The following is a 143139-nucleotide window of genomic DNA, read 5'->3' on the forward strand; positions in this document are numbered from 1 at the left end:
ATCAAAATAAATATTCGCGAGCATAAAAGTGCCCGCACTAAGGAATGAACCACATTAACTGTAATGAGCTTCTCTGGTGGCAGGGGCCTGCTTTAAATATCATTGAATGGTTTTCCTCTGATCTTACAAGATATAAAGTGGTTTAGATGTAGAATCAGCACACCGTGTGTTTGTGATTATCAGATAGAATCACTAAATTTGCATTTGAACATTTAGGAAAATGTAAGTCATTTATGTAGAGAAACTAGTTACATTTTCTCTCTCCTATTCCTCTATTAATCATTAGCCACAGGGAATAAAACCTTCTGTGCTCTAATTCACAGCGAGGCCTTTGTGCCATCGTTATGAATTAAGTCGTGGAACGACAACGGATGATAGAAGTTGGAATATTTTGACGGCTCCTTCTTTCACTATGTGCGGTATAAGGCAGACTTTCATTTAACTGAACCAGAACACAGTATGTTACAATATCACAAGCCGAAAAAAAAAAAAATAGTCATTGCTTGAGTTTCCGAAGAATCAGCATATTGAAAGCTGTGTTACGCAGGCTCATTCAGCAGTAAATGGGCCAATACTTATGAGATAGGTTTTTAAAAGCTGTACCTTCTTCAACTCAGCATAAATTCAGTAATATAATGGTATTCAGTACAAACAAGAACAGTTAGAAGGCTTATTCTTATTTGATTTTGCAGCATGGACAAAAGGTCATGCAATATGTGGCTTAAAGTACTCGTGTAAAATAACATCTGCATAAATACACCTGGGGACCTTAGTAAGAAATTAAATTGTTATCGTAAGGAATGGAGGATGTTAGATTACAAATTACAAATAATTTCAGTCTATAAAAGCTGGATTCATAAAACTGAAGTATCTGGTTCTTTGTGAAAACAATGCGTTTTCTCTGTGGATCGCCTTATAGCTTTACTGATAAGTAGAAAAAAAATCAACTTGTCCTCTGGGTTTACTCACTCTTTAAGCACATCATCCTTAATCTAAAGCAAATAATGTAAATGCAGCGGCAGATGGTGGCATTTGTAGCAGAAGCGCCTTTATTTTTATTTGAGTGGGATAATCTATTTTCAACACAAACGCAACACGAAAAAAAAATCTGATTTGACATATATGTGTGTGTGTGTGTGTGTGTATAATAGTGTAATGGTTCTGATGCTGGCATATAATTTCCCCTGTGATTGCTTTTGCCGACTTGCTATGTGGAAGTAATCATAAACAGTAAGGGTAGCATATCACATTTCTATGTGCCGCTTTTGCTTGTTTTTGGATAAAAGCACATTTTAAGGTTCACATTACATCCCATTCTGCCTTAGCACAAAATTTGCATATTTTTTGTTGTTGGGAATAGAGTTGGAATGGCTGAAGTTGGTTGTATTTTCTATATGAATGATATTCATGTGGTGCTGAAAACAATAGTTGGAACTACTTTTTACCTGCATACTAATGCTGAAAGAAAGCTTTCTGAAAGACTGAAAGGGTAGTCTCCCTGAAGTGGCTCGATATGGTAGAACCGGGAATTGGAACCAGCTTTCTGAAGCCTATCCTTGTGGAACTCTTCGGGTTGAAGTTGGTGGGTGTTTCCGCTGTCATCGCAGGAAACACCCCATTTAAAGGGACAATGGGCGGGGAGTTTTATCTTTTCCCATTTTTTTGATGTGGATTCGGGTGTTGACACGGAGAAGCAGTGTTTCTCCCGAAGTTCTCTGGGTCAAACCTGGGGAGTTCCCAGGTATGCCCATTGCTAACTCAACTGGACACCAAGTGTAGGATGGCTGGTTAAGAGCTGTGGGGGGTATTAGAAAAGTTTGACTAAGGAGGTATAATGGGGACCAAGCATGGGTACTAAGGTGTTCAAAATGAAACTAATGTAAATTTTCTACCAACAGGCTCAAGGGTAATTGTGAAAATAGTGTCATTCACACATCTCCAAAAGTAACTTATTTCTCTTGGGATAGGGATGCTACTATCCAGCCGTGTTATGCAAAGGAGGAAACACTTACTAGTCCCATCAAGCTCTATATTATCTAAGCTTCTATGTTATCATTACCTTTGCTATGTCTAGAAGAGTACGATGTACTCATATGGTTTGTTTTTGTTTTTTTTACAAATGCATACTCTATTTATTTATTTATTCTTTATGGATGTTGTTCCAGATCACATGGCAACTTGCAACATGAGGCCAATAAAAAATAACTAGAATGTACGATTCGTGTTGGAGCTGTCATTTGATTTATATGTTTTGGTTCTTCGGTTCTTCTGATTTATAGTGAAGAAGATGACAAATTGTAAAATGGGGCTGTAGCAGACATTAGCTCACCACTGGCCAATTTTGACTGGTCTTAAAATAAGAATGAGTTAAATAAAAACTCCTGTTTATTCAGTGAACAAAAATATTGACACATTGGATATTATTCAAATACTGTAGAATTTTAATTAGAATTAATTAATGGGAGAATAGTAGAGCTTGTGTAGTCTTTATGACTTATAGTGATGGATGACTTCTATGTATTGTCTCTAGCTGGGAGTCATCGTGGAGTCCATTATGAAACGGAGTCAAGTAGAAATAAAAAAGCACTGATCTATATCTAATGTCACAATGATACTTGAAGGAGAATTTAAATTAAAATATGGTCTGCTCTTAGCAGGGAGTTAAATTAAAATATTAAATAAGGATGTACCCAAAACATAAATCTGACTGTATCCAAGAAGTTTGAACTGTCACACTTGAGGAATATCTCATGTATTTTTTCTGTTATTTATAAACTATTATTGGTTAAATATGATCTTTTTTGTAAAAAAAAAATTATACCTGGATAACCTGAGATCTATATTATAAAATATGAACATATTAAACGATTGGGCTCTGCTCTAAAAGTATTTTTATATTCAAATAAACGTATGTATAAATAAATGGAGGAAGAAGAAGAAAGAAAAAGAAGAAAGAAGATGAATTAAATTGTCTCACATAGAATTTGTCCTGCTTTTATTTCAATAAAAATGTGAACTTAATACAAATTATTTGAAACAAAAGCTTGTTCATGTGTTTGAAAGAAAGTTACTATAATAATTTATGAACCTTATTATTAAGTAAAAGTATTAATGGCAACCGAGTTATATACAGTATATAGGAAATGTGTCTGGTTCAGAGCTTACAACTTCTATTTATTATGACCCGGGATGGGAACAATACATTTGTTTGCAAAATCCTTACGTTAGTAAAAGCTAATGGTTAAATGTATATTTAGTATCGCATATTGGATTATAATCTGTTATGATATAAACACCCTTTTTTATAATTAAGGAAGGGTTTACTCTATCGATAATTAAATAAAATAATTTATAGCACACATTTAGATAAAATTAGTGTGCAGTAAATACCAAAATTTCCAGGCTGTTCACATTTTTGAGCAACAACAAAATTATAGCTTACATGTAAGGTTGCAAGGTGACAATATCTATGCTTTGCACATTATCTCGTTTCCAGAAAACTAATTTGTTTCCAGATTGCATTAGCCTCTATTAGCTATTAACTTGCTTTGTCATAAAAGCCCTATTTCCATTGCGTAAGAAAAACGAATCTCTTGACAAGTGACACCAATTTCTCATAAATCGGTTTTTCATCTGGGCATAGAGGACGGTCCCTGGTATGGCTCACTTGAAACGTTTTGTTCTTAAACTCTAATTATTTGGACCAAGCCGATAATTACAAAAATGTTTCACAAATGAACCATGGGAGGACCTCCAATTACTGCACAGTTTATCATGTGTTATTATAGTGCATAAACAAATAGAGGTAAAATGGTAATTCTTGACTGCCTATGAGCTAATTAAGAAAATATATCTCGTAAAAATGATTCCATTTTATATTTTCATTTCAATCAAGAAATATATTATATTATGGTATTTACATTAGTTGGGTTTTTTTTTGGAATATAAAAGCAAATGCTATGAAAAACAGTGAAACAAAAAACAAAACAAAAAGTAAAATGTTATTTTTCTATCACGATATTCTAATTGGTTTTTTTTTATGTTTTACAGGGAATAAATCTGCTACGAGCAATGGAATTACCAAAACTGCAAATAAATGAAAATTAATTAGTATTGGAATTCAAGTATTACTCTGAGTACCTGTGACACTTTCTTTTGTGCTACTATGTTGCCTTTCCTGGACAAAGAAATGACCAAGATAAGACAACTACTTACAAAACATTTTGCCTAGAGGATTGAAGACATTATGGCATCAAAAGTCTCATGTTTATATATTTTGACAGTTGTGTGTTGGGCAAGTGCTCTGTGGTACCTAAGTGTAACTCGACCGACTTCCTCTTACTCGGGTCACAGAGTTGGCAACGTAATAATATCTCAAAAAAATGTTTCTTTCGGCAATATTAGAACTCGACCAATAAACCCGCATTCTTTTGAGTTTATTATAAATGAACCTGAAAAATGTGAAAATAATGGCAGTCCTTTCTTGGTCATTCTAATAAGCACAACCCATAAGGAATTTGATGCAAGACAAGCTATTCGGGAAACATGGGGTAATGAGAGCAACTTTAAAGGAATTAAAATTGTTACGTTGTTTCTCTTGGGCAAAAACTTAGATCCTGTTTTAAATCAGATGGTTGAACAAGAAAGTCAGATTTTTCATGACATTGTTGTAGAGGACTTCATTGACTCCTATCATAATCTGACTCTCAAAACATTAATGGGTATGAAGTGGGTGGCCACATTTTGCTCAAAAGCCAAGTATGTTATGAAAACAGACAGTGATATTTTTGTAAATATGGACAACCTCATTTATAAGCTCCTGAAACCAACCACAAAGCCTAGAAGAAGATATTTCACTGGCTACGTGATCAATGGTGGACCTATAAGGGATGTACGCAGCAAATGGTACATGCCAAGAGACTTGTACCCGGATAGTAATTATCCGCCATTTTGTTCGGGAACTGGCTACATTTTTTCTGCTGATGTTGCAGAGCTAATTTACAAAACTTCACTTCATACCAGGCTTTTGCATCTTGAAGATGTGTATGTGGGACTCTGCTTGCGGAAGCTTGGAATCCACCCGTTTCAAAACAGTGGCTTTAATCACTGGAAAATGGCGTATAGTCTGTGCAGATATCGCCGCGTGATTACCGTCCACCAGATAGGTCCTGAAGAAATGCACAGGATTTGGAACGATATGTCAAGCAAGAAACATCTCAGATGTTAATCGTTTTAGATAACCGGATGATATATGTCATGTTGAACAGGTGGGGGGATAGCTTGGTGTGACGAGTAGCATTCGCTTAACATTTTTACAATGGTTTTCCACTTTTGCTACTTTATATAATTTTGAAATCACAAAATAAGCTTGGCTTTAACAACAACATTGTGATGACATTGTACCATTTAAATGAGTCATTCATTTCAGTATTTGTTTTAACCGGTCATCATTTATAACTGGTATATTTTCTTTAAAACCTGAAATGGGATTCACTCTTTGGCTAAGTCAAATAAATATTTATAATTGAATACTATTCTTAGATGGCAAAGTGTCCCAATAAAAAAAAATCATACAGTTTAATATATCAAGTGATAAGGTTGAACCAATGATATTATAAATAGTATTATGATCTATGATCTAACAAGGCAGATGTTAAATTAAATGAGTATAAAAATATTTTTTTCCGCCCAAAATCAGGATTATAACTGCTGTGAAACAATGCTGGGGTTTGGGGTAGTTCTTTGTATAGAATCTTTTATAATTAATGGAATAAGTTGTCATTTATTTGCTCTGCATTGGCTAATATATATCTGCGTTATGGTCTTGAATGGTTTTGTTGTTAAAACAGCGTTAAAGAAGATAGAAAATACTGTATAGTTTATTTTGGATTTAACCCCTTAATGACAAAGGCTCAAAATGCATTGTTTTCAATGGGTTTAGGGACCGCCCATTTTCCTTAAGGGGTTAAAAGATGTGAATGTTGTTGCATTCTGAAATGTACTAAGTCGGGAGTGGTGTTTCTTGTTAAGTTGCCTTTCTATTTTATTTCTATGCTTTATTTGGTCAGATTGCTTCTAGGATCAGCCGGAGCGCTTGGAAAATTCACTATTTTCCGTAACAAATTCTGTCAAGTTGATTTTAACCCTGCTTTAGCTCACCACCTGACCTATGGATAGGATTACAAAAATGTGCTGTATTGAGGTTTGCAAACCAATGAAACAGTCAATTGGAATTTAATGTGCCAGGTTCCAACATGGTGACATAGGTTAAGATGCTGTAATGGGCCAAGCTCATTCAACTTTGTGAAACTCCAAGATAACGCCCATTAAAAATATTCATCTTGGCGTGTTTTCAGGCCGACTTGGTGAATATAAAATGACTGTCCCTTGTTCATTTCCTGGACAATTAAGTAATAATTTCTTCTAGAAATGATGAGCGAGTATTGTATGCTCCCTTTATATGATATTTTCTAGAAATATGAGAAATTAGGTAAGGCAGTCAGTAATCAGCATACATCATAAAGCAGCACTGATTTGAGATTATTTGGGAAATATATTGATATTTGTTAAGTTATTTTTGTTTGATTTTTTAATGAAGCTGATATCCTAAACAACAGCATAATTACTTGGGTTTTTTAAGCCACACTGGATACTTATACATATGTTCCCTGTGATAGGATTATTTTCCTGCTGATTTTAATGACTTTGGTCCACCCTGGCACACATATTATCTGCTGTAAATAGTCGATGTTTAGAATTTGCTGCACCATTGGGAAGAAGCAGTATGTGCCGATTTGGTTGTGATATCCGGATCCACATGGGAACCCCGGCAGCAGGCTGAGTTTCTCATCAATATTGTATCTCTTCAATCTATATTTTAATAGAGTATAGTAATAAATTCAACAATCATAAAAAAAAAAATAAACATTGAACCACACATTTTTCTGAGTTTGAGAGATTTGTCACATAAATAGTGACTTTTTAAAATAAAGAAGTGTTAACATCGACCTTCATTGGCAGCCAACTCTTAACAGTGACATTGTTACGTCAATATAGATTTTTGGCCGAAGGCCTTTCTTTTAGAGTCTAAAAAATCTAACTGATAAATATGTATGCCTTAACAGAGAAACTGTCATGTCAAAAATAAAAGCATAATTTAATACATTACTCAAAACCATAATTCACTTTTTTTAATGTTCCATTTTTAAATCATGCGGATTAATATTTCCCGATTCTGGCTCCACCAAAGGCAATCTTACGGCTTTTCATACAAATTCTCCTTTATGTCCAATGATCCTCGGGCAGGGAATTGTAATAAACGTCCTGGACTCTACCTACAATTTGACGGCAGATAATAACCATTTGGACCCATCATTTCTCCTGATATAATGAAGCAGATTTTAATCAGTCCTTGGTCTCATTTTAGATTCAGGATAGATTTATGCCTATTCTATCCATGTTTAAATCCTCTACCACTTCTACTGGGAGGCTGTTATATGTATCCACCATCCTCTCGTCTATTACCCTTGCAATTCTTCAGATACAATTTACACATCTTCCTACCTGTTCCTTTGCACCTGTAAGCACATGTTAGATTATGGATTCTCTTTAAAATTGTAAGTGTTATTTTTGTAGTCAAAAACAAAACTATCTGTCATTTGGCTTTTACTTTACTTTTTCATAACCCTTTCAGTTTGCCGAGCCAATATAAATGTTGGACAAGCTACAAAAGCAATGTTCCTTGCTGTCTGTTTTTCTTTACTTGAGGCGCAGTGATTTGTGCTGATCTGCTTTTCAGAATCCATCCCCAAAGACAACGAAGAAAAAATATAAGATAAAAGCTACTTCATTGTCGAAGTCCACAGAGGCTCAGCCTTTTATTTTTAACCCTTCTGAAATCTAAAATGCACTTTTAAAAAATATATCCCGTATAACAATGTGAAAAATAACTTACCTAAAGTGTTTTAATATGATACATTTATGAGATTTTAATATTTTCATATGCTCTAATCAGTAACGATATTAAAACATAAAACATAACTTTTTCTTTACGCATTATGTTGTTATTTAAAAAAAATGATTATTTCTATTGTACCAATTGTTAGGCTCTCCAGTGTTAAAACAGATTTTTAATTTTGATCACTTGGATTTGGACATCCAAACCTAAAATGCAATTCTAGCAGGGATGGATTGTTCATTGGGGCAGATGGTCAGTTGGATGCTATGTACCTAGAATATGAAATATTATAGAACCCTTGCCTGTTAATATGTATCACTAGACCCAAACATATGGTTGATATCTCCATTCTCCTTTTCTTGGATCCACATCTTATGGGCACTTGACCATTTATTGTTAAAAGATAAGATTTTTTTTATTATTATTAACATGCAAACTATTTAACGTAATTCAATCTGTTGTACGCTTGGGTTCTTATATTACATATTACATGAATAAATGTAAAAAAAAAAAAAACACTTAAAAAAAGCTTTTACAATTGAAAATAAGTATTCACATGTTAAATTGGAAAAAAAAAAAACATTTGCCTTGATTCCATATTGTAAATTATCTCTTTATGTCAGCAGAAAACATTGGTGCATAGTCTTACAAATATATATTTTTAATGACATAAAATAATTGTAAGAAAAATATTTCTGATGTCAAATAACAATTTGGTAGAAGTCACTATCACATGTTCAATAACAGCAATATAGTTGAAATACTGATTATTATTTCAGATACACTTATGGTTTAATTATGAATAAAGGTATAGTCAATGAAATGATTTATAAAAAAAATGTTAAATATAAACCATTTTAAGTAAAAAAAAAATGGAATAGGTGTATATAAAAATCACCTTTCTTTTTATGCAATGTCAGTTACATCCTTCTGTACTCTATATATGTTTATAAATGGTATGAGGTATGTTTTTTCCCTTATCTTACTAAAGTAAATAGTTTTTTTTGATAACCTATTGTAACTAGGCAGCATTCCATTTAAAACCACTTGAAAAAAAAATAATAAAAAAATAAAACCACATAGAAAAAAAGGGAATTTTGTTGGATAAGACCATTATAGAGGACCAATTTGCTTATTATACTACATCTCCCTCACAGCCATTTGCAAAGTGATAATAATAATAATAATAATAATAATAATAATAATAAACTGCTTCTGGCGGCCCCTAAAGTCAGCTAATCTGCCCCAGATAAAATGCAGCTGTATATGTAAATATTGTACCTGTACATTTGTATAGACAAACTTTGAATAAGGTGTATGTAAGAGACATTTTTTATGTTCTCTGTTGTACATGCTGTTATGCATGATGTTATTTTCAACATTAAAGTCAATCTGAGCGTAACAAGCCTTAAGCCTCGTGTAATCATGCTTCCGTTTTTTTGTGCTTTTTCTCACGTACTAAGATATATATATATATATATATATATATATATATATATATATATATATATATATATATATATATATATATATATATATACATCAGACTCAGTGAAACCTAGTTAGCCGGGAGGACTTGGCGTCCGTACGCTCCCTGGACTCAGCACAGGGCATGGGGCATTGACTATATTTCTCTTAGCATGCCCTGTAGTCCCGAGGAATCAATGGGAGATAATTTAAACTTTAATTTGGTTTTACTGCTCCTTCACATATCATTCTTAATACTTTGAAGTGGCTATTAGTTGCATTAAAGCTGAAGTGGTACATTCAGTCGGGATTTCATTTTCCATCATCAAACGCTTAAAATTACTGACGGATTTTAACACAACACTGGAGCAAGAACGGCAATGGCAATAAATATAAAAGACTTAAGTATTAAACATGACTTCTCAATGTGTCTCGTTTACTTTTTAAGCATCTGATTCAGAACAAGTTCATTTTGGAAGTACACGCCAACCTCAATATAAATCTAGTGTGTTCTTTATAAGGGATATTTTATTCAGCTTTAGATTGTATTGTATAGGTTCGTTACCACTTAATGTAAGTTCACATTAGTCTATTCTGTTGTACAGTACAGGAGGCCTACAGAAGACACATACCACGACTGATTTTTTTTCTATAATTAAAGGTGCTGACCCATTTACACTACTGTATTTAACAAAATGAAGCATTAAAAGTCAAATTATTTTTAATCATGTAAAATTTTGACTAATTGATAATATTTAGCAGAAATGCTTGAACACTTTAGTTAAGCTTGAAATTTTAAGAACCTGCTACTGTTCAAAATATACCTACAGTCATACCAATTATATATATATATATATATATATATAAAATAAATGATTATTGCAATATAAAATAATACATTTTTATTGGACTAACATTCCATTTTAAGGAATTGTGAGTATTTAAAATTATTATTTTATATTTTAATACTAATTTCTTTCCTTAAATTACACTACTGGACTAACACGACTATCTCAAGCAATTAAAAAGTTTAGCGTTGTCTCCCAAATGTACATTATTTAAGTGAATTATGTAAGTATTTACTCTCCCTTTGCAGTACTTTTTTTATCTGTTTATCTGCAGTTATAAAGCATTGGGCTCTATGATTTGCCTTAAAAGAAGGGTAAACTATTAAATGTCAGAATTACCACTTATACTTCAGTGCTAAAGACACATTTTGAGTTAGAGTTACCCCAAAATCTAAAGACCAGTATCCAGAAGTGTTACAAAAAAAAAAAAGACATGTTACCAATTAAAGGTGTCATTTTTTAACATATATTACATCAGTGTTTTGTAGATGTGACATCATTTGGAAAATAACATAATGAAAGATTGTAAGAGTAAAGGAACAGATTGATGTTTACGACCATATGTATAAATTCACAAAGTTCACTAAATATTTGTTAACGCTGTAAATAATCTTTCAGCTAAATGTCTGTAAAAGTGCAATTTTTTGATGTTGATGTATCATATGGTGTTTTGTGCAGTTGCCAGTTTAGCTGCTAATGAAAATATTCTATTTTGTATTATTGTCATTAAATGGAAAAATTTGAATGTGTCCATGCAGAGTCACATCCAATTCTCCCTTTATGAAAATAAAGCGATGAGACAGGGGAGCACGCGTCTGGTGTATAAAACAATCTGTATAACAGGGCTTGTTGTTCTGTATTAAAAACAATTTTTTAACCTTCAGAATATGAACATTAAAAGCAAATGCATTTATCGTGTGTGTTCTTTTCTTGCTTTTATTCTGTTATGTTTTCTCTCTTGTTTTGAAGCCTTATTTGAACCTACACGGGGAGATATTTTTTAACATTTCCTTAAAGAATCTGTAAATGTATAGTTGGATATTTCTCTATCTCAGGAGTCATTTGATATTTCTAAGAAACATGAGAGCCATTTGTTGTGTAGCAGAGACATTATTTAATGGAGGACGTTGTATGAAAAATCCATCTTTTTTTTCAGCATTGAGTATGGCTTTGTGTCCAAGAATGGTGCTTTCTTCATTTTTGTAACGGTAAACTGAAATGATTCTTGAACTGAGCTATATAATTGATTGGGTAATTGTATCCTTAATTGGTGCTTTTCTACCTGTGGATATACCCACTCCCAAAAACACTTTTTCTATAAGCATTTTAAAAGAATAGTAACCCTACATGTGCAGAGGATAATAAATTGGGGGAAGCTAAGCATGCTTGAGATATAGCAAAAGACTAGATGGGGAAAAAGAGGAAGACTAGATGGGCCAAATGGTTCTTATTTGTAGTTGTATTCTTCATTCCCATAATATATACTGGAGATCAATGTGTAGAAATAGAGAAATGACATTGGATAATGAGGGAGGTTCCACCAATGAAGCAGGTTATGAAGCTCATGTTTCCTCTAAATTCTTAAGTATTTCCTTAAAGAAGTAATCCGAAATACTGATTCAAACATCCAGAAAATGTATTTTCCAAAACATCTAAATTTTGCTCATAAACTGGACATTTGGGTCATTTTTGGTTGTCTACTGATCTTCTTTTGCGAGTGGATACCTGTGTTACATAGACCCCAATAAATATATATATTAATGCACTATGCAGCACACAGGTTTTGTCATTATTTCCATAAATATATGATCACTCATACATTTTATTTTATATTTAAAGGATAGGGATATTTAGTAGTGCTGTAAAATAGAAAATATATTATCACAATAACTGGCAAAATTATAATTGAGACTTAAAATAAACCAACATAAAGCTAGCAACCATGGATAACAAAAGTCTTTCTGTTGGTTGGGGAGAAACGTGTAAAGGTTTATCTCTCAAAATAAATGACTTGGCACAAGATATTTTTAGATGAGACACTGAGTGTTCATGCCGCCATGTTTCACCCACACAAGGGATAGCTACAGGAAAAACTCTACTTATCAACTAAAACCTCTTAGTCACACCTGTATGTATACAGACATCAATGCAAGAATAGACAGTGAAAATATTGTTACATTAGAATACAGAGGTATCTTTTTATAGGATCATTTGCAAAATGAATTGATTAATATGTGTCTTGCCATCATACAATACCAGTTTAATGGGTATGTGGCCTTGATGGTCCAAAAGCTACCTATGAAATATGCTTACATGTATTGTATTATCGTTAAAATGTATCCCCAATAACAGGAATTCCACCTGTACAACTGTGATATTAGTAACTTATGAACTACTTGACAATAGCATACATTTAAAAGGTAAATACCAAACAAGCTTACATTTTTCCAACCATTTCATATCATATTTAACTAAATACATCACTTTTTTATTATAAAGAGGGTTATTTAGAGATCGGTTGGCTCATTTGTTTGAGGGTCTCTGGCTGTTTTGTATTAGTTTTCAATAGTTCAGTCACCAACAAAAAAAAAATCTAATCTTGAAAGTTCTTTACAGAAGGAAAACGAAAGGTCTAGAGAACTGTGCTACCCTACTTGCTTACTAAAAAGCATTAGCTGCTCGTTACCTGCCTCCTGTTCTTTTGAGCTTACAGAAGCCTCCTGTGCTGTACGGTTGGCAAAGAATCTCCAGTTCGCAGTGTGAACCGCAGGTCAAAGAAAGGGAAAAACTATTTCCACTTCATATGCTCCAAGCACGTACACTTACTTCCAAAACTACTTGAAAGAGGAGGCAATGCATGAAGCTGTAAATGAAACCTTGTTGTTCTGATTTTGGAGCAAATAAGTTTCGTTTCACAATATGCACTTATCCTTCTGTATTTAAATCTATTTCACTTAGGAAAGAAACATAATGTGATTTTATATTCCAATAAATGGGCTTTAACACTGATATGTTATTCTTATATCTGTATGGCGAGGGTTGTTCCTCATCATTAATCCCAATCAATTTCTCCTATTCACTCCTTCTTACTCTTTATTATTACTTTCCCCTGAATCATCCCTTCCCCCATACCTCCATGACGAGCCCCAACGACCACCCTCTCCACTAAAAGTTCCTCTACTGCTTATGTGGCAGGTATTATAGCCTCAATATGTACTAATAAACCCCAGAGAACGTTTTTTTCCCTGGTCAGTGCAATTGGGCTAAAAGGTTACACCATTAATATGATGACATCTTGCAAACAATTGCTATATTTATTGAGGCTGTATACAGTCTGATCTCGTTATTTTATTCTTGAACATTTACATGTTTTTAATGTAATCTTGAATACCCCATTAACCCCTTTGTGTCATAAATTAAAAAAGTTAATAAAAGCATTGTATAAATATATGAAGAAACATTTCTTTACCTTGTGGGATATGGTTGTGAGATAAATGGTTGGCTTTTTTTGACTTCAAAGGCATTCGAAGTTACCCTTTTGTTTGGGGCCCGTAAGGTTTAACAAATTGTCCCCTCCATGGCCACTGGCCTCACTGCTGAGCACAAAGATATGACATAGACACTTTTTACCGCATCATAAGGCCATGCCGATTCAGCACTATCATGTATAGTATTAGTAGGTTGGTTGGGGAGATCAGAGATTGTAACTGTCACTTTGAACAGCGACACACCATTTGTTTGGCCGGCCAAGATGGTGATCTGCCCAATGGTTTTGTTGCCCTCTGGACCTGCTGCCTAAAGCCTAGCCAGCCTAGGCCAGAATACGTCACCGACCGTACTCAACGCTGAAACCAGGAAGTTTGTGTGGATGTATAAATGTTATAGCAAGAACAGTAATATAAATGCACGCTGAAATCACACACACAAGAACAGCCTCTTGTATATTTTTTTTTATTTCCTTTCACCATTTCAATCATATTTTAGTTACCTTGATGTAGACAGGAGACTGAAATTTTTATTACATCGTAATATAGAAATGTCTAAAACCCCTAACAATCTGACAAGGTATTATCAATAACATCCTTGAATATTGTATCATGTTTACTGTAGTCATTGTGTTAAGGATATGCAGTTCATTTAGATTTAGCTGAGATGTTTAATTAGTAGAATTGTTTTCATGCCTTCCAAACCCTTTGAGCTTGTTACAAGATATATTGGTTTCTATTACCTTAGAATCTAAGGAACAAAATAACTGTTTTTAACAATCTTCCCATTTGTTGCTACTGACACTTTTACAAAGGGTTTTTGGACTACAAGTCCCAGTATGCTATATCAGCCACTACTTGCCTGATGAGAAGTATAGTCTAACTGCTGCCCCTTCCATTATATCCACTGCTTATGTCTCTAGTTATAGATTAATCACAGCTAAGCATTTGATTTCTGCATATTTTAATCTGATTTATTTAAAATCCAGAATCTTTGTACTGGATAGGTTTATCCAAAGGAAGGCATTAAAAGTATCCTGTTTACTCTATATCACTACATAGTATGGTCCAAAACAGGCTAGGGATAAAAAGATAAATTGCACATGACCATCAAACATGATATATATATATATATATATATATATATATATATATATATATATATATATATATAGGTGAATCTAGGATGTCTTTAATACAAACATTATATAGGATCCTCAAAATATTGGAATATGAGGCACAATCTTTGATTCATTTTACTATTATAAGTATAATTTGGCTTTCATTGCTCTTTGGAACCCAATACAATTAAAGCAGGACTTTTGGTATATCTGTTACTACGAAGCAGAAACAATTAAAACCTGTCCTCATGAAAGTCATGTTGGGAATATATTAGTGGGAAGGTATTGTGAATTAAGTCTTTGGAAGTACAGTTAGTATCAGGTGGTACTAAGCAAGAGTAAGAGCCATAGTAATAATGACTACCTTTATCTCCTACGGTCTCTCTTCCCCCCTTAACCCCCAAATAGATTGTAAGCTCCCAAGAGCAAGGGCCTTCTTACCAGTCTGTTTAATGTCTGTTGTTTTGACTATTCTACTTAACAGCGCTATGGAATCTGCTGGCACTATACAAATTAAAGTAATGTAATATAATGTAATGTTATAGCAAGAAGCAGATCTTTTTACCATACCCCTAGCTCTTCATGAAGCAACACAACTAAGCATAGGTAAAGCATTGCCACATTGCAACATAGGCTATTGCTACGGTACTGGGCCCTGTACAACATATGCTTTATAACTGGGGGGTTCTTTGATTCAAAACTTTAATACGCATGTATATAGATACATACATTGTGTATTATTTTTTTTTAGCAATTACTAAATAGACAGATATCAGGAATTAAATAATTGTAATTACAGGAAAACTGTAGTATCCTGCCGATAATTCTTTTAAACATAATAAAATATTCTAGACAGTCTGTAATTACTGCACTTTCTATCAGATTTCTGGAACACTCAGCATTTCTGCGGAGTAAATACAGAAGTGTCAATGACAAAAAACGTTACGGAGAATGATGGCAGGGGCACCATTATATACAGTAAGTATGGCACCTACCGAACTATCACATCAGTTTAAATCTGACACTTTGTAATTCAACAAATGGCTGCCGCCAAAGGATGATTTAAGCGTATCATAATTGGACAAAAAGGGGTGTATTCACTCAAGTAGGATTTGCTGTAGGGTGTACTGGGTTTGGCGTTTCATAATGCATAGTGATATCAGGTATGTGAACTGCAGCTCCCTTGCAAACCTACCTTCAAACTCCCACTTTAATGGATTAACCCCAAAAGCACAGGTTTCATGATCTCTACCAATTCTAGCGCTTTGGTATTGGACAGTGTTATTTAACCACGTGGATGCTGCGTAAGAAAGCCATGCAAATTCCTGAGCTGGGGGCAAAAATATCTAAAAGGCTAAAAGGCAGCTTCTGGCACATTCTTCAGCTGCATTGTCTTCAAGGCACCAACCACGGGCTACTTATGTCTACTAAACTGTACTAAGATTAAAACCCATTGCCTGCCCGGTGTGAGGAAAGCAGTGCTCACCCCACTGGCACTTTAAATATTAAAGCAAATAATGTAGCCCATACTTTCGACCATGTGGAAGATACAGGCTGTACCATTAACATTCAACCCTGATTTCATTTGTCGTGGCCCATTGCTTAAACAGTGAGCCACCACAGCACAATAAGATACCAATGTATTACATCTGACTTATTGGGCAACTCCCAATATTACAAAGAATTTCTAATCATTTGTGACATTGTAAAAATCTCATGCAACCTGACCATTATAGGAGGTAGGGCAATTATTAATGTAGAGGTTAGACCTGGGATCTAAGCGCAAGTGTACGTAGAGTTAAACATTCCAAAAATATATTATAGAACATGGCTTTTCAGCCGGTCAATAGGCCACAAAACATATCACAGGAGTTTTTTATTCCCCGACTTTTCACCTCTTAGTAAATCTACACATAACCCATAAGTTTTTTTAACCCATGACAGTGTGCTCAACATAATGCGTTAAATGTGACCAGTTTCCAGCAATGATTGCCTTTAAAAGATCCCAAAATTATCTACAACTAGAAGTCTGTCTCACTCCGCGGAGTATAGTTGCCCGTAACACGCAACCGAAACCATAAATATTCATTTGATGTGCAATTCATAAATATATGAAAATAAAATTCACAGTCTTTTATACAACTAGGAATCAAGTTTGGCTAATATAACTGTTTTTTGCCGAAGAATATTAATTTTCAAATAATACAGAAAATAAGTAGTCTTGTCAATTAACAACAGTACCATTAAAATATCGCAATTTTTACAATGAAAATGAAAAGTACATGTGAGATACAAAATACTTATCGTATGTAACCAATAAATAGAGCTTTTATTGTTAAGTGCAATTACTTTAACTTATTAGCATGGGGGTCCAAATTGATTGATAACTGGCATTAAGTAGCATTTTTTTCTGTTTGGATAGCAGCAGTGATTAAAGTTGCGTTTCAACTTGTACCAACTTTGTGAATTTTTATCTGCGGCGCATCTCATATGGTGCCATTTTCATGCCTTTTTCCTGCTTTCCACACACCGTGATCATACAAGAGACTCCAAAATGAATCAGCTGATGCTCAGCTGAGCAAACCCGATCAATTTGACCTCGTCAGGAATTTCAGTCCCATCACAACCAGACGCCTGCAAACGGAAAATGACAATTATTTTGTCAAATTAATTTGTTTTACTAACTAGCGCAACAAATAAAATTAGCAACCGTGATACGCCGATACCGCTGGCGCGTAATCACATTGCAAATATATTACAGCAATATATTTTGTCACTTTGATCATACATATCCATGAATATTCTTACAAAGAAAATAACGAAGAACTTTTATGTTTATTTAATTCTGTTTTCAAGTGGGTGCCATCCATAAATATTCTTTTACATCACATGTACAAATAATTCAAGTAACCGTGCAACATTGCTACGCTAAGTCACTCAATGGGTTAAATGGACTCCACCGTGGGCACAAATGCTGTGTAATGATTGAGTTGGGTGCATTATGTATTTTAAAATAATTAACGCTTAATCTGCTGCCATTTAAGACTAGGTGTTAATGGACAAATTCTTTCTGCAAAATGCTTCTTTATACCGTATTTGCTCGATTATAAGACGACCCTGATTATAAGACGACCCCCCAAATCTGAATATTAATTTAGGAAAAAAAGAAAAAGCCTGAATATAAGACGACCCTATAGGAAAAAAGTTTTACCAGTAATATGTTAATTCATCTAAACTATTTTTTTTTAATAAAAGCTATGATTGAGAAAAATATTTTGGTTTTATTTCCTTCTATTTTCCAACCTGCCCCCCAGTTATGCACATCTGCCCCAGAAATGCCTTTTAACCCTCTAAATGCCACTGTGCCCCATGATATGCCTTTTAACCCTATATGCCAATGTGCCCCATGATATGCCTTTTGACCCCTTATGTGCCACTCTGCCTCCAGAAATGCCTTATAACCCTATATGCCACTCTGGCATTTAGAGGGTTAAAAGGCATATTATGGGGAAGAGTGGCATATAGGGAGGTTTAAGGCATTCAGGAGGCAGAGTGGCATATAGAGGGTTAAAAAGGCATTTCTGGAGGCAGAGTTGCATTAAGGGGGTTAAAAGGCATTTCATAGAGCACTCTGCCTCCAGAAATGCCTTATGCCCCCCATTTAACACTCCCCCGCCCCAACTTACCGGTGCTTCTGACTTCCCTGTCATGTAAAAGAAAATTTAGCCGGGGCAGCGTGTAGATCCCACGGGTTTACGCTGCAGAAGGAAGGAGGCATGGCTAGCAGCGGGGGTTGTCTGTGTCCATCGTGCAGACCTTCCCCGACTGTCAGAGATCAGAGTTCCCAGCACCGGTGCGGCACCGGCACCGGTGCGGGGAACTCAGATCTCTGACAGTCGGGGAAGGTCTGCACGATGGACGCAGACAACCCCTGCTGCTAGCCACACCTCCTTCCTGCTGCAGCGGAAGTTGGCTACATCTACACGCTGCCCCAGCTACACACCGGGGACTCAGAAGTACCGGTAAGTGGGGCGGCGGGGTAGAGACAGGAGGATGCAGGTCCCCTGCAGCTGCGGGGGATCTGGATCTTAGTCGTCTCATAGTCAGACCTATTTGAGGTCTGATTATAAGACGACCCCGATTATAAGACCTTGTCTTATAATCGAGCAAATACGGTATTTTAGGCAGGTAAAAATAATTAGCAATGCAAATGCACACAAAAAAAAAACCAAAATGTGTACGCAGGTATTTGGCTGTTCTTTGTGCTGCAATTATATTCATCAACTGTTCATTGTCTGATTAGGAAGCAAGATTATAGTGTTCCAAATGACGGAAGTAGAAATTTAGGTCTTTTTTTTATATTTTAGAAAGAGGTAGTAACTTTTTTTTGGTTTTTTTTAGAGGCAATAATAATAGCTTTTAACATCCTAATCCCAGTGCTGGCATGATGCTCATCAATGGTTATTACTTACTATACATTAAATATTACTTTGAACATTATGATATATACAAACTTAAATAAAAATGCAGATATATTTGTTAATGATTTATATGGTTAAGGTTTAGCAAAGAGCGCATGAACGGATTTCGTAAATTAAATAGACATTAGGTTTTATGGTGGATAGAATCTTTATGCCTTTTTGGAAGATTTTTTTTTTTTTATTTGACTTTTTATGGTTCAACAGAAATGAGAGACTAGAACAGAATCTCTACTCAGTGATCCAAATAATATATCTGTGTATAAGGAATCATTTCTCAATGGTGCCTTTATGTTCTTGGGTCAAGTGCTGGCAAAATGTTACATTACACAGAAATGTGAGTCTCGTTATGAAGAAGCGATATGAGGTTCTAAAGGAATTCAGCCGCTAAACGCTGTTTTGAGATTGTCTAGAATATTTAAAATATTTTACGTTGTAGAAAAAAACCCCTTTGTTTCTTGCATTCTTAAAGATTTGGGGTTGAAAGTTAAATTGTGGAGGTTATTCAAAGAAATATTAGATTGCAAGAGGTAAAATAAAACAGTCTATATACATCAACATCAGAACAATACATCAGAACATTGTTGGCCCTTTTGTGCATCATAGATGTGAAGTGTCTCTCTTTTTACAGGTTTAGATTTCGGTTCTCATGTCTTACATTTCATGTTTTAAAAAATATATACCAGCAGTAATGGCTTAGATTAAATGCTGGATTCCTGCAGTACAATCTACAATTACAGTCATCTAAGATTAAAGGGTTAGGTTCCAAAATAGAAGCTCCTCCTCATGGCATTCCCAAATTTTGGAGGCAAACTGATTTTTGATGAACCTCTTAATCTGGTAACGTGAGCTGATTACTACTCAGGAATGAGGTGAAGTTGGAGGCACTCTCACTCATTGCAGTTGAGTGTACCAAGAGGTAAGATAGGGCCTGTTGGAAACAAAACTAGATGGAAACAATTGTACCTAGTTTTAGCAACTGTGGAGGTCAATGGAGGCAAAGGCTCCTTTCAGTAATAACTGGATCTCTATGAACATCTGCAGCATATATTTTTGAAGGTGATGTTGAGAAGACATTTTCCAGAAGCATAATTTATTTTTCAACTCCATATCAGTATACATGATCCGCACATTATGTTTTCTTCTTACGTATCCAAGCACGTAGTGAAGATGTTCAAGGTGATTTAGGACATAATTACAGATGGCCCAAAAGGTAGTGAAATGTTCTTGCTCCTTGCCCTCACAGATGTTCATGAACATGCGATTTTTGTTTAGTGGTTTGGGTCACAGAAAATTTCTTATTCCTAGGTATTTCATATAAAGTTAAAGGATTTTGCAAATTCATCATTTATTATGGGGCCTCATTCTGGAGTTCAAATAGCTTCTTCTTTACAAAATTATAATCCCACGCATCGCTATGAATAGTCGCTAAAATTAGAGACGGTTTATAATTTTGTAATATGAAAGCTAATTTGAGAAGTTTGAACCTTTATTTGCCGGCTTCCGCTGGGACCTCCTGGTTCCTGTCCTTTGTGGGGTACATAACGTATCACTGCCTACTTTTGTGCCATGCGATAACTAAGCATTCCCTGAGAGATTCTGAACAAAGCAAAATTCTCTATGATTAAATAATAATATTTGCTGGAAACATTGGAAAATGTATAATAATATTTGTAAGGGTTTTCGTAATGCTACATTTAGCTGTAACAGTGTAAAATTAAGTGGAGTAGGTGGAAGAGCACCCTTTAGTCTTCCCTACATACTTTTAGTACGTTACCCCATTGCACTCATTCTTTAAATATCCTTTAAATAACCAGTCAATGTTTCTATACAAGGAAATACAGTCACTCACCAGCTTAAATGTTAATGTTTTATAGGTTATCGGATCATCTATCATCTTCTGCAAGTTAGCAGCAACTGTAAAATAAAAATAACAGGGACATAAATTTGGAGTTCAAATACGAAAACTGTTATTTTGGTGTCAGACCTTCAACATGTTTTTGATGTGTGTTGTTAAAATTTGAAATGATATCAAATATATGTTGAGATTTTTAGATTTTGAAAATATTTAACCTTAAAGTAGACATGCCACCTCTATTCTTAACACATTTATTAGACTTGTGCATTTGGAGTCGTAAAAACTTCAGTTTTAACAAATTGTGCCTCATTCATGCATTTGTTGGAATCTCACAAAATGATTAATTCAATGTTATGCCTAATTATTTCACCTAATTATGTAAATCATAGTGGACATGGTTAATGTAGTTTATGCAGATTTAATATATCCACTACTGTTCGAAAGTTTGGGGTCACTTAGCTGTTTTCAGTGATTAGAGTGATAACGAGCCTCTGTACGCCTATGAAGATATTCCATTAAAAATCAGCCTTTCCAGCTACAAAAGTCATTTACAACATTAACCCCGTCTGCACTGGATTTCTGATCCATTTCATGCTATCTGAATGCTTTTCTTTCAAAAACAAGGAAATCTCCAAATCCCCAAATGTGTAAAGGCTATATATATATATATATATATATATATATATATATATAATCTTTAATTTAAGATAGTAACACAACACAGACATCATCACTTTTAGAGGTTCAGAGAAATTACAATACACTCTCCGCTTGCTATTAAACAGGTATACAGAGCAAAACATAAGCAACATTAACATACAAAGTGCCTGGGAATATCCTAAATGCAAATTATAAACAAACAAAAAACATTGTATTGTTGCCAGATGAATCAGGACCATTTAGCATAAAGCTTTTATCTTCAGTTAAGTCTCAATAGTATTAAGTATTGTTCCAACCAAATACTCCATTACCAACCGTTTTGTTTAGTAAATACCCTCAATAATTAATTTGAAATAACCTCAGCGCCTCATCAGATGGTCGTCATCACATATGCGTTCTACAAACAAAGCAACTCAGGAGCTTACTCACTGATTTTTATCAAAAGTGTTCCTTAGCAGTCAAATACAAGGATATTCCCCAAACAAATGGATTTATACCTATAGATCTATACATGAGTTATACAAGTGGCGAGTTCCCATCATACGTAGGTGATGCTTGTCCAGGCATCTTTTAGTGAATAAGGTCTACCATACATTTTAGAATTCCATTATCACTGCTTTGCCAATAACATTAATAAACAAATGTTTTACATTCCAAGTCGGTTAGGATTCTGCGGCACAGAAAGCATATTGAACAAACGTCCCCTGCAGAGATGATGTTCTTGTATTCTGATTGCTGTAATTTCTGCAATGTGAGTAATTTCTTTTTGGGAACAAACTGTTCCATTTGATTGTTACCGCTATAATTCCGAAGCCATAGTTTCCTATAACCTTCTACAAACCAATATTACAAAATAAACAGAACTTCTGTTTGTGCAGAAGTCAATCTTCTGTAAAATCTTAAGTAAAGAATATACTATAAATGTAAAAATACATTTCCCCTTTCTGATGTATAATTATTTTTTTTTGGTATTGTCTTTTAATAATAGATTTCCTAATGACATATGAAATTATCTAGTCCTAATACGCATGCATTTTTTATACAGTAATTGCAGCATTAAAAGTGTACTGATCTCAAATTAAGATGTAACACAGATTATGTTAAACGGAAAATGCAAATACTATTTACTTCAGTAAAGAAATGATGAGGAATTATGTATAAAGAGCAATTTTGGTGTGAGGTAGTAAAATGATTTTGCAATCTGCCGGTATATTTAAATGCTGGTATGGTGATTAGACCAGGATCGAACTAGCAATGAAAGGGCAGCCCTGGGAATTTAAGGCCAGCGGCCACTTTATGATGAAAACTCGGCCAACATTATGTTTTTATGCTTGCATAGCACTCGGCTGGCATATTCAGCTACTGGCCGCACGCAGATGCACCTAGTCTGCCGCTAGAGCCACAGATAGGGTTAGTGTGTGGCTTTGTAGGCCAGTGGCCCACCAAGCATTCAATCTGTGTGCCAGATGGCCAGTCCGGGCCTGGATTGCACTATATTTCCTTCAATTTTCTTTTATAAATAAACCCTGATTTCTCATACTACTTCCTTGTTCCCCCATTTAAAAAAGGAAAGTGAAATATAGGAGAAATATATACCAAAAATGGGATATAATAAATAAAAACAAGATACAGAAAGGACATTAATATATTTAGGGCCAGCCCAAGACATTGTGCTCTCTGGGTCCAAGGATGAAAAGCTGCTGCCCCCCAAAACCATACCCGACAAAACGCACACATCCAACAAGTTATAACATGATAAACATGCTCTGTCACAATCCCTCTCACACGCTCTGTAACTCTTCTTTACGCCTTCTCTCAATCTATTTCTACCTTCACCACTGACTGCTTCTGTGTCTGTCTCCTTTCCCGCAGCTCTCTACTTTTTCTCTTGCCTCTTCTTGTTCTTCTGTCTTCTTTCTTCATCTGCTTCTTGGTGATCATAGCCTCCTGGTGCACTTACGCAAAAAGGCGGAGCTTCCGGACACACCTTCTCCCCGATTGGAGAAACAGGGAGCTACTATGCTTATTACAAATCACCTCCCACACATAAGCTGTTATGGGTTATAACTTTTAAGTCACAAAATGTATGCATGCAAAGATTGGTCCTCTGGCACAATAATTGTTTGATTCTTTCTGCAAGCTAACATCATGCCATATTACATTTTCAATCCTGGAACGCGCCCTAAAAAAAGAATTACAGCATAAAAATGAAATTACGCGGACAAATAATTTGCTTGTGAGTTTTAAGGTAACATACTAATTAATACACAACCACAAAACAAAAGTGAAATGTTAATGGGACTCATAAGGCCTTGAAAATGCGGCTAAAATGAATAGACCATTTTGTATGAACATGTAATTATTTTGTTAATTAGCATTGCTAAAATGTGTTTCTTTGACAGCAAAGCACAAAAATAGGACAGCAGATAAATCTCATGAAAAGAAGCAAAGGAGAGCATACTGCAATTCTTATAAGAAAAAAATCACAAAAAGATTCCAGAAATAATGAACTTTTATTATTTTTACTATTTGTCTTCTTTTTATAATTTTTAAATACAGCAAGTAAAACATGGTGTAGGACTAGATTGGGCTCTTGGTGATAGGAAGATCTTAGACGCACTATGGTAGTATTCCCAGAAGTAGCATTGAGGCGACGGCTGGCAACTTTCACCCTTGGAAAAGCCAAAAGTGGTCAAGTAATAAAGCAGCCCAAGAGATGTATTGCAGAACCTGGAGCAGCTGTAGGTGTTTATGGTCCCTGTGCCCCTCTTGCCTGCCCTGTCCAGGTTGGTATTGAGGAATCAGATATCCAGCAGGTCACCAGTCTCCTTCTGCTTATGTAGTCAGAGAAAACTTTAAATCGGAATTAATGATTCATCCTATGTCATGTTACCTCACCTAAGTGTATTGTTTTTCCTATATATTATCATTCAGCGAATGGTGAAGTTTTGTTTCTACCTGAAACAGATATATTTGATGATCACAGGTGAACCTTAAATAAGCACATAATAAAAAGTTTTTCTTTAACCCCTAAAGGACAATGGGCGGTCCCTAAACCCATTGAAAACAATGCATTTTGAGCCCGTATATGTACGGGCCTTGTCATTAAGGGGTTAATATTGACTTCCATTAAGCCTCTGGGTAAGAGATGTATTTACAACACATTGTGCATCACCCTGACACTCAAGAAGGTACGTAACACATTGAACAAATGTCTGCAGTTGAGTTTGATGGCCGCTATAAATGATTGTATTCCTAGAGGTGAAAATACTTTATGTACATGAAATGTTCCAGCTTAGGGAACACAGTATCTTTTGTTCTCTCTATTTAGTGCTTTAGGGACTGTTACTGCCATTCTGTATACAGTCTAAGTGACCAGATATGCTGACTTTGATTGGTGCAAAGAAAACTCATTTATTTCATAGTCTATTATTCGCTCAAGGATGAGATGGCACAGCAGACAAAACAATGAATAATGTTTCTCACCCCAGACTGGTATCTCTATTCTTTCAATAAATAATGTATGGCTTCTATTTAAGCGAGCATTAGATATCGGGTTTGTATAGTCTGTAAGTAAAGTTACAAACACCGGAGCAGAATTTAATTGTCCGCTTGGGGTGATATTTCTAGTTGTTTTGTGAGAAGATAAATATGTTTTTTTTTTCCTGCTAAAGCAAAGCGTAGGACACATTTGTTGTTTGTATTATAGATACCATTTTGTGTTAAATGTTAGCACCATTTACTGTGTATAATTATACATTATTACATTCTACATTATTACTTTAGATTGTGCCGTGAACTGGATTAGGTAACTGGAGGCAATCAAGGAAACTTAATACAATAATTGAATCTGATCATTTTTTTCTGATTGTGCTGAAAGTATAATATAGAATTTTATAAACAAATAGTATGGGCAAAAATTACACATCATACAGTGTTTCTATACTCCAGAATGTTACTCCACCGATCTAATAACTGCACCTTGTGGGCTAATTATGGTAATAATGGTCATTTATAAGAAAAGACTTTAGAGTAGTTTAATGCAGCATAATACAACAATGTTGTTGTAAAACAATGTACATATTGTATATCTCCATTTACATTTCTGGTATGATTTCCCCTTATTCCCAATGTTTATTGATTACAAGGAAACATATCTTGGTAAATGATCAGGTTACAGAACCAGCTTGTTTATACAACATGCTTAAACTGGGATAACTACTTGATTGACGTATGCAATTTATATGTTTCCTTATATAACAAAAAAAATCCAAAAAAAATCTACATACTTTGTTGGGGAAATCAAATAAAAATGTCCAGTGGAGATTATATACAGGAACCCAACAGCTCCAGACACTGTTAAAAATGGTAGGTGATGTTTTAACATTTGAAGCTTTTCTGAGAAATATCTACAGAAGAGTTACTACGCTATTTCACAGCTGGAACAAATATACCTCTTACTTCTCGCAGAGTAACTGGGGTGAAGCTTTCAATCATCAAAGCCACCTCTTGTGAATAATCCTTAGCGCTGAATATCCGTATATTATGGACTATACACTGAATGTCAGTCACATAAAGCAGAAGGTTTTTAACGGTTTTATAGTATTTACCGTTTTACACTATTTTACACTGGAAAACAGGGCCACTCTGGTTGTCTAAAGCTTGGAATGTAGAGTAGTTGGAGTAAAATTATAACTGGAGGAAACACCAAAAGCTCTTTAACAGGACAGTGGTGATTTTCTCATGTAGAAAGATTGCTAAACTGGGCCTTCCAACAGCTTATTAAATGGTCCTAGATGAAAAATCTAAGCTTAGAAAAATCAGAAAATCTAAAAATTAGGGTTACTTTTGGGTCTACTCATCACTATATGAATGGCCACCACAAGATGCAAAAAGACTAACCATCCTCTATTTTATGAGGAACAGCAGAGGAATTTGGGGGTGGATACTGTAGTGGGGTTTCTTTATTCTTTAAATATAAGAACAAAGTTGATTTATTAATTTGGACAATACATATTTTTCTGTACATAGCAACTTACAAAATTAAATAAGTGCAGCGCAGCCCCAATGCTTGAAACCTAAGGGATCCCTTACCCAGGCTTAATTATCTAAATATCACTGATATATAAGTGACATATATATATATATATCCGGCCATATAATATCTAATGTATAGTAAACAATGAGTGAGGAATAACCTACCATTAGCCTATAGTCACTTTTACTTTTATTGCATTATTGATTAAAGACCTACCCCTGCTGGACTGGAATGCATATATTATTTATTAGAAATTTGTTCTGAAAAACTAAGTTAAAAAATGATTTTATTGAAGCAAAGCATTCTATTTTTTTAAAGCCTGGGTTGTTCAGGATGTTGTTTCTACATTTATATTCTACAAAAAAAAATGAAAAGCGTTAAACTGTGCTTAAAAATACTGAGGTTTTGACAGTCGAATTTGTCATCCAGATGAAATGGAAAGGTTAAGTCAATTTATCAGTATAAAAGAAATATTGTGTTTTCTAGAACATCCTGCTAAAAGAATACACTAAAATAAATATGGTTATATTTAAAAAAAAACTTAAAATGTACTATAAATGCAATTGCAGTAATATATTTACCTCTAAGTTAATTGCGTATACCAATTTGGTTGTAATGTTTTTTTTTTAATAATAATTTAGTAAAATGCAAGAGAATGTTTTACACTTACTATAAAATTATAAAATTATGCACGCTGTGAAGTGGTACGTCTTAAGCTACAGAGACATTATATATATTTAATAATGGAAGGAAAAGTATTTCATTACATTAGAATGATTTGAATCCCTGAAGAATGCAATAGAGCCTATGCTCCCCCCAGTCACTGGTGTAATGGAGGCCCTCATTTTGAGGGAGGCGCTGCCCAGTGAGGGCCCCCAACCTCGGCACCACCAAGCCTCTAAGCCAGGCATACTGCTGGGCCTACTGGCCTCGCTCCCTCAGTCCTAGCACACTGACCGAGTCTAAGCTCCGGAATATGGCATCGTTTCCCAGACGCAGGTAGTGTGTGAGGACTGCCAGGCGCGGGGAAGAGCTGCTGGCCGATGGACCTCCTCCTAAACCAGTAAGTATGTGTATGTGTGTAGGTATGTTATTCTATGTGAGTAGGGTGCCTATGTTACTGTGCATGTGTGTGTTGGAGTATGTGTGTGTGCTTGTTACTATGTGACTATGTGTGTGTAAATATGTGACTATGTGTGTGTAAATATGTGACTATGTGTGTGTAAATATGTGACTATGTGTGTACTGTATGTTACTGTATGTGTAAGTATGCTACTGAACTCCCCCATTCTGAGTCAATAAAGGTAGGCATGTGTGTAAGTATGGTTGTGGGTGTGTTCGTATGTTACAGTGTGTCAGTGCTTGTGTGTCCATGCATTCATTTGTGTAAGTATGTTACTGTCAGTGTGTGCCCAGGAGGAACTTGGGGTCCCCCACCGGAAGTCTCACTGGAGTCCTCAACATTTTTGTTTTTACACCACTACTGCAGCGGGAAATACAGATCTTACTGTTGGAACAAGCAATACTACTATACTAACAAAATTATTAAATGGGATTGACTGGCTTTAAGAGATTTGCAAGCAATTAAACTGCAGCGGCTGCAAACAAACAATTGGCTTTAGGATTTAAAACTAGCTTGACCTGAAACAGGTATATTTTAAATTCCCACTCAGACATGTTAAAAAGGAATAACGTTATCCACTGCTTCATCACATGGATTGCACAGAAAAACTAGTGACAATAGCTATGAGCAGCCCATAATATGCAAATGTAGTAAAAAACACACTCCAGTAATAAACATCGCCTAACAACGAGTGCCATATATCACAAAGCTGTCAATAATTTCAGAATGGGGTGTCTGCCAATTATAAACCACCAACACTCCCAATAAACAAGATAATTACCAGCACAGCTGGCATCCAGGTCATAAGGCCAGTTATTAGGCATTGCATAGGAAATTCTAGACTGCTGGCACCTATGACGTGGCGGGTGAGCTTAATTATGCTTTGGCCAATTCATATAACCAAAACCTCTCATTTATATTATGTTTATATATTTGTTGCCAACTTTATTAGGGTGAGAAGCGCAGACAGTTTTTGTTTTTTGTATACATTGTACAGCCAACACACTGTTTTTGCAGCATGCTTACACCTGTTTGGTAGGCCTCGTATTACACATTTGTATTATTTGAGCCTAAGACTAGCTTAGCGCACAAACATTTTTTCTTTTCCCTGTTTGCACATATTTGAGGTTGTTGGCTCCTCATCAGTCTGGTTGCAGCTTGCTGTCCAGGGTTTAATGGGGAGAAGGTTTAATTGCACCTCCCCCAACACATTAATAAGGTTTTGGTAGCCGTATAAACTGCTTTGTGTGCCCACTATGTAGGAGGTGAGAGTAGGTTCTCACCCTATTGAGAGTGTGCCTTGACGTGGCGGGTGAGCTTAATTATGCTTTGGCCAATTCATATAACCAAAACCTCTCATTTATATTATGTTTATATATTTGTTGCCAACTTTATTAGGGTGAGAAGCGCAGACAGTTTTTGTTTTTTGTATACTGCTGGCACCTATAACAGGTAATTTATAGTCTCTGAGTTGGGCACTACATAGATGTAATTTACTATTGTTATACACAACACAGGGATTTTAAAGGCTTAATTTACGGTAGCACATTTTTACTGCGTTAACCAAGTGGACTCTTCATAGGTGGACAGATAAGAGTTACACTGAGCTATCCATATCTCTAGCCCCGGTCTTCATGCCATCATTCAACTAAACACCTACAATCTGTATTTATCTCAACCATCTCTCTCTCTCTCTCTCTCTCTCTCTTACAGGTTTGTTTATCTGATCCACCTCTGAACCCCTCATCTCCTGCTGTAACTACTTGTTTTCACCTGCCTGTCTCTGTACCCTGCTGATTTCAAAGGGTTAACTTTGTGCCCTCTTGTCTAGCTTAATTGCAATTAAGACAAGAAACATCCTATATACAATCACCTTATCTAACCACTGGTTAGGTAGCCCTGTAGGCCTCACTTGGAACTGTAGCTGCAGTGGCCTCATCCTGAGTGGACTCTTTAAGTGGACAGATAAGAGTTACACTGGAGGGAACTGCAACTCCATCTCCCCGTGCAATCAACAGCCATAATCCTAATCAAGCCATCTGAAGGACCAACAACCTCTACAGATCATCCGGACCCAATCAACTCATCTCCATCCAAGCTGTCCTCTCCTACTGATTCACATCCCCCACGACTAGGTTGTAAACTCGCAAGAGCAGTGAACTCTTCTCCTTTTGTATCAATTTGTTATTGTGTGTTTGATTTTAATTTATTCCCTTGATTGTAACGGCGCTGTGGAATCTGCTAGTGCTATATGAGTAAATGTAATGTACGTGTCAACAATAGTAATCTTTATCCATTTATATGGAGGTTATAGAATCTGGGTTTCATTGGGTAGCTCTGGCATCTTGGAGAATTATTTAAAGGGTTAACAAATATTTCTTGTAACACACATTACACATTTTAGTTCAATATAATCTATACATGCAAATAAAATGTAAAAAAAATGATAGATATAGATAAAATAGGGAGTCGGATACAGAGTTAATGGAGAAGGTACTAAACCAGCAAAGTAAGGTGTGCTGTGACACAATCTGTACTGCGGAAGGGGTTAAATCACCACAGCTAAAATCTAATTTACACCTATAGTATTTTGTGCAATCAAAAGTTCGATCCATTATATCCATGGAACAAAATGACATTAAGTTAAAAGTCTTAATTTTATTTAAATGACCTTTAAATTACATAATAATTTTAGAAGAGAGATGGACCAAAAGAGGATAGAATACAGAAAAAGGGCTAACCCACCCTCCAATGTAAGTGTGTTACTATTTGTTAAAGTATGTTATTGTGTGCAAGTGTATTACTGTTTATGTATGTAAATATGTTACTGTGTGTGTGAGTATGGCTGTAAGTATGTTACTGTGTGTATGTGTCTGTAAATATGTTACCGTGTGTATTTGTTATTGTCTGCAATAGTGTTACTGTGTTTGAGTGTGTTGTGTGTGTGGTAAGTATGTTATTCTGTGAGAGTGTGTGTTTGTGTGTAAGTATGTTACCATGTGTAAGTATGTATGTGTAAGTATGTTACTGATTGTGTAAGTATGCTACTGGACTCACCCTTCTCAGCCAAACATAGAAGTGTGTATGTATGTATGTATGTAAGTGTGGTTGTGTGTGTTGTTTTCGCAAGTATGTTTGTGTGTTTGTGTTTCTTATGTGAATAAGCTTTTACAGGAAAGTATAAAATGCTAGCTCTGCTACGGTTTATTCACCTGCAACTCTGGAGAGCGCAATTAATGTTTTATTTGTGTTGAACAGCCATGAAACATTTTCGTTTTCTAATAATACAATTTTTGAGAAAGCATTACTGTCACTATAACTAAAGCTTTTTGTCTTTTTAATCATTCTCACTGCCTACAAAATAAAACTTTAACGTACCCCTACTGCCTATATCTTCTTAATCTGCGTAACTCCACACATTGAATATTGTCAAACCTAATGGCTAAACCCTTCCAACGTCATTTCTGTGACTATGTACAAGTGGCCCCCAGATCCCTCTAGTCTCCACATTGTCTCCTTTTCTCTAGTATGTATGATCTATCCAATCAAGATAAGCACCAGGTCAAAATACTATACAATCGCATCTCTAATCCCATAGGCTCAGTTTCATCTCTAGACGTATTTTTAAATGTTTATTGTTGTTCATTTATCACAGCTATACTATAGTATGCCCTAAGACTCCACAACTGCCTACAAGACAATCAAAAGGCTGTATTTTGTGCCAAACAGAAGAAAATCCACATATGATTATATTTGTTTAAGCTGAACTTGTGCAATGTTCTTTGCCTGTGGCTTCCTTCTTGCATGAGATTATTTATGGTTTAGACTCTTCTGCACTCTTTAGAGACTTAGAATAGTGTTTTTCAGCAGTTTATTAAAACTCATCATTGAGCATTGTGCTGGCCTCCTATTTACCTTATATCTGTTCTGCCCCAATTCCTTCTAGACTCTAATCTTGCATTAACGACATTTATCGTATGTATGTTTCTGTTTATATCACAATAAGGAATAACAATAATTCTAGTTCTAATAATTGCCATAATTAGAAATTTACCATTACTTCATCGGGTTGTCTGTTCAATTACCCGGGCAGAGGAGTTGTGTTTTGGCCCCAGAGGCGTATCTACTGAAAATAGCGCCTATGGCAAGCACTGAAATTGCGCCCCTGTCCAAATATCTAAAACCCATTTACTAGCCCCTGCTGCCCATAAATATATAAATATTAGTCCCTGCTGCCGATAGCGGGTATAGATCAACACACAAACCCAGATCAATTGAAATTCAATTGTGATCTCAGCACTGAAGGTATATATCAAATAAACAGAATCAGACATACAAGTCCTGTATTTGCAGGTATACAATTAAATATATGAAACGTAGCATCAACTGAATAAGACATATTAACCCTGTATTTGCAGGTACACATAAATAATGTATGGAAACAGAGCATAGCAGATATGGATCTACAGAATAACACAAAAACCCAGCTTTGCAGGTAAAAATCAATTGGAATTCACATAAAAACACGGCATTAAAGGTATATTTAAAACCCCCTAAATTACAGGCATAGATCACAGGTTGCACCCCAAAGCCAGCCCTGGCGTCCACACTGCCCACATAGAACCTGGCCAGCACCCAGATTACACACATAAGATTTGCAATCTTTGTCCCCAAATAGCCCAGCACAAGTCAACTTTGTCCCCAAACAGTCCGGCCAGTGCCATCTTTGTGCCATATACACCCTGCCTGTGCCATCTTGGTCCCCAAGGCTCAAACCTCCTGCTAGTGCCATCTTTGCCCTTCCACAATTATACATCTATGATACACAAACACTTTTACAGTCACTCACTAATTCACACTTTAATTCAGACAACTCATCCACACATTAACTCATGCTCTCCCTCATTCACTCAATGCATCCACACATTAACTCATGCTCTCCCTCATTCAGACAATTCATCCACACATTAACTCATGCTCTCCCTCATTCAGACAATACATTCACATATTAACTCATGCTCTCAATGCATCCACACATTAACTCATGCTCTCCCTCATTCAGGCAATACATTCACATATTAACTCATGCTCTCAATGCATCCACACATTAACTCATGCTCTCCCTCATTCACTCAATGCATCCACACATTAACTCATGCTCTCCCTCATTCAGACAATTCATCCACACATTAACTCATGCTCTCCCTCATTCAGACAATTCATCCACACATTGACTCATGCTCTCAATGCATCCACACATTAACTCATGCTCTCCCTCATTCAGACAATTCATCCACACATTAACTCATGCTCTCCCTCATTCAGACAATACATTCACATATTAACTCATGCTCTCTCTCATTCACTCAATGCATCCACACATTAATGCACACTCTTTACTTATATCTACCCCCTCTCCCTCCCCTATCACTTTCTACCCCCCCATCTCCCTCCCTTATCACTTTCTACCCCCTCTCCCTCCCTTATCACTTTCTACCCCCCTCTCCCTCCCTTATCACTTTTTACCCCCCTCTCCCTCCCTTATCACTTTTTACCCCCTCTCCCTCCCTTATCACTTTTTACCCCCCTCTCCCACCCTTATCACTTTTTACCCCCCTCTCCCACCCTTATCACTTTTTACCCCCCTCTCCCTCCCTTATCACTTTTTAACCCCCTCTCCCTCCCTTATCACTTTTTAACCCCCTCTCCCTCCCTTATCACTTTCTAACCCCCTCTCCCTCCCTGGTGCCCGCTGCTTCACTGCTGAGCGCCGTAATATGACGTCATATTTCTGCGCCCAGCAGTGAAGCAGCGGGCACCAGCGAGCGGCTTTTAAACGCTGTCTTCTTTTTTTTGATGCGGGGGAGAATGAGGGGCGCCGAGCGGTTGCTAGGCGCCCCTCTCTCTCCCCCGCATCAGTGTTTAAAAGCCGCTCGCTGGTGCCGGCATTTCATGCTGAGCACCGCAATATGCCGGCATATTGCGGCGCTCTGCATGAAATGCCGGCACCGGGACGGGGGTAGAGGGCTCGTGGAGGAGAATGAGGGGAGCCGAGCGGTTGCTAGGCGCCCCTCTCTCTCCTCCGCATCCAAAAAAAAACGGCATTTAAAAGCTGCTCACCGGCGCCCCCCTTGAGATGGCGCCCATGGCATGTGCCATGGCTGCCATACCCTATATACGCCTCTGTTTGGCCCCCATTACCACCTACTCTCCACTTCCCCCCTTCTATGAGAAATTCACGGCTCGCTTGAGATGCTACAAGTTTAGGTCCAATTAATTTTATGGAAACGTGCAGAACTGAAGATGGAACATATTTTACACACCAACTTATACTTTGTCTTCTAATTAATGTAATTAATTAAATATTTTATTTTAGTTGAGTTTTTTTTTAATAATGGGTAATTCATTTATACTAATTAATTTCATGCTCCAATCCATCCTCCTTGTTCCTACTCAAAACGCCAGTGCAAATCAGCTTCCACCAAAGGAGAAAAATATTCTAACAAGGCGGAATAATCGTGTGTAAGTACATGCAGAATTTTGGATAAAGCAGAATGCGACATTAGAATACTGAACTGCAAAAGTAGCATTTGGGACGTATTTATAGATACCGTATGTATCCACCTGGTATTGAGATGGATACCTTGGAATGTCTCTATTTTATTTATTTTTTAAATATGATGAATAAGGAACCTGAGTAAATCTTCTCCTTTCAACGGGACAGGATTTTTGTTACTGTCTATAAAAATTAATAATGTGTTCCATTTTTTAAAAAAAATGAGGCATATAGGTAAGCTTTATCTCCAGGGTTCAGCCTCGCTGAACCACACTGCTATCATGCTGACATTTTTGACAGCCTCTGCTCATTTAATTTTTGCTGTGCTACATGATGGATCACTTAAAAAAAAAAAAGTTCTTAAACTTCAATACATGCTCCGAATGTGAAAGGCTGGTACAAGAGATTATTCAGATAGAACTATCGATTAACAGGTTGTACAATCCTTTACCCACAATCCCGCTCTCTCATAAACAAAGACCACAGACTGTCAACGGAATCAAGGATATGTCTGCTTATTCAATTGCTTTTTCTGTGTAAGCTCTATTTCGCGATGAACTCATGCACCGTTTCATATTGTAATGTAGGGAATGCCATTCAAAATGATAGCACGCACACATGCTTTCCAACTTTTGGTTAGGCTGAGTTCAAAATAAATCAGAGAGACGCTTAGTTTTGCTGTCCTGCGGTTCTTAATCATCGCTTCAGGAATATGCTAACAAATTCATGAATTAAATGAGAAAACAAGAGCCATTCACACAACGGAGACCTTTTTGTTTTAATTACACAAACATCTGAACTTTGAAAATGAGCTGACCTTGAAATCTCAAACATATTAGAAAACTTGGTGCATAATCACAGCATTCTGGGCTTTGGTTTAAAAAAAAATACAGGAAGGTTCATAGTTCAAGCAGTGTACAGGGCATGTAATCAGGGCAGGACTGGCAAATATAACTGACCCTGGCACTGGTCAGCAGCCAGAAAAATGACGGATGTGCATCCAGCGGTTGGATAAGTAGAACCACATGCTGCTTTCCTTTTGGAAAATGCAGCTATGTACCCAGCCGGCAGCCACACAATATCGGACAGGTTTAGGACAAGCTCTGGGGGGCAATACAAGTGTGTGGGAGGCTTCATTGGCCACCATCCTACTGGGCACTTGCTCGGGTTGCCCGATAACCAGTACCTGGAGCTGATAGGTGGATGGATAGACAGACAGACAGACAGACATAAAACATATTTATATTGTTTGTAGGTCACTGCTACCAAAAAATGACATACTACATCAAGATCCACAATAACATTATGAAGGCAACCCTCATAAGAAAAAAAACGCTTCATTCCTAAAGGGACACTATCACATGGGATGTAAAGACACTATTGAACCCAAAACTGGAAAGCATAATTGTTAATTAGTATTTTGGATATGAATTTGTTTTTTAAATGTATACTTTCCAGTAAACTTGAGCAAATGTACCAAAAATGATTCAGATACATTTTTTTGTTTTGCTTTTGGTCCATTTGTTTTCAGACAATTCATTTTTATCCCTGACCTTCATGAAATGCAGAGGGATTTTTTCATTCGCAAATTAAATTTGTTGTTACTCTCATTCACTCTCTGAGGCTCATTCAGAGCATGAATAAGAGTGAGTGAAAGTGGAAAAAAACAAAATTCAAATGAAAATTCAGAGCTCTTTGCTTCGTTTTCTTTAATTGAGGGTCCCTACTCACACCACACTTCATGATGTGTACCACAGAACTGCTAGAATTCATGGTCATTAACTTGCAAATCCAACAAAGTGGTTTATTGCAAACAATGCATGAAACGTCCCAGTAAAATATGAGAGTGAAACCCAACAACCCCTCCAATTATGTCTTAATCATCATAGACAATCTACTTAGGAGATGAGAACACTCTTTGGCCAACATGTCTCAACACTTGGACACACAATATCAGACCCATTGAATTAACATTAAATGGCAACTTCATTAAAGCCTGAGAATTCAAATATATCAATGCCTTAAACTCAAAAGAAAGATGGATTTGACCAAGATTATGGTTTTATGCCCCACTATTAACAGTTAACACTTCATTCTGTTCACACTCTTGATGGAAATCTAGCACTTTTTCATGTTAGCCCTTTAAGACAATCAACTTTGACCAAAGACTGCATCTTCTCTTGTAGCAGTAGGACTATATCCATATTCCTCATTAAGCCTGTAACTTGAGTATCTGCTCTGAGTATCTGCCCTGTCTATCTGTATTTCTGTCTGTGCTATGCTTTTCTGTGTCGGTCTGTAACTGTCTACTTTTCACTATATCTGTGTCTCTCTGTCTATTAATACTTATCTCAATGTTTTGTCTTGTGTATCTCTTTCACCGAGTCTTACCTGTCTGCCTCCGTGGTCTGTATATGTCTAATTACTTATTATGTTTGCTGTTGATGTCTGTCATTTTCTCTGATTCTCATCTCTTTACCTACCAATGTTTATGTTAGTTTTCCCATTTCTTTTAGTATTAGCTCAGGTCAGAAAGTCACACACAGACTGATCCGATCCATGCTAACTTTTCCTACCACTGACATAATAACATTTACATTTTAAAGAAACATTCTTCAAGATTCTTTCTTATTTAACATTTATTTCCAGCTGGCAAACAAAGTATTCTCTGTCTAATGTTTTTCTCATTTACATATATTTTCTTTTCTAATGTTCTTTTTCTATTCTTTTGACTGGTTTCCTTGACAACACAGCTGTGAGTGACAGATGTGCCGGTCTGCTACAGATGTTTATCATACTGTATCCAATCTCATAGCCATATAACATGCAATTTTGCAAATTGATTTTAAAACACATGTAATAGGAAACAATGTAATGCATCAGCTCATCGAATAATTATATTAATAATTATTATTATTATTAGCAACTGTGCAAATAACACAATGCGTAAACTGAAAAGGCCTCGCTGCTTTATAATACTTTACTCTTATTTTACAATTATTAACATTTTTTTACTGCTATAAACAGAATCACATAACAACCTATTTTCCTATCAAATAAGCTATGCTGATGTTCACCACGCACCACGGGATTCAGAAATTACAATACTGCTAATGACAACCAAACCCAATCAGCATTTAATAAAAATGTTGCAAACACACTCAATATTACTGACACCAGGAGGCCACTTAGAAAACTATCAAGATTGCATTTTACCATGAAGTTCCATTGTGAAAACTATTCTGAGTTAAATTAAACATATTTAGCTGGACACATTCATGGTATCCAATGCCAAAACTTGATCAGGGTGGTTTTTTATTCTTGAACATAGGCCAGATATTTAGAGGATGTAGAGGACAGGGAGGTATTCTTGAACATAGGTAAAATGTATATTACGTTAACATTCCCAAACTATTTTTGTGTATTTTAGGTTTCATACTCTGTCTTGCATTAGAATTCTCCACCTTTTGTGTCAGTAGTACAATCATCATTTGTGTGACATGTCTAGTACCTATGGGGATAAGATGTCAATATACTGTAACCACGTCTTCTATGTCCAAGGGGCTGATAATGTTCTGGCACCAGATCTCAAGTCTAAATGGCACTTATCACTCCTTAGAACACTGATAGGATCTGAACACTTCATTCCATGAATACATTGTTTGTTTGTTCCCTTTTAAACTGACTATTAATCTTAGATATGAGTACTTGTTAATTGATTGAGACCATACCAGTAAGGTCACCAAAAACAATTATTCTATAACACCCATACTCCATAAACCTAATGTGGCCTCTACTGCTACTACGCTAACACAAGCTATGATTACTTGTCCGCCATTACATAAAATCCATGTTAAACCTAACTTTGAACTTTTAATAAAACAAAAAAGCAGGTCAGGGATGGGCTACACCCTGTTAATATACCCTGTTTTCCTTTTGCCAAATGAAATTTCAGGCTCATGCCCTTCAACAAGCAGATAATAACACCAATAAGGATCCCACAGGTATATGAGAACAGCAGGTCTTGAATACTAATGCATCTGCAGAAATAATTCATCTTCATACTAGTCATTACAAACACTCGGGCACAAGAGATGTTATTAATTCTTCCTACCATACAAGGAACGGAATTCCTGTTCCTATCAGCACAGCGGCCCTCATTAGGCTCCAATGCACGTCCCAAAAATATTCACACAGTGGTTATAAGCATGGTTCATGTGCATATCTGAGAACTTCCTGGGGCAGACTACCAGAAGCTCTCCTTTTTTCAGGAGAGATGGCATTGTGTAGGGGTTGGACAGAATGCCTTTTCTGAGAGGTAACATAGGTAGGGACCAGGGGAAAGCGGGCAGTGAGTAGGTAGAACATGTGTGGTGAGAGGGCATGGTCACTAGATGTTCCCCTGCCTGGAGAAAGAAGAAACTAACCTAGACTCAATAACCCGATGAAGCAGGTAACACCCAGAGAGTTCCCAAGGTATGTTCAAGGGTAAACATTGCCCTCTTATATATTTTCAACCAGAAGCCAGTACATTGGTTCAGCTCCATTTCAAAAAAATGTCCACCATTGGATGGTTGTACATTTACATCCACGACGGACAAACCTCCCGCAACACTTATAGGATTCAAGTAGAGTGAATCAAGATACCTATTTTTCTTATTTCTATACATTAACCTTAAAATAGCCTGGCGAAAGGTAATGTGAGTTGTATTCTCAACGCCAAAGGGTTTTTAATCCCTTTATTACGTATTTTAACTGAATGGATAAACATCCTTTCCCTCCCTTTGCATAACTTAGCTGAGAGTTATCTGCCTTCATCTGGTGATAAATGCAGGTGGCAATGCTGGAAGAGATTATAAAACAAGTTAATACCTTATCTCAACCAACACAACTAAGAACATTCATTAAATGAGAATGCAGGACTTTGTGGTTTAACATGTGTTACCGTTTAGAAGACAGGAAATTCATCAGTTTTACTATTTAAAAATAAAAAGTCTTTTTAAAATGTAATAAGGAAAAAAGTGCATATGTAATGACTTCACATGCTATAAAGCAAAAATGTTCTTTTCAACCGGGAAAAGCATAACTTAATTCCTATCTATCATTCATTTTGCGCTTATGCTTGCTAGAAGTCGTTACCATTAATATTTAATTGGCCAAAGGAAGCTCAGAATCTCTAAAATATCATATCGGTTTACAATTTTCTTTCTCAATAAAGTTAGATATTGCTAATTAATCCTATAAAAATAACATGTAATCAACACCTGGGAGCTTTATGGCCTGGCTACCCAGAGCCCTCCCTTTGCGGGATGTGGGAGGGGGCGGTCCTGCAGACAATGGTGGGCGGTCCCGCTGATGTCGGTGGGTGGTGACAAAGCTAATGTTGTAAGAGAAGTAGGCAGGGAGTGGGGCGTGCTGCAACGCCGCTCTGGTGACCCAGAGTTTTCCCGGGGTGACCCAGAGACCTAGAGAAGCATGAGGGTTAGAGGCTTACATGCAATGTAAGGAAGATTTACTTTACTGAGAAGGCAGTTAAAATATGCATGTGACAGGTATATGGTTATCCTGAATTTAAGATGACACCAAGGACTAATTAAAGACTAATTAAAGACTATTAAGTCTTTAAAGCAGGGAAACCTGGGCAGATTAGATGTGTCCGAATGGTTCTGCCATCAAATTCTATGTTTCTGCTACTAACTGGAGCAAAAAACATTTTTACATGTAAAATAATGGCACACAAAAGCTTAACTTACCCTTTCTAAACAGTACTCGTATAAGCACAGAGAAGATCAGAACAACCATAAAATCTAACGCTATTCCAAATATAGTTAAGACTATAAATAATTAGGAATAAAATGTGCGTGGTGTTGAAAGCCTGAATTGCAAAGCCGAGGGCCAGTGTGTAAGATCAAGAGACACACTTAACAGACCAGAACAATTCTTTTGTTTCCTACATCTATGGTAAAACCAAGCAGAGTTATACAAATGTGTAATATTTTATATTCCTTTCTGCCAATCATGGAATCTATGCACACAGAAAAAAGCACAGGCACTGAGGGGGGCAAATGGGTTTCAATAGAACATCACTAACAATGATTACAAGATATATCGGCGATTCTATGTGTATGGTCATTAAAATTAGCTTTTTGCCCTACAAAATAATATGACTTCTCATTAGCTCTAAATCGCTGGGTTGGCTATCTGATGAAGTGTCACAATATCTTTAAAAGCCCATCGTGCTTTATTAGTAGAATAACTAAAGCAACATGGAGCTCCGGTACAGAAATATATTGGGGACTGGGGTTTAATCTCAATTTTCTGACGAACTGTATATTGGAAGGGGCCTTCGTCAAACAGCAGATACTAAACAACACGTATCCACCTTAAAATGTTATGGTAATGCAATAACATGATTATTAATATAAGACACACTTAGCTGGGGTCTCTCCCCCTACTGTCCTACGGGGCCACTATTTGTAAATGTGTCAAACACATTGTTTATTTACTCGGGGCAGCCTGCCTCTCAATGCCCCAGGACCCCAGTGATTTGCCCAACATACTGTAATGGTTTTTAAGTTTTTGCTGCGTGTTGTATAAATAGAATAATTCCAGGAATATGAGAGACACTTTACCGAATGCAGGACCAGCACTTGAAGGCCGACAGCAGCTTAATGACGTAAGTGTGGCAGATGGCTAGATATGACAGGCAACATGTTACGGTTTTATTATACCACATAATACAGAGTATGGCCAGGCATATCCAGCCAGTGGCACAGCAGATAAGGTCCCACTGGGCATTTGCCAAATATGCCAGTCCGAGTTTACCTGCAAGTACTGCATAGGTTACAAATACTGCACCAGTGGCATTTGAGTCCATGGGACCCAGGTGGCACCGTGACAGGGGAGGCGGGGGGGTACCCAGAAGCTCTGCCCTTTTGCGAAATTTCACCAGGAGGCCAAGTTCACGGAGAAGCGGATGGAATTAGAAGACAGAAAATAGAAGAGAGAAGGCAGAAGACCAAGAAGAGGCAAGAGAAGAAGCACAGCTGTGGAAAGGGGGCAGGGGCACGGAAGCAGTTGGCGGAAGAGGTAAGAAGACATTGAGAGAGTGTGAATGAGAGTTGGAGAGAGCGTGAATGAGAGTGAGAAAGCTCGTGAGAAAGAGTGAGAGAGTGTAGATTTATTAATCATGATATAACATAATGGATATGAGCATGATTTTGGGGGGGGGGGGTCAGGGCAGCATTTCAATCACAACGCCGGCCCTGCAAGGATGCAATCTGTTCTGTATGTCAAAAATGTCACATAACATATTTTCAAGCGGCAATCCGGTGTTTTGTTTTTTTCATGTTTTGTTTTAATTGACTGGACATACTTTCATGATAAAAGATGAGGTTGTTTTTTATGTCAGGGCAGCTGGAACAACTCATTGCAAAGCATACTGCATGGGCACCAAGGGACAGTAGTGAGCGAGCAAAGGACACTGCAGTATCTGCCAAAGAGCCCAATGCGTAACAAGAGATGCAGAAGCCACATTGCATGCAGATGTAGGCAGTTTTTATGATGTACAATGTTGCTGTCTCAGCAATACTTATGTATTCTACAGAAACCATGATATTGTGAACTATATTTGGATATGTTAAGATGGGTATTAAAGTACGCTTTTTCAATATAGGCAGATGGGGCCAGTGTTATTAAGAAAGAACCTGACATTTTTAAAACAAAATACATCCATCATCAAGTCAATAAGGTTATATTCGACTATAGCCCACAACAGAAACAGTCTTGTCAAAGAAGATTTCATATTAACATAAAAAGCACTGGGAGATTCGGCAGATCTCTGCTCAGTAACATATCTCATTATTGCTTAATCTGTTTGCACCCACGCTTTGCATAGCCATGTGGAGCATGCATTCCAAGCAAATTATTGGTTATAAAAAAAAAGGAAAGGAAAGAGAAAAAAAAGATGTACAGAAAATGTATGGATAAATATCGGATACAATTACATCTCAATGACAAAGAATAACCATTTGTAATTTTTAAGACCCGACAGAACAGTTTTGTTACCAACACATCATTTTATTTCTCCTGCAACAGCACACAGCAGTAGAATGTAAACTTGGTTCTAGTTAATTAAATGTTCCATTAAAATACAGTATGCACTGCAAAGCACAAAGATATACAACACATCCTTTATTCTCGGTAACTAGAAAGGGTAAGTCCTAGATCAGTAGTTCCCTGCCAAATGTAGGATATTTAACCCAAGGGTACACTGCTTGATCTTAAATGAGATTGCTTTTAAAACCTGCAGACCATGGCTTGGAGGCACATTTTTTTTCTTCATTAAAAGTAGAAATTAATGGCCATTTAAAACTGGGCTGCATTGGGCTCATGCAACTTGAAATGTTCGTATTCATCAACAAAATATTTCAGTGTTCCTGTCTTTGGAAATGATTTACTAACAAGCCAATTGGCAAGACATACATTGGCGATTTTGCAGTTTGGATTTGCTTTGCCACACGGCAGCAAAAAAAACCAAAAGTAAATTACAAAAATGTAAATAGTTCTACATATGAATATGACATGTGTTACGCATAACACCACTAAACAATGGTCTTCCATAGGGTAGAATAGAAGGATCTTGCCTTTTCTGGCATATATGTCAGAGATTTCCACCCTCCAATGGACATACAATACGGACTGCTAGGATATGACATAATTATCATGGCTCCTTGCTCAGCGTAGTGTCACGTTGGAGCATGTACCAGAAGGGATACCGCTCCCTTGACGGCGGCATTTGTCTTGCAGCCAATCTTAGAATTCTGCCTTAAGCCTAGTTGGCCTATGACTTGCTACACCTCTGCCAATCGCATGTACCAATCATGATAGTAAATAAATGTTTTTGTTTAAAGATGAAAGGCCACCTACCCCACCAAAACACCAACCCTTTGGGGCCCAAGACCACTGCTGTATTTTCAGTGCACACTAACATACTGTGAATTTTACTACATGGGGGGAAAAAATGAAAAAAAAATAAAAAATGGCTTTCGTTTACCTGTCAGCCCAAAGACCAGCGTTGGTAGAAAAATGATAGCTGTAGCTGATGGATCTAGAGTTAATTACTGTATGGGAAATGACATGGTACACCCCTATCACATAAAACCACCAGAGAAAGCCCAGCTCAGACCTCTCTGGGGTTCCAGAAGCACATTAGGCTTCAAGGTACCCCTGAAGCTAAACGATCAAGTTTTTTGCCCTCTCAATGTGTTATCTGTCAGTCATTTTCTGTGTTCAAAAATCTGTGGTTTTTAATAAAAATACTTGTCATGGGCATTGTGTGAAAAACTAAGTGCATTTTGAGAGCAAAATATCAAAAATATCACAGTTACACTTACGGTTTAAAAACATGGACCTTGTCTGGGGCTCTTTAACAACCTTGTGACTTTAGCAATCCCAGCCTTAAGGACCAAGCTTTCTCTCCCTTACTGGTACTCACTTGACCTTAGCCAAAGGACCGAGAAGTGGTATTTCTTTCCCTATTAAAACATCAAGGACTAGAGCCATTTTTGAACAGGTGAAGCTGGGGATGTAGCAAGGCAGCAAATGCCAACTAATGAGGGAAGCGTCATTTCCCCAACACAGAGAACAAAAGACACATGGCTGGTTGCCACAAATATAAAAAATGTCATTCCTTAGTTATATTAACGCAAAGACTCCTACTTAGATTATTTCAATTTGCATTGCTGTAGTTAATGGGAAGAACAGTATGGATCTTCACAGTAACCAAATATTAACAATTTAACATTTACTGATGGCAATGATTTAATGAATCATTTTCCAATAAACCATTGGTTAGATGAAGTAAACAAGCAACTCAGAGGAAGGGAAGTGTGAACTCAATTACAAGTAAAATAAAAAAATAAAAAACAGATAAAAAATGTAAAAAGCAAAAAAAAAATATTTTTTTCACATATCAGAGCTCAAGCACTACTGCACACATTTTTTTTCTCACTACAAACAACCAATTACATAACTGGTGTCTGATATATTGTGACAAATATTCGACTGTAGTGTTTGTGACAATGTGCAGACACCATGTCATTCTGAGTCTTGCATCCGTGAAAAATGTTTTTTGCTCTTTCTGATTTATTATCTTTATTGAATGTTTCCAAAAAAGTTCCCAGGGAATAAGTCATTTACATATGGCACCACAGAATGCTTGTATAAAACGGTGGAACCAACTTTTTTAACCTAATTTAATTTTCCCTGTTATAAACGTGTACAAGTTATAGAGAAAAACGTTAAAGATAGGTAGGTATCGAACCATTGCCATAGAACGACAAGGGCGAAAAATTTAAATTGATTGCAGGTCGGATCAATTGCACGTTAGCGGAGATGGAAAAGACCCAGCAGATAACCAGTGGTGCATTTCCAAAGGTGTATTGTTCATATGTTAGAGTCTTCACTTTCTAGCAATAAGATAAAATTAAATGCCCAAGAAGAAAGTTACATTATAAATACCCACAACAAAGCTTGACTTGTTTAAACACTAAGAGATGTATGTAGTTTTAAGTGACCTTAATGTAAACTCTTGGATTTGTGTTCTTTTTAAATAACAGTTTAACTCTCTTATATTGAATTGTATCTACATTTGGCCACTACAAGCTGTCATGAGCGTACAGAATATAATTAAGCTTTGGAAATGCAATTTGTTATCTACAAACCCTGAAATTGGACTATTAGGACAGACAAAATTGGGTAGATCCATCATTTGCAGAGAGTGAGCTTAGCCAGCATATAATACTATCCATAACTCATTTCCAGCATGCTCTTAGTACAAAGCCAAAATAATTAGCAACTTACCATTTAGCAACTATCTAGTAATGTACATAATTCTATCCAAGAAAATGAGTTTGTTTAAGGATTGCTAGTGATAAGAATTTGCTTTCATATTGAAATAGCCTCACTTTTTTGTGGTCTACCTTATATAAAATTGCCCTCGTTGTATTGTTAGACCACACGCACATCTCCTGTATTGGCAACCAAAACCTATACGATCCCGTTAACAATCCCAATAACAACTGGGCATCAGAGAGAGTGTCCCTAGCCACCTGCACCACTTTCTACAGCTGCAAAGTAACCTTTGTTTGTATTTTTATAAAGATATTGTTGTACGGTTTCTACTGTATTTGGTTCAAGTTACAAATCAATTGAACTTTCCTCTTTTTGGAGTTGGGATGCTTAAGTCTGTTGAAAAACTTCAATAGATGCTGTTCTATGAATGCAAATGTACTATTCCAGCCTTAAGTCCTTTGGGGGGGGTGGGTTATTTGTATCTTTGGTTATCCCATCCATGAGATGAATTAGGGCAGTTGTCCTGGTCCCAACACCTAGCAGAGCCCCACATGGGACTCCAAGGAAAGTGGTGAAATGCTAAAGTCTCAGCTCTTTGCTCAAGAAGTGTAGGAATAACCTGTGTTGGCGGCTGAAGAATATCTCAGCAGTCTACATCAACTTTAGTCAGCTAATTCAGGGTTTCAACACGTTCCTCAGGTTGGTAAGGATATTCTTTATTCGCCTTGGACCCGTTACATAAGACAGAGGCGCCAATGATCATGTAAACGTAAGACACATGCTGTTTTTTTGTTGCTATGGCAACCAAACCTTTCAACCTGTCGATGTTTCATTTTTATATCACATGACTTCAAGCTACTAAGTAATATGAACAGTACCTGGTGTGACAAGGTTTAAATATGTCGACAAAACTGGGTAAATGAAAGCAGATAATTTTACTATAATAGGTGGGTCAAAACCTAGGATATCTTACCTAGGACTCTTGCCTATTTGCAGCCCTCGAGGCCTAGAGTTCAACATCACTATTCTACAAAAATCCCTTCATTTCCAGAGGGAGACCAAGGGATCTCCTGATTCTCACATGACCACAATTACAACATGCATTATCGTTCATTATTAACGTAAGCCAGGGCTTAACCCGGAGGAGCCAGGAACATATGGCTCATAAAAATGTTACAGCTGGTGCTTATTTATTTATTCTGATCATTTTATATGGCCGTCTATAAATGTTCCCCTTTTCTGGTTCCAAAGAAAATCACATTGCGTTCTAAACGTGCCCGCGCGACTCCTGAATTCTACGCAAGTGTGTCAATCCCTGACAAATGGTGATCGATCTTTATGTATAACTACATAGAAATTCATAGAAAAGGAAACTTTACAAGATTGAAACATCAGGAGGCCAACATATTTTAGAGATGGCTGTGATGAATTCATACAAAATATTCAAATGTGAATGGGTCATTTCCAGTTACCACAGGTATAACAAGCATTGTAATAATTGAAACACATATGGAATTGTAGGAATTGTAACATCATTCATACAAAAGACAATCACAGAATAACTTGTGGCTTTTTGAATCAAATAGTAATAGCACTTCATATTTGCACATATAGTACTTCAGACGGATAGACAATGTTTGCATGGAGAATAAAGACAGGCTCAAGAACATAAATAATCAGGTAATAATAATAATCATCCCAATAAATTATTATTTTTTTACTAAATAAATCTCAGCATGGAAACCTGGCGTTCCTGGTATGGATCCATAACGTGTACAGAATGCACAGCCAGCAACGAGCTTCCCACTGAGGTTCTAACAGCTGTCAGCGAGTAGGTTTCCTGGCCATGTGCTTCTATACGCTTGGCTATAAAAGTTGTTTTATGCAGCAGACATAAGCCTGAGGGGATCCAAGTCAGTAAATAAAGTTAGGAGGGGCACACAATGTGCGTTCATTCGCATGTCGTTACTCCGTAATACTGGTAGAAATGCAAATCACTCTAGGCAGTAGAGTTATGCAGCTTCATGATGTGTTCAGCACATGTGTGTATCTTTTCCGCTATAAAAGACTATCTATAATGCATCCTTGTACACCCTTGTTTACACGCCACAGTAAAACTTGCAGAACATCTGTCATCAATAACAATTTCTAATAAAGGCATCTGATTCCTTCAGTGTGATCCTCCTGATCCACCTGGACATTTATACCAGAATTAACATATCTGCAGGTAATTTCCCACTGCTAAACACCTCTCTGTTCTTGAAAACCTTTTAAAATCCACCAGTTGAATTATTCATATGATGGATGAATGCTTAATATAATACTATTTTATTATTATATGCAAATAAAGCAATGGGAAGCTGTCACACGGAATAAGGCAAGTTCCATCGACATCATAAAAACATACGTATCAGGACTAGAATACTCATTTAGAAACATGGATCATCAGCTACAATATTACCCAACGCAACAACCAAGTCAATTCTTCTTTGATATAATGTCTCTTTTATGCGTCATCTACCAACCTGTAGCCCTGCCTCCCCATGTTCTGTAGCTTGTTTCTAGGGAAAAGACTCTGCAGAACCACTTGGCTCTGTTTAACCCGATAGCCTGTCCGTCTATTCAGCAAGCTAGCACACGGGAAAGGCTGGCATCCTTTGATCCTTTGAGATCATCATTTGAGATTTGATCATCATTTGATCATTTGAGCCCATTAATACAGCAGATCAGATCATATTTCACCAAAATGGCCCAATAATAGGAGCACAGAAAGGATCTAGATATTGTGTGAATGCTACATAAAATATTGATTATTAGAAGCAGTACACACACATAAAAGGCTTCTAGTAGAATGTTAAAATTACAGTAATCCGGGGGTCATTGTCCTTCTGCCCCCTTGCCGGCCCTTTCCTATGCTAGCATGAGACTGTACTGGACGGATGCCATAGGGTTCGACACCGGAGCTTTGCATTGGTAGGTATGTATATATGTAAAATATGTATTAGCCCCATGCATCATTTGACAAGTTCTGTTTAACAACCACTTAAATATATGGGTAGTAAAATACATTTTACCCATAACTATTTTGAAACGTGCATTTCAAATCCTTATAGAAGTACTAGGTTAATACTAAAGGAAAGGGTGCTGCAAGAATCTACATCAAAACGCTTGCGAAAATACTTTCTTGAATGGTACTATTATTAATAATGTAATAAAGTCCAAGCCAGCTTTGTTTTGGTCATAATATAGATATTAAAGCCAAGCTGCCAAAACAATTAACTCAATGTCTCCATTATTACAGGTGAGATGCAGATCTACTGGATACAAGCCAATTTTCTGAGCTGAATTTAAATATGAGGTTAAGATTCGTCGATGTCGGTAAATCCCAAATGCATAATCTTACTCAAAGAGAAAAAATAATAAAATGTTAAGAGTAATTAACCTATTGAGTGATTATAGGCCCTCTGAGCACTGCTAGTATTTAAAATATTCATGCGTTCAAGAAGGAGGAAGACAATTATGCAAAGTGGAAATAGAAAAAATAATTTTAGTCCCATAATCCATAGTATTAGGAAAGAGTTTCTGTTTTGTGTCTTAAAACATTTCCATTGTGCCGCTACATTGGCGGCGACACCATTCCTTTGAGAAAATGAGGTTAAATGTAATTATTTTCATGAAATGCTAAAGCAGTCGTGTAACAGATCCAAGTAAGAAATGTAATTTACCTATGACTACATCATGACCGTCCACAAGGCCTGCTGAGAAGAGCTCCTGAGAAACACCATCTGCTGTATCTGTGGAAATAAAAAAATGGCTCATATAAACAGTACCTTCAGGACAGAGGATGATAACCCAATGATCCAGCGTAGAATGTCTCCGTGCATTTGTCAAACCATAAAACAATATATGGGGAAACAGTAGATTCTGCTTCGAGCTTTAAACTGTTCAGCAATAAATCTACCTGCATTGTACAGTGAAGACAATGAAATTGGTAACAGTACAGGGACTGCTTTGGGATTCTATATGATATTTTAAGTTTATTGTTACGGTTGTGTGTATAGACCATGGATTCTTCTGACCTCTTGATTATAAGCCATATAATAATATGGTCGGTTCTGACCAACCAGAGTTATTGCAGCTGGTGTTCTGAAGGAACTGACAAATATTTTTAATAATATAATAAGGGGTTGATGACACAATCAAAACAAGCCCACATGGTACGATGTGTGATCCAAGAAGGTGGCCATTGGGTATGGAAAGAATTCCAAATGAGGGAATGAGAAGGTTCCCCCAGCAATGTCCATAAAGTGATGATTCTGCTGTACAACAATATTAAGACGCTGCTTCCTAAAACAGTGCTGTGGGCCCGGCCTATATTGTTATTTTGTAGAATCCTTAAGAAGTCAATCTTTGAGATAGTAACTAGATCTTCTAACTCAGTCTTCTAAAGTGTGAAAGTCATACGTGATACACTGCATTCAAGCTCAGTGTACAATTATGAATTAGACATGATGTTTTTGGTGCTTGGAAGGTAAGCAAAACGTTACCCAGGCATAAGATTCTTAAATGATTATGTTATATGCTTATAGGGTTAATAGTGAATCACCTGTTATTAAATTGTTGATCTCCTCGATCATACTTGTTGTGTAACTTTGAGGACCAAACTGAAAAGTCTTAGGCTCCACAGACCTCGGCTTGAGAAGCCCCGCTATACACTAACCTCGAGTAATAGAACTGTATTCCTGTGTGACCTAAGAGAGCTACATATCATACCTTATACATCCAGCTCTGAAACTGGTAAAAGGTGAGGACTTCAGAAACATGCTACACATTATTGTATGTCAAGATAAAAACATATGTTTCTGGAATAGGTATTATTAATTTGACGCACAAGTCCCTGGAGAATGTTTTACACAGGCGCATGGGACAGACGCGTCTTCAGAAAACATTTACCATTTGTGCGACAGCTGTTTAAATTCCCCACTGCTGCCATTAATAACCACTATAGCCGTTTTCTAGTGGGTAATATTATTTATCTTAAGGATGCAAGGTAGGAGATCTGTTCTGAAATATATAACACACTCGATATTTTCCAATTTGCGCTTCATAACGATAACCAACCAAAGTGTGATGACCATGTACATTAAAATATAACTGTAGGGGTTCTATCATAACATCCCCTCTATTCATGAAGTTTAATTATACGTATTGGTATACTTTATTCTCCAGTTTTAAGTATTTGTTACTTGATTGTAGATGGTTGTATTTGGTCAACAATATGTCTATGTAAAGAGAAAAGATCACACATTGCACTGCCGTGCCATCCAGACTGCAGCCTGTAAAGCAGGAGGTGGTCCATGTTTATCGTCATTTGAGTTTTTGGGCCTGAATGAGATTATTTATCATTTAACAAAATGCAAAGTAGAGTATATATATTACCATTAGAGGTGGGTGAGCTATCTTAAGAGCAGAACAAGCAGTTCTGGCTCCAACTTACTGTTCCTGTGTGTGGCTAGGAGGATGCAACAGAACCAGCCTCAGGTTCTGGCTTAGCTTAAGCTTTGGGCTTCTCCACCAAATGCCAGATCCACTCATAGCCAACGCTATTAAATAATTCAACTCACAAATGTGATTTTAAAATGTTTTGAACACTAATGATCCTCTATCCATACAAACGGAACAGCACATGGAATGGGCTAACGTTGGTGACGCTACCCAATTATATGCTGTTCTTCAGGAGCAGTCTAGAATTATTTATGTGAAATGTAACATCTAAAGGGAAAGTCAGCTATAGATACAAAGTAAGCCCCTTCAGGGAAAACAAAATCCTCGTTATAAACACTCAGATTATTGTGTTGAAAGGCAAGGAGCAGAAATCACTGGGCTAACCATGATGACTGGTTTAATTGTTCCTGAAATCTTCTGACAGGAGACTTCATTCCAGATAGAGCTCTGTGCCAAATCTATTAACTTTTTAAAAATAAAATCTAGGAATTGAAGGACAAGCTCCTGATTAATAGGTGTAAGTGATGTTTCATTTTGGCTGTTAAACTCCAAGTCCAATCAGTGTACAATGAGGATGAAGTATCATAATTTACAGGAAGGTAAAAATGGCTCATGTCAAAACAAGTCTAAAAAATGCTCATTGGGCTTAAACAACCTTGAAGGGAAAAGTGCAGTTCTGTATTTCTTACAACCATTTATGATTTTATATATGTATGTATGTATGTATATATATACTTTGTAGATACATTGGCAATCACAAAAGACACCAAGTTCCATAGGTGATTACATTCTGTTTTCTTTTCATTCATGTTTCATTCACACTTTCATTCACACTTGAAGAAAACATGCCTTGAATGTAATCACCTATCGATGGCCATTTGTAATAAGTGGCAACAGAACAAATGTATTTTAAGTCGTAAATGTAACAGAAGCAATATTTTTTTGCCCATTTTAGGGTCAGTTTATGTTTGAGACAGAAATGCCAGCTTCACTTCTCTATGGTGGTGAGGTAGCAAGCTCATTATGCTTTGTTACATGGGCGTCTTGAGCTATAACTCAAAGATTTTCTTGAATGCTGTTGGTCTTTTCTCCCTTAATATCGAATTGAATGGAAAATGAGGTGACATGAAATGCGTAGATTTAATGCTTCTCACTGGAAAACAAACTTCATATTTCATAATACATAGACTTTTTCATCTTGCCTAACTCACCTATCATCCATAGACTCGTGATTAAACATCATATACGCTTAATATGACCTTCTCTAGAGGGGAATAGGAAGGGGCTCAACCATCTTTGACTTCATGTGCGTCTCCACCAATGGCAATGCATGCAAATTGCCCATTATTTCATCATTTCACATGAAATATTGCACTAGAATAGCAGGGTGTACATGAACCTAATGGGTTTTTTAGGTTTTTGTTTCTTAAATTTACATTGCAAATATCTTACAGCAAATAAGGAAATTAAAATATGATGTGAAACCAAGTTGACAGCTCACATGCACAATGAAATATACCAAACATTGCTAAAATGCTTTCACAATACAATTTAGTAGCTCTGTTTGAAACTTACCCCTGCCTGGAGTAAACTCAAATCGTATATCATTGAGCTCCTTTCTTGAGTTCCTACAAAACAGTACAGAGAAACATTTAGGTCTAATGAGACCAAGTTTATTAAAATCCAGTACAGTTAGCATTTTGGAGTATTTACTATTGGACGTGTAAGCAGTTTCTTCCTTTATGACATGCCTTTTTTTCCCCACCTTTAATTTGTTCGAAAGGATATAAACTACGAGAAGGTTCAAGGATATTAACAACCAAAGGTTTATGAAACAAGCAAAAAAAAAAACTCATTTTACCAGCGGCAGTGTTATTATCTTCTTAATTAACAAAAGCCAAAAGACTGCTTGCAAGTAACAGTTTTATTTCACTGTGGGGAAAAAAACACACCGAGGACTAGCCGGTTTAACGGCTTCTCTTTCGAACTACCGATGTATTCAATTCTAATTAAGAAATTTTTACTGCCCAGAAATGCCTGAGATCCAGAAATTTGTATACAGTGTTATAAAAGATTGCTCTCAGAGCAGTATTTACTGCGCACAGAGCAGAGTCGACAAAAACTACTAACTGCTTTTACAGTGAAATTAGCCATAAGTATTAGGTTTAAAGCAGCGGGGCAAATTAGATATTTTGTAATCCAGATGGTGGGGCTTTTAGCATCATTTGCTTAATGAAATTTTTTTTTTTTAATAAATTTAATCTTTTTCAGATGAGCAAAACTTGCACGATGAAATAGTCCTTTTGTATACCACCGAATATTTTAATATTAGGTCTCCAATGAGTGCAAAGGTGGATTATTTCTGGGTGGTGTGAAAATGTGTTGCTCTGGGCATCTACATGGTGTATGTGTGTGGCTACCAGCCATCTTTTTCATTTAATTCTTTATGTGTTCTATGCAGCAGAATATAAGTTGAAGTTGCCATCTTTAATGGTCATTAGCCTAAATATCGGCCATTTATTTTTGTGTTGACTTCTTGTAGAAAGACCCAGATCACTTTGAAGTTGAAGGACCTCCTTTCAGAATTCCTTGGGAACTAAAGCTCTCGATCTCGATTTAAATATGTATAGAGGGTATTATACAGAAGACTATATACATGTACTTAGATATATAAATACACAAAACACATGGATCTACCCAATACTTTAATGATGAACAAGCCAGAGACAAGTTATTCTTGGTGTGAACAGATTAATGAAGTAATGATTACAGGGTTCATGCAGAACACTTGTAATCAACTTGCACAGAGAATAAATACCCGTGTTAATTTACTGCACCAGATAATTTGCATTAATAAATCTGCCTAAGCAACGTCTTGCCACATTTTGCGTTTGACTTAATTGGCAACGCGTCCTTAGATTTGTTTCTAAGCAACTGAGAAAAAATAACTCCTGTCTTGTAATTTATCTTATGCATTGTTCAGAAGATGAGTGTCTCATTTATCTAACAGGTTTTGAACACCTGCATGTGTTTGTCGTGGAGAATATAATTCCCAACGAGCTGTGCACTCTCCAAAATGAAGCATTTATGTTTCGCTAAAAAGTTAAACATTAATCCGTCTCGTACGCATTCTTCCCTGTAGTCAATTTGCCACCTTCAGGAAGACGACAACGTACAGAAAGGACATTCTCAGGAGAATAAGGGGGATCTAATGGAATTAGAAAATATCGCAAAACAAACAAATAGTATTGCATGTGGCAAGTATTGTATAATAGTATAATATAAATACTGGAGAACCTTTAAGAGTCTTCAAAAATGTAATTTGTAGAGGTCAGTTTGACCAAAAACAGACAAACCTTAATTAATACTTATGGACAATCCAAACTCACTAAGTGAGACAACGATTCAACAATTTCAGACCCATGGTGGCTTCTTCAGATCTTCATCAGTGAGGGGTTGTGTAAAATCTGTTTATGTACCCACTCTGTAGCATGGTAAAGTTTTTGTTTTTATGCATACAGATTGATTCTACCTACAAGGGTGGATCAGGCCTGATATTTGAGGCAGATTTCTGTGTAAAAGGGGTGCCAACAATCCTCAACCTTCATGGCCCTCTTGCTTACTATGCCTAAAAGCATACTATCCGACCCCACTAACAAAGCCCATGAAAGCCATAAAGTACATCGAGGGTTGTTGTTTCTCTGCATTAGAAATACAACCAGCATTTCAGGTATGGACTCCATTAAACTTTTCCCATTCTCAGCTAGTTTCAGATACATTTGCCTTTTTTATATTTATAAATATTATATACATTTGCCCATTTCAAAACCTAATATCTCATTTTAGAGTGTTCTCTAGGGTGGTATATTTTGCAGAAGCCATTTAAAGATTAATGGACTATGCAAGGCTTTATTGCTGCTAACTTGTCAATTTATGACGTTCCTGGATGGTTTTAGGTAGTATGTTTTTGTGATAGTGACCATTTGGCTGCACAGCACAGTCCTCCATCTGTTCTGCAAGGTTTTCCTTTGACTTCATGTTAAATGACATCTAGTAACACACTGCATGGTGACTAGCTGGTGCCAAACTGTTTCTGGCATTTTATATAATGTTACTACAGCAAGTCACCTGGTTTCCCCAAATTAGGAGCCACAGGGGAGTATTTATTAAAGGAAATTTACCACCGAAAGAAGATTTAGAGCTTGTAATGTGAAAATACCCAGAAACGTTCTATAAAAATCTGATCCTGGACTAAAAATCTTAACACTAAGTTATCGTAATATAAAACCATTAAGATGAGACTTTCTCATCTATCAACAGAGTGATGCTATCATCAACACAATGCAGGATATTGAGGAATCAGTTTCAGACTTTGAAGATCTGCCAACAATACAATTTTCCTACTACAGTCTACTACATGTTTATATCCTTGCTGTTGACTGCCCTGGCCAGCGCCTAAGGGCTATGACATCATGTACCCTTGAAGTATCACGTTTTATGGATCAAGTGTGCAGCTAAGTTTTGACCATATAATTTCCTAATTAAACCTAAATGCATGATTTAAATTAAAAACCATAAGAAAGCCATGAAAAGTGTAATCATAAAACAGTATTAGAGGAAAATGTAGGGACAGTAGGTCAATTACTCATCAATATATGAGGATGGAGTTTAAAAACACTTTCCTTACCTCTGATTAAATGTGTGATAGTTAAAATGGTCATTTTGGTGCACACAATGGTAGACATTTTAAGTGGATTTTGACCTTACAGAAGATTCTTTAGTTTATTCTAAGTCACTGGTCACCAACTTTCACTGAATTACATCTATTCACAATGAATAGAATTAGGAGCTACAATTGTATTGAAAAGAGTGATATTTCCGGGACTATGAATAAATTAAATATTGTATTAGTTTGTGTTCTTATTTGGTGAGCTTATTTTTAATAGATTTGCCAGCTACTCAGGACAGCTACCTTTTAGCACACTTTAGTGTCTGTAACACACTGGCAACACAATTGTGGCTTGGCAATATGTATACATAAGAGACGTAGAGGTGGAAATTGGACTAAAGGTAGTTAAAAATAGTCACATGACCCATTGGACTGGATTCAATACCAGATATATACCTATAAGAAGAAACTGATTAGCAATCACTGAATAGATTGCAATACAAAATATACATTTTCTCCACTTTATATTTTTGTTTTCCCTTTGGAATTAAAGCCAGCTTGTTGTATTTGCAAAACCAGGTGGATCCGGGAAACCCTCTTATTTTGTGCGTTAAGCTACAATTAGCTGAAAAATTATTTCTCTTTCATTGATTTTATTTAACATCTCCAAACCATACATTTGGAATACAGTTATATTTTTGATTACTGTACAAAATTACTGTTTTATTGAAATGCAATGAAATGTTCCTAAGTAATGAAGCAATCCCATATAACCTTTAGTCATTAATTCAATCAATATTTAAAGGGTTAATTTGTAATGTTTGATAAATAAGGTCATTTTTAGCTTTCTTTAGCGATGGTCTATTTATATATCCACTTATTGGGGTATGTACAAGTACTAATGTTACTGTTTTCTTATTAAATACACAAACATACGGTCTATTCTACTCTTTCTAATAATTATTCCCTGCCTACAGAAGTTCAGAAAACTCCAGCGCACATGATTCACATTTTAAGTTATTATTTACTAATTTCCTTTGCTAATAAAACGTTATTTGTGGTTTTAAATACCATAATATTTTAGCGGCAGCAGTAACGATAAGCATGAATATGCGATTAATTGCAATGGCATTTTCTGTTTCCAGTAAATAGCTCAATCTAGTTGAAAACCAAATAATGGGAGGATTTTTGTAGCCCATTATTTTTCTGTGCCTCTGCAAAGATATGGAAACAGGCTCATATTTTAGGGCAATAAGGTGCTATGAAAAAAACCTAAATTCAACGACCAAGGGTACTTAGCCATTGCTCAAAACCATTATCACTCTGAACAAGAAGACAAATTAATCTTGCTGGAAAGCACAAACCCATTTTGTGGATAGAAACCAAGCCTTCGGAAACATTTTATAACACGCTTACAATACATTACCATTTAGATAATACATCTGATATAAAAGAAAAAATTAAACATTAACTGAGTTTTTAAAAACCATTCCTGGCCTTTTGAAAAACTGATATGACAGATATGCAAAAATCAGCATTATTCATCTGAAATTAATGAAGCATTTAAATTACAGCCATGGATAGATCTGGTTTTATGCATTCCCAATTAGACCTATGTTAGGTTATCTATACATATGAAACATATAGCACATGGCTTTTGGGTACCCTAAACTACTAGTTTGGTCTCCCCATTTATAATTCCCTACAGTAGCCCAGAAAAGGCATAGATCTTCACAACTGTACTGATGGACCACGGCTGAGGAGCGCCAACGGGAGGGAGGTGAGTAGAACATTTCAATCCACCAATTTCTTTATGCATTAAGAGTTAAGAAGGACCAACTTCTCCTGGAAGAATAGGCTGTGCTAGACATCTTCTATAACAGACCATGAAACTGTAGTGTTTATTAGTGAAATAAAGGGTCCATGAAATGTATGGAAAACTGGCCATTATGCATTTGATGATGGCTTTTGGTAGCACCCATCTAGTAAATGCAAATGACTTGTCTTTTAAAAGGTACTTCTTAAGATACATGTTCAACAGTTTAAGAGTTTGGACCAAACATACATGGCAATAAGGGGTACCTGTAATTTGGATGTACTGAGCCTTTAAGGCTTTTCAAAACTGGAAACTTAAACAAGAAATAAGGCTACGCTCTCAACCAAGGAATAGGAAGGCTATTGTATCCAACCAATTATTTAATTATCTCCTGACACAGTGTTTCCGGAACTGAATACATTCAAACAAAAAAATAAACCATGCATACTATGGCTTGTTTGCACTTTTTATATATTGCCTGTAAAACGTATATTATTAGACTGGTGTTGAATCATTAGTCACCGTGACATGACTTGTACTCTAATACCCATACATTACAGTGAGGTGCATACATTTGTGCTGACCTTACTCATTATCACTTACAAACTGTGTCAGGTAAAGATTCCAGAAGACATTATTTAGAGTGCTCATCAAAAAAAGTAATGTATCTTCTTCCCAAATGTCACATGATTATGGAATACCGTAAAAGTACTTTATGGGCCATTACAGGTATATACCAGTTTACCGGCCACCAATATTTTTCCGGCCAATGAAATAAATACTAGCAAAGAATATTTTCCAGTGTTCTATCCCTTAGGATGTTAAAAACAAGAGAGAGATATTGATGCCATCTGAAAGTTAATCTCCTGATATTATTTATAATTTACAACCCTCATCATAACTTTTCTAAACTCGTAGAAAGGCAGCCCATTTGAAGTTTTCTCTCTGGAGAGGTTACTGTTTGACTTCTGCTGGCTAAGGCAGAGAATATTAAATTACATCTTACTGAGAGGTATTGATGGAGATTTCATCACCTTTTATCACGTTTTGGGTATTCTTATTCATTGGTTAGCTTCATGTTAAACTAATACAAAAACAGAGCAATTATTCTGTTGATGGACTTGGCGGCATGAAGGGAATGATCTTTCGATATTTAGGACAAAGAAGTGGGGTAAATTAACTCCTTTGGTGACTAACGGGTCATTCAATGTATTGACATTGAATTTATTTCTGATCCCTCTGCAGCTAAGGTCCTAACAGTTACGTTTGGCAATGCAGCAGAAAATGAACAAGTTACAATGTCAAGTGATGCTCAGAATATTTATACAACCCAACTACCTTCTGTTTAGAGGACAGATCCAAAACACATTTTTGGCTCGTCACATTAGCTACGGCTGCTCACCAACCTTAAAGATCAGCAAAGCAATACTGTACAGAAAATATTAACTAACAAATACAAGTCAAGTATTTTAAAGAGAAACAGTTTATAATTAGCTATGACAATTATATATAATTTCGGACAGGATCTGATGTTGTACCCCCACCCAGGCCATTAAATGTGGAGTGGAAGGTGTCTCCACATTGGAGCGGAAGGTTGGGATCAGTCCCTCTATTGACACAGATCTCTCTATACTTGCTCCCTAGCATGTGTGTACTACCTTGAAGAGTCAGGCACCAAGTTATGACGTTATCACCTTACATCAAAGTCCTTAGAATCTCACTCCAGCTCTTGGGTTTGCAGACTCACACAAGCTTCAAGAGCACATGAGATCCCTTCTCCAGTTAAAGGAAACTTTGAGATCGTAATTTTAAAGAAACAGTAAATCAGCATGTCTATAAGGAATCTGATAGCACATTACCATAGCAGGGATCTCTCTAAACCTTACTCAGAGTCTCTGGATCTCGTTCTTCATTCCAGGGGCAAAAGAGTAGTGTTTGGCCATGTCCACTTTCTATCTATTTCACCCATACACTTCCCACTCCTCACCCATTAAACCCTGTCTGGGGCTAGCCCGGTCATTTATGAGGGAGAGATCATGGTAGCCTTCGCTGGGATGTTCCCACCAGCACCTACTCCAGAGTGGGTGCCGACAGCAGCGGAGGTTGTCTGTGCTCTTCCCGCAGCCGGTGGCGGAGGTCTACATCGCACAGACCTCCACCGGCTGCCCCACTAGACACCAGGGAGTCTGAAGCATGGGTCACAAGTAAAGGGATGCACTGGTAAGTCGGGGGGGTTAATAGTGGCATGGGGGGTTAAGAGTGTCATGGGGGTTGTTCAGAGTGGCATTGGGGGTTAAGAGTGGCATGGGGGGTCAATGGTTTTCTGGAGGCAGAGTGGCATATATGGGTGTATAAGGCATATCTGGGAGACAGAGTGGCAAAAGGGGGTTAAAAGGCAAATCTGGGGGCAGAGTGACATATAAGGCATATATGGGGGGCAGATGTGCATAACTGGGGGCAAGTTGGCAAATAAAAGGAAATAAAAACAAAAAATCACTTTTTCAATCATAGTTTTTGTTAAATATGAACAAAAAAATTTACATGTGAATTAATATTTACTAGTAAAACTTTTTTTCCTATTGGGTAGTCTTTTTTTCCTAAATTAATATTCAAATTTTTGGGGGGGGGGTCTTACAACTGAGCAAATATGGTATTTTAATCTTAACTTTAAATTTTATGTATGGGAAAAACACCTTTACGAATGAAAAAGTGAAGGAGTTCTCAAATAACTCTAGTGTTCGGTAGCTTTATTATAAGTTCTTTCTCTACAAGGCCGCTAAGATGAGCCTCCTGTCCCTACCAGTGGTGATTTAAAGTTTTATTTCATGATGTAGTGTCAGAAAGCCAATTTTGGAGTAAAACGTAAATGATTGAGATTCTCCTTAATTTTACCACTAACATGAAACCTTGATAAACATCAGCGTGGCCGGACAGCACAAATTATATATTAAGAAAGTGGAAGAACACAGACGCCAACCAAATGCATCTATCAACTGAACGACCTCTATGAGCTGCTTAATAAGCGTCGGTCATATTGTTCCATGTACCATGATCTCTCAAAGGCATGATGATATAAGCAATTACCTTGCCTCCGATATGTCTTAACGGTATTTTTCACAGGTGTTTTTCCACAAAGCCTTTATTTCAATATATATATATATATATATAGTATTATTATTCATTTTATTTATATATATATTTGTGTTGCATGGTATTATGATTTAGGTTGGAATATTTTGGTTTTATAATATGTTAATTTTGACAATTTTGCACCTCGCTAGACACACAAAAATTGCCTGGGGATGACATAGCACTTGAATTAGAACTAATCTCTTTTGTGTACTTGCTCTCCTCTCTACACCAAAATGAGAGCAAGTAGATGATAATTCCTTTAAAAATGTACATAAAATATTTGTTGGGGATGAGACGTACTTTAAGTCAGAAAAAATTGACTTTGCACAAAGAAAAAATTATAGACAATTTGTTGGCTTCAGAAACAAAATATACAGAAATATTAACAGCTTTGTTGTCTCCTATTTCAGAATGTAATTATAGTTGCATACATGTCCTTTCCAGTGTCTCAATGGTCTACGCTGTCTCAAAATGTCTTGTTTATTCCATACGATGTAAGAAAACATTAAAAAGGCATTTTGTAGAATGATTACAGATTTTGTTGTTGGCTCCCTTGTGCAGAGGGAATTTGCCTCACATTTGGGTTCTGGACTGCCCTTTTGACAGAATCAGACTGATTTGTTGATGGAGTTTTTTCCTCTGTAAGGGCACAAGAGAGCTAAACTGTAAGATGTTCCCAAGCGGGATGCACCGTAAGACAAGTTATGAAGCGGCTGTCTGTTCTTGGTGATGTTTTGTATACCTTTTGTTGGACGTGATGTGGTGGCTCTCATTATTTTCAGACACATTTATCTCTGTGTAGTGGGAGCTATTAGAAAGAAAGGAGGCCATTTCTCGCTTTGTGTCATATGATGGTGGCCAACGCTGGCAGTTTTCTGAAGTAAGAAGGGCTGAGTTGGCTGTATATAATGTATAATCTAATGGTTGAGGAGAGTTTGAAGAGATCTCATGGATTTAACTACCCATTCTATAGGGGCACTCAAGCTCTTCCTGCAGCAGAAGCTCTCAGGGGTTGGGCCTTCATAATGTCTACTAAAGTGAAGAACCTCAAGCATATCTCTTGTGCAAATTCTCCAGACAAATTAGTGAATAAATCCCAAAGGAGGAGACGTAACATTAAAAGGAGCATAAAAGTGCAAATTTTGCACTAGTTGAGAAGATAGCTCTTTTTGTTTAACTAATTAAACAGCAGGTCTAATCCTGGCCATTGTACCCTACAGAGCACACAAGATCATAAAATTAATATGAGGTCATTGTGTAAAAGCTGGATTTTAAAACATGAAAGCGTTTTTTAATAGGTAGTTATTATTAAACAGGTTTACTGAAACACACAACAATAAGGATTTAATTACATTCAATTACAAACTGAAACAGTTAATTGGTTTGAAGGAAAATGTTCGCCCTCTGTTTAAGGATTACTGACAAGCTGCATAATGCTTCCTATATTTCCAGGTTTGTTTGCAATTTACTTTTCAAAACAATACTTTCTTTGAACCCTGTGCATAATTATTATTCTCAGCCGGATTCTCACTGTTTATGTATTATCTGAAGAAATAAAAGTAGCGTAGCAACGATTTAAACACTGGACTGACAATCTCTGTGAATTTACAATGTCATGTTAGGAAAGCAATGCGAAAAGAAATACTGGGTTTGCACTTAAATGCACAGGATAGCTAAGTGGCTGCTTAAATTAAAGTTGTGTCCATTTGCACAGAAAGCACTTCTATTGATCTCGATGGGTTCTCTTTCCTGCCACCGATTGGCTGTTTCAAGTAGCCAATCGGTGATGAGGAACGTCAGACCACAGAGGAGGCATTCCACTGTATTTCCACTGTTAGTGCTTAATAATTGAAGGATAGTAATATAACATTTGTGAAGCTGCAACTTCTCCTGAAGGTAATGAATTTACCTTCTTTAAAATGCATTTGTTGTTAATGAAGCAGCCTGGGACACTGGGGTGTTCCTTTAAAATAAAATGCTGTTTATAAGAATCCCACTTTTCAAATTTTCTGCATCTGCATGTTGATTCTCTACCATTTACCTAGCCCTGCCGTAAAGTTAGATTGGGTAGGGTCTCAAAGCTAATCTTTTACTCAATATCTCAAAATTATTTATTCTCCTTGACAAACAAACAGCATAAGCAATAAATTAATTTAATTATGGTAAAAGTTATGGTAAAAGTTGTTACATCAGCAGTTCTCTTTTAAAGGGAAGTGTGGATTATATGAAAGAAGACAAAAAAGAAGTAATTGTTGTATTCTGTACTGTCTGCAAATAGTTACCTGTTTTATTTAAAATAAAAGAAAGCTTGTGGCAATAACAAACAGAACATGCAATTATTAAGGCTTAGTACTTTGCCTGAAGTTTCCTTAATCTATCACTAATCATTGCCCCATTAATGGAAGATTATGTATTTTCCATTTATATACAAAAATAAAAGCAGTTTTTTGAACAATATGGAGTTATTAATACCATTTGGGAGGATAATACGAAAAGATTCACTGATATTTAATTGTTTGTACTGTTTGCTGTAACTGTTTCCATCCATTTTTAATAGTCTAAATCAGTTAATGGTCAATTGTTATATACTTACAGAGAAATTGATTTTCATTGCTTATATTAAAAACATAAGAACAAAACTCTCCGAGAGACATAAAACATGGCACCTAAGCCATGTATTTTTTCTGTAGAAAACAATTACTTTTACTGTGGAGTTTACACTTATTTATGTTCTTTCGGATAAAGTCCTAAATTTAATTTCTTGTTTATAGCTTAAAAGCAGAACACGAATCACCATATTCTAATATAAATTTACAATGACAGAAAAAAAGTCCCCCAAATAAAACATCATGTCAGTGGTTTGTGCGTTTCTTGCAGCAGAGTCCTAACTGCATTTTGACCTTAGGTTGTGCCACTGCACTATAGGCCGGTTGCAAAGAAGATTTTTAATCTCCCCAACTGACCCATTTACACTGTGCCGAGCTCTGCCATATCCCAGTGTCAGTGGGCAGTCCTGGCTGCGTCCCGCAAAGAGTAGGCTGCGGGTAGCAGGAGGTATGGCCAGGTATGCCCATGACTCCCCTCCGACACACAGGTAAATTAGAAACACGTGCAGAGTCGCAGAGCAGAATTCAGATGCAGCCATATTTAACGTCCTTTCAGAGCAGCGGCTTTTTGATGATGTCTCATCTGTCAATATTAAAGCTAAAAATAAATTGATTCAAAAAGGGGGACATTGTTTTCATTTTGGAAACATTGCGGAATATTGCATTAATGCAGCATACTGTTGAAAAGCTACCTTTGGTCGGCGAATTGCTTTATAATTAAATGAATGCATCTGCAAAGTGCCTCGCAGCTACACTCATTTGTTTATTTAATTTCTTAATCATCCGCCACTTCCTCAATTTATGTAATTCAACCATCTGCAATCTTCTAAAAGCGTTTTTTTTAAGAAGGAGCTGCACTGTTTTCTTTTCAAATAAACATCGTATTATCTAACTAATCATCAATATGACATATGTTACAAATTATTCATCAAAAAAGCAACTTGCACTCCCATTTTATTCCAGGGTATACTTGATTTTGGTTTTTACTAAAAATATAACACTGCAAGGTCTCTATTCCATTCCTAATTGGTTAAATATGATTTCTCTTATACGTATGGTGACGATAAATTTGAATAGAAGGGTGGGAGGTATTCTATTCATGGTTCTTTCACTCCAGGTTTCATCATTAGGGAATTATGGGCAAAGACGGAGGACAGGTGCATTAAAATAATATCTGTGACCGATAGGATAGGATATTTCAAGGAGATATACAGCTTGAAGAATATATGAAACATTTCAATAAATCTACAGGTCTCCAACTTATCAACTGTATTTAACGCTTTCTCGGACATTAATTTACAAAATTGCGTTAATACATATTGTAACCTGGGCGTGGAAGCTGATTATAAGTGAAAACATGTAATTAATTTGTTTATTATAACTAAATATATTTCATTGGATACATCACAAATGTACTAATTTAAAAAAAAAAATAAAGATTTGTTTTCATTAATTTTTCATCTTAGTTTTGCAGGTATGCGGAATTAAGGGGTTGAAAATATATCTTGGAACATTATTGTATTCTTTACCATTGTATCACAAAAACTCACCAAAAGCTGGAACCCTGATGATTTAAATCGATAGGTTTTTGATTGAATACTGGTAGAGATTGGCTCCTCAAATGGGTAATTTAAAAAAAATCATGACAATAAGCTAGCCACAGAACTACTTAGACCTCACACAAGTTGTAGATGCCATCTACAGGACCACACTTAACTTCCTGGGACTAGGAAGGTATTGGTTAATAGCATATAAAGCAGAAATAGAATCCTGATTCTTCTTCTCACAAAGAAAATATATCTAAAACGAAGATTGCAATATTTTCACTAGCCTGCTGCTTATGAATTGGGATGACATGAAATATCTTCAGAAGTCTATAAAACACCAGAATGTCTCTCCACACCGCCCTTGTGGGTGTGCTGATGAGGACATCACTCTAAGTCTCGGCTCATTTCAGACAGTCTCAATGTTCTTTTAAAAGGCGCGTGTCATTTCTACACTGTTGCAGATCAAATCTCCGAGTGAAAAATGTTCTAAACATGCATCTTGTAAAACAGCCATACTTTACTTCTGCTAGAGACAGACTGCTGGAGTGTGAAAGAAGCTCATTAAAACATCTTACCGAGATCCCACAAAGAAAAAAAAAACAACGAAACATAATAAAGTATTCAGAAATCCCACAGGCACTTCCATGTATGACAGCAATTAATCTTGACAATAAGTAGTCTGAGCGTATTAATCCCAGACCAAAGAAGATAAGGTTGTAAATATTTGTATTGCCCTATTAGCAGAAAAACAAAAATAGAACAGAACAGTTGTCATTCCTTATAAATGACACTGACATTATTAGGTTCTTTGCATTCATTTTTAGACCATGTTACTACAAGTTCACAACAGAAAGTGAAAACCAAACCAATCATTTAATGTCAGAACCCTAAGATTGTCACATAGGAGAAAAAACAGCAGCTGCAATATAAATTAGAAAAATAATGGAGAGTGGGCTTTTCATGTAAGGAAAGAATAGGGTAAATGGTAATAAATAACCGTGGGCTAATGTCACAAATCTCTGAGTTTCAGTTTCCGGTCCATCCTAAACCCCCCTTTTAACCAGAAAAAAAAAAAAAGTCAAAATTTTGGCAGCTAAATTGGCAGGGCCAATGTGTTTATAATTATTAATAATTGCTATTTTCATTTTTTCAAAACCAGCTACAAGGCATTATTAACCCAATTTATGTAGGGTTTTGGAAGGGTTAAATTTTGTAAAATTAATTAGCAATGTATTCTACTTCCTCAACTCAGGAGAACCTACTAGCATCTACGTTTTGACCTTCAGTAAACTAAATGATTACTTATGGTGAATAAGCATTCCATCTGGTGGTATTTGTAGGTGAGCTAAACTCAAGTGAACTGAACCCTTAGCACTCCTAAAATACTCAAATTTGGGTCTCAATGAAATGGAAATGGAATCAGCTCCTTACCTCAGTCTAAGAACAAGGTTGACAGCAGCTGGAAACCTGTTTTCCTGGTGGCTTTCATTCGATTGCGCCTAGAATATATAACAAGATATGAAATCATAATAAGAACACATGCCGGAAGAAATCATTCCATCTGGTGGACAAACCTCACATGCGCAGGGACCTGAGTGCCTAGACATTCTTGGTATAATGGTCTCTTCAGGCTTTCCCACCTCTGTTTAAGGGCACCCTTCCCTTACAGTTTTTGCTGCCATCAGGTTACAACTCTATGCTGCAACGTCTTGAATCATGAAGACACAGAAGCCTGGTTGCCCCTGAGCTAAATTCTAATATAAAATATTGTCTTGTAATTACAATATTCTCTATAGAAGTAAACTTACTGCAATTTAGAGGAAGAAAAAAATGACTTTACGCTCTTTTTTTAGTGACTTTCTACTTAGTACAACCGTTAAGGCTACAAAAGCTCTATGAAAGCATAGTTTTATAGTTAAAGTCTGAAGCCTGATAATACTTTGTGTAATATATTCTCCTTATTTGTATTGTAAGGATGCTTAGCAAACAATGGACTGTAAACATCATGTTCACACAGGGCCACATATGCCAGAATGTTCAAATGACAATTATACATGCTTCTTGTTAACAACTTGGAAAAAAAACTGCCCACGGTTATAGTGTCAAGAAAAAGTAAAAAAGTGAACCTTGTGGAACTAACAGCATTTATGAATAAGTTTGTCTTAAAATATAATATAATATAATATAATCTTCATCTAAGTTACAATAATGAACAAACTTATAGCACAAAAATGAGTCTTTGTTTTTGTCCATATTGAATACATCATTCAAACATTCAAAAGTGTGTGAACCCCTAGGCTAATCACTTCAACAAAAGTTAATTGTAGTCAGGAGTTAGCAAACCTGGAGTCAAATCAGTGAAACAAGATTGGAGGTGTGTTTTATTGTTACTTGGACATAAAAACAATCAAACATTGTGAGTTTCCTATTCTCAAGAAGCATCTGCTAATGTGAGCCACACTAAACAAAAATAATGAAAACATTATCCCAAAAGTGGAGGGAGCATCATGGTCTGGGGCTGCTTTGCTGCCGTGATGCCTGGTCAGCTTGCCATCATCAAGGGGACACTGAATTCCCAAGCTTATCGAGGAATCATAAAGGATAATGTTAGGATGGCTGTCTGCCAACTGAAGATCAGTAACTGATGAGCCTAAACATTGAAGTAAATCCAGTACAGAATGGCTAACAAAACAAGAAAATAAGTATTCAGAGGGGTCTGGGCTCTAACTTGAGCCGTTCACACTAGACATTTAAAGAATATGGCTGATCTGGAAGGAAAAATTGTCCTCGTGGTGTGCATCATAGCTCTGCCCTCATGCAAAAGTGCCCCTGGAGGCCCGGGAGAAGTGGGTCACCAGAGAAGAAAGAAGAAAAAGAGGAGAAGAAGGGGCAGAGAGTGAGATTGAGTGACAATGAATTTCTGAATAAAAAAGGTCTTCTGAATTTCTTCTGAATTTATTCCTAACTTAAAGGACAGGGAGCAATGAAAGGACCAAAAATAAAATGAAAAAATAATCTGAATGGATTTTGGTGCGCAAATCTAATCTGCAGTAAACCCCAGATATAAATAAACGTCAGTGTGCTGTACCACTGCAAGAACATAACATCCCTACTTTTTCATTAACCAGAAAAAATATTTACAGTTAGAATTTAAAAAGCCATAAATCTACATTTTACTTGAAATCAAACCATGATAAACTGCTTTTAATTGTATGTTTTGGTAGACTGTTTTTATATCAAGTGTCTTTTTCATTTTATATGCTTAAACCTGTTTATTTAGCATATACACTGCCTTACAAACTATGAAAATTCTGTTTATGAATGTTCTTCATCATACCTGGGACCTCACCATGGTTGTTCCAGAGTCTCCAGGTAAAGCCCTGCTTCCCTGGGTCTCTGAGTCAGTTTCTTCTTACTCCGGGAAATGGAGCAGCGCCTGACCATGTATGCTCCCTGCTCACTTCCTACCTACTCCCCTCTCACACTCCATGTCCACTAAGGCACTCATAACTATATAATTTTACAACAAATTATTAAAAAAGCTAAATTCACAAAAGTTGCTCACCTGAGTATCCTGTACAGTCATATTTTGTAATCGTGTTTCCATATTACTATCTGGGGAAATCTGTGAAGCGAGAGATGGCATATTTAGACCTGCGTAACCTCGCCGTCTGTTATTTTGTTTGGCAGGTACCTTACATTTCTATTTTTTCTCTTGTCATTGAAATGAAAAAAGAAAAATCTTCAAGTTTTGCATATTTTTGTAATCTCAGCATTGAAACTGGCATATCTAGGCCTTTATGAAATAGAACGATAATAATAGTCTGCATTTGCATTCATAAAGTACATATCTCCCTCGACGTGTTATTTTATTGTGAAGATTGGGTAAAATATAACAATTTTAAAGAATAACATAAAACAACTAGTTCTTAAAGGCTTGCAAAGTTTCATGGCAGGCATCAACACTCTCACCCTGTCAGATATTAATAGAAAAAAAACTAAGAATACAATCAAAATTCTGCATATGTTAGCATCACAAAAATGCTTGAGAAATGTGATACCCAAAGGTCATTTAATGTCAATGAAAATTAGGGGCTGTTATATACATTATGAAGAGCCAATCCCCGCTTCTGCTGCATGAAGAGCTTGGCTGGTCCTGTATAATTAATTCAAATGTTTTTAGTGGTTTGTAGGTGACATTTGTTAATGTCTTGTGGAAAAATTGCCCCTTTTTAAGTCACGCTTATATTGTGTTTATCTCATTAATTGTTGATTGTTGATAGCAGGGCCGGCCTTAGGGGTGTGCGACCTGTGAGACAGGGCGCCATGGCAGCAGGGGCGCCAGCCCGGGACTTAAATTAAAACATCGTTTTTATTGTTTGTTTGTTTTTTAAACTTTATTTAACATCCTTCATGTTAAATAAAGTTAAAACAAAAAACGATGCTTTAATTTAAGTCCCGGGCAGGGGCACTGAGCGGTCGCTTGTGAAGTTTTCAGCAACCGCAGAGGGGGGGATAGTGAGAAGGGGAAGGGGGGGAGGTAGTGAGAAGGGGCAGGGGGGTAGTGAGAAGGGGCAGAGGGGGGAGGTAGTGAGAAGTGGCAGAGAGGGGAGGAGGTAGTGAGAAGGGGCGGGGGGGTAGTGAGAAGGGGCAGAGGGGGGGGTAGTGAGAAGGGGCAGAGGGGGTAGTGAGAAGGGGGCGCCAGAGGAGTAGTCCGCACAGGATGCCAGAACACTTAAGGCCGGCTCTGGTTGATAGTAGTAGCAGATGTTATTTAGCCTATTTAGCTTAGAATCCACAACCTTAATTTGTGGTTTACTCATTTATTTAGGGTGCTAAATTGCAAAACATGGAGTTTTCACCTCTGTTAGACTAAATAAAGTTAAGATGAGTAATTGAATTGGGTCTATGGACTAATGGCTGAATAACAGGGGTTCTACTTAGGGAAAAATAAGATTTTTGCTTCTATTGTTAGAGCTAAATGACTCGAAAATATATTTCTCATTGGCTATTCAATCACAATGACCGCAGCTAGTCCGGCACATCAACAGAAACATTTTACATTCTGATTACACAATTTCCATTAACTTTTGCATCTATCCTATGTAACTGCAGCTAGAACAAGCATAATTGCATCTATAATCATTTTAACACCAGCAGAGTTCGATATCTATGTCATTTATCTGGAATTACATATGTCTTTCGGTGCATAATTATGTATTTCAAGGTCTGATCACTAATTAAAAGTTGTAATGGTATGGCCTTTTATCCTACAGTAATACCCAATGCTGAAAGATAAAAAATTCATAAATGAGATTTGGAAAAAAAAATGTTTTTACAAAACCATTGAGACGAGGAAGCTAGAAATGCAAAAATAGTCAGGCTTTTTTTCCATAGCTGTGATTAGTCAATGAAATCTATTTCAAGATCCAAGAGAGGTCGCTTAAAAATAAAGGAAATTAAGTCATCCTTTCTTCAGAATCTGACATTAAAATTTAATGTACTAAAGTAAATGCAAATAATTTAGTAAGGTATGCAACTGCATAATTATGGTGAAAAATCTCCTTTTATTTCAAGCTCAAATAAGAAATAAATAGCCAAACTGTTGAAGAACTACTAAAATATAACAATAAAAAAGTTTCTCTTTAATATTCACATATGCAGATGTGAGTAGATATTTATGAACAACAAAATTAGTCTTAATTGTGATAAAAAGCTGAAATGTTCTTTTCAACAAGAGTTTTTAATCTACTGATTAAAACAACATCCATCAAACAGCTCAGACTCATTTCAAATGAGAAAAAAAAAAAAATCGGCTTTGTTGCTATTCTGATGCATAAAAGATAATTATGAACTAAAAATATATGTATTTTTCTATTGAATTCATCGTTAATGTCTGGCTTTTAGTGATGAAAACAAATTCCAATATTTTCGTATACAGGAATATTAAATAAATTGTGTGAACCCTTTGAATGGAGGTGAACGATAGTTTAATCTGCAGGCTTTTCGTTGACTTCACCGCAACCACACCAAAATTCAGGTCGGTATCACCTGCAAATCTTTGTACGATGACCCTTCTAAGGAAAAGCCCTTTAAATTATGCCAATAGTAGAAATTCCAGTTAAAATGGCACTTTTTTTTAAGAAAGTTGATTTTTTTTTATAATATTCCAAGAGTTTTAAGAAAGCAGCTCGTTCATTAGCAGTTACAAGCTGCTTTCTCTGGTCAACGAGGATTGTTTTCTGACAGTAACCTGGTTCCAGACAGTCGATCCCTGCCACTCCTAACATTTCTTGTTCTGTATATTTATGTAAATTATGACCACACATCTTGAAGAATTTAAGATGTCTGGCAGACAATAATTTACCAATGAATCTTGGAAAAATTAGTTTCTTTCTGGGCATCACAATTGGCTCTTTTAAAGCTAGCTTTGGTAATGTTATTCCAGGTAATACTATGCAAACAGGGGTTTCCAATAAATCTTAGTTAGCTTTCAACTGAAAAACAAGGTATAAGAAGAATGAGATTTATTGCTATGATCTGATTTGGTTACTGCAACTCTCCATCATTTTCATCCACATCATTATAACAATCTCTACAATAGTTGACAATAACATTGTTGCAGCTCACTGTGACACTTTTACAACTTTGCAAATCCCATTGAGATACATGAATTTGCACGATTTTAATCAATTAATGGAAAACTATAAATTGTTTTCTGTGTGTTCATTCATAACACAACCCTTTCAGCTGCACTGTCAGCCTCCAGTTGCTACACTTCCAGTTGTCATTAGGGGCTTCCCAGCTTCAATGACTATCGCTAAGAGTGTGAGAGCAAAACTCACTGTAAAAATCCAATATACTAGTAATCGGCTGAAGCTGTACTTGGGCTGGAGGTTTTCAGGCACCAGAGAGGGGACTCCATTGTTGATAGGTAAGGCAGTGACATAAGCATTAGAGGTGTCATAGCATGTAGCTCATTGTATATAGGTTTTCTTTAGCTATATGCACTTCATAGTGGTAATACAAGATCGATAGTTTTATTTGTGATATTTTCCCTTCTTAATTGTGTGTTCAGGGTCCTGCTTTCTTAACGTAGAATCTTGGATTAAACTACTTGCAGTCTCCGAGTCTCCGACCCTACCCCTATTTGTAGATACCCCCTCCTCCCTACAAGAGGGAGAGCTTGGGTGACTTAGCCAGAAGAGCTCCCAAGTATACCCAAAGCAACTCTCTCATACACTCTCACCACATGCAGCCAGAATCTACAGTAAGGTAGTTGAAAACAAAGGAGCAACTGGTGAATGTAAGACCAGCTAACTGGACATATCGGTACAATTAAGGAGATCTTAATCTTAAAACAAGATTATGTTTACAATGATATTTCTATTTTTTATTGTTTATTTTTTAGTATTTCTGTATTTTCTCTTGTTGTACATGCAGCTGTCCATCCGCTATGTATTCAAGTTCCATTGGTAAAGGTCGCATCCTAAGAGGTACCTTAAGAAGTAATGAAGATTAGTATTTTTTTCATGGACGATTCCCCAAAAATTCACGTTTACAGAAACTTCGCAAAGGTCAAGCAAATGCAGGGGATTATGACCAGAACAAAACAGGAATGTCAAGCTGTGCACAATAATAGATGTAAAAAAAAAAAGCCAGAGTCTTCGGTGCCTTACACACAACCCTACAAGGTGATAGAGATGTTCTTCATCCCATGGGAAACACCAATTTACATAAAATAAATAAAAGACTAGGGGCCAGGGGAGAGTGACAAGTCTGCATTCTCTATCAAGAATTTCATTAACAGAAAAATATTTAACATGCAACATACTTTCAGGTAACACAGTAAGACATAACTCATACCTCTGTGTTTTCATTGTCATTGTTGATTCTTCTGGACTAAAAAAGAAAAAGAAAGACATATTTAAAAAGGCTACTGTTGCCACCTAAAATAAAATTTTATAGATACTACATGTAATGAACAAAAATAATATTTGGACTTGGTAAGGGCTAAGCATACAAACATATAGATTGTATTAATAACATTATGGTGAAATGTATAGATCAAGAGAAAGGAATGGTTATTTTGTGTGGTTTTAATTTCTGCAGGATAAATAACCATATTTAAAAAGTACTACCAGGTGAGATAAATACTTTCTATGTATGTCCTGTTCTTCTAATTAATAAAGGGAACTTGGTTTTTGATACAGCATGATCCTATAAAAGTGTGCCCTTGGTGATATTACAATGTGGTGAAGTCAGGTCATTTAAAACATTTTCAAGTAATGCTTGAAATTGTGCCAGCCGACACATTCCCTGTGAAATGTACCTTCTCTTTGGAAAATGAATCTTTAAATTCTCCACTCTTTTCATCTAGTTCATCATCGCTCCATTCCCAGTCGCCATCTTCTGTTTTATGGAGGTGACCACTTGAGCCAGGGACTCTCCTAACCTATAATTAGAGAAATGTATAATGTTTTGTGTTAGCATCACTGTGCTTTACCGAACTAATGCCAGACAAGTCATGTCCTGAAATGTAATGGGGCTTATAACAGGACTAATTGTCCACAATAAATCAGCAATACCCAACTGATAACCATGTTACAAACTCCACTAAATCACACAATTACATCGCTACATAAAATGATTTACAGAAAACAATCACGTCACCGCAACAGAAAAAGGAAATGAAGATTTACATGCAAGCGACACAGTTGGTACCAAAATGAAAACACAAACCCAGAAAAGCACACTAAGATTACCCAGAAAACTAATTCCTAATCCAAAAAGTCAAGTACCCTTCTGCTGACATCCTGCTCATTCTCAGACCCTGGAACCAAACTCGTTTTCCCAGGATTCTGCTCATCCTACTTGAGCAAAACAAAATAACATCAGACTGTCCTTAAACATCTTGCGATCGACTAGCTGAGTACAGAATGGATCATTACACAAGTTGGTTGATAAAATAGCAACTGGGTTTTATAAAAAAAAAACATATTTTTAATGCTGCTACAAATAGGTGCATGATGTACATCTCTAAAACCAAGCGTGCTTCATTTTAGAAAACCAAATAGTATGAACTATTATTTAGTAGTCTGTTTTAATAAGATTAAGCAGCAAGGATATGATTTTTTAAACACTTGGCCAATTATTGTATGGAGATTTCTGCAGCGATAGATGTATGCATAATACACGAAAGTTGAACACAAATTATGAGGCGCTATTGGCATGGAATAAGCAATAGAAAGCAAAGTATAACATAAAAAAGACAAACATATTAATCCTCATGTTGTAATCTGAATCACAAAGGAGCAATGGTTTTCTAACTAGTTAAGGGGATTATCTACGGAATTTGTATTAATTACAGTTTCAACCTGACTTTTTTATGCATGAAGGGTTAACTCCAATGAGCTTCCCATGGCAGAAGAGCTTGATTGGCCCTGTATAATGCATAGTTTAATTAGTGAAATATCTTGAAAGCCAGATCATTGATTGAACTACGCATTATACAGCTCCTGGTGCCATATGTCCTTGAGAGGAGGGACGCTGGTATATGACATTATATCCTGGCTCTCAGAAATAAGATTAACAGTCGCAGAGGTAAAACCAGGGTCATGACTGGGGCGTAGGGGTAGGTGTAGCGAAGCACTCAGAATAACTAAATCACAGGCTGTGACTGGGAGGTGCGACTAGGTGAGTCATTCCTAGTTGAACATTAGATCCCAATGTTGTTGAATGGATTAGACAGCGGCTGAGTGACAGAAAACAGAGGGTTGTAGTCAACGGCGTATATTCAGAGCAAGGTCTTGTAACCAGTGGGATGCCTCAGGGATCTGTACTTGGATCCATTCTCTTTAATATTTTTATTAGTGATATTGCAGATGGTCTTGCTGGAATGGTATGTCTTTTTACTGACGACACAAAGATTTGCAACAGGGTTGATGTTCCTGGAGGGAGAAGCCAAATGGCAAACGATCTAGGTAAACTGGAAACATGGTCAGAGCTGTGGCAACTGGCATTTAATGTGGATAAATGCAAAGTAATGCACCTGGGGCATAAAAACCCATGGGCAGAGTATAGAATATTTGATACTGTCCTAACCTCAACGTGTGAGGAAAGGGATTGAGGGGTAATTATTTCTGAGGATTTAAAGGTAGGAAGACAATGAAATAGAGCAGCAGGTAATGCTAGCAGAATGCTTGGTTGTATAGCGAGAGGTATTAGTAGAAAGAGGGAAGTGCTCATGCCGTTGCACAGATCACTGGTGAGACCTCACTTGGAGTATTGTGTACAGTACTAGAGACCGTATCTCCAGAAGGATATAGAAATGTTGGAGAAAGTTCAGAGAAGGGCTACTAAAATGGTTCATGGATTACAAGATAAACCTTACCAGGACAGGTTAAAGGATCATAACCTATATCGCCTGGAAAAAAGACGTGACAGGGGGGATATCATAGAAACATTTAAATACTTAAAGGGAATCAACAAGGTAAAGGAAGATAGTTTATTTAAAGGGGGGAATACTACCACAACAAGAGGACACAAGCATAAACTAGAGGGGCAATAGTTTAATGGTAACATCAGAAAATATTACTTTACGGGTAGTGGACGCATGGAATAGCCTGATAGCAGGAGTGGTAGATGTTAATACAGTAAAGACATTTAAGCAAGCATGAGATAGGCATGAGGCCAAGCTAGATATAGGATAAGGCAGGTACTAAGGAAAGGTTGGGCAGACTGGATGGGCTTAATGGTTCTTATCTGCCGTCACTTTCTATGTTTCTATTCCCCTATACTGTATACATATTAAGAGGATTATTCATCGTTTAAGAAGTTCATTTATTATTTTCAATGTTAATGTGAGATAAAACATTTTAACTCAATGACCTCACTAGGGATTATTAAGGTGCATCCACGCTGAGATGTACCTGTTTAAGAAAGCATAAATCAGAGCTGCATAATGCATACTAGACTTGGGCAAATTGACCAGAAAATGCTTTAGACTTTTTTTTTTGTTTCGTTTTTGGTTTATTCTTTTTAGGACAATTAATTTAATTTCCTGCCATATTTGGTCCGGGCAAAATTCGTAGAGCTTCCTCTGTGTTAGGTGCATGAGAGAGTTTGAATGAGAGTGTAAGAAAGGTGAGAGAGAGTGAGAAAGAGTGTGAAAGAGCGCATGAGTAAGCCTGAGTGAGAGTAAAAAAAAACAACAATGCAAACAAAAATGTTTTTGTTTTTTTGGGGGGTCCCTCCTTGTGCCAAATGTACAAATCCGAATGCACAAGTCTAATGCATACTAAAGTGGTTTTGGTTTCTTAAATACAATCATCTCACCAATCCTATATATGATGCGGGATTAACTCAACCTTCTTGTAATAGAAAATCACCAAGGTTTTCTCTTAAATAAAAATGTTGTAGTAGAAAAATTTGAACCTGTAATTTCACTCTAGATGAATATAGTACTTAATGTGTTTTCACAGAACATTCCCCAGCCAGTTTTAATTAAACTTTCTAGTTATATAACTCGCCTTTGAGTACAATTGGATTTAAGGGATTAACTGCCTGTAAACTGCAGAGTAAGCCTTTTTTGTTTTTGCAAGTTTTTGCAATATTTTTTTTCACATTAACACATTTCACAGTTAATCATATTTTATGATATTATGTTTGCTTAGCAGGTAGTAGCCATAATGAGGGATTAGTTAAAAAGGAAATAAAGGCTATATAAGGGGTATATAGATGGGTCATTGGAGACAGCATTCCAACTAACTTCTTTATACATCATAAAGGACCTACCCTAGTGAGCAACCCTCCAGCAAGAAGGGCTGAACTGCCCATGCATTACATAGAGACTTAACTATGATTTATGGCGGGCCATGTCAACTCTTTGGGTTTGACCTTTCATAAAACACGGTGAGTTTAGTGGTTTCAAATGTTCAACTTCTCTGCGTAGAGATGTTTATTCGTCAAAGCTAGAGGTTGCAGGTGAGTTACATGTCACTTTGCATCGGACGTCCCAATGAATTGTGAACATAACCTAGATGTCTAGGAGATGGCCCCAAGGGCTGGCAACGTACTACGAAAGTATGAAAATTACAAAAAAAAGTCACTATATTATCCATTAGTAGCATCAGCTACACAAAATAGAGGTACATGTGTGCATTAAGGCAAATAAAATAAGCCTTAGTGATGGTTGCAGACTTTCAGGTAAAGCCCACCGTCTAGTAAAAAGTGGCTGAAACTCAGTAATTTACTCATTGGGACCTAATCATTAGATGTAGATATGAGTGGGCCACAAGTGACGCAGATTCAGTTAAGTCCTGGTCAATCCAGACCATGTAGTTAGTTCACCATGAGCAGAGCTGGTTTCACCCACCATATATTGAAGTCTGAAATGCCCTTCTGGTACACGGTGACAATGATCCATTCTACATCGAGTTCTACGAGTTATTCTAGAGTAAACACATTTTAAGGCAAAGTAGTGGAAATCAGCAGGAACATTCGATGGTTTTCTATGTGGATTTATGTATTTCCACTTTTTAATCCGTTTGCATGAAAATTATTCTTTATCTATGTCTCCAAATTCATTTGTAACCACTAAGCTGCCCATGGCTCTCTCAACCGAAAATACAAATAGTAACTAAAAGTGGTTAAAAAGACAATTGTCCCCATCCCCAAAATATCTAGCAGCACCACTAATACACATTTTATTCTAACCAGACTGGTGTGGGCAATCATTATGCCCCCTTAGAATTTGCGGGTTCCTATACTTATGGGGCCAAGATTGACCTGAGTAAATTTAAGTAAATAACCACATTTATGAACCTTACATTTCTACCAGTGAATTATCACATCTTGGGTCCACTGGGGTGAACTCACGGTTAACGCAGTATTTAGTAAACCACTATATAATGTCAAGTCAGATTTACAATGAGGCATTAGAACTTATTCATCTTGAAAATAACCAAAGCACATGCTAATGTGCTAATAATGTATTGATGTTAAATACATTTTAACAATTACATCGAACAAAAGTAAAATTGCTTAATATATAAATGTATTAGATGCCACTGAAACAGAACACTAAATGGCAATAGTCTAATTAGATCGCCATTAGATAAACCTCAGATCATTACAGTTATATATTTATTAAGGTGAAAAGCTTCCTAAAGCTAGGAAAAGGCTACTGTAGACCAATTAAGTTGATAAAGTATACTGTTTATGTTATGAAGAAAAGGTATGCAAATTATGGAACAATATAAAGGCGTTGAACACAACAATATAAAAGTGTTAAACACAGGCGTTAACTTAAAAGCTTTATAATTGGCTGTAACAATAAACATGTGCCTTGAACTACATTAAAGATACCGTTCCACCTACTATGAGTTTAACACTTCTGACACTAAATGCATTAAAAACAACACCCCTAATACTTTTAAAAGCCTGACACATTTTAGAAAAAAATTATGTAATAATGTAAAATTGTTCTTCATTCATAACTTTTGCCAGGAATATAATAAAATAAAACACTCCTCTAGTGTAAGCTGGTGAGCAGGGCCATCTCTATCTTATGTATAGTCTGTCAATTCAAGTGTGAAAATATGTAGTGTAAGAATGGCTGCATAAATTGTTGGTGCTATATAAATAAATACATTATTATTATTCTTTTTTATATCGCGGCAACAATTTACGCAGCGCTTCATAACATACATATTTTCAAGGGGTAGGACAAAACGAGAGTTGACAGACTAAGACAAACCGATACATTAGGTGGAGAGAGCCTGGCCTGCAAGCTTACAATCTTGAGGGAATGGGTGAAAAACATAAGGCACAGAGAAAGGTGAGAGAGAAATATGGAATGCTTCACGGACTTGAGTGTCATAATACGAAGAGTGACCAGGACCCCCTATTTATCAAAGAGGTAGATGATCTCTTCCCCCCACCCTAGAGGGGCAACAGGGCATTAACCTGGGGGTGGTATACTGCCTATATATACCCCTGACTGATCATTTGACTTCTTAGTAAATAGACTGAAGTTAACAGGAGACCTGAAGATGTGCTCAGAGTTTGGGTGAAACACTTTCCTATTAGAGTCAACTGTATAAAAACAACCATAATTAAAGCTCTAATATAAAATCCATACAGCTGCTATAGGTCAGAGTAGGTCAACTTGCCACTTTGTTGCACTTGAACAGCACTCGTCTATGTCCTCATGCAGACAGTATCTAGGTAAGCATGACAGGAGTTTCATTCAAACATGATGGACACAGATTGTCCTTCCATTCACTTTGGAAATGGTTCTTCTCACAAGCTCTCAACAACAAGCCTGGTGGTTCTTATTGACTGTTCCTAACAGTGGCTCAATGCTAACCATGCACTATATATCCAAAAAAACTGAACTTAATCAAAGAAGAATAGATTGACATGTGCGTTCCATGATTCTGATCCTCAACAAAGAAAGTTATCTTATTACAATACTTCAATAAAAGTAAAGAATAGTTTTCATTACATCATGTAAAACAGAAAAGCCCAAGGTCCAAAATTAATACATATACCGGTATATTAGCATCCATGAGTGTAGCATTTCCTTGGCATACATCCCGTCCTTCTCTCTGACATATGTAAATAGTAATGAAACTGAGTAATTTATATCAAAAGAATTACATTTGATAAAAAGTTTCCTTATATTAGATGCTCTTCCAAGAAAATAGAATAGTTAATCGCTTGTATGATGTATTGTGTTGATAGAGTTGCTTTCGCAAATAGTCCTGTATAAGTAGCAAGTAGCATTGAATTCATAAAGGAAGCCAGGTAATCAGCATAGTATTATAATAGAGAGCCAGGTGCTAATATACTTATGTGGTGTCAAGAACGTTTCCTTGTTGCATTTGCTGCATTTAAATTTCAAAGGAAATGGGATAATCCATCACGCTGTCACACTTTAGATTTAAGGTGCAATATAAATGCAAAATATTTGTGATCTGAGCACAGGCAGTAGATGGAAGATTTAAAAACTGTGGGGAGGGGGGGGCTGATTTTGATGCAATATAACATTCTTGTTTGCTCCTTAGTTATAAATAATCCGAGAACCTGTCATGAAAGGTTCCCCCCCCCCCGATAATGCTTATTTTCCTTTGCAGATCATTAAAAAAACAAGGTCAAAAATAGTAATTTTGTGATTGTATTCTCAAATAAACTTCAGTAACAGAAAATAGTTAATTCGTAGCTGGCTGCCGAAAGGTTATCAATATCTCCCTACGTAGACTTGTTATATGTCTTTGTAACCCACTGATATCTAGTAATGTAAGATAAGAGGCTATTTAGAATGTATTTCATTCACTTGATTGTGTTTATAAACACATTTCGGCTGTTTATATACATTATTATTATAATTATTATTATTATTTGTAGAATATCATGATGCACTCATGCCTAGAAAATACTTGTGGTCCAAGAAATATAGGTGAGAAGTGGCGAGGAGCCTGGGCATTATCTTGCATTTTACTTGCAATTCCACATATATCCACCAGGGTATTAAGGGTTTTAGGCAGTTTTTACATCTATATTGGATCCTTTCTAAGCTCCTTATAGGTTTTCTATTCAGTCCCTGCAAAACACACTTTTACAGTGTTTCCCACATGTGAAGCAGACATTGAGAGTGTTTCAAATGTCCTTTGGGTTGTTTTATTACCGGACTTGCCCCTCTGGCACCAAAGCTGCTGCTCCTAAACAGGGACACTTGGCTGTATGTAAAATAGTCCCATAGTGTGTGTGATGCACGGAGATGTATCTGAAAACTTATTAAGACACTTAAAAGGAAAGAGAAGAGAGAACTGACTCCCTAGAAGCATTCACAATGTGCAAAGCCCAAGTCAGGGGAGGAAAGGAACAGAGGGACTGTCCCTACCAAAGAGGATTTTTGGGGAAATGAATAGATAGATAATAAGTGTCAGCGGGGTACACACTGATATAAAAGAGTTGATGGCACAGAGAATTCTGCACGTTTGGATGTAACAAGGTTCTGTTCATTTGTCCTAAACATGCAGCTGCAGAACAAAACAGCTGCCAATACTGTCACAGCTGTTAAAAGAACAAATGAATGGCATGCCGGTTTGAAGACATATGCCATTTTTTTGATGAGCATTGGTATCCCGCATACACTTTTGCCATTGAACGCGCTTATAGCCAAGATTTTATTTTTAGGAAGAATTTCTCACAATTGTCTTTTTTTTACTAAAGATGTAAACGCGCCAGATGCAATAAGCCTGGAACAGATATAAATGGAATACGTATTATGTAGCGTAATTTGCTGATGATGTCTTTAGCATTTTGGAACAATCCCTAGGAATATAAAGGTAAATTGTAAAGAAGCAACCAAAATTAAAGTAATACTATAACATTTCCACAGCTGCTTTGAATAGGGATTGGCATCGGGCATTTGAACTAAAAATGTCATCTTCGTTATCCAGCCGCTAGCTCGGTACGGATGATGGGAAAGATTCCCAGGGTGCCACGTCCATGACTGGCATTCCCAAAAGAATGCTTTAGTTCAACCCTTTCGAAGCTGAATTATTTAAAGTAATCCATTGTTGCTCCGTGACCTACTCCCAATGTTACCATGATCCTCTGTCATACACAGTCCGTAGGGTCAAGACCCATGATTGACAGCAGCCACAGCTATGTGCCATTGATGGGCAACTTGTGTCAGTCCTCCATGCTCTGGTATACCTCTTACTAGCACTCGGTAGGACGTTTTATGGTACATAAGTGTCTTGGAGCTGGCCCCCTTTTTCTTTTGTTTTAGAGTCTGAGCTGCAGTATTCCCTAAGCAAGTCCTCCTCAGGAGTCAACATTATCGAGAACTGTTGACGTTCTCTGCAAAAATAGGGTATAAGCGAAATACTCTCATTGAAAAGTGGTAACGTGTTCATTTAAACCCTTATTACGGGTTTTTTAAGTGGGTGAGAAGAAGGGAGTCAACTTAATAAAAATAAATTAATAAGATAATGTAGGCCATATGACTCTTAGACACAGTTTCTATGTAAGCGAAAAACCTCCAAAAACCCCCCACAAAACAGAGGTACATCTAATTAAGAAATGTAATTATGTTGATGATGATGACAGTTTCCCTTTAATACAGTTTTAGGCCAGGGAATCAAGAGACCAACCTTTAAAAATGTATATCCTCATTTAAAAAATCTAGTCAGCATTGTCTAAAGAGTAATTCTTTCCGGTATAAATTTATGTTGGAGTATATTATTTTTATGATCCGCTGAATCAAATTGAGACTTTTTAGAGAGGCGACAAACAGGCCGTTCAAGAATGGCTTTTTAGGCTTGAAATTCCATCTCTGAACAAGATCCCATGTTATTATTAATCTTATGTGGGCAGACAGAAATAATTATAAGGTTATATCTTGAGTACTTGACTATTGTGAGACTTGTGGTTATTAAAAAAGATCTTCTGAACTTTCACTGTTTTATTCCTGCCGGCAGACGCAACAGACCATTACTTAGTAGAGCTCATCTTATCTACGGAACTCAACTTATCTACAGAACAAAAAACGCTATTAAGTTAGAACATTTACACACCCCTGCGAGGCTTTTCTTCAAACAATCTCCATGTAGCTGAAGAACAGAGCAAAAATAAATATGACTGTAATTATACGAGGTGGAATGCACTCCAGTGCCCTCAGCGGGCATCGCCCTAGATAAAATTTGACCAAATAACATTAATGTACAATGTACATTATAATCAGAAATATGGACAGATAGATGGATATTGGTCTCTACACCACTATTTCTTGAAAACTTCGCTGACTAACCTTTCGGGAGTCTACGGTCTAGACCAGGAGTGTCCAACCTGCGGCCCTCCAGCTGCTGCAGGACTACATCTCCCATAATGCTCTTTCAGCTAAGGGGCTGGCTGAGGAGGAGTATGGGAGATGTAGTCCTGCAGCAGCTGGAGGACAGCAGGTTGGACACCCCTGGTCTAGACTCTACTCTGTCGCAACTCTTCTGCTCATAACTTGCGTTGGTCAAGAATTGTGTACAAGGGCCAATGAGTCCAAACCATGTGGAACTTAACTTTTCTCCTTAAGTTGACATTTGATCCATGCAGTTCACAACTAAAGGGTCCTGGGTCTCTGTTATAAAGATGTTTGATATTCTAGAGTAATCTGGGACTTTCTATCTGTCATCCGTGAACTTTAAAGATCTATTCCTGATGTTCTACTACCATCTGCTACCTGTGACAGCTGATATGAGCTATCCTTGAGAAATTTCTCTCCTGTTGCTAAGTTTTTAGCCATTTACAGCATTTCTTAATATGGCGGCATGGAATGTAGAATAGTGCAGTTGATATTTAATATTCAATGTTCTTCTTTTCAGCTAAATTTGGTTATAAACATTTCCTTGAATAACATGCAATTTTCTGCCAAAGAGGTTTCGCTTTCCAATCTCAAATTCTTTCACAGAATATGCAGCTTTTATTTGACATTTCCAGTAAAAACAAGCATTATTGATCATCCATTGCTAATAAAACAAATGAAAGATAATCAAAGCAAAATGGTTATTATTATTATTTTATACAGTGCCATCATATCCTGCAGCGCTGCACAAATCTTTTATAAACATAATATTGCATGTCAAATATGGTGTTAAATAGAGCATGCATCTCAGGTTTTTCTGAGCAAGATAAAATATATTTTTTTGTTGATAGGCAATAAAAAGCACAGTGTTTTGTGAAATTACCTTGCTTTGTTGTATGTTTTTAAATATTAATAAAAAAAATTGAGCTGATTGGTACCAACCAACTTGAAATGTTTTTATAAATATATATATATATATATATATATATATATATATATTTATAAAAACATTTCAAGTTGGTTGGTACCAATCAGCTCAATTTTAAAATGGAGGTCTGGCTTTATTCCGGTATTGTAAATCAGTAATAATCAAATATTTACATCTTCAATTTGCAGTTTAAAATCTACTTTTGTTGAGCAGCACATTATAGGTTGAGGTGCCATATACCGAGCTTTGCTATGCAACAATAAGCAACAGATGGAGCCTCAATTTTGTCACATTTCACACAAAGCAATAGCCTTTTTGGCTGCTCCTACGCTGTAAATGATGCCTGAAATAGAAACATAGAATTTGATGGCAGATAAAAACCATCAGCCCATCTAGTTTGCCCATTTCTAGTCTGATGTAAAGACTCAGGATAGCTTTCTACCTTTTCCACGCATGTGTAAGTTCCTTTTACTTTATTATCCTCTACCCACCGGCGTACCGTTTAGAAAGGGCCCTTCTGACCTGGACTGCACCGATCAAGGTCGGAAGGGCCCTTTCTAAACTATTTTGAACCGGCACGGGGAGACGGGAGTTTATCGGGGGTTTCTAGGGCATACGTTTCATCGAAACATTAGATGAGGTTAAAAAAAAGATAAAAAACACACCCAACACTGTCAGTGCTTTTAAATTCAAAGGGAAAAACACATGCATAATTAAATGGTGTGGTATATGGCAGAAAACAAAATGTGTATTTTTTAAGCGGAATTTCGGCACTTTGTGTTAATGCCACTTGGAATTGAGCTAGTTCTCACAAACCCTCCCTTAATACCTTCTCACATACCAACGAAAAGGATAAAAAGCTGCCGGATTCGCATCTCAAATTTGTCATAAATTTTGTGTTTCATAGTAGAAAACTTAGTATCAACAAAATGTTAGTATTGGCATTTAGCGATTCACTGGTATCCATTTAAGCTCACCTGAAATCATCTTAATTTATATTATTTAGTTTAACTCCTGCATGCGGAATGTATACAGAACTTTCAAACAATATGCATTTATATCAAATCAGTCTATGCATATTACAGTTTGTACATGGCTTCCAAATGTTTGATGTTCTATAAAACCCTTTGATATATACAGTGCTATTCCAGTGCTATTATTTGACTACTTTGACTAATAAACAGTACTGTAGTTATTAACAGCCGAACACTCAAGCAGGCATTAATTGCATAATGAATATTAATTACAGTTACAAATAAAATACTGATAGTACTATATTGACAAAATGATATTTAAGATAATTCTTGCAAGCTGTAGCAAGGCAATGGAATAAGATATCCTGCAGCGCCATCTGCTGGAATAATTGTAAAGTTTCAAGGGGAGAAGGAGAAATATGGATCAATTTGATGTATTTCTTCTTTTTTTTTTTTTTATTGCCGTGATAAATATAAAATATTGCTGGTTAATGATTGAGTTGAGTGAGTTTTGTTTTGTTGGGTAATAAACTCTCTATCCTTATCTATTACTGTGATTTTTCATATTGGCATGTTTTTTTTTTTTCGATGAGACTATGATAACCCGCTGTTGTTCACTTTTATTAAAACAGAGTTTTATTTTAATTCTGTTTAGAGACAGAAATATGAAACCTGGTCGTATAGAAACAAATCGAAAACAATCATCTGAGACTGTCGCCTATATGATCACATACAACCGACTGCTTATGTCTACCCAACAAAACCATTACTTAATTCCGAAATAAAACAAAAATATGCATGTTGGGATTTACACTTTCACAACATCAGGAAAGCAAACTAGCAGCCTCTAGTTAACATGTTGTGTGTCCCTGTAGCACAATTCATAAATGGTGCTGAGAGTAGGAATAAAAACAAAATGCCATGAGTGTCCAAAATGCCCATGTGTACCTGAGCCTTTATCTGGTGATAAAAATCTAATGATGCTTTACTATTTGATCTTAAGATCTTTTTTTTTGAGATGTCTATACTTTAGGTTAAAAATCAGAAAAAATTTGAATTCCGTTTCAAAGATGAACTTTATGAAAACATGCAATAACAAACATCCAAAACTAGTTCACAATTGATTGAGCTCTCTTTAAGTAAATATGGATTTAGGGGATTTTAGGGGATTTTATTATGATACCTTCATATACCAATGATTAATTTGGAATTAATGTCCTCAATACCACACTATAATATCTGAACTGATAGCTATGGGGTTTAAGTAGACAGGCTTCACCCTCAGCTTAACACACCATTAAAATGAATGAGAGTGTAATAGGACTCCCATGATGCTTAGCCAGACAATGATAGGAGAGGAACGATCAAGGCTTAGATAATGATTTCACGCCCACTGTGGCCAATGTGGATAATGGCTATTTGCCACAGGCCCAAGTTCAGGGCTTCAGAATTCTCCAAAACCTTATGAATGAAAAAAAATATGTAGGTAGGGGGAGTCTAAAGTGAGTCAAAATTGTAAATGTTTTCCGCTAGTGCTGCTACAGACAAAGTCCACCGCTGTCTCCTCTCGGTGGAAAATTATATAGGTAATTCAAAAAGAAAAGTCAAGCACACTTTTTAGTGAGAATGCAAAAAAACCCTACATTTATTAAAAATAAAGAGCAGGGGCACAAATGGCTGGCACAATAACAAGTCCAATTGATGTGTGCGCTAGCAGAGAATATTTACCATTGGAGTCACTTTGAATTCTTTGATTTCTATTGAATTTTTGTCTCTATTTATCAGGGTGCTAGCAATAATGTTCTTTCAGGACATAGTGGATCTAACCTCCAACACAGCAGAAGTTTTGGCATATACAGAACAACTCCATTCCCCGCTTCAAACTATACAATCAGGGACCTCCTCATTCCTAGCCGGAAACAATAACAAGACCCTTATTAAACACCTCGAGGGTTTGACAAGGAGGGAAACAAACTACCTATTACATCAAACGTCTGGAGTGCCTGAGGATTCCAAGGGGATTATGGGTTAGCCCGAGACCAACGCTGTATAAAGATAATCAGACACGCAGTAACTGGTGGTTTCAAATCCTCTACAGGTGCTCCATAGACTTGAACTCCAACAGAGTTCTTGTGTTGAGTCCTTCTGGAAGGAATTGGGGAGGGCAAAGGGATTCCAAAGAGACACCCTTGATTACCAATTCTACTTGGTTTATTTCTGGAAGGACCAGCAGGCAGCACAAAAGAAGAGCTCAGAAGATGGGTAAGAATGAATCAACTACATGGTCATCTTCTGATTCTGACAGTACCCAACAAGAAGTATAGCCAAATTATTCATCAACATCAACCTGTACTGTATGTCTCATCATTCCTAGTCATATTATTCTAAATGAATCAGGAAAGAATAAACTGTTCTAGGCTCCATCCAACATTAGCAAAATGCAAACAGGGAACACTTGTATACGATATTTACTAAAGTTAGCACTGATGCAGTAGTTTTGGCCGATTTCCTTTATATATGAATATATTGGAATGTATAGTCTCAGATTCTGGTCTTCTGGGCCTCCAGGGAGTTGGGTAAACTGAACTGTGAGTAATTATGCTGAATACTCATACTATAAAAATATAGAACCACAATGGCAGCAGTGTTTTCACTTACTGAATGTGGACTCTATGAAATCAAGCATCTGTAAAGGCAGTACAAACATAGTCGTTGTCGTTTTTAAATCCCATAAGACATATCTGCGAAGATGACGTCAGTCCGCATTTAGAAGAAAGATAAGCCCTGGATATTAAGAGTAAGGGCTGCATGAATGGGCCTGTATTAACAGTAAGCATGCTGGCCAGGATTTAAGGGTCATCTAGGGGACATCCTATGGGGTGCCTTGACCTGTGGGGTGGGGTTTTGGCGTATCTATTTAGGGGACCCTCTTTTCCCGCCTCTGGTCAGATACTATTGACCAGCGTTATATAGCAGTAATCTGTTATAAAACAGTGAATCCCCGCCCTCCCTCCCTCCCCAATTTATTCACCTTTCTTTGTTTGACTGTGGTTTATGGCTGAATTTTAGAGATAGGTATGGGATGTTTACAATTGGCTGTTGTGCCAACTTTTATGTTCATTTGCATTTCTCCACGGGTTCAGTCCCTGGGGGAATTTTGAAGGGTAGGGTGTTCCGACCCAGCGGTTCCCGTGTGGCATTTGGCGGGATATCCCTACAAAATGTTATTTAACAATGGTTATGGTTTTACATGTTAATCGATGCATACCTCTCATATTTCTTAAAATTATTTCTTGCATTTTGTCACAGTAATAAAGCGCTGTGGCCTTACACTTTCCAACGACCTCATGTCTCCTGTGTTTTTATTTATGTATTTCGCTGTATGTTAATATATAGTGCCCCAGTCATGCTTGGAACGACTATGGTTGTTCCCTTTAGCCACATACTGTCAATACATAGCAGTAATTAATACTTTGCATGTTTTGAGCGGTCAAGGTAATGTAATCAGTTACCAGTAATATATGCCTACTGTATATTATAAACGAAAATTACAAAAGCATTCTGTGACCTTAGTAAACCATTAAAATAATGCTGTTTTTTTTATAAAAGAGCCAATGTCCAACCCCTTCTCTCTTTCTGGGGCTTCACCTCCTTATTTTCCTGGGTTTTGTACACTGGCACACCAAAATTGGCTTGAATTTCTTGCTCAATGCATGTGTCTCATGCAACTACAAATAATAATAATAATTGTATGTTATACATAATACATATGTAATAATAATATGTGTTGCTCAGATTGGCCATACACAAATATATCAAAAGCTGATCATGTCAATTACATACTGCAGCCTTTTCAATGCCAGAATGGCACATAATCCATTGAGAATCATCGTTTAAAGTGTTTTACTAATGAGATCATCAGTAGGACTTTTGGCTGAAAGAGTACACAGTTCCTTCCTGATTCACTCTAATTGAGCTTTTGTATATAGTGAATGAGCTCATCATGACTTCAGGCAATGGGCAGTGTTCTGCTGCTCAACAATATAGCTCCGAGCTGTACTTTTTTTGCTTTGCCATTTTGGATAGAATGGCGCAAATCACTAAAGAACAATAACACTTGTTTCTGCTACCCTACGTTACTGTGTATTACCAAAGGGCCATCCCAGACAGCTTCTTCAAGGAAGGCCCAGTTAACGCTTGCTACCACCTGGGTAAATCAGTGAGATTTCTTGGAAAAAAAAACTTTATTTCACTATGCAGTATGCAGGGTCAGATCTGCCTTTTTCCCCAGAAGAAAAGTGCTAGGGTCTAAATGAAGAATCAGTAAGCTGGAGTTCTTCTCTACATCTGCATTCCCTACCTAGAGCTCTCCCTCTTCTGGGTTGGGCTCTCTATAAGTGGAGGCAGGGCTACAAATGTATGGGGTGTGGCTAGATGCACAGAGGAGCACGGCTAGCCCCAGAAAACCTTTTGTGGGGGCGGATGCAGAATGGAAAGTGGGCAGGGAGTGGGTGTGACCAAACACTGCCCAGAGTAAGAGGAAACTGACCCAGAGATCCAGGTAAGCAGGACTCACCCCGAGACCACTGGTCCTACCTGGAAAATGGCGAAGTGTGCAAACCCACAAACTCACTATAAATCCCTAAGCTATGTATGGTGATAACATCAATTGTCAAACTTTGCACCAAAATGGCTTTTTTATGCTGAACTCCCATCATGCTCATCTTAGAAAGGCTTTAAAGCCTGATTCTTCTTAAAAATGTTCCCAGGGAAGCTTTCATGTAATTAACAAACTTCATATGTTATGTTTATGTCAAAGGACATACTGTCAAATGATTAACCACAGTCACAACATTAGAGAAACTGCAGTTTGGTTAATGGTAGTTACAACCGACAATACTTAATTGTTAATGTTCGGTGCCAAGTTGGTAGGTCATGCCTACATATCACACACTTAATTCAGCATTATGAAATAATGGTAAATAATGAACATAACATTATAGTAACGGGCACAATGAGATAGCTTGGAGGTTAGCACAAGAACTAACTTTAATGTATACATCGTCAAAAATAAATATTAAGCACTCTACAAACAGGAACAAGGATTGAAGAAAATGTGTAAAATATGTATTTTACCTTTTTTCCTCTGTGGGCAATATTTGGTGTGTTGGTGAGAAGTTTTTCAATTAAATACTCCCTGTTCTGGAGGAAAAAATAGAAAAGATCAGAGAGGTTTACGACAAAATAAACAAATAATAATAACATGTCACTGAATCCATGGTTACCTTTGATTTTTGGAAGAATTTGCATTTGAGGAGTTCGGCAGCTGTTGGCCTGTAAAAGACGTTAATGCAAATTAGGATTTTTTACTTTTCGAAAGCATCATATTTCACAACGCTACATTACAAGAACAACAAAAAATACAAGTTCCCTTTTTTAATATTTTAATTATTTCATTTGTATTTATATTCTTTTGTTATGGAGAGTTTGGTTCTTTGTATTTTTTTTTGTATTTTCCTATCACAGGGATTAGATTTCCCAAGTAGCTTGGCTTCGATTAGTAGTAGGTGAGCAAGAACTCTACTTCATATTATATACAAAAAGAAAAAGTCAGTAAATCAAGTCATTAAATCATTAAAGGGACACCCCAACACCACATGATCCCTGCACATACAGTACAGTCCCTCCTTCTCCATCCCCAGAGGCTAAACCCATTTCCTTCTGCCACTGCACACACGTGTTACTCTGCTCACCACCAGGCAACTCTCATACCATCTTATATGAGAGCTCCAGAGAATTACTTCCATGCTACGGACTGACTGCTTGAAGCTGCCAACAGTGGTACAGAAACACGACCATTCAGGGCGAGTGCACTGCAGCTCTGGAGCTGCAGCTTCTCCTTAAGTTAAATAATGCCATCTTTTTACAGGTTGAAGAATGCATATTACAAGGTACTTTGATATGCATTTTTGGTGAGGATGCATGAGATTGAGCTGTCTCTTTTACATTCCACACAGGCATGCTTTTAAAGTTACACCCAAGTTCATTGCGGTGAACCCAAGTTGGTAATCATCCAGTTGAGAGTGGAAGGAGAAAGGAAGGAATGGGTTAAAGCAGGGGCGTCCAACCTGCGGCCCTCCAGCTGCTGCAGGACTACATCTCCCATAATGCTCTTTCAGCTAAGGGGCTGGCTAAGGAGGATGGGAGATGTAGTCCTGCAGCAGCTGGAGGGCCGCAGGTTGGACGCCCCTGGGTTAAAGTAATATAATATATGTGCCATGCCTTATTGACTATGATGAATAATCTTTTTCTTTAGAATCTTTTTTTGTGTTTGACATCAAACAAATGTGTATTTTCAAGGAGTCTTTCATTCTGCACACACGCAGTGTTAGCCATTACCGACCGCTAAGTCTATTATTAAAGTGTTCAGGTAGGGCAGTGAAAGTGTAAGCCCGTAACACATTCTGTGTTCTCTATCCAGAACAATGTTTTCCTCTTTTGTTTTTTTAGCCTAACACCATGACTTCTAGTACTAGAAATATAGATTTTTTTCTCCGAAATTCTTCCCCTTTTCTTGCGCAGATCTATTAGTCCCCTGAGCTGCTTTCCGTGCTTTAAAGTAACTTAAAGCCCTGTGTGCACTGGAACATGACACAAAGCAGATATAATGGTCATTTTGAAAACCACAGAGGTTGAAAATTGAGCTATATTTTCATAAATGTAAAGATAAAAATACCAGGTTATAATCTGGCTACAATGCATACACTTGCAGACAACTAGCTAAATAAATGTTCACTTATGAAATATCAATAAAGTCTCTACATTACGGACCAAATGTAGGTGTCATCTATTGTGCCGCTGGCCAAAGCAGTACAGTACTTCTAAAGCACATAATTCATCAAAAAGGTAAAAATATGGAGGAAAAAAATAGATCATGGTGTCTTCTGTAAGAGTTCTTGCCAAATCAAGCCTGGGTCAATGCTTCACATCTGATAAAGTCTAGGGTAAAGTCAAAATGTCATCTCACCCTCAGTGACACCTTTTGCCATTCTTTTTTTATTTAGTTACAAATTCCTCTGTGGCATGATGAGGTTCTGCCCGAGCTACAGCCACAGGTTGCTAACCATCATCCGTGGACTGCGCTAACCAGACTAAAGCAGCAACCCTCTCTGATGTCTCAGTTATAACCACGTACACTCTCACTGACCAACGCAAAAGGGTCCTCATGATCACACCGGCGAACGTCGCACTCTAGGGTATCTGGCGCACTCCCCATTTTGGCGGAGTGTCTTTGTGAATGGGCAGGGCTAGTCCCATTTTTTAGTTAAAACATATTTGTGTCCCTTACTTTATACATCATTTTTTGTATCACTTGTGTTCAAGATACGACTTTTTATAAGGGTCCCCAACAGCCTAATGCTCTCGTTCCACTTCATCAGTGACTTTTTCCCTTAAGGGGTGACTTTCACCAAATCTTAGCAGTATTTCTCACTCGCACTGCATATATTACATCATGTTCTATGTTCTGCACAAAAAAGTTACTCAACCTCATAAACACATCACTTAACATAATATCCCAAAACATAATGCCTTATTTATTTAATTTGCATTATTCAAACAAGATGAACGGTTTGCTCAGTACCAGTGGTCCTTAGCATCAATGATTGGTTTGCTCAGTACCAGTGGTCCTTAGCATCATCAAGTTGCTCCTGATTGGGAGGAAAGTGTATGTTTCATAGAAAATATCTGGATGCAAAAATCACGTGCATGTGTGTTGATAGCAACACATTAGCAGGACTACACATTACTATATGTTATCATTTGTATCACAGTTTAGTGAATAAACTGTAAGACAATTGAGAACCACAGTGGAAGTAAATTTATGGGTCTGAAATTATCTGCAAAAAGAATACTCGGAAACATTCTCTCCTACGTACTAAATTAACAGCACAGAGATTAACAGACCTGGTTTCATTAAGAGTTGCAAGAAACACTATAAAAATAAATCATTTTCTGTTTCTTATGTTTCCCTTTGACTTATGTCTCTAATGGTGTGTAAACTCCAGTACAAGCGGGATCCAATTTTAATTAGTCCATGTAAAACCTACAGGGGTCTTGAATAAAAATAATACCATAGATTTGAAGTACCGGCTGGTCAGTGTTTGGTATTGCTTCCTCCTCTTTAATTTAATCTCAACTCTCAGTAAATGGATTTACAAGTACAGACATTTGATACGTGAACGTTATATTGTACTATTTTGAAGTCCAAACACAAGGATCAAGAGAATGAAGGTTCATTAGGCTGAAGATACCTCTTTGATGGATCTTTTTGAAGACACAGTGAAATTAGTTTCCTAAATGATTTTCCGTATTTTCGCATCATTTCTTTATCTTCTACTCCGGTTTCTAAGGTCGGGGGATCATTTTGCAAGGTCAACATTAAAACCTAAATGATTACAAGAACAGAAAATGAGTAGCCATGCTTATATTTCATATTTACATATGAAGACTTAGATGTTGAATGAACTTGTCTAAAAAAACAAAAACTTGCATTTCTAAAAGAAATCTTGCAAAACCGTTCTGGCTTTTCAAGGACAAACCTTTATTTTTATTCCATCCCAAGTTTTAAAAGGGAATTTTTAATAAACTGCCATATTATAACAGCTTTACACAATTAATTAACAATTATTACCCCCCCTGCCACAATGTTCAAGACTTAATGAGTATGTTCTTCCCAACTTACATGCAATGCTTATTTATAAACATAAAATATTATTGATAAAGAAAATAATTTTTTACGTATCTTAAAGAAAAATGTTTATTATGTGAAAGCTACTATTTACCATCTGACTTCAAGAGTCAGTCTTACCTTCATTGGAGGATATTTGTGATATGGAGCTGAACCTGTTGCCAATTCAATAGCAGTGATTCCAAAACTCCATATGTCAGCTTTGAAGTCATATCCACGAACCTAAAGGTGAGTCAAATCAAAACAGATGGTAATGTTGGTCATTTATAAATGAATATTAATAATATACTTAGCAACAGTGAGATATTAGCATGTATAAAAAGGGTATTGATATTTTGCCTCTGTATAAGCCAAAGACTTCACACTGAATATGCCATACAAGTCTGGGCAACTGAAGATGTTATGGAGCTTGAAAAAGTGCAGAGACGGGCTACAAAGTTAATAAGAGGAAAGGATTATTAATTCTTAATTCTCCTTAATTATGAAGAAAGGCTGGAGACGTTTAGTTTGTTACATTAGAAAAAAGGCTCAGAGATGAGATATTATTATACAAATACATAGTGGACAATACTAGCTCTGATGACCTGTTCATTAATTGGACTGGGCAAAGATCCAGGGGTTATCCATTCAGACTTAAAGAAAGGACTTTTCGCTTAAGGGTTCTTTACAATAATAAAGATATGGAATTCACTACCCACAGATGTTGTGCTATCAAATTCAATTGATGCCTTTAAATATGAGCTGGATGATTTTTTATTTTTTGGCAAAGAAATTGTCTATAAGGACAGGACGAGTTATAGTTTGTTGATCCAGCGAGAAATCCGATTGCCATCTTGGAGTCAGGAAGGAATTGGGAATCGCTCCAACGTAGGGTTTTTGCCTTCTTCTGGATCAACAGCAAGTTTGATGGACTTGTCTTTTTTCAACCTTAATTACTATGTAAATGTGTATTTATTGGCAAAGTGGCACAGAGCATGTAGTGCTGACACTTAAGTGTTCTACCATGTAACATAGGAAAAGGTTAATAGGACATCCATGTAGCTTTACTAAAAGTATTACTTCTAGATGCAAAAAACAGGTCTATACACACTACACACTATTTCTGATAGGAGAACATTTTGGGGCAGGACTGTCTTTCAACATTTTCATTGATAAAGGACTCCTCTGGCACACATAAAATTAAAGGAAACTGTCATATTCCCCAATACTATATTCTACACCCATTTACAAAATATTTATCATGGTTTTTTTCTTTACACTTAATACAGTATTCATATAAAATTGCTTCTGTTGTAGAGTGTGTGGGAGCTGCTACCCTATGATGTAATATCAGAGCAACACAAATCTGAAGAATTTACTATGTAACAATAATAATAATAATAATAATAAGACCAAATGACATGGTTTTCAGTTGTGGCTTCAGTTATGGTTTTATATCAGATGTGAAAGTTCCACTCGGAAGTGTTTTATGTACAAAACATATCTTACCTGTTCCATGACTTCTGGAGCCATCCAGCATGGGGTTCCAACAAATGTTTTTCTAACTTTGTTCCGCGTCATATCCCCACCTGTAGCTAAAAATGAACTAACCCCAAAATCTGAAATCAAGAATAAATACATAAAATAAATATTTCTGTTACAGGAACAGACACCAAAAAGGGAAATGTGTAATTTTAAAGAAGTATAGAAACATAACATTTGATAGCAGATAAGAACCATTTGCTCCATCTAGTCTGCACACATACCTTTTTAGTTTTAGAGAGACCTTTATTTTAAAAAGGATTCTAGCCCATAGTTCCCAGGATAGCCCACCCATTGTACAGGGCTACGGAATTGATGATATAAAACAATAAATAATAATAATGTAGGTTGTCTAGGGTGCCATGCTGGTTGGGGACAACACCAAGAGGTCCTCTCTTATATTAGCAAGAATATACCAAAAGGCGGCACCAGAAGCACAATTTAGCTAGTCTGCCAGAGACCCTAAGGACTGTCTGCGCTTCTTCATGTCCCCGGCAAGTGCTCTCACTCTTACAAGGAATTGATTAATGTCCAAAAGTGGTTTTTAGTTAAAATACATCATAATTAAGATTGTTCAATATATGTGTACAACTTGGACCTGCATTTCACGATAATGGAGTTTACCTGCTATTTGTACTGATCCATCTTCTCCCAAAAGTATATTACCAGCCTTCAAATCCCTGTGGCAAAAGAATAAGACGGAAACAATTTTGTTGAAACAAATATTTACATTGCATTCCAAGACATCACTACATATGTCTAATTTTATTTGTGCAACGCACGCAAGGATGGTATAATAAGACCCTCTATTTTAAATAATTAAATAACAGTTTTTTATTTGTGTCTGTCATAAAGGAAATGATCTTAGAAATCAAAAGCTTTATTCTATGTTACTATATTGCATTTTTATGATTAATTAGTCATGGACTAAGGGCAATGTTTTTGAGTGTCCTGGGCATATGGAGAACGTAACATACAGCAAAGTACCTCTATATAATTAGGAAATATGGAAAGTAACTCTCGTCATATATTTATGGTAAGGTGCTTATGAACATCATCTGCCCAAGAACCTTGGTACTTCACTATGACTCTTTAATGCATGGATCACGACATTTTAAATGGCCAAAGAGGGAGACTGGTTAGACTTATGGTCATGGTTGGGTCTTTATGAAGGCTCTTAGTACAAGGATTTATTTTATTTATACAACTGATTTCATAAACTCTTTTTCTGCTGTTTCTATACAAAGTAGTATGTCTCCAACTATAGACTATAATACATTCCTGAACAGCAAACATTCTAGGAACCTACAAGAACGAGGAGGTGAAAGACGGGACAAAGGGATTTGGGTTGAAAAGAGGGACTTTTCTCTGCCATTGCATTGCCAAATTTGTCCCCAGTGAGCTCTGTAGTAAAGCTGCCCTCTAACCAGAGCTGCTAGATTTAATAAACATCTGCAACAAGGTCTTGATGCTACTTGAGCTCTACTTCCTAAAATAAAAGTTGACCTGTTTGTGCAAGCTGCTCACAAAAACTGTGAGCGTGGTTATGATAAATGTATCAAAATCAAATAACAATTTGTGATACAGGTGTTTTAACATCCATATCACCCATTTAACAACATATAACCATCAGTTGAAAATCCATTCCTTAACCCCTTCGTGACAAAGGCTGATTTTACTTTTTGTACCCTTCGTGACAATGGCCGTTTTAACATTTCTGCGCTGCTCGTGTTTAGCTGTAATTTTCTTCTTTCCCGTTTACTGAACCCACACACATTAGATATTGTTTTTTTCAGGACAAGAAGGGCTTTCTTTAGATGACATTGTTTTGATTGTATCATATTATTTACTATTAAAAAAAGTATAAAATATAGTGAAAAATTTAGAAAAAAATGACTGTTTCTAACTTTTAGTTGAAAAATCTTTTACTCATCTATAAAAGGTAATAAAAAAACCTGCTAAATAGATTCTACTATTTGTCCTGAGTTTAGAAATACCCAATGTTTTTATGTTTTTTTGCTTTTTTCTGCACGTTATGGAGCAATAAGTACAGGTACCGTTTTGCTATTTCAAAGCCATTTTTTCCAAATCTGGTAATTCTTCCCCCCATGTGCCATTTCGGGTATCTTTGAAGCCGGCCAATGCAATTTACCCCATCAAGTCATATATTTTTGAAAACTAGACAGCCCAGGGTATTCCAAATGCTGGTATTTTAACCCTTTCCAAGCACTTATTCTACCATCAGCCTTTGTCAAACTTTATGGTAGTAATTTTTTTGCATTTGTTTTTACACACACATTTTACTTTAGGTATAAATAAACAGGTTCTGGTATATGTCACTATCAAAAAACACCCCAATATGTGTTAAGCAACATCTCCTGAGTACAGCGATACCTCACATGAATGATTTTGCCTGGCTGTTTGGGGGCAAAAGGGCCACATTTGGGGCATGCACATTTTTCAATGTTGCACTTTGGCGTATTGGGGGATCCACTGCCCATTTGGTACATCTTTGAGCCGGGCCATTTCAGTGTGCCCAATAAAGCTACAGATTTTTGAAAACTAGACACCCCAGGGTATTTCAAATGCTAGTATTTTAACTCTTTCCATGCACCATATCTACCACCAGTCTTTGTCAAACTTTGTGATAGTCATTTTTTTCCATTTGTTTTGTCACACACATTTTACTTCAGGTATGAATTAAAAAGTTCTCGTATATGTCACTATCACAAAACACCCCAATATGTGTTCAGCAACATCTCCTGAGCGCAGTGATACCCCACATGAATGATTTTGCCTGGCTGTTCGGGGGCAAAAGAGCCACATTTGGGGCATGCACATTTTTCAATGTTGAACTTTGGCATTTGGGGATCCACTGCCCGTGCCCTATTTGGTACATCTTTGAGCCGGGCCATTTCAGTATGCCCAACAAAACCATATATTTTTGAAAACTAGACACCCCAGGGTATTTTAAATGCTGGTATTTTAACTCTTTGCATGCACACATTTTACCACCAGCATTTTTTCAGTATGCAGTAGTATTTTTGTGTGTGTATTTTTCCCACACACACCTACTTTATGTATGAATTTACAGCTCCTGGTATATGCCGCTGTCACACGACACCCCAATATGTGTTCAGCAACATCTCCTGAGTACAGTGATACCCCACATGCATGGGTTTGTCATTTTTGGGGGGAACTAAAAGGCCACATTTGGTACGTGTGCATTTTTCTAATTGGAAATTAGATGTGTGGCCATCCTTCCCCCCGTGTTAATTGGGACCTTGTTGAACCTGGCCAATTCAATTTACCCCATCAAATCATACATTTTTCAAAATTAGACACCCCATGGGCATTTAATATGCCAGTATTTTAACTCTTTCCATGCGAGAATTGTTTTAAGCTAATATGCTAATTTTAGGACTTGCTCACAAAAATATATTTTTTATATATATATATTTTTTTTTTTGCCTTTTTTAAAAAAATTTTAACATTTTTTTTCAACTTGAAGGTTCCCCTGATAGTGAAATCAGTGGGAAATTATTTTTACATTTTACTGTTTTTTTACTATTTTTTTTCTAATTATTATTAATTTTATTTTATTTTTAATTTATTTTTTCTAATCACACTGTGATTAGAAAGCTGAGCTCCATTGACTTGCATGGTTGAATGCAGTACCTATATTCAACCTGCAAGTGGAGCCAGAGTTCTCTAGAGGGTCTGGAGACCGTCTAGCGAACTTTTTAGACTTTATTGTTTCTTTATTGAATTTTCCCGGACCGCCGCCATCTTGCAGATGGCGAAGATCACCAGCAGCTGCGGCTGTGACCGCTCTCCGGAGCGGTCACAGCCCATCCAAAGGTAAGTGTTTGGTGTCGCTGGATGCCTCCTGGTCGAGGCATTCCAGCGACACCATTTAAGTTTAGGAGGCGATCGTTGATCGCCTCCTAAACGCTTTTAAAACGGGCGTCCGCCGCCATACAAAGTATGGCGGATGTTGACGCCCCGGGGAGGGGCCAGAGATGGCCCCTTTGTGCCGATAATGGCGTTGCTGAATGCCTCGAGGTCGAGGCATTACAGCAACGCCGTTTCGGTGCAGAAAGCGAAAATAGATCGCTTTCTGCACCCGTTTAATGACGTGCCGGTCCTGGCACGTCATTTGTCGTTATCGACATGAATTTCCGTGACGTGCCCGGACCGGCAATTGTCATCAAGGGGTTAAATCTTAATCGTGTTAATAAATTACTTGGTTTCCAGATTGCATCTGTTACAATCCTGCCCACTGTCTTTAACCAGGAAGGACATTGCTCAGGAATATGAAACCTTTCTGAGAACAATATTCAGCCCAGAAATCACCAAGCAGACGGGTAAATTTAAAGACTTGAGTGCTTACAGTGAATGTTTAAGCAGCTGATCTTGGAGATGAAAGTTCGTAGCGGAAAAAAGTCCGAGGTAATCATCATCCAACAACTCAGTGATCAACATCATCACTATATGGTCAAGAAATGCACACACAACAATACTCTACAGGGATACTGCTAGAGACAACAAAAAATGTACTTACTTAAATATGATCTATGGCATAATACTCTGCTGTGTGTTAACTGTATCCTTCATTTAATATTTTATTGAAACAATCAATATATATACTTAAAGTATCATTTAAAATAAAACAATATTATTTATTATAGATCAGTGGCGGTCTTAAGAAGAATACATAGGATATGTGTGACTCTATGGTGCGTTATGGCCAATATAGAGCAGATACACACAAAATGTTAAGCACAGGGGCACATTTATTAGTTATTAAGTATAAATTAAAGGGACGTTACAGCTTTCTAACCTGTAAAATGCCAGATGACATTGAAAGATAACTTGATTACATTTAAGCAGTCCACTGTAACAATATCATACATGCATTGAGTATGACAAACATAATCCGGCATATATAATATAATGATATTATTCCATAAAGTGGGAAGATTGGAGAGATTTTAGGGGGCAGCACAAAATCCTCTCTTATTGCCATTCATTCACTTGCATGAGTAGTAGAGTGATAACCAAGACTTACCTATGAATCTGTCCGTTTCTGTGCAGATAATCTAATCCTTCCAATACTTCCTTAAGAATAGTTGCTATTATTGGTTCATCTAGAACTCCATTTTTATGCTCACCTCTACCCACAATATTCTTTATAATATCTAACATAGAACCTAATAAAATGAAAAGAAAAAAGAAAAAAATACAATATTAATATAATAGACCTTTGTACGTAAAAATAGCCTGACTATATCTTCAATTAAATATTTTTCTTGGCTCAAAAGCATTTATAAACAGTTTGTCTTTGACATTTTATCGCGTTTATACACTGTCCGGTACAGTCAGAGTCATTATATCAACTGGTAAATCCAGCTTTTATGCATCAAGAGGTGCTAATGTTTCCAAGTGCTGATTTTTACTTCTACAACAAATATTCTCATGAGTTGCCATCATCATTTGTTCAACACAGAGGACCTTTTGTAAAAGTTCCATGTCTCCATGCCAAAATCTGCAATTTCAGTTTTTTTGGTTTAAGTAAGTGATGTGGAAACGATCCTAGGAGCGCATTTAAACTTGGCTTTTAAACTGTGGATGGCATTTTCAAAAAGCTTTATGAAAAAATAAGTTTCTGGACAAATATCTGAGATATCAAAAATGTATGTGATGTACGTGCAAATACAGGAACTTGCTCGGGAATTCAATTGTTCAGATTTCTGATTTTGTTAACATGTTCAGAGGGTTTATGAGTTCGTTATTTATGACTCTGTATATCAGACACAAATAATTGTGACAAAGTAAAATATCACCTTCTCATTTACTTGTCAAATGCAAGCGTAACAAAGAAGCAAACCTAGAAAATTGTAAGTGAAATTTTATATATATATATATATATATATATATATATATATATATATATATACATATATACACACACCGTATTTGCCTGATTATAAGACGACCCCCCAAAATCTAAATATTAATTTAGGAAAAAACAAAAAGCCTGACTATAAGACTACCCTATAGGAAAAAAAGTTTTACTAGTAAATATTAATTCATGTAAACAATTTTTTCATATTTAATAAAAGCTATGACTGAGAAAAATATATATTTTTTTATTTCCTTTTATTTGCCAACCTGCCCCCCCAGTTATGCACATCTGCCCCCAGGGTTGCCACTCTGCCCCCAGAAATGCCTTATACCCCCTATTTGCCACTCTGCCCCATGATATGCCTTTTAACCCCCTATATGCCAGAGTGGCATATAGGGGGGTTAAAAGGCATATCATAGGGCAGAGTGGCATATAGGGGGTTAAAAGGCATTTCTGGAGGTATATATATATATATATATATATATATATATATAACTGCTAACAGCAATCACACGCCTATCAAGCCAAGGCAGCCAGTACATGGTGGAATCTGATGAGGGTTTGAATCTCATCTACAAGACACTGCTTAGTTAGTAAATAACCCCAGGGACTTGTTTTGAGATCAACTTGTAAATCTTAAGTCAACAAAAAATTGTCAAAATAAGTAAGCAGATGCTCACCTCCACTTAACAATTTCATGACGAGCCAAAGTTCTTCCTTTACCACAAATGAGGTGTAATATGTCACAACATTTGGGTGGCTGCACTGACTCATGGCTTGAATTTCTTTCTGAAATATAATAAAAAATGATTAAGTCTTCTTATATCAATTACACAAATCACACAGCAACACCGGGTGACAATATTTGTGCGACATTAAAGTATGAAACAGGCTGGATGGAGATCAGCTCTACCATCTAACATCATTTGCCTCATCCAGTGCTCTCTGGGTTTGGTCTGGGGATATTGGTGAACATCTAGGTTTTCTTACATTTTGGGCTAAAGAATATTTATATGTGAGAGAGAGATACAGAGGATTGATGGTATTTGTGACAGAGAAAGCTCAAGACGCGCAGCTTTGGTCCACAGTGTCCAAGATCTAAGTTATAAAAACACTACTTAAAAGAAAAAGTAGTATGGGGTTTTCTTAAAAATATAAAACAACAATCTCTTCCTTCTAAACTTATTTGTGTTCTGTAGCATTTTTCAAAAATGATAATGGAGCCCAAAGCAATCGCTGGAGTATCAAGAAGTAAAGCAGAGAGACATCATTATGACATAAATCTATAGAGTTGGCTCTACTCCCATGACACTGTCTGTCGGGCCTGTACTGGCCATGTGTCACACGGGGCAAATGCCTGGTGGGCCGCTTGCCGACACCACTCCACACTCACCCGATCTGCTGTTCTAGCAGGAGATCATGTCCTGCAACGCGTGACCATCTGCTGGACATGACCGGCCACGTGCTGCATGACCACAGAAACACAGCGTGCAGCGTGTCACATCCAAATGTCGGCAGCACTCACTCCTTATCATCCCCACTCTGACCCGGCTGTCTCTACTGTAAATGGAAGATTCTTATGCCAATGTAAAAGGGATTTGAGGACAAAATGCATATTAATTTGTGATAAACTTTGCTGAATCTAATTTAAATGATTGGCTGCTGTTTCGATATGTAAAAAATTGATATTATTCATGTATTATTTAAGAGTTATAGTGAACAAAAAAACCCCCAGAATTTACATAATGACATTGTTGGGACTAGATCTATTTCATGGTATTTAAACCAGTTAAAGCAAATTTGCCCATTACTGTTTAAAACGGAATTTAGCCTTAGAGTCAGGGCACATATACGAGGAAGCATTAAAGTTATGTTGAAAGGAGAACTATATAATTTTGTTTCATGATTATATAAACTTGATTATTTTAGTATGGAAAACATTCAATAATCGTAGAACTGCTAAAGTCGTGGTAAAGATTTACATATTGAATGTATTTTATACACGTTCATTTTGCCTTTGGCCACTATTCAAGGTTTTATTTTGATCCTTCAAATGAGACTCCAAAGCAAGGTCTACTCTCTGTCTGCGTCCAATGTTTGTTTTGGCAATCCAATAAATGCTACGAGAGAACAAGAGAAAATCTCTTGGCATTTCATCAAATTCCTATTTCCCAACAAATTAAGTAGCTGAGAATGGAAAATCTCACCACTTATTTAGACAATTCAAGTTCGCAGATCTAAATAAAAAAGCAAGAGATGGCACGATGTCCCTTGTTTATTCGCAGTCCTTCTTCCATGATACTTAATGATAATTTTTTTTAGTTTGTAGTGATGGCTGGTAAATATAGTAATCATTTTATGTCTACTCTTGCTATAGTACACAGTACTTAATATCCACCTGCATATTATTTAACATGATAGATGTAAACAGAACGTACTCTATGAGACCTAACTTACACAATGACCAGTGCGCCAGCTGTTCAGCTGCACCCGCCATATTGCTGTACGGTGGTTTTCCAATGAATTAAACGGGTGCTCTGCATTGACGTTAGAAACGTCATCAAAATTTCTTATTGTAAGGTTACAATACGAGCTAATGAGATTGAGCATGGTGCTAGCTTGATGAAGAAATTCTATATAGTTTACCTTGTGCCCACTTGTCGGCATCAACATATCCTGCCCATAAGGTTGTCTCCATTTGAGACACAGGGAACATTTCCTTTACACAGGAGAAACAAAAACCCCAAATGTATGTTTCAGACTCTATGGCTCTCACCAGTAAGAGGAAGAATAAGCAAGGACATCTAAGTCTGGAATTTCATTTAACTTTTAGGAAAAACCCATAGAATCTTCCACAAAATGCAACAGAGCATGTGGGGTGGCAGGAAAGGAAGAGGTTAGGAGCCCATTGGGCTGTTAGTCATGGACAGCAAACTTTTGAAACTCTAGTTGATTCTAATTACGATTCAGATTTTTAATACGTGCCCCTAATTTTAAACACAAAGATCCTTAAAAAATGTAGCAGAGGATTAGTCTGACTGTGATCATAGACAACACTTTTGTGGTATTTGTGGTATCAGGGACTTTGCTGCATGCGCTGGAAAGTATGAGATACTAAAGGGAAATCTAAAATATAAGTTTAGGCAAGGGTCTAAACTTTTAGCATCTGGGGATCGGAATCAATGATCCTATGGGCATACATGGGAACTCCGGGTAAAGCTCCGATTCTCTGGGTCTCTATGGGGAACTCTGTGTCGCAGGAGTGGCATTGCAATGTGCCCCATTCCCTACCCAGTACCCCATTAACAAAAGTGTCTGACCGCAATGTCAACAGGGCTACCCACCGATGTCAGTGGGACCTCCTACATTCATCTGGGAAGTCGGAGGCAGAAAGGTCTCAGGTATGCCTATATCTGAAATCTTCACTCGCTTACCTGCATACTCCGGAACTCTCTGGGTTTGGTCTGGAGTCTCCAGGTGAAGCCCTGATTCCTTAGGTACACTTATGTGTAATTGTATTAGTAAAGGTACCAATTTTGCATGGGTGTGGGCCCAAACAAGCCATGGAAGCCATGGAAGGCCCAGGGGGCTCCCTGCACTGCTCCATACGTTATGCCTATGGTTGTGGCTTTTCATTGACAAACAGTGGTTCCATGCCTGTGTAGCAGTGCTTCCCTTTGCAATGTTCATCCAGTTGATATTTGACTCAATATTTAGTAATATCAGAGAAAGTCTAAACCTCTAGCAACACTGATGCCTTCGAGAAAGTGACGGCCATATTATATTGCATAATGTAAACATTTTTCTTCATAGATATGTCTGTATGCATTAATGTATATTTGTTATGAGTGTGAACTGCGGACCCTTAATATGTACAGCACTGCGTAGTTTGTTGGCGCTTAATAAATAAAAGATAATATTAATATCAATAACAATGATATTTGCCAAACCGGACATGGTATATCGACAAGTAGGTACGTTTCTGTGGGCCATGCTTATCAGTCCTTTTTAAATTAATTGCTGATAAATACTGTTTCTAGAAATCATAACAGCATAGAGGTCTTAAGTCTACCCTTCCAACTAGGCTCATAACTTATTATTTGCGAAACAGTAACTTAGTCCCAAGAACTAATGATAAAGTAATAAAGACCATGGGTATCAGGACTTTTTCGGCATATAATCTCTTATTTGTTCTAATTATTAATAAACTCCTCTTTTTTTGCATTTTATTGAGAAAATCACTTTCCCAAAGAATAAAAAGCTACTGACCTGTAATGGAACTAGCCAAGACTAGACATGCCTGTTTGAAATGAAAGATAAATAATTAAGCGCTTTTGCCATAACAAACTTTTTATTCTCCTGCCGCCTGTGGAGTGTTTCTCACTGTGTAATTGAATGAGAGTCAGGAGGTCTGCCCCTCCACTTAACCTCTTCACGGCCAGGTGGCTGAGCTAGAGGTAATGGATCCGTTTATAAAACGGGCAGAGAGGCACCCGGGGCTACTTGAACAAAATGGGTTGCATACTTCTTATTTTTGTTTTTGTTATCTTCTAAAACATTTACTTATTGTTTAGTATTTTTTATGATAGCATTAATCATGTAATAACAGTTCGCTATGGAAAATGTAGATATTTCTGGCAAAATACACGTCTTTAAAAACTCTCTGCGTTTTACATGAAGTTTTTAAGTTCTTACACCAATTTCTGGATCTCAGATTGGATGGACAGATTCTTGGGGTCACACAGTCCTTCGTATTATACTTTAATCAACTTTTAACAAAATAACTAATTTCTTATGTTGATTTAAAATGTATTGTTGGCATTGCTTTGGATACGTAGGTCTCACTGCCAGCCTAAAGTTTGAACTCTTTTCTGTTGATTGGCGGTAAAAATTTTACATGGCATAAAAAATTTTTTTGTAACATGTATGTCTACTTACGAGTAGCTCGTCCATACTGGTCTGGCATTTTTCTAAGTTGATTCGCTTTATGGCAACGCGCTCCTGTCTGGGTTTGCATAATGCTGATTGGACCACAGCTGTGGCGCCACTACCTGAAATACAAAGGTTTACAAAAAAAATCTGTTGATATGAGTCATTCATAAATACAGAGTGCCTGTAATGGGCTTGATTCAAAGGACTAACCAAATCTTAGTCTTTGGTAAAGGTTTATCTTTAGCTTGACCGCGCATGCCCAGTGTGTTCGATTGGTTCTTCTAAAAGTTTAGTCAATGTATCCATTTTAGGATAAGGAAAAGCTTTAGGGGACACATTTTCTATGGTTTTAAATTTGCATTTTCTGTGCTTTGTACTGTTGAATGTAGGATCTTTCTATAAGATTTAGTCAGGTTGTTGAATTGCTTGCTGTGGTTTGGTTTTTTTTACACCGTTGAGGCCATTTATGGTTTAGTCAGGTCGCTGAATCGAGCCCAATGTTTCCTGACGGACATTTTTCATGGCTCTCTCTCTCTCTTGGGAGGTTTCCCTTTTGCTACTTGTACACACAAAAAACAGAAATACATTTTTTTAATTCATCAATGAATATCAATTTCAACATCTATACTTAAATAGTGAGACACAATTTTAGAGTGACTTAAATAAAAACTTTACAGCTATATGAGTTTCATAAGACAACCACAAACACACATATACACACATACCAGCATGCAAATCCGTGTGACAGCATGCACTAGGCTGCCCGCAATACATCATCCATGCATTATGTGACCTGCGCATGACATCACAAGCCTTTCCATCAATAGAAAATGCCATATCTGCCTCTTTTCAGACATGTTACAGAGCGGCTGGGAGTCTCATATTCTAGACAGCAGACAGCCAGAACACTCCATGGTCAGATTTGGAAAAAAAATGGTTTTGAAATGGCAAAACGCTACTTGTACTTATTGCCCAATACCTTGCAGAAAAAAAGCAAAAAAAAACCCATGAAAAAATAGGGTATTTCTAAACTCGGGACAAATAGTAGAATCTATTTAGCAGGTTTTTTTATTATCTTTTTTGGATGGGTAAAAGATTTTACAAATAAAAGTGAGAAAAAGATGTGATGGTCAGGTGTCCACATACATTTATTCATATAGTAAATAAATTACCATGTTAAGAAGCCCACTTATGCTTTTATCCAAATTATTATTATTATTTGATGAAATTTTATGTGCCAAATTAAACAACCAGAACGTAGTCATCAAAGCATTCTTCAAACAACGGAATGCTTGAGTCTGATATTATTGCTTTAGTCATAGGGTTTGACCCTCAAGTCTCTTACGATCTTTTTGACTATATATATATATATATATATATATATAGTAATTATTTATAATCCAGGTCGCATATGACTAAGCTGACTACCGGCGTCTCCTCTACGCAAATAGCTAAGTCTGGATGTTTGGCTGCCTGCAAATAGTTATAAAATCAAAACAGTCCTCATATGAAGTGTAGACTACAGAAGAAATATTTAATCCATAACCAAGACAGAAATGGGGAGAAGAGGCACGAAGATGCAAAAACACCTGACGTGTTTCAAAATCCTAAACAGCTCTTAATCATAGGCCTATGTTCAGCGGCTTAAAAAGCGTATTTGTATCTTCCTGACTTCCAGACTTAAACTAGCTATTTTTTTTGACAGTACCAAGAATTCTGTCATTGCTAAGCTACGAAAAAACCAGGTCTATCCTGCCAACTCTAAATAGTCTGTAAGCTTAGAGCCGTAGCTGTCCCGCCACACCTTCATTAAACAAATCTTGGTCTGTAGCATCCGGTCCAGAAACAAAAACCTGCGCGCTATATAAACATGACGGCAGCCAGATAGGGAACGTCGGTATAATGAGATGTAATTATTGCAAACGCAGAACTGTTGCATTTCCTTAACATGTTGCTCTTATCTAGATAAATTATTATTATTTGTATAAGGGTTTCACTAAAAAGACTTACTGCAAGTAGGAGTTTACTTACAAACATCAAATTATATGAAATGAATATTAAATGTCATTTCAATACAATGGGTTCTATACATTATTTTAATAACATTCTAAGGTGATATACCCTGTGGGTCAGTATATAAAACAGTTTATGTTTAAAGGGAAACTCCTACAGACACCAGACAAGCCAGAAGGCTTGTTTTTCCCTCAGAAATCTCATGGTGCTGCCACAACCACAAGGGATTCTGGGTAGGCGCATGCAAATAAGGTCAACAATAGTCACCTTTTGCCTCAATATCCACTTTATACATGGATCCCTTGGAAGTAATTGCCCGCTGTACAAGACAGCCTTTAGACAAAACTCGGGAAGAGGTGCAGTAGCCAGATCACCGCTCGTGGACAGCTGTTTTGTCCTTAATGTGACTCGTCAGCATGAGGTTGTGATACTGGCTTAATGCTTTAAGCCACTTCCATTTTTTTTTTCTTACTTGGATGTTTAAGATGAATACTCACCTACCTACCTATGATCCTCCAGCAGTCTCCAGCCTCTTCTCTTTGGACCTGGTAGACTCTTAGAACACTGCAGAGAACACGTAACATCATGTCGTAAGTACAGACGCCGTAAATGGCGTTTGACATCCCATATAGAAGCCATTTGTTGACAAAAAAGGCAAATAACGGCCTCATTTTTCAACAATATGAAGCTTCATGTCTGACATGATCGGAGGTCATGGTCCAGCTGGAAGAAGACTGGAGAAAGGGCTACCTGTGCACATGGAGGAGACTAGGATGCAAGTACACCAATAAAAAATTGGGTAAGGTTAATACACTAACAACTAATCACACAACACTAGGTACCTACTGTCTACATACCTATACTACAAAATGTGGGAGTTCCCCTTTAAAATCAAGTAAGCAATAAATACATTCTATAAGCCCAAAACATTTGCTGGACACAGGTTTATCACTTATAAGACCGTACTAAAGTGAACTTCTGGTGGGTGTCAGCACCATTGTATAACAGTGTACCGGCGCTCACATCATTATACATGATCAGTCAACAGGAAACCAGCAATACTGGATTCCGCCAATAAGGGAGAGTCCAGGCTGTCAACAAAACGTTGACCAACTGGTAAATTCTAATGGGAGTCTTGATGTAACTTTTTTAAGACGTACTGTTACGTCCTAAGGGGTTAAAGTGAGAAAGCTTGGTTTGTGGAGCTCTCTCTATCTGGCATTGAAAATTGCTGGCATGAGTTACTGGTGAAATGTCATTATTTTTCTTTCTTCATATCTGACACATTCTGTTCCTAGTTTCCGCTGCAGGGCTTTCACAAGTGAGCACAGTTACATAGTTTCACGTAGTTACATAATCACTCAGGTTGGACACAAAGTCCATCAAGTTCATTTTTTTCCAGTACCGATATCTGTTGACCCAGAACATGGCAAAGAAAATATAAATGAGACTTTCACCCAATAGTTCCCCAACGAAGAACAAACAATTGTTCTTGACTGCAAAAGCAGATCATTTCCCCATAGCAACATTTCTTATGCTGAAGGTAACTTGTTACAATCCAAAATGCCTGTTTTTGCTAACAAGTCACAAGCTTTTCCTAAAAGTAGTGACTGAATCTACAAAAACTATCTGTTGACAGTGCATTCCACATGTTAACTGTCCTGACTGTAAACAAAAAAAACCCACTTTCCTTTGCATAACAAGATATCTGTTTTCTCCAAGCCTTAGATGATACGCCATGTTGGCCATGGAAGAGTTGGCCATGGAACAGTTCCAACAACAGATCCTATGTTCAAAACCTAGGAGGTAGCCCACTTTATAGGTGACAGATCACTTCACTGCCTGTCCAACATAGAAGAATACTAATTTTAAGATGCCTAAACACAGCAAGACGCTTGCACAGATTATGTTACATCTGCAACATATCTTTCTAAACAGTTGGAAGTTAATTAGACATGGAAAATGGGAAGGATTGTCGTAATTAATTGTATAACAAAATACGTTGTGTAGATCCTTATCCTCTAACAGGAGTCATCGATTAATGGCAAGTACTGATGGGGGTCTTTACTGTTCTTCTAATCCAAGGGTTGTTGAAGGACATAACAAACCACAATGTATCAGGAAGCTTATCCCGAACGACATGAGTTCCTTCCTAGCATGCTCTCTCTTTGTTGTGGTAACATGGTAGCGATCATCTAGCTGGACATCTTTTCGTAGCGGAGACCATGGATAATTAATAGTTGTGTGAGACATTTCTACTGTCTAATTGCTTGTCTATTTATAATCGAAATGAAAATGCAGTTTTTATGATACAGAAGTTATATTTCATAGGATAACACAAAGAGATCTTTGTTTCCAAATGAGTCTTTTTCATACCCAGTTTGCTTTCCCTGGTACAATAGAGATCACATCCTTTATTCCCTTTAACAACCAATGCCACAATGAGCAGTTACAGAGAATTAATTAGAATACATTAGAGGATGAAGCCTGCAGGTTCCAATTATCCATCAATCCTATGCACCTGGTCATTATTGTAGTTGGTGAATCCACAAAAAATACAATTTATATTATATTACCTAGCGCTTTAATACACTACCAAACATGAAGGCAATTAAATTATTCTATTAGCAAAGAAGAAAAAAGGTCTATATATATATATATATATATATATATATATATATATATGCATTTTCTTAGACAAAAATGAAAACACAGATTTCATGAGCCTAACTTGTAGTGTTTGTCTATGGCCAGATATAACAATATTAACCCTTTACTAAAAACTACAGTTCTGCTTATAAAAAGTTAAATGTTAATAATATGTCATTGCTAAGGTTTATAGATGTATTAATTAATTTCTTAGCTGTGTTATTTTTGTGTTTTCCAAGACACACACATTTGTCAAACACCCCCCCCCGTCCCATTAGCGATATTTAATTAAAAAATATAAAAACAAGCCAGAAGAAGGATATCAATTTACTTAAAACACAAAAATATACCATAACGATATATTTCTTAAATATTTTTGGTTACAAAGCTGGTTGGCGCATTCCCAATTATACTAAGATTAACATCTGAAAATTCACTTCAATTCTAAAGAATATTTTTATTGTATAACCACAACTAGAAACAATAATATTCAAAATTTAATAGTAAAAAAAAATCAGCTTTGCTCTTAAATTTTGATTAAAAGCTCTTGTTAAGTAAGCTGGGCATGGCAATGGTAGAACTAAATATTGTGCACACTAAGTGTTAACAAACCAGTGGCACTAAATCAAATGTTTTTGTCCTCCAGTATTTATTTTAGCTTTTTCCTGATATTCTGTTTTATTTCTGCCGCTGAAAATCTGTTTATTTAAATTGCTAGTATTTACATTGCTGTTTATGCTGAAAATGTTACAAATTGTTTATTGGTTTCATTATTTAGCAGATTTATGGCACAGAATTCTGAGTAAAGATTTAGCTGAGAGTAAAAACCAGAAAAAAAGCTGTTAAGGAAAAAAACATTTATCTTTACAGACAACAGACTATAAATCACAGCCGAGAACATGCAGAATGTTTTACTGCGCAGCTTACTGCTACTCCACAAGAACAGATAACTATTCAAATTATAATTCCAACGAAGCCTAAGGCGATAGGCAGACATAGGTATGCCTTCAAACTGTTTTGTTACTGCAGGATTACAAAATAACTACAACTAAGCTTATAATGGGTACTCCTTATCTATATTTCCATTTGCCGACAATTTTGGTATAAAGCTCCTTCCGAGTCATCCCATGTATCAGCATTAACACCTTATTATACTATCATGCTCTAGACATGTGCAATTATATTTATAAGTTGATTAATAATGTACAATACATTTACACTTTCATTCAGATTTACATATATACGTATAAGCAATTGCTGTAACTCAGTGGTATAGTGGTCTTCAGGTCAAGTCATACTCAACAATCTGTAGACTGATTAAAGAATGGAGTTCACCAAAACTGGGATCTCAGAGACTTTGTGTCCCTTGGGACACCTGTCTAGTTCATAAAGATTTAACCCCATGGTGGATGTCACATGGCAACAGGACCACCATCAGGGTGTGACAGTAGTACTAATGTATAGGACCCAGCCAAAGCAGTGTGATCTATCACTGGCCCCCTCAGGGGTACAAATGGTCCTTATAGGGTATAATCAGGAATAATATCAGGTTCATATGTATGTAATGTACAACATAATCATTCCTTGCCATTTTCTCTGTCTGTCTGCCTGTCTCCCCATCTAACTATATCACTATTAGTGGAAGCATGCAGCCAAGGGGACACAGGGACCACAGCTGGTTAGGGAGATGAAAAGATATCCCCCGATCAACCCCCTTAGCTAGATTGAAATTGAGTGAGGTCTGTACCTTTTGCACAGCTGAATCATACCTCCCACGTGGCCTCCTTGCATCACATGGAAGCTGTGCACTGGGATATGACATCATACCCTAGATTTCTGCCTCAATGTGCCCTTTTATATAGGGAGAGATTGGTTATTACCAAGGGACAATGTAAGTCCAGTACAAGAATTGAGTTTTTTGGGGGTGGTACCCCATATATCCTAGAAGGGATGATACATTGCAAATGTATATACGGAAGACTGCTGTAATTTGTTATAAGTTATGATTATTATTTGTAGATTTACACAGTGCCATTACATTACGCAATGCTGTGCATTGATTGAGGTTAACAGTTAATTCACATACAAATACAGTGTAATATCCAAAAGCTATAGCAAACATTAAGCTGTCTCATGCTTCATACTCATTTCTCTCAGCAAATATGCCTTGTCTTACAACATATTAACAGTTACCTTTCCATCATAATACGACGCTGCTTATCATGCCTGGACTTAGGCGGCCACCGGCCTTAAAGTGCCAGGACCACCTTGTTATCCCGTCTGGCCCAGCTGTGTGCTTAAACTTTGGTTTATCACAGCATCACTGTTTATATCCATAAGAGTGTAGCTGGCTATAGAGACATGCTTACATGATTCAACGTTTCATTATTATTTCCCCAAAATAGCAAAAAACTGCATACTTTTGGTTTATATCCCTTATACGCTACAAATGTAGTTTAATGCAGAAGACTTGCTGTGCATGATAGGAGTTTTACTTTCCAGCAGCTGACACATCATACCTTGTCTAAATACCAATATATTTTAATTATTACTGTGGCATAATAGTAGCAACATATTTCACTGATTTCCAGTATTTATTTGTTCATACTTTCCATTTTTTTCATTGGCATGAATTAATGAGGAATACATTTATATCTATTGAGTTCCATCATCAATACCTCTTTAAAAGCAAATACCATGCATATGCCTTATCATCCTACTAACAGCAGTAATAAGATTGTGTATATATATATCTATATATATATATCCTAATAGATATATACAAATACTTAGGAAATAATTAGAGAAAGTCAATATTGCATGCTTGAACTTTACAATTATCAGATGATAACACAATTAAACAAAAACTCACACGAACCAAGATAACACTATGTGCTTGGGCATCATTGTGCAATAATTCAATGTAAAAAAAATGAAAAGGAAATGAAAACCTTAACAGGAGGACTTAACAGTTCTTGCCCTGTTGGCTAAGATTAAGTAAGTGCCTATGAGAGAGGGAAAGCTTGCTCCTCTGGCCTTTAGGCTGAGTTGGTATATATATATATATATATATATATATATATATATATATATATATACATACATATATACGTGTGTGTGTGTGTGTGTGTGTGCGTTCTGCAAACACATATCTTCCAGAAAAACTGGTCTAAAAGTAAAGAACAGGAATCCACTGAACTGCATTTAGTAAATTTACAGACTTGTAACACTTTAACTACACCCTTGTGTGTAATTTCCCATCAACATGCTTTCAAAGTCAGTGAACATGAGAAAGTCACTTTGAACCTACCTTTAGCAATATACATTAATGTCAACATTTGTCATGTTATGACCTAAAGTGTTCCATGAGCATTTGCTTTTTGCAATGGACATGGTTAAAAATGGCAGTAGATGAAACGGTATCCCTTAGAAATCTAGGATGTAGGATACATGTAGGATACATTGGGTTGAAATCTCATGTTAAAAACACAATTCCCTTTACTAACATCCAAACACAGCCCAAAGTTAAATATAAAATTGTATCAAATGATGGTTTATATTTATTTGAAAATGTTTCATTTTAGTTTGTAATCATGTGACGGTTAGTGATGGGCTGAAAGGTTCAAAAACCATGTTGTCGCTCCAGCCACTTACAAATGTCAGTGTTGTTCGAGATGTGTGCAAACGACATAAAATGCACTAAAAGAAAGATCTGTTTCGGCTTCTTTGAAACCATGAAGGTATGGTAGCTATGTAGCTGGGGCCCCTGGGGGCCTTAGATGGTTTTAATCCAGCACTGATAACACTACAGTTTATTAGAATAAATTCAACCAAAAACATCTCCTCAATACTTCAATTCTGGTTAGATTATTACAATAAGAAATAATAGTGAGGGTTTATATAAAATATGTATTATTATTATCATCATTATTATTATAAGATGTCTGTAGTTTTCCTAAATGGTTTGCCATTTTTTAAGCTATTTTGAGTTTAATTGGACTAAAAAGGCTTTCACATGAAACCTATCAGTACTACCACAAAACAGCCATCACGCAAACCTTTGGGAGCAGAAAGGGTTGAATAAACTTTACATTAAAATTTTCTATGCTTATCCCCAAATCAACAAAGTATATTGTAAACTGATTTTTGCATGATGACAGCAGACGGGCTCGGATCATAGAGGAATAGCCAAGGAGCCTGATCTAACAAAGAGACCCTACCAGTACATTAGGCAAATACCCACCAAACATCTGAGCCTCTTCAGGAGGACTACAATCACTTTGAGTCACCTGAATCAAATTGCAGCATCATTAGAGTGTTGTAGCTTCATCTGCATTTAATATTATTCCGATCAAATACAAAAAAGCAGATGATGATGGCATACCGTTATTTAAGGTTGCCTAATGGTTACTAACTTAATTGGTCTAGCTAGATCTTCGGTGGTTCATAATATCTCATCAACAATAAGATCAGGTTTTGTTTTCATCTCTGGGGGAAATGTTTATGGTCTTTCTGGCTCCACACAGAAAAGAAACATTTACAGAAAAGCTCAATAAACACAAAAAGCATTCTTTGTATACATCGTAAAGTCGAGGCCAAATTGTTTGCTTTGGGTAATACAACAATAACTCACATAAAATACATGGTCACTAAAACCAGCTGCTTGTAATTCCATCTTGAATCTTTTTTGATTAGAGGAGATTTTATAGATATATTGATGTGTGTTGTATTGGTGGCATAGAGGCATGGGATAAAACTTGATATGATTAAAAATGTTTTATATCCTATTGCCTTAAAATTGATTAAAAGGGTGTGAATAAATGTCTTCTTTATAAAATGAATGAAGCTATACTTGAACAACAGGTCACTTTTATGCCTACCAGCTGGGATGACCAGCAGATGGCAACCTGAAGGTGACAAGTTGTTAGCAGAGAATGTTCCCCAAACTGCAGGAGGATCATACCTATTAACAAAAAAGTATTTGAAGTTTTAATATGACAATGGTGCTGCTTAGCAACAGAGCCCTGATATTCATCTCCTCAATTTATTATATGACTGCAAGAAGACATCTTACAATGCTTCCACCTGCCTATAAAGATTAACTAGTTAGACAGATAATAAAATATAATAGGATTGGGATTATTACAAACAAATTATAAAGATATATTCATCTGTTCCTGCTGCAATCCTCTCGCAGTTTTAAACAAAGCAAATCTCCTTTAAACCACAATTTCTCTTAGATTTACTCACGTTCTCTTAAGTCATAAATGGGTACAAGAGCAGAGAATCAAGCATTTCCCGGAAGAAAGGGACAACATTACAGCCTTTAAATAAAAGGGAACATATTAACTAATGCTATGCTAGGAATCATAGGTTTCCTACTATGTTTTCATCATTTTATACGTTGCCTTAACCTGATTCCGTATACATCAAATATTTATCACTTGTTGTTTCTATAAGTAAAATTCTTATGTTATATAATACTTTTTAGCCCCCTGTCTACCCATTGTACAGCGCTACAGAATATGATGGCACAATAATAAAAATAATATGTATTCAAACTGTGTCTTTACCAATTATATGTAGGGAGGGATCTGTTTCAGGAGTTTTCTTCAAAGGAGGACGTCAAAATCTAAAGCCTAGAGGGTCACAGGTTTAGATGTAACATAAGGAAGTTCTACTTTATAGAGAGGGTGATAGATAAATGGAACAGCCGGAAGTGGTACAGGCTTATATAGTGAGGGGATTTAAATATGCACTGGGTAGGCATAAAGCTATCCTGAATCTAAGACAAGATCAATGATTGATTAAGGTCTTAACAGCAGAAACATGGGCAGACTAGATGGGCCAATTGGTTCTTATCTGCCTTCAAAGTCTATATTTCTATCTGTTTTGACAACCAAGGAAAAATAACCCTTTGCGTTTCAGAAGATGAGAAATGGATGCCCGGAGGTTAAAAATGTCCAACCTGTTCTTCTTGTTCCTAATGTACAGTGAAGAGCTTTCACTATGGTCATTTGGGGAATTTAATCCCAACTACAGTTATTCACTAACTCAAGAAATATAACTTTTTGAAAAGTTGAAAGCAGAAACACTTTTATTGCACTCAGTAGAGCCCAAAGAAACTGGGACCATGTGCCTTTTGAAATTGGTACCTTTGCATGATAAGCTGCTTCATGAACGTCTCAGTAGGTCACTAGGAGTCATATCCCACGTGGATCCCTTCATTTCATTAAGAACTAAACAAGGCATAGAAAGTGTCAATGATATTTGTCTGAAGTATATCATTATAGTATATCAGTGTAGACGAGGGGGTATATTCCCCAACCCTGAGTTTGAAGGGTATTTATAAATTATAAAGAGCTGGTCCTGAATCATGTATAGTTAATCTGAGGATGTTTCATTTCATAAGACATGGCCAACTCAGCCATGTTTTTTGCAGGAGATGCTCTTTCTGGTTAGCCCTTTAAAATATCTGTAATGTCATGAATGATGTCAGCTATAATGTCATCATTAATGAAATTGCTGTAATTTGCATAGTGACATGTTAAATCAATCATATTTTATTAAAATACATTCTTGTTTTTATTTAATGTCTCCAAAAACGAGTTTGGCAAGTTACAGTTTTTACTGGTGCCTTAGTGAAAATGAGGCTTAACCCTTTAGGTCCCAAGACATGAAGAGCCACAACCTCTAGATTACATTAACCAGGGAATCATAAATCCTGTATCTCACAAGGCTTTATAATAACAATAATAATCTCCAGTGAGGGAAATCTTTCAGTTCCGATGGTATCATATAGTATGTATGGACCAGAATCCTACAAAAATTGAATGAATGTATGTAACAAAAGAAAAACTGAAGGCAATCCTATCTATGAAGAAGCGTCTCTGACATCTAAACCAGATTTTCTGGTGTTCCAGCAATCCCCAAACTTCCAGCTAAGCATAGTTTAATCTTTCATTCACACAGCTCTGGATAAAATTATTAATTAGTTCAACTGTACTTATGTAAGAGATAATAAAACCAACCCTTAAGGGCCAAAGTTGTGAATTTCTGATTTATTTCAAGCTTCTCAAAGTAACTACATACCAAAGAAAGAATGGTGAGAATAGGTGAGGAAACTGAGAAATCTCACTAATTTAACTATACATTATACAGGGTCAACCAAGCTCTTCCTTTATCAGAAGCTCTCTGACTTTCATAATGCATATTGAAGTAAATGAAATAAAACACAACTCTACTCTACTTCTACATTTGGTGAATATATCCATCTGGTGCTCAGTCCTCTAACATACAATAAATAACTAATACTCTTTAAAAAAACTGCTTCTTCCAACAATGCCCTGCTTGGATGTGACATACCAGTTTGGAGTTAAAGTAGCCATACCAATTATTTCCCATCATTTTTAACCAGCCTTCTACTTCCATTTCCAAATTAGAAGTTCACCAGCTGGTCATATAAAGCAAAAATAATACCCCGATTAAGCATTTTGATGCAATGCTTATATTTGAAGGCTTTCCATTACCAAATGCCCAACTGTACTTATTCCATGTACTTATATTCACATTTTCACAACAAACTTACATAACATGCCAATTAAAGATGATACAGTATAAACTCTCTTTGAATCATTAATAGGGTGCTTAACACAATTGCAAAAAAATCTTTTTATTTATTTTTATTTGTTTAGAAATAAATGATTGCATACAAAATTATTATTATTTTATTTATTTTTTTAATATGACTATGACATGAAAGAAAACAAATTAAATCCTAACAATAACCCAAGTTATTTTAACAAATATTTATTGCTTTCATTCAATAAGCTGAACTTTAATACATTATATATATATATATATATATATATATATATAGATATATATATATATAGATATATATATATACAAGTGATGCATATTTTTAGGTCCATAGGAAATGTACAAGAAACAACATCAGGAGCTTCCTTTTACTTTCACATAAATAATTGTCTCTGTTATTATATTATGTACAACATTGTAGCTGGCTAAATTTAGACTGCTGCGCATCTGGTCCTTTTGGGGATATAAACCAGGAACAGGATAAGCAATAAAGCAATCTTTCAAATAAGTGCTAGTAACAGGTTAGCTAAAACACTAAAGAACCATCTTATGGGGCATAGATCTGCAACAGAAAAGCAAAAAAAGAGCTACATCGATTTATATATATATATGTGTTTAATTTATATTGTGTTTTATATATATATATATATATATATATATATATAATGTTTTAGTAATATTCGACAAAATATTTAAAAAAATATAATGCCCTTTGAGATGCTTGCAACATATTTCCAACAGCACAAACCTCTGGCAACCAAAGGGTGAATGAAAGAGTCCTGAAAGCCTATTAATAGCAGTAAATGCGGAAGTACATAAAGCTTATAATGTAACATTTACATTTTGCGATGAGTATATATTGCTGTAGGTAACGACAGTGGATGGTATTAAACCTGTTTCCATGGGACAAATGTAAAATGAGCAGCGTGTCAGTATAAAAGGGGTTAAATGACACAGGGGAAGCAGGGGTCGGTGGCTTGGGTTATCACTGGGCACATGCCAAGATAAGAGGCAAGGGGCAAGATGCTGTACCCGATGCTGCTGTCATCGTTATGGCCAGGCAGGCAACCTTGAGGCGCACATGGGCAAGGCTGCTGTCTTGGGATCAGGCAGGGCTCGGGATGCTGAATGTCACAGGCAGGAGGCAGGGTGTATGTCACAGTCAGGAGGGACTAGGCTGGGTGTAGTAGGTGTGATCTTAAAGGTACAGGCAGTGACAGGGGGCATTACTATGAGTGTATGAATGCATTGCACTTCTGCTGCAGCTTGTATTAATACTCAAAGGCAGAGGAGGGTAGTCAGGGTGCAGCATCACTGCAGTGACAGCTGTGCAAGTGTGAGAAGCTGCAGCAGCCCCGGAGGATGCCGGTAGGCCCAAAGCCAGCTACCTAAGTGTCTGATCACCTGGAAGATAATATCGGAGAAGGGATTTAAATTGACTGACCGATGACCTCCTGGAGTTCGTAGCTGTCCCTGCAGATTGGCCATCCGATGGGCTGCGCAGGGAGCGGGCTGTGCACCGGAGACTCAGTCTGCTCTGCCATCCTGCCAAGCGCTGCTGCTGCTGCTGGAAGTCGCCGGGTCACCTCTGCTCAGTGGGGTGAGCTCGCACTTCCAGAGGACACTCACTCACTAGCTCACTCAGCTCCAAGCAGTGGGGAGAGAGGAGGGGAGGCCAGGAGGCAGGGGGTGGCGCTGGGGCTGCTTCCTCCTGTGTGACAGTGGAGGAGGAGCTGCTCGCAGAGAAGCTCTCCCCATCCCCAGACTCATCCTGTTACTCAGTAATACACATTTACATCGCTGCTGGTTAACCTGCCTGCGATGGGCAGACTGAGCGCCTTTAACTCACAGAGAGTTTATCTTGGCAGCTTTCAGAAGACTTTTGGCAGCTTTTACGCTGAAAAAAAAGAGAGTTGGGCAGTTTCTGCCAATCCTGCTGTCCTGAAATGCAACTCCCATCATGCCCATCTAAGCCATAGTCAGTCTGAGTGTGAAGAAGGATGTGATCTATAATTTAAAAAAAGTCCAACATTGCCCAACATGTGTGATTGAACTGCAACTCCCATCACGCGCATTATCATTATCTAAAATGATAGAAGTATAAGTGGTCCTCAGCCCTCAACACCTTTCATGAAAATGAAGGTTTAATCCCTTGGACTATTTGTAATATACATTATTTTTGTACTATATGTAACTCTTTGAGTACCCAAGTATTATTATTATTTATTGTTTTATATAGCGCCATCAAATTCTGTAGCGCGTAGTAAGTATAATAATGGTAGTGATTCTTTTGGATATTGTTTGCAAAAGGCAATACAATTATTGTTCTTAGCCAATCCCTTTCTTAAAATACTAACGTTTTGTGCTGACTGTTCTTTTTTTTAATTTTTTTTTCTTGTAGGCATACAGGGAGGATATGCATGAATATGTTATTCTCAAGAAACATGGAAATGATCAGAAGGCTCCCAAAGTATCTGGTCCGGTTGTTTAATATAATGAAATCAGCACAAACAATGCAGATCTAAGAAATGTATATATTTTGGACAATATCTGAAATGAAGATATGTGGCACTCATGAAAAAATGTAATATAAGAAATGTTTATTGGTTACTATGGAAACCTTTACCACACTTAATACACAACATTCCCATCTATCCGAATCAATAGGGTAGCAATGTTTTTGGCAACATGTGATCACTTTTTCTTTTTCTTTGTTTCTTTTCTGTTGGTTGGAATAAGTAAACGAATTCTATAAATAAACAGTTTTTGTAGGAATATGTTTAGAGATACATCAGGCAGGTTATTAGTATGGACTGTATAAACAGACCACCTTATCCAGGCCTGGACTGGCCATCTGGCACACCAGGCATATGCCCTGTGGGCCACTGGGCTACAGCGCCCCATTCTCATACCCATACACCCAAGCCTTCCCCATACCGCTACAGTGGCAGATATGGTGTTGCGGTGCACGGCCGCCGGTTGGATATGCCTGGCCGCATGCTACCTGAGCTTAAAAACGTAATGTTTGGCCTCTCATATCCATCCATTGGCTGCACTTACGTCATCAGACAGCCGTTGGCCTTAAAGTGCCAAGAGCACCCTGTGATAACCAGTCCAGCCCTGTCCTTATCCCTACTTCTAACATTAACCTGATGTAAAACAGACTATTCCTGAGCTGATAGAGGGTTATATGATTTGGATTGATTATTACTGGAGGCATAGACTGCCCATCACTTGACATTCTGCCTGAGCGTTTGTTATCAATAAAATGCTATTGTTAAACCCTGTGATTTCCAGCAGCGTCAAGGCTCTTGCAGGATAATTATTTTTTTTCCCTCAACTAACAAGCTGATATAATAGGATGTCACACAATTGTTGTAGATTTAGATAACACTCTAATAGGAAAATAATATACCATAAGAAAAGATTATTTTAAGTTTTTTTACATCTATTTTAATTCTTTTCACTTTTGGAGTTTAGTACGCTATATAAACCAATGTAATACTGTTTCATTTCTAAATATTACTTTTGTGGTTTAGTACATCAAATAAAAGAATGCAACAATATGATTTTTAAAAGCATTATATTTGTATTTAAAGCCCTCTGTATGCAAATACCAATAGGAGCTCCCATCATAATTTCATTTTTTACAAGATCTGTATCCATAGTAAGTTAGTGCGCTTCTTTGGTGGCAGTTTAACTCAAGGACAATGGGCGGTCCCTAAACCCATTGAAAACAATGCATTTTGAGCCCTTACATGTACGGGCTTTGTCATTAAGGGGTTAATGGCTACATTTATAGGTTTCAGGTAAGGAAAAGTTAATATGCTGGTTCTGCCATCTTTTTCCATAGATCTCAGCTTCCATAAGTTAAACTGATTACTTACTTCTCAACCAAAAACTAACCAAATTAATACAGCAAATTGAAACACAAAAAGCATAAGCCATAATAAGTTTTAATAAATTCATTTAATCATGCTATATATTGCTTGGATCAGCCATGAGTCTCCAACTCCTAATTAGCCATAGGAATAATGGCAATACCAACTTGTATGCTATGGTTTTTTTGATGTTTTTCTTTGCAGATGGCATTATGTTCATTATAATGTATTGGTCATATGGGTTTCATTGTTTTTTCATTTTTAAATTACCTATATTGTATTTACAGCACATTCCATAAGTGAAACATTTTACTGTAACTGCTTACTGTAAGGTTAAAGGAGCAGGAAAACCACGTCAATGTGTCCTCTGCACTTTTATTTTATCAGTTGAGATAAAGGTATATGGCATGAGGATTAGTGAAACTGGCTGCTGAGTTTATCTGCTGCTCCTATGTATAATGATAATACTAAGCAAACATGAAAGGCCAGCTGGAGCTACAGGCACTGTTTGATGTGCAAAAAAGCGCTTACTGCAGTATGTACTATTCTGAAAAAAAAATTAGGCCACCACATGTCAGAACTGGCTACCAAGCATTTGCTTTCTATGCTGTGTATTAAAGACCCACACATCACTGTTTAATATTAAAGCACACCTTGTCTTGCTGTCCTATGTAGTTGCAAGCAACCACTGGAGGTGATTGGTAAAATCCATTGCAGCTCTCACATGGCCACCTTGTAGTGTCACAAGGTTGATTTATCGGTTTACGGTTTTATCTTAAGGCCACACCAGTCATACTTTAATCAATATATTACCTGAGTGTTACAAATGCATGGGGAGATTCTACAGAACCTTCTCATATGAGGGCCCCATTCCCCAGCAACTTGCCTTGAAGGAAAAGTGTTCAGCTGAACACATCTTCTGATATATGGTTTACTCACTGCCAGTCAGCTAAAGTGCTGGCTCAGTGAATGTTGCAGCAGGGTCAAATGAGACCCCCCATTGCTCATGGGTGGTATGTTCTATCAATGGGAGGGGTTTCCTGATACAGATTGGCTGCTTCAATTAACATGAATGTTAAAAGTAATGTCATTTCTGGTCATAAAGTGCTGTATGTTGGGCTCCTGATCTTTAAGTCAGTAAGATGACAAAACCAAAGGGCACATTTATTGATGTTTTTTCTCGTTAGTTAATATGAATGATCTGTGTTACTATCTTACTCTTTCATTGTAAAACATATTAATAAAATTGAGTGAACTAGGATCCATATGGATTTTCACTGCCACACCTTTGCAGTTCTAGAATGAGCTGGATGTAAGTGTGTGTGAACATGGATGTGTATAGGTTAATGTGTAAGCATGAGTGTGTATGAGCATGTATGTGTGAATTTTGTTGTGTGACCATGGGTGTGTATGTGTAAGTGTGTGTGAATATGAATGTGTATGGATAAATGCCTCAGCATGGATGTGTATGTGTGTGAGCATGAATGTGTATATGGAAGCATGGATGTGTATATGTACGTGTAAGCATGTATGTGTAATTGTGTGGGAGCATTATTGTGCAAGTGTGAGAGCATGGATGTGTATGTGTAAGTGTTGGTGTGTGAGCATAGATGTGTATGTGTGAGCACTGATGTGTGTGAGTATGGATGTGTAAGTGTTTGTGTGTGAGCACGGATATTGAAGTCTTTGTGTGTGTGAATGTGTATGTGTGAGCATGAATATGTATGGATACATTTTTCAGCATGGATCTGTGAGTGTTTGTACGCATGAATGTGTATATGTGAGCATGGATGTGTATATGTACGTGTGTGTGAGCATCTACTGTATGTGTAGAACCATTGATGTGCATAAGATGTGCATGTTTGTGAGCATGGATGTGTATGTGTGGGCATGGATGTGTATGTGAGTGTGTGCATAAAAATGAATGAATAAATGTGCCAACATGGATGTGTATGTGTAGATGTGCGTGAGCATGTATGTGTAAATGTTAGTTTGTGAACATAGATGTGAGTGAGCATGTATGTTAGTTTTTCTGTGTGAGCATGGCTGTGTAAGTATATGGGTGTGTATGTGTATGTGTGTGAGCATGAATATGTATGTGTAAACATAGGTTTGTATGTGTAAGTGAGCATAGATGTGTATGGGTAAATATGCCAGCATGTATATGTATGTGTAAGTGTTGGTGTCCGAGCATGGATGTGTATGTGTGAGCATGGATGTGTATGTGTTTGTGTGTGAGCATTAATGTGTATGTGTGAACACGAATGTGTATGTGTAAATATGTGTGAGCAAAGGTGTGTTTGTGTAAGTGTGGGTACAAATGTGTATGTGTAAGTGTGTGTGAGAGGGGTATGTGTTAAAATGAGTGAATAGGATGTAAGTGTGTGTAATAATGTTTGCCGGAGTGTATGTGTTACCGGTGAGAGCAAGAGAACGATGGGGGTGTCAAATATAGGTTCTGTCCCGGGTGCCAAATACTCTGGGTATGCTCCTGGTTTTATTTCAAGATCCGTACTGACCAACTCCAGGAAAATAGGGCCGCATATTTAACCATTCAGCCACTCCAGAAGCCGATCCGGACTGGCAGTTCGTGGCCAACAGCTAGACAGCCAAACCTTGCGAGTGTATAAAAACATTGACATCCGCTGGTCTTAAAGTGATTTAGTCATTCCCAGTCTGGCCCTGATTCTAACCCATCCTCAGTCATTAAAGTATTGCTACTGAACCAATATTCAATTCACAATTACCTTACCTATTGTAAGTGCCCGTTGCACGCATGTCCGTTATTAACTGGTCTGTGACGTGTCTTGCATATTAAATCTTTAGAATTTCTTTTTGAGTTTTTTTTCTGTTTCATTATGGTTTAAATACTGTTGCAAAGTTGGATTGCACTTTGTGTTACACCTCAAGTCCTTATGTATTGAATAGTCTCTATACTGATTCCAAGTATTCCTTCCCACTTTGTTATGTCTCACCTTAACAATAGGTGAGACATAACAAAGTGGGAAGGAATAATCATGCAGATAGTAAGAAATGGGTGTTAAAATAATTTTTCTTAATGTATGGCCATTAAGTAGGGTTTTACATGTATATTTTGTTTATTTAATGTACAGAACTGTAAAAGGTGGGATTGGAGGAAAATATTAGGGCTTCTTTAAATAAATTATACTATCACCATGTTCCTCATTATGCAAATTATTTTTAATTTATATACAGTACCAATTAGTGATGATTCAGAACAATCTAGTATAAAAAAACGATGTTTTTCAATTTCTTTACATTACCTTAAAATGACGTGTGTGTGAGTGTATGTACTGTATAAAAGTATTCACACACACCTTTCCGGTGTAGAATGCTTTCTCAGGTTTGGTTATTTGTAGATTACATCAGTGTGCACTGTGCTGTGTCAGGGATTCAGGATGCTCTGTGCATTAGTACATGTCCATATATTTCAGCCCATTAACGGTGTAAATGGGATTTACACACATGCTTCAATTAGACCAATCTGTTAAACCAATTATTAGTAAATGATGCGGCAGATTTACACACAATGCCTCACAAAAAGCCACAGCTTAGCTTATCTGTATAAGGAAATGTGTCTTAACATCATCTCTCCTTGTTCCATTCAGGAACCTAAGGTTTTGATGTATAGGAATATACTTAGCACGGGCGCTGTTCGGGGAGTACCGCCAGCAATGGTTTATGGGACACAGCCTCCAAAGGGGCCCCCATAGTCCCACACTAGTGTACCCCTTCAATATCCTACCTTGATGGTTTGTTTTCAAGATAGAGACTAAAGTTGGCGGCTAGGGGCACTGGTAATTCTTTAAAGTGACACCCCAGCTGGATAAATATTTCAAACATTATTTAAAAATAACTATAAGTAGTGAACTCTAAACCCTTAAATAAGTGAACCCCGAAATCATAAAATCTTGGAAGCTATTACTTAAATTATTCCACACTGCTGCATCCTTAGTCAAGCCTATGAGTACAGAGTATTTGGCAGCTGGGTTTACAGCACGGTATTTCAAACTCAGCCAAGTACTTGCCAAGTTTGAAGAAGAAAATAAAAACATACGCTAGCGTAGAACAGAAGTCATTTCCCAAGGAGATAAACTTTGGTACATGTACTTATCTTCATTTTATGAGCAGGACAATACTAAATTCCTCTCCAAGCGAAGGAGCCGGCCAACCTATGTTTACATTCCTTCAACACAGTGTTTAAAATTATACAGCTAAGCAACGAAAAAAAGGCTCTTGTTATGTAATCGCGCTTGTACTAAACAGATGCAGCAAAAAAGGCAAGATTGAAACCAGTTAAAAAAAACAGACCTTCGCTATGAACATAATTTGATAGAATTTCCAGACGCTAGACTGTCTACAGGTTAGTTTAACAGGATATTACATACAAAATAGCCTAACGTTTTGCCAATCATACACAAAGTGCATGCTCCAGATTTACAGCCCAGACCACCCAGGTACCAGGGTTTAAAGTGTATAGGAGCGCTCTCGGTCAGTTAACTTGCAAGCTAGAGATAGTTCACCACTTGCACCACCCCAGCAGAGAGACAACAACACAACATGCTTGGAGAAGACATGGTGTATATTCATACTTTGGAACTTCCCAGAGCTTGGTGCCATGAGCTTTCCCACCCCCCTCTTGGTCTTTATCTAGGGTGACCAGATGTTTCAGTTTCAGCAGGACTTCTTGAGACTTCTGTCCCCCTTTACTATTTTCCCCTGATCCCTTCCTAAACCTAAATGAAAATGTAAACGTAACCTGGTAATATTCTTGGTTTACATGTTATACAATATATATAACCATCAACATTGTTATAAAAAACACACTACATGCTTTATTTTATTGTGTATAATTTGGTAAAAAATGTATGTTGGTTCCAATTGGGCAGAATTTGAGAGGGGACAGATCTTGGTAGGAGAAGCCAGGCTAACTGCACTAGGGAGACTCCTGTTCTATCATCAAACTCAAAAGTCAACCATTTCCAAGTGCTCCATGACTTGCTTTCTTATACAGTGGAAGTGATTCTAATTCAAACTTATGAAGTTTTATATAAATCCGTAAATATAGGGTATTGCTCCAGTAACATCTGGTCTGAGGGTGTAAATTAGCGCTGGGTTTAATGAGTGCATTTAACTGTAAACTAAGTTTAATTGCTAGGTTGGGTCAAGTGTAAGATGTTCAGCTTTAATATTGTTAAAAACACATGATGTTAGAAGACCTCTATTATTTTATTAAGTATTTTCTACATTTTTCTAGATGTTGATATCTAAACAAAAATGAATTTTATTACAGTGGCAAATGAAAGTAAATAAATATATTCATTTTGTGAACACCAAACATGGCTGACCCTAACTTGAAACTAGAAGGACACGGGAAACTGAGCTGTTTATGATGGTGGAGTGTTGTCAAATGTGGTCCTCCCCTATCTTGACAAGCAAAAAGAGAGAGACATGATTTCCCAGACAGTCTTAAATATATTTGTAATATATGTGAAATAAAATATTTCAACATGTCTGTTTAAGGTTCCAACATAAAGGGAACATTACTTTCCTTTTATGTGGCCACAGTGGCCAAACTCATCTAAAAACTCCTCTTTTCTCTTTTATTTACATCAGTTATATGTTATGAAAAAACCAAAATAGATAATCTAGAACAAGTGGTCATAATGACTGGGACTTTGAACATGAGCTGACCCCGAGACAAAGACCATTTATTAGTCCATCACAAAGATTCTATTGCAGTGATTCACTAATGGTGGCAACCAGCCGATTCTAATAACAGCATTATGAAATCCATGTAGGCTGTACATTGCAGGAGGGTCTCAGTGGATTAAAAGAAAGGTAGGATAAGATAGGGCTTATCATAAATAGCATTATTATGTATTTGGTGTTTTCTGATTCTTTGCGTTGTATTATGTAGAGACTGGTTATTTTTGCAGCGCCCTAAAATCTGCATTTATAGAAAATGGCATATTTACCTTTGGTGCTGCCCTTGGCCTAACCCAGGTAAGCCCCGTCTGCAACTTCCGCCCGCATGCAGCTATCCTTACTTCTGGGTGTTGGGATATGACATCATACCCCAGCACCCCACTTTTAATGGGCACAGAAAAAAATATGTGTAAATGGATCAATTGGGGAGGTCAGTGATCCCCCATTTAACTAGCCCATTGATAAATCAGGCTCCATGTTATGTGGCAGAGGGGCAACTGCTGACCACGGCCTGGGCCTAGTTGGCTTGGTCAGTATATGACACTGTGTATATGCAGTGTGCTTCTGTTTTTGGTGGCACAGGAATGATGCACATACTGTTTCTCTAATGCAGTTGTGGGCAGTTTCTCCACGTTATATAAACTAATCTAATGCCAGATGCCACTGGTAAAGTACCAGTTTATCCCCAGATTTATTTGATCATCTGCAATAGAATAGCAAATCCATTGGCATTTCTTATGCAATATTTGTACTTATGGTTCAAACAAAGTTTATTTACATTATGAGTGAGAAAATAATTTCTAAAGTATTTCTAAACACTGCGTTGGAGTTTTGTTTAGTCTTAAATGTGTGTGAACAAAAGTACAGTGTTAAACTGTCCACTTGCTGTGTACATAAGTAATGTTAAGCAAATTTGTGTGCAAAATATCAAGGCTTAGAATCGTTGGCAAACTACTTAGATTTTTTTTACATTTTGTTTGCTGTGTAAAAAATTTTTTTTAATTTTTTTTTATTAAGTTAAAGTGTTTCAATGTATGAAATTATTTTCCTTATAGCGTATTAAAACAAGCGGCATGCTACACGTGGGTAACATTAGATTTCAGTCTGCATTCTATGGGACGTGTTATTGTTCAGTGGGGTATTTAACTTCAGCACTGCCCTAGGCCGAACCCATGGCAGAGCCACCAGCTACCCCTCAGTGCTGCCACCCTTACTGAAAAAGAACAGGGATCGTGAGGTCCGATCCCCGTGCCCTCCACCTTTTAAGGATGCAGGGCACATGGCGGAAGGAAGCTTCTGGGGGCTGTGCCAAAAACAGCCCTCCACAGTGTTAATGGGCCAGTTGGGGTGATCGGCCGGCTCAATAAGTGGACCGGTGGCGTAATCTCCCAATGGGGGACCATTGGTTCTGCGTTATGAGACAGAGGGGCTGCCACTTCCTTTGACCTAGTCGGCCTATGTTTATATATAAAAAGTGATTCTGGAGCAAAACTTTAAAAGTGGTCTTATTACCATAGTAACCACTGTAATGATTACCATTGAACCAGAATAACTTGATATATATATATATATATATATATATATATATATATAACTACTATTGGAGACAGAAAGGCATTCAGTTAAATAACTCTCCTGTTTATTACACCTAAACATGCACGCACACAAGACAGGTACTGTTAGGGCAGATATCTAAGGAGGGACGGCCTCTCCCTGGCTCCAAGCTTGTTAGTTCAGATGAAGTACAACTGATTAGTTGTCTGATATAAATCAAACACGAAGTGTGGATGCTCTTTGTTTAATGAAGTTCATATCTGGCATGAATTGACCTGCCACATATGTGCTTATAAAATTCCATTAACACAGAAAAATGTATATTGTGTCTCTCGTACTGAGATTTCAGTAACGAGAGCATTTATAATGTCTATAACTGATGTATATAGTCATGCTAATTTCTAGTAATATGTTTTGACAGTGCATCCATTCATACAGCTGAGTTTTTAAAAGAAACGTCACTATACGTTATGTTATTACTCATAAAATGAGTCTTTGATATTAGTTAGTGTCATCCATTATTTATAAAATAATATACAAACATAATGAAACTAGATTTGAGCTTTAGTTACAGCACTCAAAAAGTACTGATTCAAAGTAAAAAGGTTAACTACTAACAGGAGAGGGCTGCAGCCTAAGGCCTGGGGGGCAAGTGAAGTGAAGTGGCTCCGCCCCCTCGCACTCACCTTTCACCCCTCACGCTGCTCCCATCACTATGCGGCCATCAGACTGCTGGAAAACTTATCTAAACGGCCGCTGGGTGCTGATGCCACCGGCCGGAGCTACTTTAATCCTTTTTTTTATTTATTTAATATGCCGGATCGGCTTGCCATATTAAAAATAAATAAATAAAGTATTAAAGTAGCGCCGGCCGGCAGCATCAGCACCCAGCGGCCGTTTAGATTCGATTTCCAACAATCTGATGGCCGCATAGTGATGGGAGCAGCGTGAGGGGTGAAAGGTGAGTGCAAGGGGGCGGAGCTTTCACCCCTCACGCTGCTCCCATCACTTGGCGGCCATCGCATACGGCCGCTGGGTGCTGATACCGCCGGCCGGCGCTGCTTTATTACTATTTTTTTTCCATTTAATAGCCGATCCGGCTTGCCATATTAAATTTTTTTTAAAAGTATTAAAGTAGCGCCGGCCGGCGGCATCAGCACCCAGCGGCCGTTTAGATTAGATTTCAGGCGGCCTGGGGGGCAATTGCCCCCCTACCCCCCGGCCCAGTCCGCCCCGCCCCTGACTACTAAACACTACAATCATGGCTAACTTCACTGAAGATAAACTCAAAACTATATAATGCGTAAAAGAGTTAGTGGGCAAAATCGATTCGGACAAATATTGCCTTTCATTTTTGGCAACAAATTTTGTTTCTTGACTTTTTTATTCCGATGAAATTTGTTGCAATATCTCTCCATTTTTCTCTTTTTATCCAAAATGGACAAACAAATGAATAATGAATGTTCAGGGGTTTCTCGTTTGTTTTCGTTTGTTTCCTTGGGAGTGCCTCCACATTTTTTGGATACTCATACATACACACAAATTGGGCCAAATTTGTTAAAAATGAAGTTTTTACAAATCTGAATATGCAAGTCTAATACCAAACCCCTACCCTTGTCTCTTACCACACGCATTAAAGTAAAATAAGTCCCTTTTCGGCCAATTCAAATATTAAACATGTAAACTCAAGATGTTAAAAAAAAGGATTGCTACATAATTAAAACTCTCGAACACAAATGTTATTTCCTCTCTATCCTTGTATCGCCTTCTCACAGAGAAACCTCTGTACACACAAGATGTGTTGGTAGTTGGCAGACGTGGAATTAATACAGATTTGAGGTCTTAAAAGAGCTTAAGCAGGTTGGAGCCAGTGGATTCGGGTTTTCAAACCAGTGCCCAGGTTAAACCTGCCCTTTGTTGGCATAAGAAAGTGATCATTGAGGGATTAGTAACATCATGACAGTCTTAGAGCCATATGACCATCAATATGTTCCCTATGCTCACACATACATTATATTAGCAGAGCCATGCTCTAAAATGTTTGGAAGATACATTTTTCTATATTTAAAAGTGTCTGTCTTCTCTGGTTGACAGCCTTTCTTGTAGAATCAATTCCTTGGTAGGACTTCAAAATAAGTCTTAATAAGAGATGTCAAGTCACAGAGAGTATATGGAGCAAACTTACAATTTCCTAACAAAAATACTATGTGTCACCCATTTGTTATACTCCATGACGATGATCCTCCATATATCTGCTACATCAGGAACATAGAGTTTGGAACAATTTGACAGCAGATAACCATTCTTTTCATCTAGTCTACCTGTTGGTCCCCTGATGTAAGAACGTAGATTGCAATCAGTCCTAGATCTTGTCGTAGTAACTTAATACACCCCAGGAAATAGAGACTTCTTAAAAATAGCTTCTAGATCCTTTGAATTGTACTAAGCGATTATCCTTATCTCTTTTCCAAGCATGGTCTTATACCATATTTATTCCTCTAAATTGTATCCTTTTATTTGTTTAGGCAATGGATAACTGGCTTTAAGATAGCTTTGTGGTTTAAATTGTCAGTAAGGGTTTTTTTGGTTAATCATTTCTCCATCAGGGAAGCCAAGTACAAAATGGTCACATTGTCACCTAGGGAGTACAGAACCTTGTGAAAACCTTAGCCTTTTGGCCAAATATAACACCAAAAATAGCCTTGTAAAAACCTTACCATGCCATTGAGAGGCTGAAACTCTCAATCTGAAACACCATCAAATAATATTGAAGTTTTTACTTTCATACTCATACCCCCTTTTGTTTTAATGCAAGATCTTCCTTACAAGGTACATTAAAATGACTATGAAGACAAGGTAAAGTCATGTCCCGTTGACCAACTAGGCCTAGGGCAGTAGGTCCAGGGTGAGACAGTCCCCCTGGGTGCTTAGGACCCCTGGTATTACTCCTCAATTGACCAGTTACAGGGGACCCCAACTGGTCCACTTACACAATGAAGGCTGAGCGAAGAAGAAGTCCGGGATATAACATATGTGTAGTGAAGATGGAGGTCGCAGAGTGAGCGTGTGGGGTGCTGCCTTGGGTCAGGCCTAGATAGCCAAAAGTATATACATAATTCTCTAGCAGAAGATAGCAGGTGAAAAAGCACCACCTACAACCATTTAGTTATGTCACTATTTTGCCCTAATCAAATGTACATGTACGTCACATGCTATATTTAGGTAAAATGTTGTAATATCTCTTTGTATCTATATATGAATCATATTGACCAAGGTTATAAAAGTGAGAGTTCTGTGGACTTTTTCTTTAGTAAATAAAATATTATACCTATATCAATCCGGGAACTGGGAACCAATTATGTTAGGTATAAATATATATAAAAAGTTTTATAACTAATCAATGTGAGTCTGCACTATATGTAGGTTTTCCTGAGTTGTCCCCACATTACATAGAACTCGACAACAGATGGCAAACCACTTGTTTTGTACTACTTGGCCATTGTACAGTGCTCCAGAATATAAAGGTGTTATATAAACCAGTAGATAATTATTAAAATAACTAATAATAGTAATAATCAAAGGGACACTAAAAAAACTAATAAGTGATAAACAATAGTGTAAATTAATGCTCTAATCACCGAAAACACCCTATAAGTGTCCAAGAAAGATATATATATCCAAAAAAGATATATATAAAAATTTACAGTATATCATTTTGATACAGTATTGTAATCTACTACGTATTGATTGGAATTTATTTCTTAAAAGATGCAGTTGCAGATTTAAATGACTTTAATGAACAATATTGTAATTTCAGCAAGTTCAAAAAGCGTTCTACTTGCGGTATTTCAATCCATAGTCATAAGACAATCTGTTTATTTCCAGCCTTTAACAATAGGTCAGTCTGTATTGTGACACAAGCTTTTAGCATACTAGACAATGGTCGGATTCATCCCTTGTTTTCTTTTCACAGATCACAGTGTTCTATTTTTTCATGTAAATAAAAGACAAGTGAAGAAATTCAATCATTTCATCTAAATGTACAATTTGTCATGACATAAACATGTCTTGCTCTTGCTGGAAGAGTAATTTACGGTACATTACAATTATTATTATTATTATACAAGTCTTCCAATAAAGGATCAGTATTATTATTTGCTTGTCCTACCTTCATATTATGCAATTAAGCATCCCTGGGCTGGGGATGACTAGGTGGCCCTGGCATTATACATTGTTATGGTCATGCAGCAGGTGGCCCTGTGTAGTCAGCTGATGGCCGGACACCGCAGAACCCACTTTGCCCCTACAGGGCAGTAGACCAAAATGTACACCTAGGGCTGTTAGCTCTCTTGGGCAGAGGCCATTTGTATTGCATTTTACTCGTACCCTTGCCTATAGGATTAAACTCTAAATTAAATGAGATAAAATTTGAGATCCTCCCAAATGGTATACTCTGCAGATTTTACTTTTAGCGCTGTCTGTTCTTCATTAAATTAGTCTCAAACTCTATTTATCTTCTACAACCAGACTGCCAAAGTTGTTACATTTCATGTCCATTTTACTTATATAAGGATATATGGATTTTGTAAAACCAGGAGGGCATGGCTTCGCGCATGACAATAAGACCACGGGCTAATGGGGCCAAAAAGGTTTAATAGTTTTTTTTTATCCCTTACCCTTTGATTCATGAGTTTCCTTCCTTGAGAAGGCAAACTCATCATCGGTATTCGTATATGCCTTTGCCTATGGTGCCCAAACTGCTTGAAACACTTGCAGATTTTGGGTTCAACAGATCTTGGGTAAACTTCTAGATTTTTAGGCCCTAAGCATAACAGTTTAGTAATGCAAGTACTTGAATAGGTATAAATAGGCTAATAACACAATATTTATATAGCATGCTGTCTCTGAACTGTCTGTGCTTAGGGGAAGGATAGCTAGCATATGATATCACACCCCAACGCTCAATACAGAGGATGGCGAGGAGTGGTTGGGATGCTGCCATGGGTTAAAAAACACCATTGGCTTTAGTTAAACACTCCACTGATGTTCTTGTCATGCTTTAGTTGGATCTGGCATGAGATCGTACTTAGTAGTTACTATCGGTGGTTTTGGCATGTACATGTATAACACATGACGTATTTCTGAATACATACTGCCCACTCCGACTGCTCAACCCAAACCCTACGCGTGGCTAGCCATTTTTTGTAAATATACACTGAAACAACAATGTAAGTAACATGCTTTTTACCAAACTTGATTGCTTTTATTTGACAGATGAACACCGTTTCAGACATTACAGTTATAGCCATAATAAGTAAATAAATATATTATTACAAATTTAAAAAAAGCAATTAACTTGTATATCCTTTTGGCTGCGGTAGTGGTATGAACTGTGTCATGCCATTGTATCGAAATGATAATTGTTTTCCTTAACATTCATTCTTAAATTTCAGTGAAGTTGTACACTGTGATGCTGTGTTTGTGCAACTTCTAAAAAAAACTTTAGAATTTCTAAGGGTTGTTATTGTGTGTTTTCAACGTCAGAGAACCACAGAAGTTTGTTCTGTATTAGTCATTTCTTACCATAAAGATCTCTTTGTGATATGTTCGAACAGGGTGTACCTGTGGGCTGAATACTGTTTCTGTATTCGAGAGGAAATTGGCAGCTGGAAAACATGTGCTGTGTAATATTAGTAAAACAGCACAGTGAATATTTTATTTCTAGAAGAGATACAAAAATATGAAAATATAGACTCAAGTTTGTACGATAGGATCATAACCCAACAGGAGCCAAGTGATGAACACTTTTGAAAAATACATGTCCTTTCCCGGCTGCTTTAGATGGAAATAAAGCAATGCAAACCAGAAAATCTTATCTTAGTCCTGCAAGGTTTTTCATTAATTCACCGCCGTTCAAGCAGAAGCCACCAGATGGCGTTAGCTCAAATAAGTAAATATCATACTAGAAATTGTCCGCAAAATATAATTACCGGTAATTTATATAAATAAGTAATGCAGATGATTAATACATAGAGCTAACCAAAAGGCAAATTAGGAAATATTAAAATCTATTACATGTGTGCTTGCCCCATATTTATGATTTGAGCACAATGTGTAAATTGTTTCTTTAATTATTCATAAGATTCACATTTGCATACGAGGGTTGTATTAATACAATCAATGGTTTGGATACTAGTGTGGGTGACTAGCATCGTTTTTAAGGACCATCAGATGGTTAAACATGTGACTCATTTATGGTTTTTCTTAGTCGCAGTGAACTTAGTAGGTGGTGGCTTTGTATTTTAATCAAAAATGTCAGTCGCCTACAGGCTTATTATTACCAAGAGCGAATGACGACAATAACAATGTCACTGCTATTACTGCCCTTGCAAGATTTTTTTTTTTACTTTATCAGCAGCAGTAGATAAACTAGCCGGCTCCTGCAGCCACCAATCATAGCGTACAAAATTCCTTGTCACACTAATTTGCAGACTTTCCAGTGCTGGCGTTAAGGTGCAATTCTAAATATGATTGGATTCTAACGAAGCAAAGTCTGTGTCAACCACTGAGGGGAAATCATATGAACGCAGAAATCTTAAGCAGCTAGTGACCAAGGATAGTCACGGACATGGTTCATGGTGGCCATTTACACAGTTGCTGGACTCAGCAAAGGACACTATAATGTGAATCATTCAAAACTGTAATAGTATTAGTAACTACCCTTACAAATGCCTGCCCATACACACATATACACACAAACATCCTAACTTACACTTGTTCTTGCAGCCACATGTGTACTTACTTACCCTTAGATATACTTGCCCTAACACCTTAAAAAAACATTCTTTCTCCATCACTCCCCTTTCTTGTAACTTGTCTTCTATCTCATTATCTATCCTCTTCCTCATTACCGCTCTCTTTTCTCATTACCCCTCTCATTATCTCTGCCTTTTTTTTCTTTATCTCTCTCCTTCACTTTTATAGCTCCTTCTTCTCTTTGCTCGTGCCCTACTCTTTATTTCTCCCCTTCCTTTTCAACTCACCTCTCCCCTTTCTCTTTATCGTATCTCTCTCCATTCTTTTTATCTCATCTCTTCCCTTTCCCCCTATCTCTTCCGTTTCTCCCTATCTCGCCATTCTTTTTATCTCATCTCTCCTCTTTCTCTTTATCTCTCACTTTTCTTCTTATATCTCCCTTTTCTTTTTATCTCATCTCTCCCCAATCTACCTATCGCTATCATTTCTTTTTTTCCTCACCTTTCCTTTTTTTCCTCATCTCTCTTTTTTCAGTCCAGTTCAGCTCTGGAGGGAGCGAGTGGTGGCAAAGTCGTGGCGGACACCAGTGTCTGCATACAGACACTTCGCCGACCCTGCTAGCGACTTCTCTGGAATATTATCTGTCAAGAACCTCCTAATTTTTTCCAGAAGTGGACAAACCTATGTATAATGTTAGGCTAAAATAAGATATTTTAGGAGCCAGCTTGACTTTTTAAAAAGCCACCGAATCAGTGCATCCTTAGAAATCAACATATGATACAGAATAAATGAAGGTTTTCAGAGTCTTGGCTCCAGGGATTTGTCTAGTCTGTCACCAGGAATGTAACATATTCAAATGAAAAAATCAAGTATGTTATAATTGCACATATTGTTTATACATATTCTACAAATTTTCTCAAAAAATATTCTTTCCTGAAATTATATGTATTAATCTAATAAAAAAACAGTTGAAATGAATATTAATATTTGGATTAAATGCTGTGTTGAGACGCTATATTTATGTAAGGAGGGAGACGCAGTGAGTGATCTGCACAGTTATATTTGAAAGTATTTCTAATTTCCTGCAGCAGCGGTGGAATGCCAACATTTTGCTTATCTCTGCCAAGAGTCTGTGCCTACAATGGAGAAGCAGGATGCCGGACATAGTCCAAGGTTACAGCTTATAAGAATATGTAATATCGCTCTTAGAGGAAGGACATTCGCATTCTGGGTGTAATCTGTTTTCGGTCCACGTGTTAGTATGTTTTTTTCCAGTTTTTCTTTTCAAAAATCTTTGAAAATAATAGTTAAAGGTAAACATGTTCCGTATGCAGCATTAAAGGAAGGTTCATTAAAGCAAGAGTGTACCTAGAGTATTTGGCACACAGGGCGGATCCTGTATGTGGCACCCCCCACTTTAAAATCTAAAAACAAATTAATGTTGGTAAGAATATTTTTTTTTTACAAATTTGTAAACTGTATGTCATCTGGAAAAACAAAATATCTGAAATAATATTAACATGAATACATTAAATAAGTTTACATAAATAGCATTTACCGAACACATATGGTACAGCATAACTTCTATCACCAGAGATTGATGGCGATACAGCATAACCCCCATGGTTGTGTACCATAACCCGCATTACTACATTCTAAACAAGACATTGAGTAGGGCTCTTCCCCTGAAACACGCAGCCTGCCTGTGCCACCCCTGCCCCTTAAGTAGTCTGCATGCACCACCTCTGCCCCTAAGCACTAACATTCACTCACTCATTAAGTTATTTAGGCCGCCGCTCGGTTTCTTGGTAGGTGGCACCCCTCTGATGAGTGGCACCTGGGGAAGACCGCACCCCAGCCCCCCCTTAGGTATGTTACTACACTGAAGAACAACTTTTTTTTTTTTTTGCTTTTTATGCTTTTTGTTTTTTAATTAGGTGTCAATGTTTTGGAGAAACTTTGTTTAAAAGCGAGGAACTATTTTACATGAATGAAGTTAAGACATGTTCACACTATCACTTTTAACTAGCACTTTAATTATTTTAATTAACTACTCATACTAAGTTATTAGAGGACCCCAGAGGGGCTACAAAGCATTAATTACTCTTAAAGAAAACTTCTTATATAGAAATACTAAATGTACATGTATTTATAGCTATAGGTATATATAATATATAAAACATTATATCCACCCTTGGGATGTAGTGTGCTATTTCATATGAAGCATGTAACCTATTTAAACAGCAGATGGCACAGTATTCATGCATATTGTGAGAGTATCAAAAATATTCAGCTTTTCCCCTCTACTGGTTTCCTTATGTCTTTACAAAGTGTACAACATTTCATTTTAATGTTTCTTGGCGTTGGTTGGAATTATGTGGGGTCTTCCTTACGGACCCTACCTGTAAGGAACAATGACAATGCGGCATGAATGACACCGTGTGGACACCGTTGGCCACTTACTCATAACATTGAATTTATATATGTAGTGCATGTGCGGCTTATAAACAAATAGGCAAGTATGCCACATCTATTGATAGGATTCAAAGATAAATTACTTGTTAACAAATCTACAAACCAACAGCATGTTTATTGAGGTTCCAGCAAAGAGAAAAGAGGATTTTGACCATACCTGTTTGTGTCATTTAATGTTTTTGAAAAAACAGTGTGCTGTTGGCAAGGTTCATAAAAATTCAAACTGTAACCATATGGAAAAAAATAATATTATTTTGAAAATTAAATGTCTATTTTGGAAGGTAACATTCAGTTTAGATCAGTTCTTTTTAAGGAGGAACTTTCCCAACCAAGACAAAACCACAAGTGAATTTAGCACTGAAAACCATGTATAATTTCAGTTATTTTTATTTCACTTACATATAAATAAATGCATTTATCTGCACACCAAAGAATGGCATGCCTACTGTTAGTGTGTTAGTGACAAAATGTCACAAATTATTTTTATTTACCTAGATAATGTTGACATTCTGCCCTTTCTCTGCCAACTAGATTTAAACTAGATGTTCTCCAAGGACAAAAGCCTGTAATTTATTCAGTAGTTTCCAAAATGTTTTTAAAAATCAAATTCCACACCATCTACTATCCAGGCAACCTAGTGAAAAATTGTAGCAATTATTAGGCCATTTCAAATATTTTGTTTAATACTAATACTTCCAAAATGTCTGGATTTGCTTTATCATGTTAAAAAAGCCTAAATATTATGGTTGAATGGATTTAAATAGAAGTTAAACTGGGAACATGTTGCTTCCCCTGAAGGCATATGTCTGGTTTTTAGATTATTTATACCACAGCAGATGACCTGATAGTTGAGATGTCATTCAAAATAATTGAAAGCGTGGTTTTAGACGGCTCATTTCCAGCAGCATCAAACCAAGAGGACAACCCAGTTCCTTTTACAGAAGCTTGTTAGAGTTGTAGGTAAGGATTTCACTGTATGTCCGAGAATGAAATATGTCATCTCTCAGCATGCACAGAACATCAGTGACATCACATATTTTTCTATAGCACAACAAATGAGGAGTCCCTCAAAATGATCTACTCATTATCACCCCTTGTTACATCACACATGCCTTTCGACAGGAGGCCAGAAACAGTTGTCCTTTATTATCTAGTGGGTGGCTTGGAGATCTATTTTTGCCCTTTGTGTAAACTGGGTCTATGATGTCAAAACCCGATGCCCTGATTCTCAGGAAATACATTTTACACAAAAAGAAACAAGATGTATGTAGACAATTGGATAGATTGTATACCACCAGACAAATATGATGCAAAGGACGTAGATCACCTAGGTCGTCCCTCTAGGTACAAAAGTATTAATCACTTTTTCTGATTATAAGAAGCATTTTGTAGTTTTTATAGTAGGAGTAGATCATATACAAACCTGCTCAGATATTTTATAACTGGCTTATTTGTGAAGTTCACTAACATAGCCGAGATATCCAGCCAGCGGAAATGCACATGGGCCAAGCCACATACCTTCATCTTTATTAGCACAAATCACAATAACCCTCCTTGGCATGTCCTGGTCAACAATATACCATGGCTATAATAATAAAATTATTACTTATTGGCTTAAAAATAAATACTTTTTCTAGTTGTGTGGTGCTATTGAAAACATTTTCATCACGATTCATAATGATTTCATTATGATCATGATTTTTAATTATCAAATAGGCTCAGGTGACAAATAAACACCATATCTATAAAAGTCTAAACCATGCTTGATACTGACCTACAAAACAATATCAAAAACAAATCCTGTGGTTGAAAATCCTGAAATTAGAGAAACCTGAGGGTAATATATCCTATAAGCCTGTACTAGCAAACCTCATTTATGCAACTAACATTTGCACATGTACTATGTATGCAAACATACTATATTTATAGATATGCGCGATTATGGTAGATGCTTTTCTAGTTTCTAATAACACTGAAACCACCGTTTACAGAACAAGAATATTAATATAGAGTAGTGGAATTGTGTACTTCCCGTTTGAAATCATTAATGTTGAAATTGTCATCATTAAACTAACTTTTAAGATAAAACTGATGAATGAACCTCAAGATGAATGAAACCAGTCAGTATTTGACATCATCTTTTATTGTGTCTCTTCATTGTGCAATGGCTTATGTTACCATCAACATCCCTGCGATCAGCTGGAGACTCTGGAAACCGCGTCACATCCTTCTTTTAAATCAGGAACGTTATTAATGCCACAGACACGTAATTTTCAGCCCAGCACGAGAACCTTAAAGTCTGGGTAATAACATAGGCAGGAGCTGGAAAAGGGCTTTTTACCCTTTAATTTCAGGAATAATAAATGGTTAAATAGCTATTTTCGCTTATCTGTTTGGCCCAAAACAACTACTGTATTTTTAATGTTTTTTAGAAATGGCCTTTTATATTTAGGATGCTTTCTTCCTCTTATGCAATTACTTCATATTCTATGGCTAATTAGATCACAAGCTAATTAGATCACAAGCATAAGGTGGCCAATAATAAGACCCTCAATATTGTACCTTAGAGCTAAACTGGTATGCCACTCTTGTATCTTACTTAACCTTATTTCCTGACACGTTTGAAGCAGAAAAATGGTTATATAACCTCAAGGTCAGTCCCAACAGAAAAATAACAGATGTGAACCCATCATATATTGGCAACTAGAGCCCTCATTACATGCCTCTGGACTTAATACAATGTCTATGGTGTCACCTCTTTTCAATCACCACCCTATTCCAAATTTGGTGCGTTTAAGTTTATGTTTCTTTTGTTCCATTGTATATAACATATGCAATATGTAATATGTCCAAAAATAGAAGAGATTCCCAACAGATAAAATAAATAAATAACTGATAGATAGGCAGAAGAGAAGCACCTGTGGGTCTAGAAACATGAATGAAGGAGATTTCTAGCAGAGATCAACCTCTCAGTATATAACTTTGTAACGATAATATAACAAACAAAAAAAAATATATATATATATATGCTGTATATTGTATAAATAAACCACGTCTCACATCTTATGCCCAAGGCTAATGATCATAAGACTCTTTTCCTATGTGCCTTGGATAGGTTGTAAGATCAAATAGAAAATGGCTTGAGATTGGGATATCTGTGTTTGGTAATAGGTGCATTTTAAGTCTAGACAGGCAGTCACATTAGCGCACTCAGTGCTAGGAAAAAGTATCATGTTCTAGTTGTAACATTAAGAAGCCAGCATGAAGTGCTACAATGTTTACAATAAAGACATACAACATTAATCTTTGGTACTGAAGTGATAGCTGGTAATTTACAAGGATCAGCAGGAGAGCTGTAGCAATGACCTAATCAAAGTCACCTTCTGGATTTGTTCATTTGAGATGGTCCATAAGGGTTACACTATGCATACAGATTAATACTCTGCTGATCATTAGCAAATCAGACATGAGCTTTTAAGGATTTATACTTCTATCACACTGTTTACTCCCAAATAACAAATGAAAGGTCAAAGGTTATGTATGAAGAGTGCCCTCTCATTGGTTTATTTCCCCAGATTGAAAATTACGACATTAATCACGTAAATGGAAGAAGACAGTGGATAAAAAAGCAACAGGTAGGCAATTAAGATGAAATTCAATGATATGTATCCAGTAAATTGTTAAAGATTTAACTTGTACTATTTGCATTTAGAAAAGATGTTATGGTGTTCCAGTTGGGTTGTGGATACAAATGAAAGCTATGAAAGAGTGGGTTGGATGACCTTTCCTATGGATCATTCCAAATTGATATAAATGACAAGGTCATAAAGCAGTTACCATTCACTAATTCAAATAATAAAATAAGGTGGGGGTTGTAGGAAGAAACTCGATCTATAAAGAGCCTGAATTATTTGACCAGGCAACTGCAAAGTAGGTTGGGTACAGGAGAGATTATTATTTTAATTTTTCCAATGGAACAAGTGGCTGTATCAGGTCTGCCTGTCTACATTAGTGCTATTCTGGCTTTTTAAAGCATTAATAATTAGTAAAAATAAAATAAAAACATCACAATAATCTCTTATACAGTAACCCCTCTATCCAGCGATGAACCACTACCTATTTAATAGGACTCATAGGATTCCATGGGACAGTTTAATGTCTCTTACACCCTCATTTTATAAGAATGCATACTAAAGTGTGAGATATGTTCAGCCATATCTTCTGCAAAGCATTAAGCTGAGGGCAAATACATACAGTGGGGGATTCTGCAGATTACCCCCATGCATTTGGAAAATGGACTTGGAAATGTATAAGGACTGTGCTTCTTTCGTATGCATTAAAGTGCATATGATGGATAGAGTGTCCCTGTAATGAATGCTAAACAATCATTTGTAAATCCCTTTTCCGTGGGACCAACATTTTACGGTAGACAGAAATTCATAAAAATACAACATTTCTTAGGTGCTAAACTTTTTTCCTGTTGATATTACCTATTTCATGTTGCTCACTATTACCGTATGTGCAGTTTGGTTATTACCGGTAATCTGGTATGAACCTACTGAATATCATCATTGCTGGAAACAGTTTCATAAAAATTTTGAAAGCCAGTCATTAATACTTTGAAAGACAATGTATTCCAAGTCATAGGTTTTACGGCCCCCTTGACATTCCTGTCTAAACTATACAGGTTCCACATCTTAAATCCTATCCCCTGGAAGAAAGAAAAATAGTCTACTATTTTATTATTTGAATTGCATCATTTAGTAAACTATAATAGTGGGGTTATTATGGTACAATAAAAGATGTAACTGAAATAATCAAGCAGCCCTATCTTTCGGGAGATAGGATTTAAAGAAGAACCATCTCATCTGATATAAA

The 143139-nt window shown here is 36.8% G+C and overlaps 2 protein-coding genes across 2 annotated transcripts; one reads left to right on the forward strand and one right to left on the reverse strand.

Annotated features, from left to right (window-relative positions):
* The first annotated feature begins 4246 nt into the window (after positions 1 to 4246).
* On the forward strand, positions 4247 to 5227 carry LOC149285924 (beta-1,3-galactosyltransferase 1-like). The gene has a single exon (XM_089494726.1). The coding sequence runs from the start codon at positions 4247 to 4249 to the stop codon at positions 5225 to 5227; it is 981 nt and encodes a 326-aa protein (XP_089350852.1).
* Positions 5228 to 17437: 12210 nt separating this feature from the next.
* Positions 17438 to 119409, reverse strand: LOC149285925 (STE20/SPS1-related proline-alanine-rich protein kinase-like). The gene is made up of 18 exons (XM_089494652.1): positions 119310 to 119409; positions 105608 to 105720; positions 101350 to 101458; positions 99833 to 99974; positions 95386 to 95441; positions 94729 to 94838; positions 93361 to 93462; positions 92804 to 92937; positions 89777 to 89825; positions 89628 to 89693; positions 73053 to 73175; positions 72587 to 72622; positions 68286 to 68345; positions 66152 to 66219; positions 52526 to 52578; positions 49171 to 49239; positions 21209 to 21273; positions 17438 to 17512 (listed from the first exon to the last, which is right to left on the reverse strand). The coding sequence occupies exons 1-18, from the start codon at positions 119407 to 119409 to the stop codon at positions 17438 to 17440; spliced, it is 1530 nt and encodes a 509-aa protein (XP_089350778.1).
* Positions 119410 to 143139: the final 23730 nt, after the last annotated feature.

The sequence above is a fragment of the Sceloporus occidentalis genome, unplaced genomic scaffold (genome assembly GCF_023333645.1).
Source record: "Sceloporus occidentalis isolate IW3139 unplaced genomic scaffold, rSceOcc1.0.p SCAF_74, whole genome shotgun sequence".
NCBI classification, from domain to species: Eukaryota; Metazoa; Chordata; class Lepidosauria; order Squamata; family Phrynosomatidae; genus Sceloporus; species Sceloporus occidentalis.

Excerpts from the sequence above, each read along its gene's own strand:
- LOC149285924 (XM_089494726.1), top strand. The coding sequence starts at position 4,247 with ATGGCATCAAAAGTCTCATGTTTATATATTTTGACAGTTGTGTGTTGG.
- LOC149285925 (XM_089494652.1), bottom strand. The coding sequence starts at position 119,409 with ATGGCAGAGCAGACTGAGTCTCCGGTGCACAGCCCGCTCCCTGCGCAG. Across the intron at positions 101,459-105,607 it reads CCAGTATGGACGAGCTACTC|AAAGAAATTCAAGCCATGAG; the intron begins GTAAGTAGACAT and ends ATTATATTTCAG. Across the intron at positions 99,975-101,349 it reads CATGAAATTGTTAAGTGGAG|GTTCTATGTTAGATATTATA; the intron begins GTGAGCATCTGC and ends TCATTTTATTAG.